Raw genomic sequence first — 110,416 nt, 5'->3', positions numbered from 1 at the left:
CTGGAGAACTCTCCCAGCTGGACGGATGGTTCTGAGCAGCTCAGCGGCAATGGGTCGGCTGCGAGCTGGGAGTACCTGTGGAGAGAGGAAGCTCTTTCCTGGTCTATTCTGCCATTGGGTGGGACCCACAGGCTCTCCCAAATGGAGCCTAGGTTTACAAGATCCCGCTTCTGACAACCAGATAATGTGGGAAATACCAATACGGAGTCAGGTAAAAATACAAGAGAATTTAATAGGGAAAAGCCTTACTTACAGAGTGACCTAGCCAGCTGGCGGGGCAGCAGTAAGTACAGCAAGCCAAAGATGAAAGCAAAAGCAGGGGCTGCCACCTCAGCGTCCCTCACTCTTAAACCTTCCCTACATCATCCTGACCACACCCTTGCAGGTGTGGTCAGGCACTCCTGTAGCCAGCCCCTAAGCAGGCATGGCTACAACATCCCCTACAGGTTACCCTGCTCCAGAGCACCCTAGGTTTGAAAATAAGTATAAGTCACTTATTCTGTTCCTGGAAAAATCACTAGCTGTTCCATGGCCTTGCAGGTGCAAAAACCAAAATAACATTCCAAACCCCTCGTGGGCAAAATTGTAAGTTCAGTTCCCAACCAATCAGTAAATGACTTATGTATGTTATAGCCAATCAAAATGTTGTCATACTCCTGTCTAGTGACCAAAAAGACATAAAAACTGTTTGTTTTAGAGACTCGGGGTCATTTTCTTCCCAGGGTATGACCCCAACGAGTTGGAATAAAATCCTTTTGCTTTTGCATTGAACTTGTGTCCTGTGAGTGACTCTGTGGGGTGTCTCTCCCAGGTTGGACCCCCCTTTTGGGCCCAACACTTGATGGTGCATAAGGAATGGTATTGCCATCATTTTATAGGTTATCATGTATTGCAGATATGTGTTTTGTCATAGTAAGAAGTAAAGGACACTGCCAGACATGCCAATCCTCTGACGGAACATGCACTACTCATGAAGTACCTTTAAAAAACACCAAGCCCAATCTGTAGTTCCCACCACTGGTTTATAGGGATTGAAGGCAAGGAGAAGGGAATAGACAGATGTTACCCCTCACCCCCACCCAAGGAGCTAAGAAGTGCCAAATGCAGGCTGCAGGAAGCACCCTACAAAATGGGAACACGTGGACCAGAAGACATAGCAACCATTTGCAGATCTCAATCATTAGTTGAGCGCAAGGTAAACTGGAGAAGATGGAGTTAACTCCATCCTCAGAAAAAGCCATCTTGAGAAATTACATGGGTGTCACAAGGCTGATTCAGCTCTAGCCAAGGAACCATAAACAGTTCCAAGAAGCACCCAAACTGTGCCCACTCTGGTCAAATGACCCCATCTGGGTAGTCAGGAAATGACTGATCTTGGTAAATAACATCTTCTTGTCACAACTGTCCTTGTGGGAAACTATTAGCAAAAATTTTGAAATTCACCTAGACCCCAGTCAATGAATCCAAAGGTCACCTACTCTTACCCAATTCTGAACAGTCAAGGCTCGTACCATGCTGCTTGTGTTTTATTCCTTTAAAAACCCCTCACAATTGAGGCCAGGCACCCTTTTCCTGCAGCTGCTGTTCCAGTTTGCTGGACAGCATCCCTGCCGAGGCTTGTAACCTAACATTAAACCTTTGCATCAGTAAATCAGCTCCTTGGTAGTCTTTTTTTGGGGTCTCACGCACTTGGCATAACAATTAGGTCTTACTGTATAGCCCAGGCTGGCCTTAAACTTGAGATCTTCCTGCCTCAGCATTTTGGGTGCTGCAAATTGTTGTTGAGACAGGGTCTCACTCTATAGCTTAGGCTGGCCTTGAATCCATAGCTATCTTCCTTTCTCAGATTTCAAATTGCTGGAGTTAATAGGTGTGAGCCACCACAATGAGCTTGTGGATTGAGGATGATACATGGATTCCACTATTTTCTTTGTTTATTTGTTTCTGTTGTTGTTGTTTGGTTGATTGGCAGAGCTGACTTGGGATCAGGCCTTGAATGCACACTAAGCAAGCATGCTACCATTGACACCTCCCCCACCACTCCCCCACTCCTCCCAGTCCCCCACCCCCTACCCCTGTTATTTTGGGACAGGGTCTCATTATGTATCTGTGGCTGGCTTAAAACTCACAGAGGTCCACCTACCTTTGTCTCCTGAGTGCTGGGATTTAAAAGCATGCACCCCAACATTCAACTTCTGGTCCATATTTTGTAGAATTTTTCTAGACACGTTTACAATAACATCCCATTGGAAATGAATAGTTTAGATGTAAGTAATCTTTAGGTCACTAAAAATTAGTGACCTAAACTCCTTAGGTTAAATGCTAATTGTTTTGATTGCTTTTCCTAAAACGTCTTATAGCTCCCTGCTGTAGAAAACTGAGCCACTAACATCTTCACTTCTTTTCTTTTTTTAATGTTATTTACTTCACTTATTAATTGTTGTGTGTGTGTGTGTGTGTAGGTGAGGGTTACCTTCCTTCAGTTTGTTTCTCCCTCCATAGAAGGTTTTGTGAATAGAACTTAGGTGGTCAGACTTGGGTGGCATGACAGGTGACAGGCACTTTTACCAATCATATCACTGGCTTTTTTTTTTTTAAAGATTTTATTTATTTATTATGCATACAACATTCTGCTTCCATGTGTATCTGCACACCAGAAGAGGGCACCAGATCTATTCAAGGTGGTTGTGAGCCACCATGTGGTTGCTGGGAATTGAACTCAGGACCTCTGGAAGAGCAGTCAGTGCTCTTAACCTCTGAGCCATCTCTCCAGACCCTCACTGGCTTTTTTTCCTTTCCTTTTTTTCCTTTTTCCTTTCATTGTTGTGAAACCTCAGACACTATCCTGATGCAACCCAGTAGAGGGGGCCATTTCATTAGCTGGTGTCACCCTAAGCATGTGGAAGCCACCTCCACCGGCTTAAACATTCATTTTCAATGATGTGTGTGTCTGTGTATGGGTATATGCTGGAGGCCAGAGACATCAGATCCCCTGAAACTCGAGTTGCAGGTGGTTGTGAGCCACCCACATGGGTACTAGGAACCCAACTCCAGTCTTCTGAACAGAAGTGGTAAGTACTTTGAAATTCCCGTTACTGGGTTTCTCCATTGATGCAATAAGCCAAATAGAGCTGAATTAAAAGTAAAGGACCAGGTTTAAAATGAGCCAAGCACTCCCAGTGATCTCTGGAGAAGAGGAGAAATCGTGTAACAGGTTTATGGACCAGAGCTTAAATACCCTCCCTGTAGGTGTGGTCTTGAGGAACTCCAGGGGGAGATGCAACTTGGAGGACTTTCTGAGGGGCAGGGTTTGGAAAGGGAGGAGGAGGGAGGCTGAGGCAGAGGTTCCAACAGAACATCCAACAAGCAGTGTCAGCTCTCAGCCACTGAGTCATCTCTCTAGCCTTGACCTCCTTAAGAACGGCTACTCTGATAGGTAATAGTATAGATAAGTGTTACCATTGGAGTCTAACACTACAAGGTTCAGATGTGTTTTCATAAAAGGAGATAAAGGGGCTGAGCTCTGACTCATTGGTCAGGAGTGTGTGCTGTGCTGTCATGAGGCCCAGAGTTCAGATCCCAGCCTGAAAGTGTAGCTCAGGGGATCTGATGCTTTTCTTCCTGGGCCTCTGTGAGCGCCAGCACACACACATATGCGTACATTCACACTGATAAAGACACACATGGTGGACAGAGCTGAGGAGAAATGACAGATCTGTGGTTCCACCACACACGCTCACACACGAACTTGCACACAAACAAATAAACAAGGAATTTGGTGAATTGTATTGAAGTCTAAAACAACCTATAGCCTTAATTTTACTGGTTTTCCTACTAAAAGTTTTGTTTAAAATATACCACATTGGATTAATTGACATTAATTGCCAAGTAATACTAATTCCCCTGAGGAAAACACAGGCCCTGCCCTCCTAAAGGATTTTAAGAAATCCAGGTGCTCATATGGTCCCAGTGTATTTTGATAGATTTATACGGTGGCACCCTTTTTACTTTTAGGAATAATCTTTTATCATCTGTGCCACGTGTGGTGCTAGAGAGATGGTGCTGGAGTCCATCAAGGTGCAGAGTTACCTGTGTCTGTGTTTGCTTATGAATAGGCATCAAAAGTGTTTGTGAGCTAGATTAGCCCAGGCAAGGCTGAAAAACCATTGTATTATATACAATGTATCATAACTCCTCTCAACATAGGTCTAAAATAATGGTTCTCAACCTGTGGGTGGTGACTCTTTCACAGGGGTTGCCTAAAGCCATTAGAAAACACAGATATTTACAATGTGATTCATAACAATAGCAAAATTACAGTTATGAAATAGCAATGAGACAATTTTTTGGTTGAGGGGGGTGATCACAACATGAGAAACTGTATTAAAGGGTTGCAGCGTTAGGAAGGGTGAGAGCCACTGGTCTAAAGGAATGTTACCTGACTGGGCTCTGGGGATGTCAACAAATTAGATCTGGCCCCTTGACACCAAAAACCAAATAACTCAGAGAAAGGACAGTCAGGAAGGTAAGCACAGAGAGCAAGATTTGAATTACCCCCTGGGCATCAGCAAACCTAAGTGAACTGCAGGCCCCTATGGATAGCCTCTAAGTCCTTGTTATAGGGAAACCACTGCAGGAATGTTTGACACTTAACCACAGGGTGGCTTCTAGATCTAGTAATAGCTTCACAGACCTCCAATTAAAACAGCTGTTGTTATTTGGAGAAGTTCTAAGCCGCATCTCTGAAAGATAATACAGGTGAAGCTCTGGGACTCTCTCTCTCTCTTCCTGTGTGTGTGTGCACACATATATTAGTGATCAGTTTATATAGAACTAGATAAAAGAAGACCCCTTCTTTTTTTAAATATATTTTATTTTAGTAATGTTTTCTTTTTTTAGATTTTATTTATTTATTATGTATACAATATTCTGCTTCCATGTATATCTGCACACCAGAAGAGGGCACCAGATCTCATAACAGATGGTTGTGAGCCACCATGTGGTTGCTGGGAATTGAACCCAGGTCCTCTGGAAGAGCGGAGCCATCTCTCCAGCCCAAGAAGACCCCTTCTTAAATAGTAAAAATGTATAATTTTTATAGCAATAATTAATAGAAATTAAAATTCTTCACATCTGCATAAATAATAATAAACTTTGCTGGCAGGAGGTGGTGGCGTGTGCCTTTAATCCCCAAATTTGGCAGGTGGATCTCTGTGAGTTTGAGACCAGCCTGGTCTACAGAGTAAGTTTCAGAACAGCCAGGGATACAGTGAGAAATTTTGTCTCAAAAAACAAAAGCAACAAAAAAGAATCGCCAGGGTGACAAGCCTCTGGCAAATCTGTGAGGGATTTCCTAGACTGGGCTAATCAGGGGGAAGATACACTTTGTGGGTGGCTCCATTCACCTCCTAGGATGAACTTGGAGTAAGCTGAATAAAACTACAGACAAAACTCCACTCTTCTCATGTTGCCTCACCAGTTCTGGCCACTGCTGTGGTGTACGTCTGCAACGACTAGACAGAGTGGCCTGCTATTCGTGACCCTTATGTCAGGAGACTGGTCCTATCAAGTGGGTTTGGCTGTACGTGAGGAAGTCTGGGAGCTGGTCAACAATCCCAGGTGATTTGAGGAGCAGAGATCAAAGGTCCATCACATGACAGGTGCGCCACCTGTGCCCGCAGCACAGCTCTCTGGGGGCTAAGGATTGTGAAGTTGAGGCAAACTGGGCTACACTGTTCTAGGCCATCTGGGATAGACAGCCAGACCCCATCTCAGACAATCAAGATGCATCAGAGCTACAATGTACCCAGCATCACAGAGAAAGACAAAAGGTGCCTGAGTGGTGACTATGATGAGGAGGGTCCTCTTGATTACAGTCCTATTGCCTCCAAGGCTCACAACCCACACCCATTTTCATTTCTATAATTTTGGAAATAAGAAGTTGACTTTTATTTTATTTTATTTTTTGGTTTTTTGAGATAGGGTTTCCCTGTGGCTTTGGAGGCTGTCCTGGAACTCGCTCTGTAGATTAGGTTGGCCTCAAACTCACAGAGATTCTCCTGCCTCTCTGCCTCCCAAGTGCTAGGATCAAAGGCGTGGGCCACCACTGCCTGGCAAGAAGTTGACTTTTAAATTTGAATTTGTCTTTTCTATTTACTGTTCTGAAAGGCATTTCAAAGGTATTACAATAATACATTGGTGTGTAATTTAATTGGTGCAGCATGGCTTTATGGCTCCAGTCAAAATTGGTTTTCACCTATTTGATTGGTTTGAGAACAGTCTATGGGGAAAAGAAGTTAATCACCCACACTGTTCATTTTTCACTGGAAACTGATTTTGTCATTTTTGTTTCTGTTTTTAAATTAATAAAAAGGAGAACAAGCAAGAAAGAAACTGTTTTTGCAGAATGGACATACTCAATATGCTTTATGTTAAGAGTGTGGGTCAAGTTTAACTGTTACTCACCTTTACAGTCCAGGCTGCCATGCACAACTAAGAAGACTGTGCATGCACAACTCTGGGAGAGTCAATCACACAGAGCACACTGTGCCTTAATGGAGCCCAACAGTGCAGCAGCCTGGCCAGTGCTAGATGAATCAGTTTCCAGGATTCCTGCACTTTAACTTAGCCTGTGGTCTCAATGCATGGATCAACATCAGTTATGATGGGCCATAAGGCTCTTTTAACCAGTTTGTGTCCTGTTTAATCTATTAATCCAGGTATCCATCTCCACCCCCACCCCAGGATGGAGAAAGGTCCTTCGAGCAGGTGTGGAAGGAACCTCAATGCTCTATGCTGTATTTAGCAATTTAGGATCTTCTCTTGTAAGGCCTCCCTCTGCTGTGTGAGAAGAGTGGAGTGGAGTGGGACACTGGGAAGGAATCACATTTAAAAATTGATCATCTATTCTTGGGTTTCTCTATAAAAGATTTCATCCAAGGCATATGAAATATCAGAAAGGGTGTTGTAATTTAAGAAAAGAGAAAGATGCTATGAGACAGGGTTGAAGCAGAGGTTTTTTTTTTTTTTTTAATTAGGGAAAGGGATCATAAAAGGGGGAAAAGGGAGAGGGAGACCGGTCTCTGGAAACAGGATCGTGAAGAGAGAGGAAAGTGGGGGAGAGAGGGGAGAGAGAGAAAGACAGGGCGGGGAAGGATGGGAGGTGGGCAGGGCCCTTTTAAAAGGCAACATAATGAATGTGCGCAGGTGGTGCTCTTAATAGCTGCAGCTGAGGGCGTATCCTGTCAGAACCCCAAGGACAGGCCAGCACAGATGCCTGAATACTAACAACAGGTACATGCATAGAGACAGGAAGCAGGGCCAGCCTTCTGGTGATGATGAGAATCTTTTGGAATCACATAATTGTTGTGATGTTTTCTCCATGCCTTGGATATACTAGAAAGTGCTAAATGGTTCCCCCCTCTCTCCATATATATATGATTTATTTTTATTTCTTTAAAAATTTTGTGTATGTGTACCTGTGTGAGTGAGTATGCGCATGTGTGTGTGCAGGTGGCCAGAGGTGTTAGGCCCCTGGAGCTGGAGTTACAGGCAGTTGTAACCTGATCAACATAAGTTCTAGGAGACAGACTTGGATCTTGTGTAAGAGCAGTTCATGCTCTCAAATGCTGAGCCTCTGGGTTGCAGGGGTGTATTAAGGAGTGTCGATTGTGTCCCAGCACATTCACGAGATGAAACATTGAGACAGCCGTTCTTCACTGAGCTCACAACATCTCTGAAACTAGTTTTTGAAGACAGAGTACTTCTGAGCTGTGCACAGTTCCTCTCCCTACTACAGCAGAGCTGGAGGCCGGTTGTAATGTGGGTCCCTGTGACAAGTTATCTGTAACAACCATTTGAAACTGTTGAAATTTAATGCCTACCGTGCAGTGAGAGGTAAAGAACCCTGCTGGGCTCTGGTGGCGCACACCATTAATCCCAGCGCTCGGGAGGCAGAAACAGGCAGATCCCTTAAGTTTTAGGCCTGCTCTACAGTCTACAGCGTAAGTTTCAGGACAGCCAGGGCTATGTTACTATACAGAGTAACAATGTCTTGAAAAACAAAAAAAAAAAAGAAAAGAAAAGAAAAAGAAAGGAGAAAAAAAAAGAGGTAGATAATCCAACTATGTTTGTAGGCGAGTCCTTCCCAGAGTGACCAGTATTAAAACCTCCATTATTGAACCCTGGTGGCTGGCTCAGCAGAGGGAGAGACTGGGGTGACATGCATCTGTCCTGTTCTACTCCAGACTTGCTGGCCTCACTTGATTTGAGCCTTCAACCTTGGCCCTGCAGACTCATGAGCCAAAATCAACTTTTTCTTTCTTTCTTTCTTTTTATTTTTAACTCTCCTATTCTGTAGTATTGTGTTATTAACAACAGAAAATGGGCCGACAGCACCTATAACAGATAATTCAAGTTTGAGAATCTGACTTGAGAAATTCTAGGAGATTCTTAGACCTCCCTCACACACTGGGAACCCAGGACCTGCAGACCTGCAGACCAAAGGCATTGAGATCAGTCGACACATCAGGACAGGACAAACATGCCCATCTCACCATCCCACAGAGACAGATGGAAGAAAGTCTTTCTTTCTCTCTCAAGACAGGGAAGGTCTCACTATATATTTCTGACTGGCCTAAGACTTACTAGGTTCAAGTAGAACAGGCTGGCCTTGAACTTAAATACAAAGATTTGCCTGTTCTGCCTTCTGAGTGCTGATATTAAAGGTGTGAAGGCCCCACCTGTTTTTCTTCATTGGTGTGGCTGCCTATAAGTTGCCCATGCTCCTATAAATAACCCTAATTAAATCCTTGTTTCACCAGACTAGACTTGAATGGAATTATTTCTTTGGTCTGTTGTTGATGCCCTATCTGGGGTGAATAAACATTTATTTGGTTCCCCAGGAAAACTTCACACAAAACTTGGTACTGTGCTGGTTGATTTTTTTTTTTTTTTTTTTTTTTTTTGTCAAGTTGAGACAAGCTATTTGGGATTCTTAATTGAGAAAATTCTTCTATCAGAGATGGCCTGTTGTCAAGTCTATAGGGCACTTTCTTAATTAATGATTGGTGTAAGAGGGTCCAGTCCACTGGAGGCAGTGCTACCTTTGGGCAGGAGGTTCTGGGTGGTATAAGAAAGCAGGCTGAGAAAGATCTTCCATAGCCTCTGCTTTGGTTTCCACTTCCAGGTTCCTGCCCCACCATCCTTTCATGATGGACCACAATTGTAAACTGAAACAAACCCTTTCCTCCCCAAGTTGCTTTTGGTCATGATGTTTACCACAGCAGTAGTAACCTAAATAGGACAGTCCCCAAACATGGGCTCCAACAGAACCAAGGATAAAGTTGGCAAGATTTGTGTTGAGCCAGAATTTCTAAGGGGGAAAAAAAATGACAGAAAACTAAATTCAGTGCTTGTGAGACTCTGGAAGCCTTTAAATACTGAGAAAAGTTTAGTGACATAAAAGATAGAGTGGTTCAGGATAAAAAAAAAATACTAAGCTCGACCCCACCCACCACCACATGGCATGGGGTAGGGTGGAAGACACCTGAGACAACACCCACTCCATCCCCACCCCTGCCCTTTCCTTGTCAGCTGCTGCACTTGGGTGACTTGGCCTTGCCCCTTTCTGGGGCAGTGCTGGAGAGCAGGCCCTGGTGGTGTGGGTGAGGGAGAGCAGGCCTCAGTGGCGTGAGCACCAGTGAGCCAGTCCTGTCCCTTGCTGGGCTGCCATAGGCAGGAGATCTGTCTCCACCTCTCACCTGCATAAAGCTGAAGAGCTGTCTTTAGTGGTGCCTGAGCAAGACAGCAGCAGACTGACCAACCCAGCAACCACCCAGGCCCAGATTTGGGACCGTGAGTTGGCCTACTCCACCATCTACCATCTATGATCTGCTGGAGCACTGCAGGATCTCCATGACACAGAGCAACAACAGGATATCTGAGAGAGTCCCAGTGAAGATCCAGTATTGATAGTGTATCAGAAACCTGAGGCCTCTAACCAGACTCATTGCAATGAACATTTGCAAGTAAAGCTGTTTGGACTAATACACACACACACACACACACACACACACACACACACACACACACACACCTGGCTCTAGGTACCACCTAAACCAATCAGAACAATGAGAGACAGGCCTGGCTCCAAAGAGCCTGCTGGAGGCCGGGAGATGCATTGGCCTGTTGAAGACACGATAGCTACAAATGGTGTAATCGTTCTTCACATGCTGTGTTGGACCCTGCAGGCATTTCTTTTAGTATCTGCTCAGCTGGTCACTTCTAAGACCAAGTGACATTTGTTTGGCACAGTGGGTAGTGGGACTTCATAACCCTGCACATGCTTTGCAAACTTGTTTTATTTCACAGATGATAGGCTGCTAATCTCTGAGGTGGCTATTTATTTATTTTTACAGAATTAGAAAAGCATCCGGAGGGCACGTCCAAAACCAAAAGGAGCAAGGATGGGGAATCAGCTCTTATAGTCGGCCAGGGCACCTGTGAGATTCTTGGGAACTTTATAGTTGGGGAAGGCATGAATAGCACACAACAAGATGAATGAGAAAAACCCTCTAACAGCTGGTGCCTGCAAACATTAAAACTATAGTTGAAAAGTGTGAGTGGAAGTGCCTTGTGCACATTGAAAAAGATGCCTTTAGAAACCTTAAGGCTATTAGATGAAAGTCCCCAAACTGGGATAGTCTGACTCCATAGGAGTTGTTGTCAGGGAGGTCCCAGAACCTTCTAACAATACCGGCTATTATCACTGCTGTTGCTGCTTACTGAGGTAAACCTCACAGCTGGAGTCATTCTGAGCTTAGTGCAGGCAGGAAAACCAAGCTGGGACTGAGCTATAAGCCTCCTCCCTACTAGCTAACTTTCATAGTGCTTGAAGGCACTATGTAGGCTCCTGGGGGATAATTGTCAAAAGTCCTGCTCAGCCATGGATCCTGTGTGCTATATGCTACCAGTTTACTAGGCAAATGGTTCAATAGTGATGTGGTTGTTATGCATGTAGCCGCATAAGGATTGTGAGACTGATTAGCCAGCTGCTTTCTGATTGGACTTAAGGCCCACTCTATACTAGGGAAGTCACATCTGGATGGGGGAACTACTGCTGTTGCTTTGCTTACTGGATATAACCATCAAATAGTCTTCTAAATAGTTTTGCTTATGCCCATAGACTAGTGTTGCCATCATCTCTAGATGGAGAAGCTTCTTTTTATGAAGGGTAGCAGTTAATGCAGAGACTTATAGGTCATCAGAGTACTGAAAGTAGGTGGCTGTTGAGTGCTCAGCCTTAAATGGGACACCTGTATCATTTCTGAGGCTCAAGGAGCATCAGGGAAGAGGGAGTGGTGGGGATGTAAACTGGACAAAGGGGTGGAGTGCTGTGGAGCACGGACTTCTAGGTATAACATGGCCATTGTGTCAGCAGCTATGCTAGTCTAAAGGGGACCTGCTCAGGATTGGACCCATTAATTTCCCATCACAGAGGGGCAGGGGGAAAGCTTATAAGGCCATGCTCCAAACCAAGATTCACAGGCCGTTAATAGTTGTGGGGAAGGGAGGTATTTCTATATTTTATGGTGGTGTAGCTGTCCATAAGTTCTGTATGTAACCCTAACTAAACCTATTGTTGCCCAAGTTAGACTTGAGTGGGATCATTTCTTGGTCTGTTGTTGGTGCCCCATCTGGGTAACTAGATGTTTGTTTCTTCACTGCCCCCCACCTCCAATTTGCAAAACGTGGGCCCAGCCACAAAGGGTCACAGGCTGGTGAGGAACATCTCCAGCCACTGTTTGATGTGAGACTCAGCCTGTACCCAGTGCATTCTGTGTGCCAGGTGCTTTCTTGATGATTTAGCAGTCATGAAGCTCACCTGCTCTCCACAGTGGCCTGTTACTGCTGCAGGTGTGAGCCACATTTCAGTCTGAGGAGGCTGAGGCATTGGGAGGCAACTGTGCCCGGCACCACACAGGAGGCTGAGGCATTGAGGTGGGGCGGGAGGGGGGGAGGGGACTGTGTCTGGCACTGCAGAGGATGCTGAGGTATTGGGATTGAGGCAACTGTGCCTGGCACCACAGAGTCAAGAACTGGCGGTTTATGCTCTTCCTGGCCACGTGGTTTAGGCCATGCATGGTGAATTTCCTCTGAGCAGGTAAGTTCTAAGAGACCTCTGCCCAATCACCCGGACAGAGGTGGCTTGGAGCCACTGGGACAGCTGCTCCTGCTCGGGCTAGCTGGCAAAGCTGAGTCACCAGGTGTAATCTCAAACCTCAGAACACCCCAAAGCTCCAGGAAGCAGTCTAAATCGTTGTCACAGCTCCCATCAGGCTTTTGATCTAGGCAAACTCTTCATCCTTTGTTCTCTGGCTGAAATTAAAGCCAGTTTCCATGCTATATGGAGAGCTGGCGATACCCAGGTCAGAATAGGCATCTGTTACTCTAGAGCTGTAGGGTCTGGAAACCACACCTTCCGGTGTCAGCTTGCAGAGTTACCCTCTCCAGAGCCTCTAGAGTTCCTTGCTGTGCAGAATGTGATATCCCTGAAAACCGGATGGTGAAGGATGCTGGGTGCCTGAAACCCCAGTGTTTATGAAGCTTTAGGTTAGAGTCTCTCTCACCAGTTCAAGGCCAACTTAGGCCACATTGTAATGCCCTATCTCAGAAAACAAAAACATCTTTTTTTTTTTTCAAAAAATGAAGACAAGATTATGTAAGAGAATAAGTTGGGTGTGGCAGTGACCCTAGTACAAGCATGGGCAACTTTACTAACAGGGACTTGCCCAGTAACAGATGGCCTGGGGCTTGTTCTTGCTCTGATGCTTGGCTTAGCATGAATGTTAATTAACTCCTGTCAAACTAGTTGTTCCCACAACACACATTTCTGCCAGAGCCCTAACCATGTGCAGTGTGAAACCAGCACATGGCTTGATGGTCACGAGCTGCAAGCAGGCAGTCACAGAGGACTAGTGATACCAGTTATCAGGGAGGCTTAAGCTTCCCCTTACCCTAGAGGCTCATGTTGGCTGAAAAGGGAGAGGAAAACTGTATTCAGTTGTCCCAGGTCATCCCCTGGAAGAGTGACAGCCCCATCAAAAACAGGACAAGACTGAAGGACAGGCAGGTGCCAGTAAAAATACGGTACTCATTTTTGATGGCTGTGCTATATTTTAAGGCAAGTGTCGCACATACACAAAACATCAAAAGATGAACATGTTAGAAAGACGGCAAGGAGACATTTCAGACGGTTGCAGTGGAATCTTCCTCATTACCCAACTCCATCAACTCCTCTGGGAGCCAAAACTCAGGGAGCCAGGCACGGGCCCCTCTTCTGTCCTCTGAGAGGAAGGTGCATGCCTGTCATAAAGAAGCACCTTCCTCCAGACCACGGCAGCACTCTTTACTGTGGGTCCAGGTTGGGACCCGAGTGTCTAGCCAGTCCACTGTCCAGCTCCAATCCCTACTTAATAAGATTCTTTAGAGACAGGAATATTGGGATGTCAAAGACATAATATGTAGTTTAGTTTCTCCTTACCCAAACTCAAACTTGCTTGGAGTTAAAAACCGCACAACATACACACCCACACACACCATACAGAAAATATATGTAAATACTTGAGGAAAAGATTCACTGAAACTTAAAAAAATGCTTATTCCTAATCAACCAGGGGGACTGATGTCCCATTAAAAACAGTGTTGGCAACAAGATCTGGCCACTCTCTACTTGGTACATGTTTCTCCTGGCCTCACAGCAGAATGGAGTGGCTCCGTTGGTTTAAAGAGCTGGGCCTTCACACTTTGGGATCTGTTCCTCACAGATCTTCCCTAGCCCCTCACTCAGCACAGGCTCATTTTAAAATGGCCTCTGTCCCAAGTATGTGGGGCCCAGTGATACACACACCAGGGAAAGCAAGAGGACAAGCAGGACCAATGATTCAGTGGCTTAATCTCCTATTATAGGTGGGACTGTAACAATGGAGTCGGGTACCCAGACCTGTGATAGAAGGTGGGTAGCACATCAGGGAAGAGGCTGCATGGAATGTTATCCCACCTCTTTACAATGCAAGCTCTGAAGTATGACGAGAACACAGTCCTGTTCAGGACAGCCACTCACACCAGCAGGCAGCCTCCATGGAGAAAGCTGTCTCCTGGGTAAACTGGGCATTACAGATGTTCGAACTTGACTTCCAAGAAGCAAAATGGTAATTTCCACAGATTTACAGTTTGCCTTAGCAGATTGCCATGAAGTAGGTAAGATACTACTAAGGTCACACACTGTGGAAACCGAAGCCAGGGGCCTGGGCACAGAGCTCCCCCTCGGTTAGTGCATGGGTTTATTGGGAAGTATATGCCTTTGCTGCTCTGCAGCACTTTAGGGAGGACTCAGTCAAACTGTAGTAATACACTGACCAGCCAATATAGGCCAGCAATGCAGTGACCACATCGCCCCTCTCAGAGAAAGAGGTCTTAGGGCCCGTTGCCAAACCAGAATGGAAATAGAGAGGACGTGCTGGCAGAGGCCCCAGCCTCAGAAGGAGGCAGAAGAGGGCACTGGGTCTCGAATGGGAACAATCCTGTCTTGTTCTAATTAGGGTGCTCCCTTGTCTTTCCCGACCTCAGAATTGGAAGGGCTTATTCCCACCTGGAGTAAATCTTACTTGACACCGGGCAGCACCTCTGGTCCCTTGGAAGCCACCCAGACAGGTAGAGTACAATTCTTCAACTTGAGTGCCGGCTCATCAGATTCAGCCCAGTCTAAGAATCTGGGAACTTCTTCAATGCCTACTGTTGATGAGACAGTGTGAATGACAATTATAAACCGCTCTGGTTTGCCCAGAAAGCACCAGATGCAAAGTTAGCTGGGGACAACAAAGAAGAATACATCTGCATTCCCCTGACCTTTACCTCCAGGCCTCCAAGAACCTGGAATCCCCCCAGGCCTGGCAGCTCAAGGGGGTTTCCAAATAGTCAAGTTGTATCTACAGCTCCATTGAGAGGTGGATCAAGGCAAATGTCAGAGTGTTCTAGTCCTCAGTCATCATTCCTGGCCCGGGAGCCCAGTGCCTGTGCTGAGGGATCACCTCAAATTGGTGACTGGGCCAAAGCATTGTTTGGGAGACGAAAAGTCTGTGAGGGCCATGCCCATTTCTAAATGATGCGGCAGGCTACCAGGGTGGGTTGCTGGTAACTAGCAGGCTGGGCCAAGACCCAGCCCCATCACAGCACCGACTCCTTGGATTCCAGTTCTGGAGCAGTGACCAGAGAGCCTGATGGATTCTGGTGTGTCACCAGAGGTGATGTCTCCTCCTCAGATTTGCAATTGGGAATGGCTTCCACCTTCACTTCCTGCAGCTCCTGCTCGCCTTTCTTCATTGCCTTCTGATTCAGATGGTTGAGGATTCCGGCTCCCAGGGCATCCCCTTCCACATTCACCACAGTGGTAGTCCGGTCCCTGATGGGAACAGGAAAGAAAAAGGACGCGTGTTATACCCAGAGTCATCAGGTGGGGGACCCTATCACAAACAGACTGGTGGCCACAGGGACGTTGTAGGGAGTGAATGAAGTCCTGAGTGAATGTGTATCGTCTGACATGGGCACAGCCATGTCAAAGACTCCAATGCCTCAGACCATGGGAGTGGAAAAGCCTTCTGCACGTGAGGCCTCAGAAAGGATGGCAAGGCCTTCCCCTGGTCCATGTGAGGTTGTTGACAGTATATACAGAAAATATACACTGTAGCACACCACACACACACACACACACACAAAACATACACTGTAGTGCAACACACCCACACCCACACCCACACTTACGGCCTGGAGTCGGTTCTCTTAGAGACTGTTCCTACTGAGATTAGTTAAACTTGCTTCCTATTCAGCTGTGTACCATGAACTCTGCATTCCTGATTCAGCAGTTTGCAATAACCTTGCCTTCCTGATCAACTGAATCTAACTGGGTGCTGTGGCTTCTCCATCCCTGCCTTGCTGTGCCTGTCTGTCCTTTCTTCATTTCCTCAGTGCCCTCATCAGGGCAATCTCTGGAGCCCTGCTGGATGTGGCTGTGCACCTGGAGGGCACACCACTAACAGATCTGCTCTAAATTGCTTTTCTTGTGAGCAGTATTTACTCTAGGAAAAGTAACAGACTCTCGCTGTGGGAAATATCGAGAGAAGTTGAAGGCAGCAGACAAATCACTTGTGTATAATTCACAGCTCTGGGAGTTGATATGAGCAATGCAATCTAATTCCTTCCAGCCATCTTCCCACACAGTTCTGTTACACGTCATGGGCCCAGCTACAGAGAGCACTGCATGCATTTGGGAGAAGAGAGCATACATGGTTCTGTGTTAATTTTTCTTCCCCTCAGTGTTACAGTACACTACAACTTCAATCCCACTTCAGTCCTTGATGCCAACAGTATCTGCATTTCACAGTTATGGGCAAGCATGTCATAGAAAACAACACCGGATTTCCCACAGCCTACTTAGCACATGTTAGCTTGACATCTACTCCAGTCATTAGAGCTCTGAGAAGGTCCCGTAACAGGCTATTCTGAAGACAGGACAATGGGGATCCTCCCCAAGGCACTGGAGAACTGGTCCCACTGCACATGGTTTGTGCACCCACAGAACTCTGCTGGGCATCCAGCAGGGTGCTATTTCCCTCCCCAGGTGAGCAGCTCTTACATACAATCTCCAGATACAGGAGGCAGCTGGAAGGACAAGACAGGTGATCTCTACCATCGCTCTGTTCTTGCCCAGCTCAGGGATGAAGCTTCCTCTGATGAGGAGTGTGGAACATAGGAGTCTCTATTGGACATTTCACCCTATTTCCATGAAGAGCCCTCAGAACTCAGCACAGTTATTTTAAGTTGGAAAGATTACCATTTCCAAGTACCATTGCAGACTGAGTGCCAGGTACCTGAAGTTATCTTCTCTCAGTCTGGCTGTGACCAGACCAGCAGGACTGTCCTCCTCACTAGCGTTTACTAAATGCTGTCCCACCTGCTCCATGCTGTGTGCACTGTACAGTCCTCACCACAACTGGCATGGCTTCTACTTTAATTAAAAGAGCAGGTAATGCAGAAGGGCCTGGGTTCAAGGCCTCGGTTGACCTCTGCTCTTTCAGTATCACTACCTTAGTCAACTTTTCTATAGAACAGTAGATTTATACCTGCCAAAGTTATCACAAGGCTCAAGCCATCAATATCCAGACACTCTTGTCTGTAAGGAACCCCTGGGTCAGCAGCGTGGTCATCTGCTTACCTAACATCTCCTGAGTACAATCACAAGGTGTTTTGCATGCTCTCCTTGCATAGAAACCATTCCTTGAATATTTGCAGGCCAGGGCCAACCACTGCTCTGATCACTATTACTCCGCTCTGCTATCACCTGCATAGCCCATTGCACCTACTGAATACTGCAAGCAAGTTCTGAATGGTCATGTCTAATGCCATTCATGGATGTTCACGGGCTCTTAACTATTATACTGTTGACTTCTTCTTCTTTTGTTGTTTTTGAGACAAGGCTTCTCTATGTAGCTTTGGAGACTGTCCTGGAACTCGCTCTGTAGTCCAGGCTGGCCTTGAACTCACAGAGATCCGCCTGCCTATGCCTCCCAAGTGCTGGGATTAAAGACATGTGCCACCACCTCCTAGCAACTGTTGACTTCTTATAGTTCTAAATCTGGTTTTGCCAGCTTAACTATAGACTCTGTCCAAAGCAGAGATGGTTTTAAGCTTCTGCGAGCTATAGGCCTAGTGAAGTATCAAGTTCCCAGGGGTCTGGATAGACTTTCTTTATTCCCAGATTCTTGGTATCAGATACTTACACAATCCAGTCCACAGCCAGGATCAGAGAGAGGTAATCTGTGGACAATCCAATGGCCTCTAGGATAATGGCAATGGTGAGGACTCCCCCAGCTGGTACGCCTGCTGCTCCAACACTGGATGCAGTGGCAGTCACTCTAGGGTACAGCAAAGCAAAGTCAGCCATGAGCACATAGCATGGAGGGGGCCCAGAGAATCACACAGCATTGCAGCCAGGACTTATAAATACACACTAGGTTGGTGGTTCTCAACCTTCCTAACACTGTGACCCTTAATACAGTTCCTCATGTTGTGGTGGTCCCCAACCTTAAAATTATTTTCATTACTACTTCATAACTGTAATTTTGTCAGTGTCATGAATCATAATATAAGTATCTGACATGCAGAATATTGGGTAAGTGACTCCTATGAAAGGGTCATTTGCGCCCCACAGGTTGATAACCACTGCTCTAGGCATTTAAGAGATGATACATTTTATAGAGAAACCAAAAAAAAGAGAGAGATGATACATTTTTCAAGTACACTCAGACCTCACATCCTGTGTTCACAAATTAAAACAACCACAGATCAAAAATAGTGAAAACAAACTGCTGCTGCTCAACATCTATAGATCATTTTCTTCTTTTTTCTTAATGATGCACTATTAACAACCACTCACAAAGCACTTACATCATACTGAGTATGTAAGTCATCTAGAAATGATGTGAAGTATAGAGGAAAATATGTACAAATTATAGACAAGACACTACTGATATGGTCTGAACCTGAGATGCCCACTACATGCTCATGTCTTAACACTTGTTTCCCAGCTGGTGGCTGTACTTTGAAGTCTGGGGAGTCTTTGGGAGGTGGGGCTTGGCTGGCCAAAGAAGTTAACTAGGAATTGGCCTTGAAGGTTATACCTGCCCCCTGTCCTGACCTATTTCCTTCCTGTCTGTCACCATGTAAACAGGTCCATCTCTACCACAATGGACTAAAATCTCTCTAAGCCATGAGCCTTTTAAGTTTTAAGTCTTTTAAGTTATTTCTGACAAATATTTTGTCATAGCAATGCAAAAACCAACTACTACAGCTACCTATTATCTGTGGGGAAAGGAGGTCCTGTGACCAACGCTCCTGTGACAGATGGTTTGCATGATCAGTTTGCTTGAGTTGGGAAACGCCTAGAGCCTTAGCAAGGCACACTTCTGGGGGTGTTTGTGGGGGACATTTCTAGAAAGGGTTAACTGGGAAGACTCATCCTAAAGTTGGGGAGCACCATCCATAGGTGAGAGTCCTGGACTGCATAAAAAAAGGAAAAATGAAAATGCCAGCTGAATGGCAGCACACATCTCTCTGTGTGTCCTGATCCACCTAGATGTGAGCAAATAGCCTTGCCACAACAATGGACTGTATTCCCTCAAACCGCAAGCCAAAATACAGCTTTCCTTCCTTAGGTTGCTTTCTGTCAGGTATTCTGTCCCAGCAGCAAGAAAACTAATACAGCCCCAAGATACTGAGGGATGATGGTGGTGAATTTTCACTGTCTTAGAAATGAGATACTAAATGATGGTGAGATTGGTTTTTCAAAGGAAATCACAAAATAGTTTTTTTTTTTTTTTTTTTTTTTTTAAAAAATCAAAGTTTAAGCGAGGCCTGGAGATGTAGGAAAGAACAACGCTCACAGGATGGTGAAAATCTGCCCTGCATTCAGGTCCACATTGTTGAGCTGGGCGATGAACACTGCGGCCACACACTGGAAGATGGCTGCGCCATCCATGTTCACGGTGGCCCCAATGGGGAGGATGAACCTGCTGATCCTCTTGTCTACACCATTGTTCTCTTCAATGCATTTCATCATAGATGGAAGGGTTGCCGAGCTAGAGATGAACAAAACAATCAGGCATGAAAACAGTCCTTCCAAGGCAGGGCCACATCAGCAGCAGCATCCTAGCAAGATTCTGGCCCTCTTCCCTTGCAAGAAGGAGGACAGCAGACTTCTTCCAAAGTTTCCAGTGTAACACAAGGCTTTACCAAGCCCCACAGGATCCAGACATGACTTCCAGGATCCACTTATTCCATTATTCATGTGGATTCAGCCAAGAGCCACATCTTGCCTCAGTACAAAAGGTCCCCAGGATAGCTACCAAGCTCTGTGCCCATATGATTCTGAGTAGCCAAGGTCGTTCCCAAGCCCACTAACCTGGAACAGGTAGCAAAAGCTGTGGCAAATGGTGTGAGGAGACCCAGGAGGAATCTGAACGGGTTTTTTCGTGTAAAAGCAAAATAGACAAGAGGCAGAACGATTCCTCCATGAATGACATGGCCCAGGATAGATGCGAAGATGTATTTCCCAAGGCTGGTCACAAGCATGACGATATCCTTCATTTCCACAATCTTGCTTCCAATCAGGAAGGTGATGCCTATAGGTACGTACCTAGGTTATAAGCATAGACAATCATCAGGGAGGTGTTGAGGAGGGGCTGGGAGATGCTGGGCCTCCCAAAACAGGAACTTTCAACTGGTTTTTCATCTCTGCATAGAGTTACTCTAAAAATAGAAAATGATAGGGCTTTTTTTTTTTTTTAAATAAGTAGGTTGTATGACTGAGTGAAATGAAGATGATCACTCAACAGGTGAGTGCATTCACACATGTAGACTGCTTTCTTTTGGTATATACATACTTTCTTTCAGTTTTCCTCTTCTACTCTTCTCTTCTTCTTCCCCTTTCCTTCCTTTTAGACAAGATCTCACTACATTGTCCAGGTTAGCCTGGAGCTTGATATCTTCCTGCCTCTACTTCCTGAGTGCTGAGTTTATAGGCATGTGCCATTATAGCTGCTCTACACATGTTCCTAACCGATGGATTGCTACCAACTACATGGCAAATTAAAGGCCTTGAGACTACAAACTTGACTTTCAGCTTCGCTCAGACCTGTCCTGGGAACTCAGAAAGACAAGAATTCCACAGAACTGCTGTGATACAGAATGGAACATAGCCCAGGGCTTCTGTGAAGTTTTACATTCTTTTTGGTTTTGAAGACATGATTCCGTGGGAAAAAGTCATTAACAATGATGTTCTGGGAACACTGCCAGACAGCGAGTTTGTTGTTTCTTTTTTTTTTTTCTTTTTTCTTTTGTGAGAAAAGGAATAAATTCTAGAAACTACAAAGAACAAAAGTAAGTTCTGTAAATTTAATATCAAGTCAGTAATAATCCTACAATTGTTTTAATCTATTAATTTTGATTTATACTTAATAATGCCTCCCAGTTCAGGTTTCAAGGGGCACAGAGTGGTGAGCAGTGTGAAATCTCTCACTTTAGCCCCTGAGCACCCAGGGGAGGGGGGCTTCTTGAGTTTTCTTTTTAGAGACATCTAAGCAGTGTTGGGGATTTTAAGTCTCATTTTCGAGAAGAATGCTTCCCCTCATGAGGAACCAGATCCATCCTCAAGCCAGCTGCCTCCTCAGACAAGCATTCCACCTCCCTGTGTACCTAGATGGGCAGGAATGCATTTAAATCTGAATTTACTTATATACACTCCACATCACGTTATCAAGGTATTTTCATATCAGTATTTAGAAAGCTACCTTTTCTTGTGATGAAATACACATACAATTTAGCATTTAAGCCACCCTTATGCGTAGAGTTGATACATTGGAATTCTGGGGCAGCCATCACCACCACCCAGACCAAGAGTGTTTCCATCATTCAAGAGTGAAGCTCTGTTCTCATTGAACTGTGGCTCCCATGCCCTCCACCCCAACCAGCCTATGGCACACAAAAGCAGAACACACATTTTGTTCTGTGACCTGTTTCATTAGACTAATGCCTTTAAGGTTCCTCCATGTTGTAGTGTATATCAGAATATCATTTTCAAAGGAGGCTGGGTTTGAGAATGAAAATAGGTACTTTTGACCTCTAGGGCTGGCCACCCCAGGCCCTGGATTCTATAAGAAAGCAGCCTGAGCAAGCCATGAGGACAAGGAAGTTAGCAGCACCCATCCGTGACCTCTGCATTAGTTCCTGCCCCCAGGTTCCTGCACTGCTTGAGTTCCTGCCTGGCCTTCCTTCCATGATGGGCTGGGATGTGAAACTGTAAGCTAAAACAAACCCTTTCCTCCCCATGTCATTTATTTATGGTAGTGGTGTTTGGGGCAGGTGAAATACTGGAAGAACTTTGAAGACATGAGGTCTGGGACTGGCCTCATTTCAGGGAAGTTGCTTTGAAGTAGATGCTCAGATTATTATCTTTGAGCCAGGAATCAAGCTGATGATTTTTATTGAGCAATCATCCTTCCGTTAATACGACACAGAGAAGCACTTAGAGTTAGAAGCTTTCATAAATGACCAATGCGAGTTTTACCTAAGCAGGGTGAGATGAGTTTGTCCTCTTTGTTGTAAAAGGTCACACTAACAAGCATCCTCGAATCTTAAAGTTATCATTTGAAGATGAAAGAACCTTCTTTCATGTAGCACACTACAAAATGGACATGGCAAACATATGGGTCAACATGGGAATCCATACGTGGATGGAGGTAATAGAAGTCAAGGAGTCAGTGTGGACATCACACAGAAACTATGTGGACACCACTTCTCTAGGAGATCCAGACAAGTGGAGAGATGACTGCCCTAGCATCACTAAAATATTTAAATCATCATCATCATTGTGTGTGTGTGTGTGTGTGTGTGAGAGAGAGAGAGAGAGAGAGAGAGAGAGAGAGAGAGAGAGAGAGAGAGAGAGGGAGAGAGAGAGAGAGAGGAGAGAGAGGGAGAGAGAGGGAGAGGGAGGGAGGGAGGGAGAGAGAGAGGGGGGGAAGAGAGGGAGAGAGAGAGGAGAGAGAGGAGAGAGAGAGAGAGAGAGGGAGAGGGAGGGAGGAGGGAGAGAGAGAGGGAGGGAGGGAGGGAGGGAGAGAGAGAGGGAGGGAGAGAGAGAGAGAGAGTTTTGGTACAGATGAGGTTGGGAGACAACTTTTAGGTATCTGTTTTCTCCTCCCATTGTGGGTTCCAAAGATCAAACTCAGATTTTCTTAGCCACTGAAGCATCTCATCTATCCACCCATCATGTTTTGTACCATGAGTGACCTATATTTCATTGACTGCACACTGTGCATGAGGCCAGGGGTCACACAGGATAACCTAGATTATTGAAATATTTCCTAGATTTGATGGGACAGAGGGAGAGAGATGGCAGAGTGACACTCACCACATAATCCATGACACCAGCACCATTGTTGCCTCATTGAAGGAACTGAAGAACCGGATGAGCTCTTCTCCCTCGGGGCCTAGCTTCTTTAGAGCCACTCCCAACACCAGGGCAAAAAGGACCAGTCCTAAAATGTTCATTCCCTCAATATCAGTGACAATGGGGACCTGTAGATCAGAAGAGAGACTCACGTTCAGCTTTAGAGTGGATCTGCTTGGTGTCTGAAGCACTATGTGTAGAATAATCAAATGCTCATATTTCCTTTAACCTTTAGTGAGTCAAAAACAAAAGAGTGGAAAACAACAGGAGATAGAGTTGGAGGATAAATGAAGTCAACCAGTAAAAATCTTACCTACTAGCCAGGAATGAAAGTGCACAACTGTAATCACAGTACTCAGGAGACTGGAGTTTTGAGGCTAGCCTGGGCTAAAAAGTAAAATCTTGTCTCAAAAACCAAAACAAGCCAGGTGGTGGTGGTGCACCCCTTTAATCCCAGCACTTGGAAGGCAGGGGCAGGGGCAGGGGGGCAGGGGGGCAGGGGCAGGGGCAGGGGCAGGGGCAGGGCAGGGGCAGAGGCAGAGGCAGAGGCAGAGGCAGAGGCAGAGGCAGAGGCAGCAGAGGCAGAGGCAGAGGCAGAGGCAGAGGCAGAGGCAGAGGCAGGCAGATCTCTGTGAGTTGGAAGCCAGCCTGGTCTACAGAGTAAGTGCTAGAACAAGCTCCAAAGCTACACAGAGAAACCCTGCCTCGAAAAAACCAAAAATCAAACCAAACTAAACTAATTAAATGAACAATCAAACAACAACAAAAAAAAACAATAACAAACCCCCAAACGGGGGGGGGGCAGCAAAAAAAAAAGAAAGAAAAAAAAGAAAATCTCGCTGTTAGAAAGTTCCTTCAGAGACCCAAGGACTGTAACTGTCGTCTCCCAATTGTCAGGACATCTGCTGTTTGGCTCTTATACTGACCTCCTAGCTAAAAAGTCTTATGAGATTTTCAGGATTCACATGGGCTTTTCCCAAAGGGTCTTTGCTTAATTGATGACTATACTGAAGATGTGTAGACAGGAGACACAGTATAGACCAGGAATACACAGTAAAGGAAAGGTTGTTTTTTTTTTTTTTTTTTTTTTTTTTTTTTTTTTTTTAACTTTGTGATACAGGGTCTCCCTATGTAGCTAGAGCAGGCCTGGAACTCAAAATTTTATTGCCTTCACCTCTCAAGTGATAAGACTACCAGTCTTGTTATTATTATAATGGATATTGACTTAGAGATCATCCTGGAATATGTTCTTAGAATGCTATTGTAATACCATAAATTTCTGAGTACTGCTGTTCTATCCTGGACTTGGCCTATTAAAGAAACAAGGTTAAAGAGCTATAGGAAAAAAAATCTGAATGGCAGTGCCAGCTCTATGGCTAGCTTCAGTGGTCTGTGGAGAAGTCAACACTACTAGGACCTGTGGGTTGCCTGACAAGCACCTGCTACTGATCAGAGAGTACCAACTCATTCATTTGTCCATGTCCAGAGCCCTAGCCAGGACTGAGGGTCAAAAATCATTGCAACCAGGGAATTCATCTACTGTCAAATGTTGGTTTCAGGATGTCTGTAAGTCCAAGGTGTGGTATTGGAGATCAGGTCATTCCAGATAAGGAACTGACTTTCTGGCTTGGAGCAACCAATGAAATGAGTCTTTTCTGTGGAGGCTTGTGGCAAGTGGGTGTAAAGTGTGCTGGGGTTTAACTCACCTTAGTAAATCTGGCTTTGATAAGTCAGGAAAGCCACTGTCAGTCACAGCCAGGGCTGCTCCCCAAGTAGTGTTATGTATGCCTTTGCATACTCTTTTCCCACCACCTGAAGCATTCTCTCTCCAGACTGCCTTCTGTGTACCCCTTCATCTTATGGAAAGGACTCCCCGCTCAGCAAGGCTAAGCCACCACCACTATCTAGCACATACATATACATTCTCTGCCTGTTTATGTGTTCTATTTCCTTTTTTCTTTTCTTTTCTTTTTTTTTGGGGGGGGTTGAGACAGGGTTTCTCTGTGTAGCTTTGGAGCCTATCTTGGTACTCGCTCTGAAGACCAGGCTGGCCTCGAACTCACAGAGATCCGCCTGCCTCTGCCTCCCGTCTTTTTTTTTTTCTCTAAGTGGATGAATTTGTTCTATGGTCCCCTGCACTAGAATGAGCTCTGCAAGGGCAAGGTTTTGTCTAGGGTGAGCATCGTCCTTAGTGAGGGCTGAGATTGTAGGACCTACAGCAGACAAACTTTATTGTATTTATAGTATAAATGCAAACTATATTGTATTTATAGGGGTTTCACTATGTTGCACTAGCTGGCCTGCACCATGGATGGTTTCAAGCAATCCTCTTGCCTCAGTTCCTCAGGTAGCTGTAACTACAGGCACATGCCACCATACATATTATTATCATTATTACTTAATTTTATTTTTGAGAGAATCTTCATGCATAGCTTAGGCTATCCTGGAGCTGACAGTGATTCTCGTGTCTCAGCCTCTTAAGTGCTGGGATTACAATAGAGTCTTATCAGTACCAGGCCTCCCTGTTTTTTAGATCCAAATTCATTAATTCCAAGTAGATGAAAATATACAAAAACTTGGTTGTATCTTCTATAATTGTCCATTTATATGGTAAAATATATATTGGGTTAATTAAATTTTTTATTATTTAATTTTACATTCCAACCATAGTCTTTTCTCCCACCCACCTCATCTCTCCCCCAGCCCACCCCCCATCAACTCCTCCCAAAGGGCAAGGCCTTCCATGAGAATTCAACAAAGCCTGACACATCAAGTTGAGGACCAAGCCCCTCCCCCTGCATTAAGGCTGAGCATGGCATCCCACTACAGAAATGAGCTCCAACAAGCTAGCTCATGCACCAGGGATAGATCCTTGTCCTACTGCCAGGGGCCCCTCAGATATTATGCTATTTTTATTTCCACCTTACATCATGTTAGTTTTTTATCCAAGTTCTGTGTGTATGCTGTCACCATCCCATTGCATTAGGAGAGAAGGAGTGCTATGAAATAGTTTACAGACCTCTGAAAATTCCTGTGCTCCAGACTCTGGCATTTGGCCTTGATGGTAAGGAGCAAACCTAAACTGGAGGTTTTAAATTCCATTCAGAATCCCAATTTTCAACCCCTGTAAGTAAAAGACATATTGTGGACATCCTTCATTAAGGAAGCTGGTTTGCTTTCCACATACTTTTGTGATCTTCTGGAGGGTCTTACCTTCTCGTAGGTCACGTTTCCCGAGCTGGTGTTATGGGTCACCACTGTGTAATTGGTTGCAGACTAATAAAGAGGAAGAAAACCCATCATCAGTGAGCAAGTCTAAGGACCCAGGCACTAAAGGCATGGTGAGGTCTCATTCTACTGCTGGTATTCGGTAAGTGTGCTGGGCAGGCTACACTTGGCTAGCCTGACACTGAACTCTGAAACCTGCATAAAAGTTACATTAACACCAAGGCAGCAAGCCTTTCAAGAAGCTTTTGGGTTATTTAGGGAACAGAATTTCCATCTGTTCCTTGGGCAATAGGTTAAAGGAGATGTACACAATTTCCTGCTGATAGTTTGGTACTCCCACAGCTCATGCTTCAGATTATTTGAAGAAGTTTGGCACAAATTCCCAAAAGCCAAAGTCCATCATGTTTTTCCCCCTCATTCATTTTTTTTTTTTTTATGCTCCACTGTGTTCCAGAATGGCTCAAGTATGGCTGCTCTTTGGCATCTGTTTCTAATCTGCCTTAAACTGTCATCTCCAGAGGAATGGACACAAGGCAAAGCAATGTCTGCTGGTCAAGTCTCCTGGGCCTTGGTGTTGGTTGACTAGACACACCGCATCTCTGTCCCTGCTACTGAGTGGGCTCTGCTGGAGCCCAGTTCTTCAATGTGTAAAAAAATATGCAAAACAAAAACTGTTGTAATAAAGTTTTTTTTCTCATAAAAAGCAATCAGATCAAATACCTAGACCTATCTACTTGTTTTCTGTGTGAAGAATGGCTACAGGTGCTTCTTTTCCACATTGCTTTAAAAAGGTGAAATCTATAAACAACCTGAAAGTCCATCAATAAGGCCAGTTGGAAGAAAAGTGTGTTACATTCTTACAGCCACCAACTTCTAGGTGAGAGGAAATCTACCCACATGGGAAAATGTTCGGAATATGCTGTCATAGAAAAAGCAGGTCATAATGCATATCTGCATGTGTATACATGGGAGCAATGCATTTGCATAATTATGTTTAAAAACTGCTTTCACAGGGGCTAGAGAAAAGGCTAGAGCTGCTCTTCCAGAGGATCCAGATGGCAGCTCACAACCATCTGTAACTCCTAGGGATCCAATGCCCTCTTCTGGCCTTCAGAGGGCACCAGGCATGCATGTGGTGCACAGATATACATGCAGAAGAACACTCATACACTCAGCATAAAATAAATAAATACTGTCTATATATTCATAGGAAAGAAACACACTGAAGGACATACACCCAAATGTGAATGAGAGGTCATTCTATGTAGTTACTGTGGGAAGATTTCCCCCCCACTTCTTCTTTTGTTTGGAACATTTACATCAGTACAAAAATATTACTTCTAAAAATTCTACAATGTTTAGGACATTCTCCAAACAATGTTTTGAGGGCATTTTTTAAATGCTGTAGAAAGATTTGAGCCCCTTTCTACATTGTAGAGTTTTGTTATTTTTTAATTTTGTTCCAAGTATCCATCTATAAAAACTGACCCTAATGTTTGTTTATAACCAGATCCCTCTGGATTTCCCTGGAAAGTCTATGAAGAGGCTCCTGTGGCCTCCCTGCTCATCCTCATGGCACCCCCTTACCATCTGTCCTACTCTCACTGCTAATGAAGCTCCTTTCCAGGTTTCACAGGGAAGCCACACTGGGACGCTAACATATAGTGTACCTTTTTTTTTTTTTTTTTTTTTAATGCTCTCCTTCCCACTTCTCCTAACAAACCTCACTCCAGAAGGGTTTGGGGATGGACTACACTAGCACCTGTCCCTACTCTACATTACCAAACTCTGGGGCATTCATTTATATAGTTCTCCAATCAAAGTTTCATGTATTTGATAAAGTATCAAACCTTACCGAAGAGAACGCTGCAACCAGAAGATTGGAAGGAAACAGGTTTCTGTTGAAAAAGAAAGCATTTGTCAGGGTTGTAGGTTTTTTTTGTCTTTTTTTTTTTTTTAGTTGTTTTTTTGTTTTGTTTTCTCTAGTACTGAGGTTTACTAATCTCTGCATATAGTAGGCAAGTGTCCTACCATTGAGATAAACCCCAGCTCATTCTTAAAAAATGTATAGTATGTTATGTAGCCAAGACAGCCTTGAACTCACTGTGGAGCAAAGATGGTGTTGAACTTCTGTGTACCACAAGCTCTAGTTTTTGTTGTTTTAAGGTTTACTTTTATGGCACAGTGGTGGTGGCACATGCCTTTAATCCCAGCACTCAGGAGGTAGAGGCAGGTGGATCTCGGTGAGTCAGAGGCCAGCCTGAGTGAGTTCCAGGACAGCCAGGGCTACACAAAGAAACCCTATCTCAAAAACCAAAAAAACTTACTTTTATTATTTAATTGTGTGCGTTCGAGCATTCTGTCAGGCAAGCATGTATATGTGTAGGGACTCGTGGAGGTCAAACAAGGGCACTGGATCCTGTAAAGCTGTAGTTAACAGTTGAGTCATCTGATGTGGGTCTGGGAACTGAACTCTAGTCCTCTACAAAAGCACTCTGCAACACTTCTAACTGCTGAGCCATCTCTCCAGCCACAGGGATTTTTTTTTTAATTTAATATTGAAACAAAGTTTACTGTGTAGTCCAGGCTGACTTTAAACCTTCCATCTCCCTTCCTCAACTTCCCAAGTGCTGGAATCACAGGTGTGTATCACCACACTTGCTCAAACAATGGATTTTGTTGTTACAGTAATTGAGATCCATTTACAGAACTGGGAGATTTTGGAAGAGAGGGTACGAGGGTTCAGAAATTTGCCCTGGCAAGTACAACAAAATCCTCTATAATTAACTTTCTCAAAATCCTTAGTGTCCCCAGTGTTCAGCATGACAATAGTCTTATTTATAACTACCTGAGCCTGGACTAACTCCAACCAAGAGATTGTTTTTTCTTTTCACAATTAGAACACACATTCAAATTTCCAGGAATATAACTACTATGTAAATTATGGGATAATGGTTTGTTTTGTTTTGAAAGTTTCCAAGAATTATTCATCTTGCTAAGAAATTGCAGCACCAATGTCAAATTATAAGATCCAAGTCCTTCCCTTTATGCTGAAATTCAAGCATCAGTCTGCATGTCTAGTTAACAGTGACTCTAAGTCAGATAGAAGAATCCAATCTCTGTTTTAGAGAATTTACATATCTTTTAAAGACTTGTTTACTTATTTGTATCTGTACATGCTTACTCGGCATGTGTGTATGAATGTACACTGTGGTCATGCATGCTGACACCAGAGGCTGAAGTCAGGTGTCCTCCTCAATCATTCACCGTCGTGTTTTTGTAAGATGAGGCTTGCGGCTGAATCTGGTGCAGGTGAATCTCAGCAATCCTATCTCTCCTCCTCCTCAGAGCTTGGGTTAAAGGCATATGTGGGGTGCCTGGTTTGTTCCATGGGTGCTGAGAACTGAACTTCGGTCCTCACGATATGCAGCAATCACTTTAACCACTGACCATCTCTACAGCCCTGTATTTATATAGTAAACACATTTCTAGGTGGCTGGAGAGATGGCTTAGAGGTTAAGAGCACGAATTTCTCTTGCAGAGGACCAGACTTTAATTCATAGTGCCCACATGGCAGTTTACAACTTTCTGTAACTCACACATGTTGTGCACAGATACACCAACACACATAAAATAAATAATAAACAAACGCATTTTATTGTAATTAGTTCCTTTTATCTTTTTTTTTTTTAATCAGTAAAGTCATTTTGATGTCTTGAAATATGTGTACAAGAATGGATTTTATGTTTGGATGAAAGTTATGGTAAAGCATTTGTTATTTTTAAAAAGAGGCAGTAGGAGTTGGGGAAATGGCTCAGTTAGTAAAGTACTTGCAGCTCAAGCATGAGGACCTGAATTTCATCCCAGACACCCATATAGTACCCAGGATTATCTGGGGGTCCTGAGACTGGAATAGCCAGGCATTGTAGCACACACCTTTGATCCCAGCACTTGAGAGACAGAGGCAGGTAGATCTCTGTGAGTTCAAGGTCTACAGAGCAAGTTTCAGGACAGCCAAGGCTACATAGAAGGACCCTGTCTCAAAAATAAACAAACAAATAACAAACAATCAAAAAAATGGAGATTGAGAAGGAAGATGCCTGGCTTTGATTTCTAGTGTTCATGCATGCACATGAACACACACGCACAGAAACAGATTAAAAGAATGAGTTTTCAAAAGAACTAAGTCTAAAATCTATTCAAGCAAATACATTGTATTGATGTCTTTTTTCTTTTTTAAAGACATTTTACTATATAGACTAAGCTGGCCTTCAACTCACAGAGATCCACTTGTTTCTGCCACAAGTGCTGGGAATATCCTTTTTGTAGTCAGACTCTGTCTAGGAAGCTGGTCTTGATTTACAAGATACTACATTCCAGCTATGTACTTCCAGTAGGAAGAAGTCTGGAAGGAAGAGAGGCTCAGGGTCATCATTACACATATCCCGGTGCTGGCTTTTTCTACCAACTCTCACTCCTGTGGTGGTGTGAGTAGAATGGTTCCCAGGGACTCAAGTGTTTGAATGCTTTAGTCCATAGGGAGTGGCACTATTAGAAGGTGTGGTCTGTTTGGAGTGGGCATGACCTTGTTAGAAGAAGTGTGTCACTGTGGATTCGGGCTTTGAAGTCTTTTTAATTAAATTAAATTATTTATTTTACATCCCAACCACAGTTTCCCCTCCCATTCCCTCCTCCACCTCCCTTCTGTGCCCTCCCCACAACCCACTCCCCTTCTGTTTCTGTTCAGGAAGGGGTAGGTCTCCCATGGGTATTAACAAAGCATGGCATATCAAGTTGCAGTGAAACTAAGCACCTCTCCATGTATTAAGGCTGGACAAAGCAATCCAGTAGGAGGAATAGAGTCCCAAAAGCCAGCCAAGGCTTTACGGTCTCATATGCTCAAGCTATGTACGCCCAGTGTGACACACAGTCTCCTTTTGCTTCCTGCAGATCAAGATACAGAACTCTTAGCTCCTTCTCTAGCTCCATGTCTGCTTGTATGCCACCATACTTCCTGCCATGATGATAATGGACTAAAGCTCTGAACTATAAGCCAGTCCCAATTAAATGTTTTCCTCTATAAGAGTTGCAGTGGTCATGGTGTCTTTTCACAGCAACGGAAACCCTAAGACACTTCGGTAGTTGAGGTGAGAAGGTGAGTTAATTATCAGCTCGGTAGAATCTACGAGCTGGGGTGAGATGAGCCTTTGGCCTTTCCTTTCAGGGATTATCTTAATTTGGTTAACTGAGGTGAGAAGTCACAGCCTAAAAGTGGGTAGAACCATTCCCTGGGCTTGGGTCCTGGATTAATAGAAAGAGAAAGTGAGCTTAACACACGTGTTCACCAGTCTGTTTTCTGATGTAGATGTAATGACCTTGGCTGCTTCAAGCTCCTCCTGTCTTGGTGGTCTCTACCTTGAATTATGATCCAAATAAACCTTGTCTCCTGTAAGTTGCTTTTGTTAGGGTATTTTATCACAGTAACAGGAAAAGAAACTAAGATAGGATGTTTAGCTAGCAAGCAAATGAACATGGTTCTGAGATAGGCAGGTGTGCTTACAGCCCAGTGGTGAGCAACCTAAAATAGCCTCCTGATATTCAGTTTTGCATAAATCCCCTATTCTTGTGTGATGGGGTCAATGACTTGCTTGTAATTGGTACAATGCTCCAAAATTAGTGGGTCATTCCTTCCACAATTTGGTTACCCAACACTGGAGCTTCCCATCTTGTTTACACGCTCTCCTGACAGTCTGGGCTCAGATACTTGGATAAAGAAAACAGCTATTCTGGAAAGCCCCACCTGACAAGGAACTGAGGGTGGCCTCCAGCCAATACCAAGTAGGAACCAAGGCTCCAAGTCCAAACCTCAAAGAGCTAAATTCTGCCAACAGCCTCCAAAGTAAATCTCCCCTAGACGAGCCTTCAGGTGAGAGCCCAGCCCGGCTGATGCCTTGAGGGCAGTCCTCTAACAGATGGAAACTGAATGTCAAGATTCTTGCCTCACAGATCTCTGCAATTATATGGGGGCCTAAGCTGCTATACTGCAGTCATTTGTTATGTGGTACTAGATAGCTAACATACAACCCAACAGCAGGAATGAGATGAAAATCAAACCCAAAACTTCTTTAGAACTCTCACTGTGCTTCCAGAGGGCAGCCAGCATTTGCAGCCTCCCCAAACATACTGGTCTATGAAACCTGAATTGCTTTCTGAATCCTTAAGAACAACCAGCAAGTACACACCTACACAAGAGCAGAAAAATGGTGACTCTTGGCTGAATTACTGTTGAAAATTGTGATAAATTCTTATCATGGGCATATTTTCTTTAAACAAGCAGATGTGGACCAGGGGTATAGCTCAGTTGATAGCAGGTATGAGCTGGATTTGGTCCCCAGCACCATTTAAACCAGGCACATTCCTATTAACCAAGCCCTTGGAGGTGGAGGCAGGAGGTTCAGTAGGTCAAAGTCATCCTTGGCTATATCATGAGTTTAAGACTGGCCTGGCTTACATAAAACCCCATTTTTTTTTTTTTTTGGAAGAAACTAGCAACTTAAATTGGGTAGTCTTGGTGTATCTGTGAAGAGCAATACATTAGCCTTCTTTCCATTACAAAACTATCCTATCCCATCTCCATCCTGTGACTAGGACTGGCATCTGCTTCTGTTTGCTAGTCTCCTCAGGAGCAGTAAGAGAGTCTATGCCAGCCTTCCCTGTCTCTTCCTACTATGTGCCAATTCTCAGTTCCCAGGCCCTGCTGGCCAAAGGATTCTTTTTCTGTGAGGACAGGGAAGTTATGGAAACTGCCAACCTAGAAAAGCTAGTCCCGTTATTCTCAACCTTTCACAGGGGTCACCTAAGACCATTGGAAACCATAGGTGTTTATATTATGATTCATAACAGTAGCAAGATTACAATTATGAAGTACCAATAAAATAATTTTATGGTTGGGGGTCATCACAACATGAGGAACTGTATTAAAGGGTCTCAGCATTAGGAAGGTTGAGAACCCCTGAGCTAGAGTCATCTGAAAGGAGGAAACCTCAGTTGAGAAAACATTTTCCTAAGATCCTGCTGTAGGGCATTTTCTTATTTAGCAGTTGATAGGGAAGGACCCAGCCCATTGTGAGTGGTGTCAATCCTTCGCTGTTGGTCTAGGAAACTCCTCCATGGCCTCTTCATTAGCTCCAGCCTCCAGGTTCCTGCCTGTTTAGGTTCCTGCCCTATTTGAGTTCCTGTCCTGACTTCCTTCGATGATGAACAGGGATTTGGAAGTGTAAACCAAATAAACTCTTTCCTCCACAAGATGCTTTGGGCATGGTGTTTCATCACAGCAATAGAAACCCTAACTAGGAAAATCTTTCCCACAGGGAATAATTTGCTCTGCAAATACTTTCTTACCTTCAGGGTTAGCTGCTTCCCTAGGGTGTGAGCAGCCTTTTACTCACAGCTTAGAAATACTCTCTTACAAGGAGTACAAGCCTTGGTTTAAATCCTCTTCCCTGCCTACTCTCTTAATTGTGAGCCCTAACTCTGTACCATCTCATCCAGAATGGATCCTGACAGAGTTCATTTTAAGACGACCAATGAGATTCGACAAAAACAAAGGGGTACAGACAATACCACAGGCAAAAGGACAACTTCTGACTCCTCCTCCCCCCCAAAAAGAAAAAAGGTAAAGTTCAAGAGACCATAGTGTACTTTGGCAGTCCATGATAATGTTTAAATACATTCACCATGGCTCAGCACTTCTATGCCTAGCTATCTGCCAGAGAGATGGAAACATGTATCTGCAGGAGGATGTGTCTGCATGACAGCATCATTCACAAAGGCCCAAGCACCATGTCCCTCACAGATGAATGAGCAGACTGTGGTAAATCAATACAGCAGAGCACCAGTTGGCAGTAAAAGGAACCAACTGATAAACACAATGGCACCAAGCATCACAACAGCACCGTCCTGAGCAAAAGAAGCCAAAGTAAATACATAATGAATAAATGCACTGATAGAACACTCTGGAAAATAAAACTAATGGTTCTTTAAAAAAACAAAAAACAAAAAACAAAACAAAACAAAAAAAAACCAGTCAGCTGTCCAAGGCCAAGGTAAAAGATGGAAAACACTGAGAACACATGAGCTAGTGAGGACAACTTTATTCAGTGTGTTGATTTTGGTGGTGGCTACGAAAGTTAAGTTCACGAAACTGTATGCTTGCCACTGCATATAAACTGTACCTTAAAAATGTTTAAACAGTCAAACAAAGAAATAAAGGCCTGTAATCCTAGTGTTCGGGAGGTAGTGGTAGAGCATCAGAAAGGTCATTCTGGGTTGACCCCAAATGTAGTCAAACAAAGACAAAAAGGCACAGTGACAACTGCAGAGAAGATTTTACAGTGAAAGAATACACACACTCCATAGGATGGCCTAAGTCTTACTGATAGCACAGATCTCAAGCCCTTGGGAGATGTGGTTGCTTCCTCGAGGCTGTGTCTATGAGAGAACAACTTGAAGGGAGGAATTATTTACTGATTCCAAGGTTCCCTAAGGTTCAGTGTTTCACGGCCCAAAAGGCACAGTGGAGCAATTTACACCACAGCAGACAAGAAACAGTGGAAGAGCTTTAGGGCGGGGCAAGATAGACTCCTAAGAACACTGATTGCTGTGATTGACTTCCCCAGCCAGGCTCTTCTAGTCCCATCACCCCCTAAGAGTCCATTTAGGACTCACCTAAAACCTACTTCTTTCATTCTGTGCCCTGGCTGCTACACACCAAGGGCTGGAGGGCCTCCCTCTGGCTGATTCCCAGGAACTGAGCCTAGGCTGCAAGGGAAAGCAGGATTCTTTGACTCTCCTTTGGTTTCCAACAGATACTTATCTTAGCCCGAGCACACGTGTGCTCCAGCGACAGCTGCTTGCCAGGCAAGCAGTTTCGCTCTTTCTAAGCTTTGTCTGTAGGCACTTTCCCAACTCCATGGGCTTTCAACATAGAGGACACTGAGCTGAAAAGGATTCTGAAGGTGGTTTTTCACCTTCCCAAGGCCCAGAGTCATGATCTCCTTCCCTTTGTAAGCTTTACATGGACCAGCTCTGTCCAGTAAGTATTTGTATGTGTGTTGCCTAATTGTGACTGTGGCTACCGGACACTTTCGGAAGCAGACAAGCATAGCTTTGCAACCTGGGATTCCATTTTATTTGGGCTACGTACATTTCCATCTATAATAATGCATTCGATAACCTAGGCTCTTTACCTGCATATCCCACGTACACATACTCTTCTGAACAATGTACCTGGCAATCTGCCAGCAACCTAAGTCCTTCTCCACCTGCATCAAGCTACAATGTGTCACATTCCACTACAAACAATGGACTAAGCTTCTCCTCCCCTCAATGAAATTCAAACACAAACACGTCTATTCAGATATATTCTCAATATATCCTGTAAGAGGGTAAGAGGGCCAATCTCTCCAGGACTAATTTGTATACATGAGCATAAGACAAACTGTTTCCTCGGCATGAATTTTTAGGGGAAAAAACTACTTAACCATCTTATACCTATGCTTAATTGGGAAGGCATATGATTAAAATTAAAATAGAAAAAGAATAAGCACAGGGAACAAAGATTTACATAGCATTATTCCTAACAGCCCCTATCATTAATGTCAATCAAAAGACTGTTAGTTAAAACAGAACCACCCATGCCATGCACCTTAGCAACCAAACTCCTGTTTTATTTATTAATATATTTTACATGCAGAGGTGTTTTGTCTGTATGTATGTGTGCCTGCTGCCTGAGGAGGCTAGAAGAGGATATTGGATCCCATAAACCAGGAGTTATGGATGGTGGAGGCTACTATATGAATGCTGGGAACCAAAATTGTACTCTTCAGGAGTTCAGTATGTGCTCTGACCTGCTGAGCTGTCTTTTCAGGCCCCTCTTCTTTCTCTTGAATCCTATCAAAGGAAGTCTCAAATAGTAACTGGAGCCCTTGAGTAAGCTCATTCATTGGGCCTGCTGTTTTCCTTCTGATTGGTACTATCACTTGGCTTTTGAATAGTTTCCTTGCTTCTTTGTAGATCAGTATAACCCTTTATTTTAATTCCTCAAATAAGAGGAATTAAACACTAAGAGGAATTAAACAATAACCTGGAAACACCTAGACATTGGCAATCAGTTAACAATGCAACTGAGGAAATGAAATTTTACTTACTTTTAAAGCAAATTTATTATTCTATTTTGAGATGGAATCTCATGTATCCTAGGCTAGTCTTGACTATGTAGCTAAGGATGGCCTAGAACTTTTGCTCCTTCCAAGGGCAAGGATCACAGGCAAGTAAATGCTACTATATCCCCTTTATGCAGTGCTGGGGTCAAACCCTGGGCTTTGTACATTCTAGGCAAACCCTCTACCAAATGAGCTTTATCCCTGGCCCTCATTTCATTTAAATAACTACACATGACTGGTGATAAGTATATACATGCAGTTCTGAGACTCAGAACCTGAAATACCAAATAGTCTTTCTGGACTCATCTCTAGACATACTAGGTCTCCCTGAGCACAGTAGTGTTGTGGGGTTTTTGTTTGTTTGTTTGTTTTTTGAGATACAGTTTCCTGTAGCCAATCCTCCTGTCTCTACTAGCTGGAGTTACAGGTGTGCGCCATCATGCCCAGCTGTGTTTCTAACCCCGGGACTCTGCATCTTATCCAGCTTCCCATCTATCTCTTCTTTCTGTTGTTTAATCCCAATCTACCTTGAGTTACAGAACAGTTTACACATAAGACCAAAGTGTCTCACACATGAGCTGGCTACAAAATCAATTTGTTGGCTTTACCAGCACTTTAGAAGCCATCGTGTACCACATTTAAATCAGTATTTGTTGTAACTTGCTGTGATTTGTGTATGTGGGCCGGGGAGTGTATGTATGTAGATGCATACTATTCAATCCAGAGACTCTGTCACTCTGTGAATGGATAATCCTTGACAGTACAGTGCAAAGCTTGGATATCTCACTTAAACAGGAGAACAGGTGTGAGGCACATCTGGACTGGCAAATGGAGAGTTCAGCTGGGGTGCTTCAGATCCAGAGCTCAGAGTGGAGAACTTCAAAACGTTTCTTCTGTACACGTCTGGTACTGCTTGTCCTTCTGATCTATTGTCAAGGGTGGTACGCATTTCCCCATTCTATATAAGAATATAAAATAGTGAACTTTTGCTCTTTTTTTGTTGCTGTTGCTTTAGAAGTATTTCCTTTTATTTAAGTTCAAAACTCCTTTACTAAGTCTGTAGGAACTTCAAAGAGTCCAGGACAGGATAAAGCATGGTATGCATATCTGCTAAGGATTTATTAGCCCTGGTGTTTATTGTCTCAGAGCTAGTTAACAAAGATTTCTCCTTTCAGATCTTGGCACCCCCTATAAAGATGGAAGCTGAGGAAGGGCTGGGATGGGATACTTGAACTGCTGGTGATGTCGATAACAGTATGCATGCGTGTGTTTTCAAGCTTGAGGCCAGCCTGAGCTATGGAGTGAGTTCAAAGACAGCCAGGGCCAGAGTGTGAAAACTTGTCTTTAAAAAAAAAAATGAAAATAAAGGGGAAAAGTTATCTAGAGACTCCCTAGGTCCAGGAAGCATTTCCAGGTGGCTTGGGCCTGTTTCCTGTCAAGCTACTGGAATCAACCCAAATCTGAGCAGATACAGGCATATGTTCCTTTAAGTTAGTGCTTCATCCAAATGCCTGGTTGGAAGGAGTGGGCACAGACCTGGCTGAAAGGTAATTCTCTTCTTAGTTCCTCTTTTGCTCACAGCAAACATTCCTGAGATAGTGGCATTAGATAGCCATGTAATACCATTATTATACATGTTGCCCTGGGGAATGAGCAAGGCAAACAGCCATGAACCATGAGGCTGAAGACCCATTGTTCTCCTAATTCCGCCCCATCCCTGGTGGTGCGGGTTAAACTCAGGGCCTTAAGCATGCCAGGCAAGCACTCTACCACTGAACTATAAACTCCATCCTTGGTTAAGATTTTACAAGTAGCCCAGGCTGGTCTCAAACTGGAGATGCTCTGGCTTCTGCCTCCTGAGTGTCCTAAACCTTCTCATTCCTAATCTTTGTCTCAGTTTCCTAGGTTGGAAGCAGGATTGTACCAACTGCCCTGCCTTTACCTATGAGCTGCAGATCAAGTGAAGCTAGTTGGGAGAAGCCTTAGAAAATACTACTACACCCTAGCAGGCCAGAGAGAGCACTTCCAAACAGATGTGACAGGAGTGTCCCTTGTCACTGAGAAGTTACACCTACATTGGCCCTTAGGCCATGACACTGGGTCACATTCACTTGGAAAGCAGGAGCTGAAGGGCTTGGGGCTAAGACCACAGCTGTAGAACAGTAGTACGTCCTTTCTCTGCATGATGACAACGAAGTGTATTTCACTCTGGAAGCCCCCAATTTCTGGTTAGTTCCTGTGAGTTACCAAGAGATGACCAGATGAACACCCTGGGCAACAGATCACTCCAAAAGAAGAATCTTGGAACTCCCTGAGGGAGCTGACCGGATATAACAAGCCAAAGGTGCTCTGTGCTTCAATAGGTCTCTTCCTCTAAACCCATCTACAGTTATTTCTCAAAACTTAAAACTCTTAGACTACCAAGCTGCCTGGCAGGAACCACAGCTACAATCCCATTGAAGCCCCTGTAGGCTTTCTCCACTTGCTCTGTTTACAAGAATTTTTTTTCGTCCTCATCAGATTTTTTTTTTCTAAAATCCATGTCACAGGTTTTTAAATTTGTTTTAGATGAACAATCTCTTTCTTAAGTGGCAGACAGTTGTCACATTTTCCAAATGAAGACATGGAAACAGGAGAAAGGCAAGTCACTGGCCCAGAGTTTTCTGGTTTTCACCACCTCAGCAATGAGGAGCTTTGCCCAGTGACTCAAGACAAAACATACCACTAAGACATAGAAAGCTGGAAGGGGAGCCAGCTGGACTCCTTACTCAAATGAACCCGGTTGGATTAGCAACGCCTGCCTGCTGCTGTTTCCCCGTGTGTGAACTTTGGAAACTTAGTGTAGAAACTGAGAGGAGAAGCTCTAGAAACTAACTGTATCATCTCAGAGGATGAAATACAACTTCCCAGTGAAAAAACAAGCAAACCCAAGTGAAGACTTGTCTCTCAACACCGCAGAACTCACACTTCCTACAAAGAAACAGTGCTAGGCAGTGGTCCTGACCGAGTCAGAACCTGTCCCAAGTGACTGCCCAAAAACAGTCATGCATCAGGGCGACGTGCCCCATATAACTAACTCCAGGCTTATTATTATTGGACATATCCACAATTCTGCAGAAGACTGCCAACTTTCTTCACAGCCCAAATGAAGCCCCAGACTGAAAGCTGGATGGTTCTACAGGCAAAAGTCATTCATTGTGCTAGATAGACGCTTTGGGATACAGTAGGGGAGAAAAATGAAGATTTTCGAGTCATGATGGGAATAATTAAATAAAAATAGTGAGAGCAGCCCACGTCTAAGTAGAGCACAGTGGGGAGGCAGACTAACACCCCCACCTAACGGAAAACTGGTTCCAGCAGAAAGCTGTGGCTCCAGTCTTTAAAGGTGTGGCCAGCATGCAGCCCGGACTTAATTTTTATATTTTAACGTTAAAGGCCAACAGTAGCTGAATTAACTCTAGGTGAGATGAGTGCACGAGGCGTCTCCCTCCGAGCCTTTGGCTGGGTGGAGAGCATTACCTTAGTAAGTCGAGGAAAGAGTCCACCGTCTCTTTGGAGACCGGAGGAGACCCCGAGTCCTCCAACCCCAGGCTGCCGGACTGGAGGGTCTGCGCGCCCGCCCCTGGCTTGATGATGAACGCCAAAGCGACCGCGAGCGCAGAGGCGCTCAGCGTGGTGAGGCCGAAGTAGGCGACCGCTATGCCGCCCAGACGCCCGAGGGAGCTGGCGTCCAGGGAGGCGGCGCCCGACACCAGGCTGCAAACCACCAGCGGCAGGATGATCATGCGCAGCATGCGGAGTAGCATCTCGCCGGGGAAGGCCAGGTAGAAGACCTGAGTGCGGGTGAGCTGCAGCCCGCGCAGCGCCGCGCCCATACCAGCGCCCACTATCACCCCCGACACAGTGAGCAGTACCAGCGCCTGGCGCCGAAAAAAGTCAACGCAGCGCCGCGATTTCCTAGCCGCCGTCTCGGGCGTGCGGGGCCCGGCCTCAGGCTCTGCCTGGGTGCCGTCGAGGTAGCCGTTGGTCTCGCTGCTCTTCTCCATGTCGCTGCCCGCCGCTCTAAGGGGCAGCACGCAAGGAACTTGGATTCGGAGAAAAGACCGGCTTCCAATGAATGGATCAGGCGGAGACAGTGGCCTGCGCCAGCTGCGGCTCAGGAGCTCTACGGATCCCTAAGGGAACAATTTCCAGAAAGGTGAGGAGAGACGTGGGTTGTCGGTTGGAGTGGAGGCAGAGCAGACCTCGCCGCGCCCAGCCTTCTTTCAGAGACACTGCTGGCTGGAGATGATGCAACGCAGGAGGCGCGCGGGAGGCTGCAGCCTAGTAAGGAGGGAGGGGCCGGAGCCCGCTCCGCCCAAGTCGCCCCGCCTCCAAGATTAAAACCAATCAGAGCTCTGAAACGCGTTGTCCCCGACTTTCCCAGGCCCCGCCCTCCTCCCGCCTTCCCTGAGGCACAGTAAAGGGAGCGAGACTGGCAGGCGGGGCTCTCCCGAGACGGCGGGGCGTGCGGCTGTTGGCCAATCGTGTCGCCGGGTCGCTTCCTGTCCTGGCTAATGGAAGCGGCTCCTAGGGGTGCAGGCGGAGGTGCGGCTGGAAAGACAACCTCCCGGGCTTCTCCGTGCTGCGCACTGTCCAGGTCTCGGGGTGTGCGTGGAATGCCACGGTGTTCTTCACCCCGGTCGGTGGACAAAAGGGGTCCTCGAAAGTTGCTGCCTGCCCTCCGCTTTGTGCCAGGGACGGTCCACCCTCCCTTCTGCGGATAATCCTTTCTTCCAAACGTCCTGAGGGGTTCCGTGAGGTGAAACTTGCTTCGATGCAGAGACAAAGGAGTGGGTAGATGAGAAAAGTCTCGCCGCGTGCACACACAGGACTCTAGCAGAGCTTTACTCTCTTACATGACCAGGGACTCCCGGTGGGCTCCAGAGTCAAGGCTGCGCCCCTGCACACACCAGCGCACTCCCGGCGGTTGTCCCGTAATGTGTCCCGTGTCACACCAGCGCACTCCCGGCGGTTGTCCCGTACTGTGTCCCGTGTCCCCCACCCCCACCCCTACCCCACCCCCACCCCACCCCTGACTCTCGGCAACAGCCTGGTGTGTGCTGAAGACGCAAAACTCTCCCAGAGAAGCAGAGCTCTGACGCCATCACTTTCGGTGGCGTGTCTGCCACAAAACCTCAACAGAAGCACAAGTCACAGGATTTTAACTACATCCTCCCAGGGCTCCAGCCTTGGCACGACAATAGCACAGCCAGGTGTTTGGCTAATCTGAAAGATTGTTCCATGTGATTACATTCAATGGATTTTTTTAAAAAAATTAAATTTATTTACTATCACTTATTTAGTATCTTCTTTGGCCACAGAAGACAGAAGGGAAAACCTTTGCAGTCATTTAATGTGCATCTTACTTATTCTTACATTTTTCTCATTCTGCTTTTGAAAGGAGCTACCCACCCCCACCCAGATGCCTGAGAAAGTCTTAGGTGTAGCTAAATTAAATTAAAGATGAAAACAATGTGCAGAGAAGTAATCTTAAAGCATGCCATCACATATACCTGGGTGCAAATCAAGATGCCCTCATGAGGAACTTTAAGACGTACAATTTTTGAGAAAGTGAAAAGTTCCTTACTTGAAGCCTTTTAGTGGTAGTGTAGAGCTTGTTGAAGTAGGGGCTTATTGGTGGTGAGTAAGTACATTAGATGAGGACCAGTACATATCTTTATCTTTCTTCCCAGAACATGGTTACCTCTCAGTGTGCAAGGATGAGTGATTTTACAAACCCGTGCTCTTTAGTTCCAAGTATCTCTTCCTCCCTTTGCTTAGACTGTAACTTCTATGCAAAAGACTGAAGTCATGCTCCATAACTGGGTTCCCAACTGTCCGATTTACACCTGCACCCAGACACCCTGCAGCATCTCAGCTTGGCATATTCAGAACCAAATGTATGGTTGCCTCCCTCAATCCTGTTACCACCAACACTGTGATCTGCCTCTGTGAGGCTTCAGGTTTGAGTCTTCTCTCATTTGATCAGTTGTAATGTTTATTTGTTCTGACCACTACCAACAACTGTGTTCTTGATTCCTTATTACTATGTAGCACAAGCAGGCCTTAACTCACAGTCTCCCTGCCTCTACTTTCTGATTACAGGTATGTGTCACTGCACCTTGTTTATTTCCATTCTTCTAAATCTAGGCATTAAACAGCTACTATTTTTTTTTGTATTTGTTTTCTGATGTGTATATGTGCACCTTTGTGGAGGCCAGAGGAAGGTTCCAGCTTTCCTGTTCTATTATTCCCTGCCTTATTCCTTTAAAACAGGGCCTCTCACTGAACCTAGAGCTAGGCTGGTGACCAACAAGTCACAGCCATCCTCTTGTCTCTGCACCACAGACCTGAGGGTATAGGAGTGCATGGCCACACCCAACTCTTTGAGCAGGTGCTGGGGTCTGAACTCCAACCCACCGAGCATCTCTCCAATCCCCTTATCGAGGTTTGTGAAATTATTTTTTTGTTTTGTTTTAGGTTGGTCTTGAACTCTCTATGTAGCTAAAGATGAGCTTGAATTCCTAATTCTCCTGACTCCACCACACAAATGCTTAGAATTATAGGTGTGTGCCTGACTTGGCTGAACCCAGGACTTTGTATATGCTTCTTCTGTTCCTCTGAGGCAGGGTCTCTTCCTGAATCCAGGACCAGCAATTGCTGGACTAGGCTAGAAGTCAGCAAGCTCCCAGTTACCCTCCTGCCTCTGTCACCCTTAGAGCTGAAGGTCTAGGAAAACACAGGACTCTGATTTGTTGGACCTGGGCTAGGATGTGAACTCTATTCCTCCTGGTTGTACAGTGAGCACTTTTAACTGCTGAACCATCTCTCCAGCCCCCTCATCCCTTTTTAAAGAGAGTCATGCTATGTAGCCTAGACTAACCTTGAAGCTCAGACTAGAGTTCTTGAACCTGCAGAGTCCTGCATGCTGGAGTTATAGGCGTGAGCAGCCAGACTCAGATATTTCCCCACTTGTCTACTCACCTGAACTCTTCTAAGCTGGCTGCACCTTCAGAGATTCCTTTTTCCACAGCTCACCCATGTTTCACCTTTGCTCCAGGATAGTGTTCCTGGAGACACAGTAGCACTGAAGACATGAATTCTTACTTTATCTTAAAAGAAAGAAAAAAAAAAAGCCATGCATGGTGGCACATTCTTGTAATCCCAGTCTTTAGGAGTCAGAGATGGGATGAATGCTATAAACTGGCCAACCGGGTCTATTTAGGACATTATAGGCCAGCCAGGGCTACATAGTGAGGATTTGTTTAAAAAAACAACAAAACCCACATTGTTTCATTTATATTTATTAGTGAGAACTTGGCCAAATGACTGCACCCAACTGCAAGAGATAGAATCTTAATTTTGCACCATGAAAAATTGGTGCTGATGTTACTGAAGAAGCATGGGAAAGGCACTGGGACTGTAGCTCACTTGGTAGAGTGCTAGCTTAGCATGCACAAGGTCCGGGGTTCAGCCTGAAGACATGGCAGTGATTGACTGTAATCCCAGAAGTTGAGAGATGGGGGAATGGGAGTGTGGAGGCAGGATATTAAGGTCATCTGCAGCTACACAGGCAGTTTGAGGCCAGCCATGTGTATGAGAGACCCTGTCAATCAATCAATCAATCAATCAATCAATCAATCAAACAAACAAACAAACAAAAAGCACCCAAGAATTATGTAAGCTAGATCCTCCTTTTGAAAAGCTTTCACTGATTCCCACAGAATTAATGTATTTCTCATCCTGGCACCCCTCGTCTGTCAACATCAGGCTTCATCTTACTCTCTTGCCTTGTGTCCTCTGTACATGTGTTGTGGGCCCCACTTTCAGAAGTTTGGCAGCTTTTGTATCTCTGAACAACTCTATTGGAAAGTTTCTTTGGACAGTCTTCAATGGCAGTGCTCAGAAAACTGGATATTCATATGAAGAGAATAAAGTTAGACCCCACACACTACAGAAATCTATCAAAATGGACTAAGGTTTTAAATGTAAGATCTGAAATTGTAAAACTGCCAGAAGAGAGTTGGAAAGATCATTGATATATTTCTGGGAATTTTTAAAAAATTATGACCGCCAAATAGCAGGCAACAACAGCAAAACTTGACCACTGAAATGCCTTCAAACTAGAAAACTACACTGCAAAGGAGACTACCAAGAAAGCAAAAGAAACAACCTATAAAATGGGAGGATGTGTTCTGCCTAGCTTTTTGTCAACTTGGCACGGAGGCCCTTTGAAAAGAAGGAGGAACCTCAACTGAGTAAATGCTCCACCTTACTGACCTGTGGGCAAGCTTGGGGTTCATTTCCTTGATTAAGGGTTGATGTGAGATGGCCCAGGCCATGCCATTCTGGGCAGGTGGTCCTGGAGTCTATAAGAAAGCAGGCTGAGCAAGCAATGAGGAGCAAGCCCTTAAGCAGTATTCCTTCATGGCTTCTGTTTCACCTCCTGCCTTGTTGTTCCTGCCTTGATTTCACTCGATGGAGCGTAACCTGAGAGTTCTAACCTGAAGTAAGCCCTCACCTCCCCATGTTACCTTTGGTCAAGGTGTTTTATCACAGCTACAGAAAGCAAATTAAGACAGATATATTTCAAAAATACATGGTGAGGTGTTAATTCCCCAAGATGTAAGAAATGCAAAGAACTTAATAATAAGAAAACCAAATAACCTGACTAGAAAATGGAGGAGTTAAAGAGATGTTTCTCAAAGACACAAACAGCCATCACTAGTCACCAGGGAAAAGGAGTTATAATCATGGTAAGATATGTCACATCTGTAAGAAGAGCTGTTGTTGAACCAGGTGTGGCAGGTCCATGCCTGGAATCCCAGGCCCAGTACTTGGGAGGCTGAGGCTGGAAGCTGCAGAGTTGGAGGCAAGCCTGGGCTACCTAGAGAGACCTTGAATAAGAGAGAAGGAGAGAGAGAAAGAATAAAGAGAAAGATTAAATGGCTATTACAAAAAAGGCTGAAAAGCCAGTGCTGATAAGGATGAGTGGGAAAGGGAACAGTGTGGCAGGTCCCTAAAAAATTAAAAGCCATTTGATCCAGGAGTCCCAAGTATAGTCAAAGGAGGTGAACTCAGCATGTTGAATTCATTTATTAATATTAATATTAGTCAGTACTTAATATTTTACATTTATTTCTTTTATGTATCAGCACTTGGGTGCTACGGCACTTCCTGTGGGCATCAAACAACTCACGGGAGTCTGTTCTCTCCTTCTCATGAGTATTTGGGGATGGAGCTCAGATCATCAGTGGCAGGTAGGTGCCTTTACTCACTGAGCCATCTCACCAGCCCAGCATCTGTGCTCCTACTCACAACACCCAAGAAACAGAATCAAATTAAGTATTCATTTGTGGATGAGTAGATAGAGAAGACCATTTCAAATGTGGAATATGATGGAACCTAAATCTATATGAAGCTGAAGGACATTATGCTAAGTGAATTAAGAAAAACAGACAAATATTGTGTGATCTCACTTGTATATGGAGTTTTTTTTTTTTTTAAATAAAAGTGTGATTCAGAGGCTGAGAATTTGGCCAGAATGGAGAAAGGCAGGATGAAGCAGAAACGGAAAATCTGCCTCTAGTGTTCGAAAACAGCTGAAATATGCTAACCGGTACCTTTTTCTTGGTGAAGACTGGTGAAGCAGAAACGTTGGAGAAGATGAACTAACCAGTGGAAATGTAGTTAGTCTGGTGTCTAGGACTTATGGGCGAATTTTTGAATGTAGAGATTTCATTCAGTGATACAACTACATGCTTGTGGAGTAACTGAGAGCAAATGACTCTGCAAGGACCACAGAGAGGGGTGTGTGTGTAAAAGCTGAGATGGTGGCTCATGCCTGAAATCCCTGCAGGTAGGAGTTAGAGGCTGGAGAATCACTGAATGTTCAACACCAGACTGGACTAGATACTAAATTCAAGGCCAGCTGGATTTACACAGTAAGTCCAAGTCTTGACTGCTCTACAGAATAAGACCTTGTCACCAAGCCAAAATCAACCACAACAGAGCCACTCCTTCCATCTTTACAAGGAGATAAGAGTTACTTGTATGCAGCCAGGCATACTGGCTCAGATCTGTGACCCAGGTCTTGGGAGCTATAACAAAGGACCAAAGGTTTGAGGGCAGCCTGAATATAGAGAATTCCAGGCTTGCCTGGCCTATGCAGGAAGGCCTTGCCTCAATCTCCCACCTTCAGGGGGTGGTGACCGAGTACTGGAGTGGTTGGCTAACATGCATATTCTGAGGCTAGAACACAGCCAAGGAACTGAAATCTCAACAGATAAGCCTTTCCTCCTTACTCACTCCATTACCAATTGAGGAGTGTTTGTGAGGGTGCTGAGTTAACAGACTAGAATTAAAGCAAAGCCCCAAATAAGATTTAGGGCTAGCTTCTCAGAGCCTGTTAATCATGTCCTTCTTTCTAAGTGCAAGGCTACAAGGTGAGAGACTTGGGCAGATAACATAGAAAAGAGGTGAATTTCAATTAGAGTGAATCATAGATCTTGCACAATCTTAGAATTGGTACAATAGTTCACTGAAGGCCTATTGGAAGAGATATGCATGGATTCCTTTTGCCAGTACAAGGAGAACCCAGTGGTCCCCAGCTTGACTGCAGCAGAAAGAATCTGAAAAGGACAGACTACAAATGCTACAGATGAAGAAAGCCAGGCATGGTGCTACATACCTGTATTACCAGTACTTGGGAGGTAGAGGCAGGAGAATCAGGAGCTCAAGGCCAGCCTTAGCTACACTGCAAGACTGAGGCCAACCCAGGATATATGAGATCTTGTTTTAAGAAACAAAACACAAACGTTATCAATATTTGTATAATTATGGGTTAGGACACAACCATCTATCTATAGTTTTTCTCCTAACTTTTTCTTTCCTTCAGGCTGGAGAGATGACTCAGCAGTTGAGTCATTGGTGGCTTACCTTGTCCTGCTAGGCTAAGATTCAATCTGACCAGGGACATGGAAGAGATGACAGAACAAACAAGAAAAGCTGGGATCTAGAACCTAGCAGACATTCCCTCCTCTTAATAAAGAATGTTGGCCTAAAGATAAGTGATGTTATCATTGGGGTTACTGAATCCATTTGAATTTATTTTTAAAATAAGAATGTTCTAAATTTTGTGTGAAATGGGTTTGAAGACCCAAGAAACAATTTTGATGTACCAATGAAATATAGATTCTTTATTGTCTGTAACACATCTAATCTTTGTCGAAGGCAGCCAGGGTCCTGGGTCACTCTGTAAAGATAAAGGAAATGTCTTTAAGTTGTGAGTGACTGTGATGGAAATCCTTCCTGGTTTAAATAGTGTGTGATTCAGAAATTTTTGGTAATTTCAGATTCTATGAAGAAATGATTCAATGATGATCTGATGTGAAAAGTTGCAAGTGGCTATCTAACTCCAGTTTTCAACCTGGTTCCAGCCATGGGACTTTCTCTTACCTATGAGTAGAGCTCACCTGAGGGTGGCAGAAGTCTCCAAATGGGTCTACACATGGCCTATATGCTGAGCCTTTGCCATTGCCGTTATACCAGGCTTGGGCTCACCTATTCACACAGAACACACATGAGTCCCCCAGTCATTATAGCTATCTACCCCCACCCCTGCCTCACCCATGGCTGTGGAACATTTGAAGTGGCGCCTATCTGGCAGAAGTGGGGTACTATAAGCAGACTTTTGAGGGTTCCTCCGACCTTCCCTGACTGCTGTGATGTGAACAGCCTCTGCCACTCTCTTCTGCCTCTAGGAACTTATCTGAGTGTCTTCACCATGCCTCCCCAAAGTGATGGAGTGAAAACCTCTGAAACTATTAGTCAAGATACATCTTCCCCAGGGCTGGAGAGGTGGCTCTGCAGTTAAGAGTGCTTGCTGCTCTTTCAGAGAACCAGAGTTTGGTTCTCAGCACCCACATTGGGCAGCTCACATCTGCCTGCAACTCCAGCTCTATGGGATCTGATGCCCTCTTCTGGCCTCTGGGGGCACTTGTACTCTGTACACATGTGACCATGTGACATATACACTTAGGTACACACACACACACACACACACACACACACACACACACACACACACAATTTTTAAAACTCTTTTTAAAAATGAGTAATTCTCCTTCCTTAATTTGTTTCCATCAGATATTTTGGTTACAGGAGCATAAAGGTAACTACCACAGAACATATATAAAAGTTTACTGGGGGAAATACCTCTGTGACAGAAAATGAAGAGGGTGCTGTAAGGAAGCAGAGCTGTCAAAAGGCAGAACAAACTGGGCGTTGGTGGCTCACACCTTTATTCCCAGCCCTTGGGAGGCAGAGGCAGGTGGATATCTGTGAGTTTGAGACCAGCTTGGTCTACAAGAAGCCTGGTCTACAGAGCGAGTGCCAGGACAGCCTCTAAAGCCACAGAGAAACCCTGTCTTGAAAAACCAAAAAAAAAAAAAAAAAAAGCAGAACAACTCTGCTCCCAACTGAAGGGAATCAGGAAGAAAAACTGAAGAAACACACCCCAGACTGTCATTCAGGGAGGGAGGGACAGATTTTGGGAAGCCTCAGGTCAGTGTCAAAGAAGCTGTAGGAACAGGTGGACCTACCACATTCATGCTGAGCTATTGGTTGAGAAGAACTTGTAGGAAGCATGGCCTTGGCATACACATTGCCATGGATCTCAGTGACATTAATTGATCAATTTGACTAGCTTTTCCGGAGCTGCCATAGTTGGACAGAATTTCTGAGTAAGGTTTCACTGCCATGGTGTCATGTGACACTATTCCTGGGAGGACATAAGCCAATGTCTACTCACCCCAGATAGTGAACTGACAACAGACCAAAGTATGGATACAATCAGTATCCAACTTGAGCAGCCAGTGAGTTTTCCTGGGGTTATTTATAGGAGCAGAAGTGATTCAAAGACAGCTGCATCACCAAAATCTATCCCCACCCCAGCATTAATGAATGAAAACTCACAAACGCTGGAAGCCTGAAGCTCACTGCACAGCCTGCAGCCAGCTCAACAGGTTAGAGAGTGTCCTTTCCTGGTAGCTCAGCGGTTCTAGCCTCTTTGTGTCTCTGAAATTCTTACTGCTTATGTATGGTTGCAGAGGGAGGAGCCTAGTGAATATGGTTAGTATCAGGGACTTTCTGAAGTCATTGAATTATTTTCTTCTTGAGCTTAATGAGCTTCTCTGAAGGATGGAATGCCTCACCTCCCCTTTAACATTCTGTGTCTTAAACTTCCCTGCAATGAGGAGGGTTTTAATCTCAGAGGACACTTCTGTCTAACATATGGACACTTGTCTGCTCACTGTACAACTATTTTTTCATATGGGCAGTTCTTCCTCCTAGGGGGCGTTTTGGAAATGTCTGTGGTCAGAGACGTTTCCAAAACATATGGAGAGGACTTTAGAGATCTTTTAAGAACTTTGGATTTCACTATGACTGACATAGAGAGCTATTTGAGAGTTTTGAGTCTTCTTGACAGACTTTAAAGAACTAGACTGCAAGAAACACAAGAGTAGAAATAGGGAGATCTGTCAGGAAGCTACTGTGATTATCAAAGGGAGAGGAGCTTGGGGTCATAGAGATAGGAGATGGTGACACACTGTCACCTCTGGATACATTTGTAAGATAGAGCCACCAGGACTTGCTAAAAGATTGGTCTAGAATGTGAGAGGAAGTCTAGAGATAGGGATGACTGATAGAGATAGGCCCCTTAGAGGGAGGGAAGTGATAGGTAGTGGATTCAGGGAGGTTAAGTGGCACAGGGATTTTTAGAGGGTGGGAGAAGAGAATAGAAATTGAGATATGAATTTATCAGTTCTGAAATGTCTGACAGGTCATCTGGCTGGAGATGATGGGCTAACATTTGAGGTCTTTCTAGAGGAAAGAAGGTCTTCCCTGGGATCTCACTTAACTATTTCACACAGTAGGGTTCCGCTCCTTATTGGTTCCCTCTGTGATGCAGAACTGTTGCTACAGCAAGAGGAAGAGGTGGAGTCTCACACTAGCAATGAAATAGATTTCTTAGCCAAACTCAGTCATGTGAATTTCAAGAGGCTGAGGAAGAGTTATTCTGTTAGGTGTTTGGGAAAGAAGGACCAGAAACATTGGTAAATAACACTAGCACCTACTGGAAATGAAGCTGTATGATAGAGAATCACTGTCACCGACTGGATATGGAGCTGTATGATAATCACTGGCACCTACTGGAAATGGAGCTACATAATAGAGAATCACTGGCACCTAATGGATATGGAGCTGCATGATAGAGAATCTAGCTTCCTACTAGAAATGGAACTATATGATAGAGAATCACTGGCATACGGGATTTAAAGCTGTGGGACTGACAGAAGTGACCAGGAAGTATAGAGACAATAGGAAGTTCAAGGACATAGCCCTAGGGAACTTCACAATCTATAGTTCATCAATTCAATTGACATGGCAAGCTTAAAATAATCATTCTGTTCCTTTTGGTTACACAAATGATCATAACTCTAGGATGAAGTAATAAGCCAAAAATATTGATAAGCTATGTAAGTGTAACATTTTAATCTTTGTGTTACTCATGGATCTCTCTCTGTCTCTCTCTCTGTCTCTCTGTCTCTGTCTCTGTCTCTCTCTCTCTCTCTCTCTCTGTGTGTGTGTGTGTGTGTGTGTGTGTGTGTGTGTTATGTGGTGTATACACATGTATATGCATAGGTATGTGCTTCTGTGTGTATGTGCAAAAGCCAGAGAAGGAGTACTGGGCAGCCACTATCACTCTCCACCTTATTCCTTTGAGGCAGGATCTGTCTTTGAACCCAGAGCTCTGAACCCAGGTCTGAATAGTTTCTCAGCAACCACTCTTAACCGCTGAGCCATTTTTTCCATCCCCTAGTTGTTGTTTTTTAAAATGAGACTTTAAATATGAAGATTACCTGGTGTACTTATGAAATTTGTAAATCAGCTCTCCTAGATTCGTAAGGTTTTATTCACTAGATTTATAAGTCTGATTTTGATGTTTGAAGTTCTTACAGATAATTCAGTTATGTCATATTTGTGCTTGTGGTTTGAAATCTCTAAAAGAGTTTAATCAAGCTTATAAATGTGTTGGACATTTTAGGGACAAAATCTACCAAATGTCTAAGCTTATTGAGTATATAACAAAATTGTAAGTGGGAATATTTTTATGTTACCACAAGACATTACTAGGTCTATAAATAAATAACTCTCTAGGTTGAACTTAAAGCCTTTTACAAACAGTAATAGTATCATGCCTTCTTTTCCATGGAGTACTCTAACCTCACCCAGTGCCTCTCTCCCCACCATGACTGTGTCAGGAGAGCAACTAGCCAACTTAAGGGGATGCAGGGCCCCTTGGGTACTTGCTACTCTATCTCTACAACTAGCTCTGAAGTGCTGTTTGACATCTCTTTGTTGTTGGTCACAGTTCTGATGGGCCTGTCTTTCCTGATGGGTGGAGGTCTTTTTCTGATGGACTGAGACTGCATGAATTAAGCATTTTGAATATTATTGACTATTTGAAGTCAAGGTCATGTTCCTTGCTGTGTCTTTTAGCTTCAAACCACCATTCATTTGAGGCAATTATTGTCCTTGTCAGAGAGGCCTCCTTTTGACAGCTCTCCCAGTAGCTTTGGGTCTGTTCATGTTCAAGGACTTCTGAGTCCCCCAAGTCAGTCAACAGTCCCTTTGCTGGGACCATCCATCCTCCAGTTCTTAGCAACTGGCAAAGCTGTTGGGAGCATTCTTGACGCTATTATATGTTATGGGCAGTTTGGCAGAGTTGCACAATGGCTTCCTGTCCCACCCTCTATATGGATAGCATGGTGACTTGTTTAGCTAGAGGGTGTGGTAGTTTATTGACCAGTGGTGGTGTGGCATGGCTGGTTTAAGAATGGTGCAGCAGTGTGTGGAGTGAGGAGAGAGATGTGTTTGTGCCCTCTGTGTCACACCTGTGCTCTGTGATCTTCAGCTCATTTAATCATTGGGTGCCTTGCTTTATCTACAAAATATAGCTAACAGCTCCTTGGTATTGATGAGGATCAAATGAGGCAGGCACACAAACTAATTACCACACCCTTTTTTCTTTCTTATGAACAAAGATCTTGCTGTGGTCTGGCTGGGTAACTACATGGTCCAAGGTAACCTTAGACAATGGTCCTTTAACATAGTAAGATGCTTAGTAACTATTAAATAATTATATGCTTTTATTATTATTTTCTGTCACCTATTTTGGTTACTTCAAATTAGCTAGTATGCCAGAATAAATGGGGTGGGGAACCCATATCCTTATTCTATTCAATGAAAAATATTTTGAATTCTGGTTTATAACTCATCTGAATAAGAAAGAATCCAAGCAAGCCTTGCTGTGTAATGGGGAAATTTTCAGATCTAATTCCTTGTTTTCTTTTTCTAATTCCTTGTGTTTTAGCCAAGTATTCCTGAACTCTCACCGCCTTGATGAATTCGGGGGATGAGTCACCAGGCACAGGCAGGCACTTGCAGGAGACAGGAGCTCAAAACTCCAAGCCTCACCATGGAAGGTTATTGTTATTCATCAGGAAGAGGTCTGGGCATTTAGCCCTGTTGGTATCTGACCTTGGTCCTTGGCAAGCATCTTCTGTGAGTTTGGCATGTGGCAGAAGTAGACAGGTTCTCTTCATTCCACTCTATCCTACTTCCTCCTCCCACACCCATAGCCGGCATGAAGGTCACAAGTCACTTTTAAATCACTTGCGTGTTTAGACTTCCCAAGTCATGCTGACTATGATACTATTATGAACTAAAACCAGATCTTTGTTTTTATCCGTGCATGTATGTAAGATAATGATGGATGGTATATTGGCTGGGCCTCAAATCCAGGGCCATGCCCAGCCCCCAGATCCTTACCTGGACATGAAAAGCACAGGGAAATCATTTGGCAGTATGTAAAGAGCAATCCATCTGCATAGGAGGCAAAGTCAGCATCAATAGTGTGGAGTCATGATGATAATGTGTATCCTTAATTTAATATGCTAAGAATGGCCTTTAGTCCTATAGTTCCTTCGGTAAACCTATGACTCCTGTCTCATCATGACTCAAACAGCAGACCTATCCAAAGGAGGGGATACAAAATGCAAAACCAGTGCTCAAAGACATCAAAAACATGGAAAATCTGAGAAATTGTCATAGTCAAGGGGGGCCTAAGGAGATGTAATGAACAAACATAGAGTGGGATCCCAAATTGGACCCTGGAAAGCATTGAGTGTAATCAAAGGATATGCAAATAAAGTACGGGATATAGTTGCTGCTAGCTTGTGAACTGTGAAAAAAGAGACCATACCAATATGAGATGTTGATGACAGAGGAAGTGGGTGTGGGAATATGGGAATTCTTTGTATTGTTTTGGCAAATTTTAAATGAATCCAAAAGCATCCTAAAATTGAAGTTATTGTTTTTAAAACTCTATGCAGGGGAAATTGACAGTGCAGCACCTTGGCCTGTTGGCTGTGGTTGTCACTGGGAACAGGAAGGAGGTAAGGGTTGAGAACTGGCCTACTGAGCCCCTAGTGGGTGTGGGACAGAGTGGAGAGATAGGAGTGGAAAAGATAGGCAGGCTCTGTCTTGCAGGGAAGATCGGACATGCTTCTAGTATACCTGGCTTTCTTTCAATGCACATGACCCACTTTCATTAGCTGATTCTTTATGAATTAAAAACAACATACAAGATCTGGACATTATGATCTATCTGTAATGGACCCCTGTAGTCCCAGCACTTGCAATGTGGAGGCAAGAGAATCAGAAGTTCAAGGCCACCCTGGGTTGTGTGACACCATGTCGTTAAACAAAGCAAACTAAAACTAACCCAAAAAGTAACTTCAAGGTTGTTGTTGTTTTTAACTACTCTTTTAGAGCAAATATTTTAACTTAATTTTAGAGTAAAAACTATGTATATCAGTTTTGAATCTATTGCTTCCTACTTAGGCTGCTAATTTTCACTTCCAAATTCCCAGTGAATAAATAGAAACACAGCACACACCTACTGGATAATTCTTCCCAAAATATGACCCAGATTGGCTTCAAACTCATGATCCTCTTTCCTAAAATATGACCCAGGCTGGCTTCAAACTCATGATCCTCTTTCCCAAGGCTCTGAATGTAGCTCTCTAAGTTAGCTGGGCCATCGCTCCAGGTTTCACAACATTTACTTTAGTTTTGTTTTGTTTTAAGCAACACATGATCTGACAAAGAAGGACTACTTGGAAAGGTTTTAGTGTGTGTGTGCGTGTGCGTGTGTGGCACTGAGATTGAACATGGGTACTCATACATGCTAGACAAATTGCTCTACCACTGAGTTTTCCCCAGCCTGGAAAAGAGTCTTTCTCTTAGTACAGACCCAGACTCCTTCCACAATTGAAGCCTTTACTAATTTTATCAATGCTGCTCCACATCCTGAGTGACATTAGTTCTCTTTGCCTGCATTCAGTTCTGAATGATTTCATTTCTTAACTAATTAACTTATTTTTATGTGTATGTGTGTTTTACCTACATGTATGTGAAATGGACAGAAGAGGGCATAAGATCCCATGGAACTGGAATTACAGATGGTTGTGAGTTCCATGTGGGTGCTGGGAATTGAACCCAAGTCTTCTGCTGCCAGGACTCTTCACTTCTGAGCCATCTCAGCCACCAAATTATTTCATTTTTAAATGTAAAGATAGGGCCTGTTACTTACAAAAATACTAGAAGCTTGTTATAAAGATATAAAAAGCATTGCCAACCTTTTTATTTTAGCTTGCACTAGTCCACTCACACAGAAATGACCTTACATTTCATCAATTCATATGTATATGTTTAATAAATAAAAAACACACATAAAGGTTATCAGCTGTGGACATAACATCCCCTTACTCCCCGTCTCTCTTAAAATCCAGGCCTTTGTGTGTTACGATAAATCTTTCTGCCAAAAGCCGCCCAAGTTCTGACCGCTGCATGGATGGACAAAATAATACAGAGACATATTAAATACAAATGCTGCTTGGCCAATGACTAGGATTCTCATCTGTTAGCTCAGTCTTAATTATCACAAATCTATATATTTTATAAGACTTATCTTATAGAGGATGCCTTCTGCTGGCACCCTCTCTTGCAAGTGGCTCACATGGCAGCGCTGGAGGATGCAAAAGGGAAAAGGGGACACTTCCTGTTTCTCCTTGCTTAAATATGAGTCTCCTTGCTATGTCACTTCCTGCCTGGATCACTACTTTTCTACTACATTTCCCAGAATCCTCTTTGACTCCTAGTCCTGTCTAACTTGCTGTCTCATTGGCCAAACACAACTTTATTCAACAATCAATAAGATAAACATACACAGTACATTCCCCACCATTTGTGTGTGCATTCTACCACTGAGCCACAATCCCAGTTCTACCCAGGATGTTTGAAAGCACACATTGTTAGGAAACTACTCTTTGTGTACCACAACTTGGTTTAAGAAAAGGCAAATGAGGCAATTCTGGCCAATAAGAGACTTAAAAATAAGTCCGCTAGTAACTTCTGGGAGATTCCCCCTCATCACACTAAGGAAGAAGTAGTTGCTGGTTCTCAACTAGATGCTGCTTTGTCTGAACTGAATCATGTTTATATGGAAACCCTAGCCGATTTGTTGAATACAGTTTTCTTGTAAGGGCATGATTGGAGATGGTTTGTTCATGTCAATAAACCGTGGTTTTCTTAGTTCTGTAGCTGAGAACATCTTGACTTGTGCGCATGCATGTGTGTGTTATTGTTGTTGTAGTTGTTGTTTTTGAAAAGTTTAATCTTATTATCTAGGTCAACTGCTTTGTTGAATGGAGCTATCCAGTTCTTAAAACTGAGCGCTCCTGAGTGTTAATAGACTAGGTTATAGCCACTATAACAGGCTAGGCTTACATACCTACACCAATCTGCCAGCTAAATTGGTAAATTGTAACACAAAAAATAAATGACCCAGAGACTGATATTGGGGTTCAAGCTTCAAGCTGAATATCAGAAAAGCAAAGCAGCTGACCACTAGCTTCTTAACTCTATCTCAGGCTGAATGGGTTGATCCTGTCTCCACGAGCTCTCACCAAGTCTCAGACTGTAACCTTTCCTCTACCAGCAGACTTGCTTTTAAGTCTCTTATTGACCAGAATTGTCTTTACTGACTACTGAAGATCCCGCTCTATCTTTAATACTCCTCTAATGCTGGGATTAAAGGCATGTGATCTGTTACTGTTTTGGACTGACTCAATCTCATGTATTCTTGGGTGGCCTTGAACTCAGAGAGATCTGTCTATCTCTTAATCCTGAGTCCTAAGATTAAAGGTGTGTACCACCACCTTCTAGGATTAAAGGTGTGTTACTGGCTTCTATGGCTTGTGGGGCTGACTTTACTTTCTGAATCTTCAGGCAAGCTTAATAAATCATTAATAATATATCACAACAGCAAATAATAGTAAGAACAGAGACTTATCATTGCACTCTCTCATTGGCAAGAGGAACAATAAAGATGTCCAGTGACCCCCACCATGCTCTATGGGGAGGCCCCTGGGATTGACCTAACTGGGGTAGTAATCGAAAGAAATGACAGAGACACAGACACAGAAACGTGGAATCAGGAGGTCTGGGCTCCCAAATGGAGAAGCCACAGTAGCCCCAGAAGCTCACACTTGATTGTATACAGTTGGAAAAGGATATGGGGTCATTGCATATAGATGAACAAGGAGGGGGTTATTAATGTAGATAAGCACGGAGACTAATCTTTCCAGGTCTTCGAGTTGAGACCCTTTGGGTGGGGGGTAGGATTGGATGACTCTTTTACAGGGGTTGCCTAAGACCATCAGAAAACACAGTTATATTGCAATTCATAACAGTAGCAAAATCACAGTTATGAAGTAGCAACGAGCATCATTTAATGGCTGGTGGTCACCACAACATGAGGAACTGTGGCAGTGGAGAACCACTGCTCTAGGGGTGTCTCTGTAGGGGAACAGCCTTCAGGCTGTAAATATGGGTGGGGGAGGACCACACTGTCAACATTCACACTCAGACCAGAGGAAGGCTTTGCCTCAGTCTCACCCAGGAAAAGCTTTGCCACTCTCATGGGTCTGAGGTATTGGGGTCCTTGACATGGCCGACCCATATAAAGCAACACACATTTGTTTGGGACTTCACTCACTCCCTACACACCCCCAGGTCCATATTTGGGGCACTGGCACGGGGTTTAAGTTTAAACAGAGGGTAAGAGCTAGCAAGATGGCTCAAGCCTGAGGACCTGAGTTCAATTCCCAGAACCCACTGTAGAAGGAGAGAACAGACCCCTCAAAGTTGTGCTCTGACATTTACACACTTGTATGGCAGGCAGGCACACACATGTGTACACACACACACACACACACACACACACACACACACACACACACCACACACACTATACACAAATACATGGGACACACAATGATGAATGAAGGGAGGGAGGGAGGGAGGGAAGGAAAGGGTAGCAAGATAGTTGAACTATGAACACAGGCTGTATCCTGTTAAGCAGAGTGAGGGAGGCAGCATAACTGAGTAGTCGAGGTCCCCTTAGGTGTCTCACCTCTGGTTTCTTAGGCAAGGTGGTCTGTTAAGTTGCCAGAACTGTGTGACATATCTGGTTCCTTCCCTGGCTGCCACCAGACTTCAGCCTTTCCCTACCCCAGAATGAGGGAGTTCCCAAAGTCTACTAGTGCAAGTGTCATGTTTAAAATATTTCTCCTGTCAGATCAGTTCTATAACTTTAATCTCCAGAAACCCTACATCACAGGCACATCTGCAATTTCTGCCATATAATACATCTTGCATATCTTTCCACATTGATATGTAAGTGCTTCTATTTTACTAATTTACAATAATAATTCATTTGGATGAGTCATCCCACCAGTATACATTTAAAATTTTAAATTATTATTGTGTGCATGCAAGTGTGTATGGTGTGTGTGAGTGTGAACGTAAGTGCCATGGTGTATGTATGCAGGTCAGAGACAACGTCGTGGAATTTCTTTCCTTCCATTCTTATGTGTGATTCAGGGATTGAACTCAGGTCACCAGTATTGTACAGCCTTTACCCACTGAGCCATCCACTGAGCCTCTCTAACATACATTTAATTAATCTCACCTATTCTTTCTGACAGTTGTATTGTTCCCTGTTGGTTTTAGAAGAAGAGTTTCGTAAGCATCCACTTCTGAAATCTTTTTTTGTCTTTGCTTTGTAAGATTTTATAATATAGTAATTGTCGAGTAAACAAATCCATAAATGAAAGCCACTTGGAGTGGGGCGCCAAGATTGTTTTAGTAAATAAAGGCACTTTCTGTCAAGCGTGATGGCCAAGTTCAGTCCCTGGAACCCATCTGGTGGAAGGAGAGAACCAGCTCCCAGAACTTGTCTTCTGTCCTCCACACAGACAGAGTCAGAGGCATGTGTGCTGACATGCGTGTGTCCACACTCAGTAGTAATACTAGCTATTTAAAAATTTAAAGCCTTTGGAGAAACCACCTCATATTTTGGCTTGTTTCTGTCACATCCCCACCCCATCTGAGACTTTCCCCATCTCTTCTAGAATTTGCTGCTATCCCACAAAAGGGACTTCAGTAACTCCATGTAACTCCAAATGATGTTTCCAGACTTTCAAAGTTGAAATGAATTTTCAGGAATTTACGTTTTACCTAACTTTGAAGCTGATGGTAGAAAGATGAAACAGTTTTCTGGTGAATGATCAAACAAGAAATGTTATTCAATGACAAAGTCTTCAGAATTATCTCTGTGGAAACTAGAGGCTGGAAGCTCATACCTGTAATCCCAGCACCCGGGAGGTTAAAAAAAAAATATTGCTATTTATCTGGGACTAGCCTGGACTACAGACTGACATCTCGTCTCAAAATAAAATAAAATAAATGAAACTGAACTCAGGAGCCAGGAATGAGTCAGCAGGATGTTCAAGTCACCAACAGCCTTCTCCTGACTTCCTAAATGATTTTTAAAAAAAAAGAAGAAGAAAAGAAAAGGGAAAGGCCATGACTGCTCCTGGGCATGGTGGAGGAGTTTATTGCAGATGTGTGGGAGAGCATAGCCAGAGGCAGGGACATCTGGGAGAGTACAGAGTGGACATGACCAGACTGAGTTGGCCATGTGGAGAGAAGGGACAAGGGAGCGGGGGTGATGAGATGCAGTAGCCAAGAGGGCAAAGGTACAAAAGGGTGGGTAACCAAAATGTCTGGATTATATAGGGAAGAGCCTCTGGGGAAAGGGCAGCCCAACCCTTGGACTGGAGAGATCAGGGTAAAGGGTGGGGTCTGTCAGCCACACCCTATAACAGGTAGGGACTGAGGGATGCAGAGAGAACCTGGAGGCCAAGTGCTTTTGGATATGTTAAACAGACACCTCAGCTGGGTTTGAAACTTAAACATCTACACATAGCCACTGGAAGTAAAGAGAACAAACCAAGTAGCAAGCTGTTGACTGGGCACCCAATGGTGTCCATTGAGCACAGGACAGCAGCCAACACTTTATCAGATTATACCTAGGGAAATGGGGCATCTCTCAACGGGTCTTGCTTACAGTGAATTTTGATTTGGGTTTCAATTCAATTACCTGGAGGATTTTTTTGTGGCCTGTTTATTGATTCTTAACAAAACATTAATTAGCAACTGCACCTCTCAAGCTCAGTTTACTTGTCTTGTAAGCCTCTCTCTTTTCAAATCAATTTGGATTTTCAAAGATGGAGAATTTGGTGGATGGCATCTTGCCCTCGGTCACCCTCCCTGTTATTCCAGGGCAGGAGCAGATGCAGGGGCCATGGAGGAGTGCTGTTTATTGGTTTGTTCTCAGTAGCTTGCTCAACCAGCTTTCTTACACACCCCAGGACCACCTGCCAGAGGATGACACCACCCATGAAAATTAGAAAATGCCTACAGGCAGATCTTAATGGAGACATTTTCTCAATTGGGGGTCCCTGTTCCCGAATGGCTCTAGCTTGTTCAAGTTGATGGAAAACTAGCCAGGACAAGGGTGCTGATCTTTTTATCAACTACAGCTGCTTTTTCAGCTCCATTGCTGTCTGCAGCTCTAGCTTCCTCTGTGCCCATAAATGGCACGTTTTCTATCTTTTTGCTCTTCACATTGCTCTGCCTCACTGTGGACCGGGATAAGGATGGCAAACAATAATAATAACAGGGCCCGATGCTATCCTGTCTTGAGAATTCCCCAGCCAAATAAATTAGCCCGTTATTTATTTAATTTAACCCCATGCATGTTCTCGACATAAGCAGAATGAAGCCAGATGACTCATTGCCAGAATATACTGTAGAGGCTCATAGCCAAATTCCTGATAGAGCTTTTGTTCTCTGAAATCTCATGAGCCAGCCTTCACTGTTCATGTTTTTCTAGGCATTCTGGTCTTCCAAACGTCCACTAGAATGGTACATTAAACACTCCATGCAGCATTCTAGGGTTTCTTTAGCCCAAATTTCCAAACTCATCCATATTCCTCTCATTTGCCTAACAATCACATGGTCAGGTTTGTCATAGCAATGTCCCCACTTCTTGTACCAACTTTTGGTATTAGTTACTTGCATCATTGCTATGACAAAATGTCAGACAAAGGTAACTAATACGTTTTCTGATAAATCCCCCCATAGTAAATTTCTTCAGTGATGCAGTAAGCCAGATCAAGTAAAACTGAAAAAGTATAACAACAGATATATTGAGCAAAGCAACTCCCAGATGGATTCACTGGTCTCAGAGAACCTGGCCAGTGAAGTCAAGGAGCATCCTAGCTAAAGCAGGGAGATTTTTTTTTTTAACTAACTATAAAGACTTTTTTTATTTCAATACAGGGTCTCAACACATAGTTTTTCTGCCTCAGCCTCTGGTGTGCTGAGGTTACAGGAACACATCATTATTCAGAGCTAGAAAATATTAATAATAAATACTCACCGACAACTTGTCAACCCCTAAAATCTAAAGGAAATCTATATCTAGAGGACCATTTGTTCAGCAGTAAACTGAATTGTTTTCTCTGATGTGAAATCATTTTGATTAAATTCTTTTCTTTTTAATCCAAACTAGGAATGAGTAACTTTTGCCCTAAAAATTACTTTTTTTATTTTTATAAATTGCATTCTCTGTTTTCTTGTCAGCTTGCTTTAAAGATATCCATGTGTTCAGAATGCTTGCTCGAAGTTTGGCCCATACCAAATGGTTGTTTAACCCAAATATCTGAGCAGCAAACTGGGCGGATCCTTCTGGAGAAAGTATAGTTGAACAGCCAAGACCACTGGGCAGTAGAAGGGATGACCACACATCCTGAGCAACCCAGTGTGGTATGATGGGGGAACAGCTGTTAACTGGATATGCAGTATTACCAGACATCACCAGGCTCAAACCATTGCTTCTGCCAGCCACTGCGACAAATACAGTAGGTATGCCATCCCCTTCATACTCTGCTTTAATCCTCAAAATTTCATCCGGTCCTTTATGGGCAGATGTTACTTGAAGTTCACATGGAATCCCGAAGTTTCCACAAGCCTTTTTAATTTTCTCACAGTGACCAAGTTCAGAAGTGGAACCCATCAGCACTACAACTCTGCACTGACTGTCTGACTTCAGGAGTAACTCCATTCGATCTGCAACCCACTCAAAGTTCTTTACCATCTGCAGTCCTTCCGGAGTTACTTCCTTGAGGTCACGGTAAGACTGTTTGTCTTTCTGCTGGCTCTGATCCCCTGATGGCCAGAGTCTCCAGGAATCATTATCAATAACATCAGCCAGAACAATCTCTTTGGTGGTTACATCAACACCAAATTCAATCTTCATGTCAACCAGTGTACAGTTCTGGGGAAGCCAGGACTTCTCTAGGATTTCAAATATAGCTTGGGTAGCATGACTTATGATGTCAACTTCAGTCTGGCTCATAATAAGTCCAGCAAAGCAGAACTTTGCAGCAATAAGCTGCTCCTCAGACCACTGCGGGTCATTATTGGCATCATCCTTGAAGAACGTCTCTACTTTCGGTGGGTAAAACTTATACCCCTCCTTTACACTAGGGTTCCTTTTGAGAAAAGATCTAGTTGCTATTCTTCGGCGCACCCATTCAATCGGAATCATTTCACATTGGGGTGCAATGAAAACAGTCTCCCCACATTTCTTGGTGAAAGCAGTTTTGATACCCGCATCCTGTAACAACTGAAAACTACAGCTGGTAATCTTATTGGAGATTGCAGTTTTGCCTTCCATATGGTTCTTTCTAGCTGCATTTCCTGCTGTAATCTGGTCCTTGGACTGCAGGAGGACTTTTCCTGGATTATCTAACAATTCATAGACTTCTTTTGTCTTACCCTCATAGAGTTTTCTCCCAATGTTCAGTACCTCAGCTGTCGCCATTATCCCTGGTGGGAAGGAGGTGTAGACCGCGCGGGAAAGAGAAGCAGCACTCTGGAAAACAAGAGCGATCAGGGAGGCTTAGCGGTGCAGGAAAGGGCGGCACAACGCAAGACACACCCCAGACAGAGCAGCTATTCCTAGTCTTGTCCTTACCACCCGACGACAATCGCTAAAATCTGGCCGGGTCTGGGGCTAGGATTGTGTCCTCGGGCTTCCCGCCGCGCAGGCGCACTGACGCGATCCCGCTTCCGGGCCAGCGCAGCAGTTAAGCAGGGAGATTTTATAGATTGAAGGCAAGGGGTGATGATGTGTCTGCCTCAAGCTGGGTTTGTGCCCAAGTATGGTCAAAAGCTGACCGCCTAGGCCAGGACTTGGGTGGCTGGCTGCTGGCCACATCAGGGGAGGAAATTGCAATAGTGCCAAGAATGCAGTGGAACTGGCTTTTTGGAGCCTTTCCTTTGTTCAGAGACTCTGAGGACACGCACGCGCGCAACAGAGGAGGAAGAACAGGACCATGCAGGAGCCAGCCAGAGGCTCCAACTGAACAGTAACTTAAGGAAAAAGTGTTTATTTTAGTTCACAGTTTGAGAGTGCAGGCCATCGTGGGCAGGATGTGATGTCTCTGGCTGCTGCATTCCCTGTCAGGAAGTATCAAGAGATGAAGACTGGTCCATGGCTCACATTCTGGTTTATTCAGACCAGGACCTCAACCCCTGGGACGGTGCCACTCACCTTCAGACTGGATCTTCACTGTCAGTTAAACCTCTCTGAAACAGCTTCAGAGTTAAGCTGAGAGGAGCCTGACTGATTCTAAATCTAGCCAAGTCGTTAATACCATCTAGCTATCCCACCAGGTCTTCGTTAATGGTAATAGGCTGTTATCTTTCTCTTCTAGAAGGGATTAGCAGAGGTTCTATTCCTGCTTTCTCCAGCCCCAGCACAGGATGTGGTGGGAGGCCCTAAGGCAGTGAAAGGTTGACTAGGAGTTGAGGACTTATAAGTGGTCTAACTGCCCTCCATTCATGCACTTGTAACTCCAGGAAGCTCACTGGTCCACGGAACTGTCTGCCCCCACCTTCCTATCTAGACTGCTTATGCAGTGGAGATCCCATGGTGCGAGGAGGACAGAGGACACTGATGCCTACAATAATAGGCTGCAAAGGAGTCCGAGGCCCCCGTGCTCAGGAAGGGACTTCTCAAACTGTCTCACAGCTAGCTGCAGATTTTCTGCTTCATCTCACAGCTTTCTATAAATTGTAAGACCACCATAGTCACAGGGGTGAGGAAAAATAGGTTTTTCTTTTCACACCATATCCTGTTGCAAAACAGGATATGGTCCTGAGTGCCTGGTAACAAATGTGATTCTTTACGTCACTCAGCGAAGCCATGCAACTCTCTCTTGAGTGTTCTTGGAAGATTGGGAGTGATACAGAATGGGCTGGGAACAGTTCCTGGCATTTAGTGAGCACAGTGTAAATATTTGTTATTCTAAGTTTTGATACAAGTCCAAGATAAGTCATCTGGTTTCCTAACATTCCAGCATCGAATTAGGTAAAAATATCAAGTTACAAATTGTTCAAATAGCAGACCAACTTCTTTGTTTCTTTAAAGTCTGTTCTGGAAGATGGTGGGTGAACACACTTCATGGAAATCAAACCATTTCACAGACATATAAAAGAACAAGGGCATGCAGAGCCATTTCCAGAGCCATTTGGATCACTACACTTTAGGCAGTCCAGCCTGGCCCAGGACTCGAAGTTCTCAGCTTGCTAAGTGCTATAGGCCTGTAGCCTACTTTCTAAAATTTAGAAATTGGGGATGGGGCGGGGCCTTGATGTCTAGCTCAGGCCTTTAACTCTTGACTCTCCTGCCTCAGTTTCCTGAGTGCGGAAATTACAGATTTATCTGATTGTGTTTTAAAAATAAAAGATGGCTGGGTGGTGGTGGAGCACGCCTTTAATCCCAGCACTGGGAGGCAGAGGCAGGAGGATCTCTGTGAGTTCAAGGCCAGCCTGGTCTACAAAGCTACACAGAGAAACTCTGTCTTGAAAAACCAAAAATAAATAAATAAAATAAAAGATGATTATGCTAAAGAAGTCTAACTATTGTGGGCAAAATAACAGCCCTCCCCAAATATGTTTGAGTTCTAATCCTTTCTATGACAAAGTAGATAAGAGATTGGAGATGACCTCAGATCGCTACCACTAGTTAGCATGCTATAACATGCAGTCAGTTTGTAACCACCAGAGTGTACTCTTCAGCCTGCCACCACATCCCTGTGACCCCAAAGCTCAGGTCACTCTTTGGTAACTTTAAAGACCACACTGGTTGCTTCTGACTTCACAGCTGGAAAAGGTCTACACACCAAGAAGTGACAGCACCATTAGAAGCTAGCACAATTGGAAGGCCCTGAAGGGAGGAAAATATCTCTCCTAGCATCTCGGATAGGAATGCAGTTTTGCCCACACTTGGATTTCAAGCACTGGACATTTGGCATCCAGAACTGTTGTTGTAAGCCACTAAGTCAGTGGTGATTTGCAATAACAGCAATAGAATAGGAAAAGAATGTGATTTCAACCCAGGCAAAAATGACATTTAGGAGTCCCAGATGCCCTGTCACATCAAACTTTGCCAAACAGAAAGACAAATATCACAGTTCAAATGATTTGGCAGAGCTGCTATCGGGTAAAGCTGAACCCTGAAGACTGCGGTTCTGAGACTACGTCTGAAATGAAGAGTAATGAGAAGGCTGTCGTGGCGGGGGTAGCTGGGATCTGTCTCTTGCTTCAACTATGTTGAGAAAGAACAGACTCAGGGATTTCCCTCTCTTCTAACCCCAATGGTCCTCCATTCTCTTTTCTAGTGTCAAGTTCCAAGAGCATCTTCTCCATTGCTTGCTTGCAGAGCCAGCCAAAAAGGTTTCTAGGTAATGAACTTCTTACTGCCCACCCACTGTGTACTGCCAATTCATTAGAATTATTCTCTCTAGCTGGAAGCTGCAGTAGTCCAGTCTGCATCTGTGGGCTATTGTACCTCCCTTTCTGGGGCTTTTATACATAAAGATATGGCCCTGGAGATCATTGGTCATTTCTTCCTCTTGTTGACCAGAGGGTGCCAAAGGTCTTAGAGATGCTACAGTAGTCCAGGACACTCTCTCCAGAGGAAGGAGATAAAGCCACTGTGACCCCACAGAAGAGCCGGCAGGAGGCCTTCATGGCCTGGGTGTGAGCCTCACTGACCTCCTCTGGTGACTTCCTGTAGTGTCACTACACAAGGAAGTGAAATTCATCAAGAAAATTCATGACCTACTGATGAACCTATTAAGTCTGGTGTACTTCCAAAATGAACAAGAATATTCTCTAAAAGCTCACCCTGGGCCTGAGAGGGAGTAAAGCACAGCTTACATGTGTGAGACCCTGGGCCTGAGGTGAAGTAAAGCACAGCCAACATGTGTGTGGCCCTGGGCTTGGTCACTAGCACTGTTTAAATTGAACAGTGTGGTGGCTTAAAGGGAAAATGTTCCCTATAGGCTCATGTATTTGAACTCGTGGTCCCCAGGTGCTGGCACTGTTTGGGAAGGTTGTGGAATCTTTAGGAGACAGAGCCTTGCTGGAGGAGGTGCATCACTGGGGATGGCTTTGAAGATTTATAGCCTTGCCCGATTTCTGTTTTCTCTTTCTGCTTCCTGTATGCTGGTAAAATGTGACCAGCTAACTTCCCATTGCTGTCTCCACCATGATGGGCTCTATCCCTCTGGAACAACAAGACAAAATAGACCTTTTCCACCTCCTTAAGTTGCTTTTGAACACAGTGTTTTATTTTTTAATTTAAAAGTTTTTGGTTTTGATTTATTTTCATTTTCTATGTATGGGTGTTTTACCTGCATGTATATATATGATATGCGTGCAATGCCTGTGGGTATGAGATGAGGGCATCAGATCCCCTGGAACTGGAGTTACAGATGGTGGTGGGTCATCAAGTGGTTGCTGAGAGTTGAACCTATGTCCTCTGGAAGAGTGGCCAGTGCCTTTCACCACTAAGCCATCTCCCCAGTCCCCAGAGAGTTTCATCACAGAAACAGAAAAGTGACTAGTATTAGTAAAATGCAGTATTTCAGATGGTAAGAAAATAGTCAAAACACTTGCAAATAATTCAAATTTCTGTTAAGTTTCAGGTTTTTTTAATTAAAAATATATCATTATTATTTGTTTATTTTGAGACAGGATTGTATTTATGCCAGGCTGGCCTTGAATTCACTATGCAGCTGGGGGCTGGTCTTAAACTCCTGATTCTCTTGCCTCTTCTTCCCAAGTACTGGGATTACAGATGTGCCATACCTGGCTAGCTTTGGGGCTTTAAGAGGAACACGTCTTGTTTTACATTGTCTATCACATCTGCTTTCCAAGTGAGAAGGAAATGAGGCACAGCAGTGTTGGAATGTGTGGTTCTGGATATCAGTGGTTACTAGGGGTGGTTTTAATGTCAACATGCCACATGTTGGAATCACCTTCATAGGGAGCCTCCCTGAAGAACTGTCCCTATGATTGGGACAGTTTGGGGGGGACTTCACACATCAAAGGGTATGGCGGAATGAAGATCATCTCCTCTTTGCTGCTGAGCTGATTTGCCCTGTTCCTCCTCCTGCTGCTGTTTCCAATTCCTTCAATGATTGCAGAACCAGCCTTTCCAAGTTTTCATCATGGACCAAGGACCAGTGGTTCTTCAAGAACCTTCCATGCCTCAGGTGCCAGATTGGGGCTACTGAAATAGCCTGCCTTGTAGACAGAGCAACCACAGACTGATGCCTGCTTATGAGAGACAGCTATTGTGGGACAACTTTAAGGATCAAGTAATTACCAGGTTCTCAGCTCTTGGATGAGATTCTGCTGTAGTTGCTGTTTTAAAGTTGTGTGTGTGTGTGTGTGTGTGTGTGTGTGTGTGTGTGTGTGTGTGTGTGCATACACATGCATCTAATATATATATATATATACATATATATATATATATATATATATATATATATATATTCATTCCTTGGTTCTGTCCCTCTAGAAAACCCTCATTAAAACTGACTCAGCCTGGCTTAGAGCCTCAGCTTTGGCCCCATCCTTGTTTTAGTCTCAGTGCTCTGGGAAGTCTTCCAGATACTGGCTGCTGATCCAGGTAGACAGAGGCCAGAGTAGTGGTAGGGGACTTTTTGCAGAAAAAATAAATCTAATTTTGTTGCCGTGATACAAAATTTACCATTAATATTAGTAATGGTTGGCATGATGGTCCATGCCTATAATGCCAGCACTCAGGAGGCTAAGACATGAATGTTTCAAGTTCAAAACCAGCCTGGGCCATGTAGTGAAATCCTGTCACAAAATAACAATAGTATAGTAGTAACGCACTCTTTTGGTAATTGGATGTGATTCCTAATGTTAGGCTAAGAAGGCCTTGCCTTTTTATTTAGCAGTTCCATCATGCCATTAGGCTTTTTTGCCAGTATTTCATTGGTGTGATTTTGGTTCTCAGTCCCTCTAAGGAGTCTCTACCAAATTGTCTCTCAAACTTTTCTACAGTTGTCCATAACTATCCATGGAATCAAGGGGATTTGGACAAAGGCCTGCTGCTAGACCTAGTTTTCTCTGTTATTTACTTATTGACGACAGTTGTCATTTCTTGTTGACACCTAAAAAGAGTCCCCTGGAACAGCAGACCTGTAATCATTTTCTAGGACTCACCTGTCAAAATCAATCATAACTAGCTTTTGCTGGGGACCTTACAGTGTGTAAGGCAATTTCCATATAACTTAACTTCCTCAGCAATGTTATATGATATGTACCTTTTAAGATACTGTTGTTGGGGCCTGGAAAGATGGCTCAGTGGTTTAGGGCACTGGGTGTTCTTCCAGAGGACCCAGGTCTGATTCCCAGCACCCACATTGCTTCTCACAACTCTCTGTAACTCCAGTTCCAGGGGACTTGATATCCTCTTCTGGCTTCTGCAGGCACTGCCACATGTAGTGTAGAGAGATACATTCAGACAGAATAGTCATACCCATAGAGGAAAAATAATTGAAAATAAATCTAAAACTATATTGAAAAGCAGATAGTTTTTCAGGGTCTGGATTTACGGATCTGTAAATAAAGTACTTGCCTTGCAAGCATGAGAACTGGAGTTCAGATTTCCAGGACCCACAAAAAAGTCAGGTGGATAGGATTCCAGAGCTTGGGAGGCCGAGACAGAAGCCCCCCCCCCCCACAACCCCAGGACAAGCTATCTGGATGAATGAGCGGATTCCGTGAACGCCAGGTTCAGTGAGGGACTCTGCCTTAGTGTACACACTAGAAAGCCATCATGGGAAACACCAGTATCCAACTCTGGCCTTCACACATGTGCCCATACACATGAACAAGGACACACACACACACACACACACACACACACACACACACACACACACACACAATGCATACATACATAAAATTTAAGAAACAAAGCAGTTTGGTGAATGAGAGCTTTGAAGGTTTGTTAAGTTGGTCAGTTCAGACAGTGGAGCCATGTGACTGCAGGTGCAAACATTTTCCTGCCAACATCAGAACTGACCTGGAGCTAGCCCACAGACTCCAGGAATCCACAGCCTAGGCTATAGCCAGCCTTCCCACCATCCAATGCAGACTGCCTCAGCTAGCTTGCACCCCATCCCTCTGCCCACTGGTCCTCTGCATTCAATTGCCTGGATGGCCAGTGGTCACACCTCCTGCTGCCCTATGGGGTCTGCTGATCAACACGGACATGTTGTGAACATGACTGTTGGCAGTTGTTAGTCACTGAGATGTAAAATCTCAGTTCAGGAGTTGGTGACTCAGCAAGTTTCATCCAGTCCAGAGAATGAAATGACCTTTGGCGACAGCCCAGGTTGTATGAGAAGCAGGAATCTGGATATTTCTGGGCCTGAGTAACATTGCAGAGCCTCCCCCGCCCCCCCCCCACACAAGGAGACTCTGCCTCTTTATTTAGCAGTTCTGGTCTCCCCCCGCCCCCGCCTCCTACCTTGGGGGCATGATGCTCTCTTCCAAGACTGGCCTGGCACATGAGTGGGCATGACTTGGCAATCTGTAACCCTCTTGGTGCTGTACAGCATCTCTTCATGAGTCATCTCGTTTGTGCCTACCAGGGCTTTGAGGGCTTGGGTCTAGCTACAGATCTAGGAAGGAGAGGTGGTAGGGTAGGGCCTTCAGGGCCCTTATGTGATCCCCAAACAGTTGGAGGACTAACCTGAGATGGGGGGGCAGCTTCTGCTAGTGAGGATAGCCAGAATTGAGGCTTACGGTCCTCAGCTCTGCTAGAATCTTGCCCATCTCTCCTCACCCCAGTTCTCAGGGCCCCACTCCTTCTGGACCAACACTCAAACTTGAACAAAAGGGGAGCTCCACTGTGGCTAATCGGATTCACACTGTAGTTCAGACCTGGAATCAGCCTTTGGATGTTTTTTCCCTGTGGCTGCAGGGGACCAGAGCTGATGTGAGGACTGTCCTTGTAACTTCCAGGTCCCTAATAAGGATCTTGAGCTGAACACTCCAGGATCATTTCTTCCCCTCTGTTCTCCAGGCCTGGAGAGGCAGAGTCTCCTTGTCATCATGAAGATCACTACAGCACTGAACACTCAGCATTGGCTCCTGGCCTCCTCACAGCGCTTCATTACAGTTATCTGAAGGCCATGGTTTCCAGAACTATCTTACCATCAAGTGTCAGGCAAGCAGGCCATGAAGTGTCAGAACCTGCTTTGCCTCTGGGAATGGATTTATTCATGCCCATAAGCCCAATCAGGACAGGAAGCCAACCCTAGAAAAGCCAGATGCACTCACAGCAGACTCTCTTCCTTTGGAGCCACTCAAAGTTCCAGAACTGTGTCGGTGCTATACTTGGTCTTAGTGGGAGGATTCTCCCACGTCAGTCTCAGTTCAGAGACCGCAGATTCCACACCAGTATAGACTGTCATCTTTGAGATGCTGGCTCCCCAAAAAAGATTTTCTTGGTTATCTGCCTTTTTCAGAACATCACTGGGCTCTAACAAATGAATCCAAACACATTCTACAAAATTTGGGGTTCTTGGACTATATTGCTTCAAAGCAAGTTTTGTTTTGTTTTGTTTGTTTTGTCAAAAGTATTCAGAGGTGGTGGTTCTAGAACTGTCATCTTGTCCCTGATAGTTTCTGAGGTCCCAAAGGAAAGGGCATGTCTGAGTCTGAGTTACTAAAGAAAGGACCTAGCCTTATCCAGACTTTAATTCCTTGAGATATTGACTTAAATTCCTTTGATCTTTGGGGGCTGGCTAGATGGCTCATCAGTCAAGAGCTCTTGTGCATTGGTGGTGGTGGTGCACGCCTTTTATTTAGCACTTGGGAGGCAGAGGCAGGTGGATATGAGTTAGAGGCCTGCCTGGTCTATAAATTGAGTTCCAGGACAGCCAGGAATACACAGAGAAACCCTGTCTCAAAAGAAAAACAAAAGAGCTCATATTTCTCTAGCAGGGGCACTGAGTTTGGCTCTCAGCATTCATGTCAGGCAGCTCACAAGTTCCTGGAACTCCAGCTCTGGGTGGACCCAAGTCCTCTGGCTTCCATGGGCACCCACTCTCATAGTCCTATACCCACACCCACACATACATAACTAAAAATAATAAAAATAAATCTCAACTTTTTAAATTTCAAGTTTATCACAATGCATTAAAGGAAGTAATTTTCAGGAGCTTACCACCAGGGATTTTGATAATGGCAAGGGATGTCCACACTATATCTGAGCCCTCTGTTAGAATTCTATTGTTGGAGTATCTTGTTGTCTAGTTGTTTGAAGAAACAAGTGGAGGACTGTGTTAGGCAATGTACTTTTAATGCAGCTGAATGTGATTTTAGATGGGAAATAGAATAAGTTTTGTCTGACCTTGACCTTGAAATGTGGCCAATTGTGTTTCCTAAAGTCAGCCCCAGAGTGAAGTAAATCAGACACAAAAGGACAGCTGCTGTGTGGTTTCATTTTATGAACTACATATACTAGCCAGACTCAGACAGAAAGGAGAATGGGGTTGCCAGGACTGGGGAAAGAAAGAATGGGGAGTTTCTGCTTAATGGGCTGAGTCCTACTGAGAAGGTGAAGTTCTGGATGCTATTGATACAACACGTGCATGCTCAGTGCCACAGAAGTATACGCTTAAAGAGGGTGGAGCCTGCCTATAATTCCTGCCACCTATGAGGCTGAAATAAACAAGACCTATCTCAGAAGCAAATAAAATGGTTACAATGGTAAGTGTGTGTGTGTGTGTGTGCATGTGTGCACCCATGTTTGAGGTTTATATTTTGTGTCTTTTCTTAGTCATTCTCTACCTTTTTAATGTCTGTTCATTTTTATTTATGTGTGTGGGTGTTTTGGCTGCATGAATGTCTATGTACAATCTCTGTGTACCGTGTATGTTCCACAAAGGTCGAAAGAAGGTGCCAAATCCCCTTAGAACTGAAGTTACGTATAGTTGTTAACTGTCATGTGGGTGCTGGGAATTGAACCATGGTCCTCTGGGAAGGGCAGTTAATGCTCTTAATCATCTCTCCAGCCCAGACCCCTTGTCCTTGAGTTTGTATTGCAGGCACTTTATCAAAAGAGCCATCTCCCCACACTGTGTTTGTTTGGAGACAAGGTCTCTTTGTGTATCCCTGGCTAGCCTGGCATTTGCTATGCAGGGCAGCTGGCCTTCAACTCACAGAAACCCTCTTGCATTTCAAGTGCTAGGATTATAGGTGTGTGCCACTATTCCTAGCTCATGTTACAAATATTATACTGCAATAAGAAGGAGAGAAGGGAGTGGCCCCAAATCACTGTTTTCAGTCCCGTATGCTTCTCCCAAGCCTTGCTCCTCTCCCATTAAGAGCCGGAGTTTCTATTCTGGCCAGAGAAGATAGAGGAGTGATGCTCTGAATTCTGAGACTCAGGCAGAAGGAAGATTCAGATGTGGGCTGGCTGGCTCTGCCCTCACTGCAATATGCACCTAGGGACCTCTGAGCTCTGTCAATGACACACATCAGGAGGCCAGGTAGAAAGCACACACAGGTAAAGCCTGGCTTTAGTCTTCCTGGCTCAGATGCCAGATGTGAGGGAGTTGACCTTGCCAGTGCCAGAGTCAGGTACAGAGATGCCAAGGGAGAGCTGTAGACTGAGCCCAGGCAAGCCCCAGAACTGACAGCAAAAATAATAATAGACTTGTGTTTTCTGACACCTTTTGGTTAGATGCTGGTTGACCCAAGGCCCTGCTAGAAAAACCAATTTATTCTACACAGTAGCAACATCTCAGGCCCCAGAACTCAGGCTGCTCCAACCAGAGAGTGGTTGGAGGCTAGCATGCTTTCTCCCTCTCAGGCTGAGGAAAGGAAGGTGGGAGGAAGGCAGAGAAGGAGCTAAGTGATTTGGTGTTGTCACATGATTCATTAATTCTTGGGATGACTTATGTCACTTCTTGGGGTAAAGTGTACACAGGATAGCAATAGTCCCAGAAGAACATTCTGGCTTCAGAGGATATGGTTACAGCCATACCCTCTAGGCTGTTTGCCATCTCTTCCTTTCTGAGGGAGTCCTAGCATTTGTGGCTGAGGGCATAGTTGGTAGAGAAATCCAACTCAATGGTAGAACAAAGAGATGGGTGCTGTTACAGGGGACAATTGTTCCTCCAGTTTCATGTGGACTTCACCTGGGCTCCACCCCTCTTTCCCCCAGCCTCCCTCTCAGAGTGATATCTCATGACAGTCTGAGACAGAACTGGTATTGCTGGCTTCAGTCCCAGCTCTCCTTTGGGAATGGCTTGTGTTCTGGTTGGAGCTCTGACATGGCCACTGTGTAGAGTAAATCATTTGCCCAGCAGGGCTTGGACCAGGGTACATCCATGTCATAAGTTAAGCTTTAGAGGCCCGCTTGGCTGTAGGCCTTGGACGTGTTGTTTCATGACTTTGTAGATAAGGAACATAATTTTGGTTTCTAATTTCTACACTGCTTGTCCATCTAACCGCAGGGAAGGGAAAGAGCATGTAATGTCTCCATAGTCCTTGTCTATGCTTCAAATATCTTTCTACCCTTTAGACCCAGAGCAATTGCTTTCCTTGATACCCTTCTCTGGAAGCAGGCATGGCCTGCCCTCACTCCAGACACTCAAGAACCCCCTCTGCACACTTTCAGACACTTATTGAGTGTAGTTTCAAAGTTCTCTGGGGACTTACCACCCCTCCCTGTTACCAGCCATAGATTGTCTTCATCTGTGATGACTGGGCTTCTAAAAACCCCAACTCGGGCTGGAGATGATGGTTCAGTGGTTAAGAGCACTGGCTACTCTTCCAGAGGATCCAGATTTGATTCTGAGCATCCACATTGCATTTCACAATTGGCTTTAACCCCAGTTCTAGGGGCTTACTTCTGCAAGCATGTAGTGCACAGACATAGATGCAGACAAAACACCCAAACACATAAAATAATATAACATATTAAGAAAAAGAAACAAAACCTAAGCTAAACCTGAGTTCAAGTTCAAAGCCAACCTCAGCTATATAGCAAAACACTGTCACAATAAACTAAGGGCTAGAAATGTAGCTCATGGGTGCTTGGCTAGCATGTATACAGCCCCAAGTTCCATCTCTACCACTGCAAATATAATAATGAATTAACTAAGTTTTATGTCAACTTGACAGAGGCTAGGGTCACGTGAGTATCGGGAACCTCAGTTGAGAAAATACCTCCATCAGATTGGCCTGTAGGCAAGTATGTGGGGGCATTTTCTCGATGAATGACCAATGGAAAGGCCCAGATCACTATGGGTGATGGCGTCCTTGGGCAGATGGTCCTATATAAGATCATCTTGTGTAAGAAAGCAGGCTGAGCAATCCAGGAGGAGCAAGCTGGTAAGCAGCATCTCTCCTTGGTCTACACTTCAACTCCTGTCTCCAGGATTCTGCCTTGAGTTCCTGACTTGTGATGATGCATTATGACCTACAAACCAAATAAACCCTTTCCTCTCCAAGTTTCTTTTGCTCATGGTGTTTTACCATAACAAAAGAAACCCTAAATAAGAAAACAACAATTTAAATAAAAAGCACCAATCCAAATTTTTTTGCATGTTCTAGACTGACATGCTTAAGTGAGTGCTGCTGCTTTCCAAATTCAGCATCTCATGAATCAGCTGGCAAAACTCCCTGCTAGTGCACAGCACAGTTGCTTGTCAGCCACGTCTCTGCAATTTGTCACTTTCATCATGGGCATATTTTATTATATTTGTAGAAAACCTTTAAACTTCAATTTATTATTATCTTGTAATATATATGATGTGGAAGTGTGTGTGTGTGCGCACCACTGTATATCTAAGTCAGAGGACTGCCATGAGCTCTGGTGAGAACAACAAGAGTGAAGCCGTTAAAAACTGGATGCAGTTGAGGCAGACCTGGAATCCTCAGGTGTGCAGGATGCAGGGGTGGAGGGAGTGAGATTTCAATGTCTCCAATGGCGGCTGATTTTTGTGTTTGGGTAGAAAAGCAAAGTGCACTGGGCAAGCACAATTGCAATGGTGAATGCCTCTGGGTTCTTAAAAGAGACAGGACCAATGGCTGCATATAATGAGAGAGCAACAGAGGTTTAGCTTAAGGAATTGCTTCTCTGGAATATGGAAACTAGAGGGTCCAAGCTCTGCAGTGCAGGTTTGAAGGCCACCAGGTAGGAGACCCAGGTTTAACATTGTCTGCCTGTGACTTGTTCTGGTCAGTGAACTGAAGGAAGTGGTTTACAGCTTTGAAAGTGAGCATCTCATCACCTCCTCCTTCCACAGCCTCGTGATGGCAATGTTCAGAGGGAAGCTGATTGAGTGAGATGATGTGTCTCAGATCTGAGCTGACCTCAGGCCGTCTAGGATGCAGGGGCCACGGGACCCTTAAAGAAACTCCTCTTTCCTTGGAGAGATAAATGCCTAGTTCTTTTTCTTGCCAAATGTAAAGCATGGGGGAGGGTCTGGAGAAATGGAGCAGGAGCTAAGAGCATTGGCTGCTCTTGCATAGGGCCTGGATTCGGTTCCCAGCACCTGTACGATGGCTCACAACCTTTTGCAACTCCAGTCCCAGGGATCTGATGCCCTCTTCTGGCTTCTGTGGGCACTGCATGCAAGTGGTGCACAGCCATAAGAGCAGCCAAAACATTGTTACATATAAAATAAAATTTAAAAAGCATTAAAAATGTAAAGTGGAGACCTAGGGTTATAGGTCCAGGAATAAAGCTGTTAGTGGAGTTTGACAAAAGGATATTAAATCAGAGCAACTGTTTGTGAGACAGGAACCATATATATATATATCATATATATATATATATATATATATATATATATATATATATATTGCTGAATATTGGTTTAACTGTAACCTTCAAGTGACCATGTTATGTTCCTAAACTCTAACATTATAAGAAGATGCAAGTCAGCAAGACTAAGTTCAAATTAGTACTATAAATAAAATACATGAGTTTAAATTCGTCTCAATGCTGGTAGACATCACCACTCATTCGTTAGTGGCAACACTTTCATAATGAGGACCAGATGGAGGGGAGTTTTGGCTCAGAGCAGAGTGAATGTTTAATGCTGCAACACTGTACACTTAAAATGGTGAAAATGTTAAGTTCTGTGTTGTGTGCATTTTACCACATGAAAAGGAATACGGTGAGTCACCCACATTGTTGGTTCTGAGTGTGTTATTTCTAGTGGGGTAATTAACACTTGTTGGTTGCAAATTACCAATGAGAGTTCCTTTTAACAAAAGTGAACAAATTTAAAGATTCTGGGGTGTATCCCAGAACCCTGGGGCAGGAATGATAAGAGGTCTCAGAAAGGACTGTCATCAGGGACTTGAAGGCCATATTTGTGTTTCCTGGGCTCTTCCTGTCTCTGAAATTCTATTTCATTCTTATTCCTTCTGCAGCCAGGTCTTTATGTCTCTGGCCCACAAGGCGGCTGACACTTGCTGTGTCTATCCTCTTCTCCATGGTTCCCATGTTGACCTGTTATACCCGGATGTTAATAATAGCTCAGTTTATAATAGCTCAGTCACTCCCGGTTCGGTATTCCCTAGAAAAGAAAGCTGACTGCACATCCTAGGTTATGTGATCCCTTTATCCAATGAGCCTTTGCCGGCAAGAGTCCCACACATGGTTGCTTCTTAGATGGGAGTGGCTGAGTATATACGTCTACTACTGCCTTCAGTTTGGGGAATGCCCACTACACTAAAACAGAGTACTGTCTTTCAAGATCATAGCACACAGTTATATTTAGTTCCAATGACATAAATTGTGCAATATGAGATTGAGTTGGGGTCTCCTTCATTAGGGCCAAATTGTCTATCTTGAAAGAGCCTGTGGTCCCATTGAACCATGGCTAGTCTTTGAATTTCCAGCCCTGTTTAGTCAGACTGCAGGACTGACTGAAGGGAGCTTAGTGGGTGCTGTGTTTGACTACCAAGTATCTATAAGGCCACTCAGACCTAGCTGTTTTGTCTGTGTTCTCAGAATCCACAGACCGCACAAGGCCCTGGCAGACTCTCCTATGCTAACAGGAGTCCTTACCATTTTGTCTTTGTCCTGCATGTCTCCCTTCTTAGTTTCTGGCCAACAAGAGTCTTTGTATATGCTTCAGGGGGGTTGTTCTCTCACCACCCAACAGACCCTTTGCTGTGTGGCTTCCTTCAGGGCCTCTGGCTTGCTGGAAGGTTGCATGGTCACAGTTATCTGTAGTCAAATCCAACAAGTATTAACTTGCCTCACAACATTTAGGCATAAGAAACATCCTACTTCTTTAAAAAGCAAAAACAAATACTGTGGAATGATCCTTCTGTACACTGTGAAGGTGTGTTGCTCTTATTGTTAATAAAAAGCTGATTAGCCTATGACTAGGCAGGATTTTGGGGGCAGAGAGAATGCTGGGGAGAAGGGAGGAGTTGGAGGAGATACCAAGAGATGCAGAGTGAGCAGGATGGGAAGTATATACATGAGGTAAAGAGTCTCAGGGCAGCACATAGATGAATAGAAATGGGTTAATGTAAGTTACAAGAGCTAGCTAAAAAACAAGCTTAAGCTATCAGTTGACATTTATAAATAGTATTAAGTCCCAGTGTGGTTATTTGGGAGTGGCTGCCAGGACACAGAGAAACTCTACCTACCTACAAACAAACAAACAACAAAAAAACCTCCAATATATCCAATTATGAGCACCCTCCTGCCAACTAATAGGAAGCCCAAGGCAGCCATGCCTATAGTAGGCCCTTCCTCCATGGTCCTGGTGGGGATCCTGGAGTTTACACAATGCCAAACATTGATCCAGTTGTGCTGTTGCTCCCTTCCTACTGCCAGGCTCACAGGAAACCTCCTCTATACCTCAGGTCTCCCAGGAAGGGAGTATGCATAGTCTCTGTCCTGCAGCAACCTTCCTTGACAGGGATCTCTGTCATGTGTGCTGTGATCTTCCCTGGCTTCACTCCTCTGCCAATGAGCTTGGACTTTAGAACACAGACATCTAAGGGCTGGAGAAATGACTCAGGTGGTAAAACACTTGCTGCCTACGCATGAGGGCCTGAGTGAGATCCCTAGCACCATAGGCAAGTTGGATGTGGTAGTGCATGCCTACGACCCCAGCACTGGGGAGGCAGAGATGGGAGGATCCCGGTGCTTCTGTCCTGTCAGTCTTGCCCAGTTGAATAGGTGAGTCCCAGGTTCTGGTAGAAGGGCTGGTGAAGTGGCTAACAGGTTAAGGTTCTTGCCACCGAGTCTAACAAGCAGAGTTTGACTCCCAGGACACACATAGTGGAAAGAGAACTGATTCCCACAGTTGTTCTCTGACCCCCATGTTAACATTGTGGTGTGTACACACCCTTTCCCCACAAAATAAATGGAAATGAAATAAAATAAAATATAGTGGATTATGATTGTGGAAGATACTTGACATGGCCTCACACACTGGTGTACACACACACCTACACACACACACACACACACACACACACACACACACACACACACACACACGTTTGCTAAATGTCCCATGAGGCAAGAAATGCTCTTTGTAAGGGGGAAGAGGTGGGTGCCATGAATTCCTCTTGATGATCCTTGAAAACCAGATACTTTCATTTCATTTCTTCATTCACAGAAGTAACCACAACCACCCATTTGCACAGCACTTGAAAGTTTTCCAGTGTAGTGTGAAAGGGAAGGTGCTGACCCAGATCTCAGACCCCACCACAGTACCTATTGCCCAGAGGTCACATCTCAACAGCAGGGCCAGAGTCTTTCCCTTTTAAGATCAGTTTTTATTGCACTTATTAACTTATGGGGTGGGTGGACACATCACACATGAGATTGCAGAACAACTTGTGGGCATCAGTTTTCTCAGAGAGATTTTATATGAGCTGGACAATTCTGGACTACATAACCGAAGTCCCAGCACTGAGAAGACAGCCAGGAGATCACACATTCAAGGCTAGCCTGGGCTACATAGTGAGATCCTGTCTCAACTGACTAGCTAGCTAACTAAATAACAGCAGTTAATCTAAATAACCCACTAAACAACTAAATAACCCACTTAATTGGTTTTTAAGCATATAATGATGATTATTTAATATTTGCTTCAAACAATAGCAAGGGACCATGCAGTTGGAACAGTCTTCCCAATACAAAAGCCTGAGGTCGTCAGAGTCTCCCTGTTCTGCATTGGAAGTCCACAGAGGCCAGTGCCCAAATCTTCCTTATTCCTGACTTCCTGCTCAGAAATTCAGTCCTTCACCATGACTCAGCAAATTAACTTCCTTGTGTTCCACAGCTCAGGCGATGACAAGGCCATAATCCTTGCCTGACTCCTGGCAGGCCCACTGCAATGCTTTGTGTTGACTTTAGGGCAAGTGTCTTGGCCCCGGAGAAGATATGATGTGTGTGTTTAAGTGTGACTGGGAGACCCGAAAGGTTGTTGTTTGCTCCTGAAAAGAGCCCAGAGTCTGGGCAGCTCCACAATCAAGTGGTACCATCTAGCCAAAAGGGAGGTGGCGGGGGTGGGGGGGGGGTGGGGGGGTGGGGAGGGTGGCCTCAGAGAGAACGACTGTTCCTCTCCAGTGAGATATCTGATGCTTTGAACTCCCACTCTCTGAACATTTGTTCTGAACTTGGCAAACATTTCTATGCTGTCACAATCTACATTCCAGCAACACCTCTAGGACCTCAACATCAGGCTGGGCGAGGCACTTCAGCTCTCCTGGCAGAATGGCTCTCATCTCTCTGCTGTTCCTAGACTGTGAACATGTTTGGTAAAAAGTTGTTTGTGTTTTAAAATACACATTTAAAAGGAGAAAAGTTAACAAGTGCCAACACATACCACAAGAGGCAAAAATGCAAGAGATGAAACAGTCATGCACACAGCTCATGAATGCAATTATTTATGTGCGTTATATATGTTAACTTTGAATCTTTAACAATTGCATTGTTTTTATGTAGTATTCTTGTGATGGGTGGAAGAGTCAAAGTTAACCTGTAAGCCCCACTTGCCCAAGGACAAGGTAATTTTCTGAAATGCTGGGAGCTATAGTTCTTGGGAAATAACAAGCCACGTGTTTTCACTCCCCCAAACAACATCATTTACACTGAATGTGCTTGATTGGCTGGCAGGGAATATGTCAGGATGTGTACTTGCCCCTGATTGGACCTGATGGGAAATGCAATAAATGGTGGGGTTTGCCTGTCTAAGCCCCTGCAAAACATGACTTGTGGCCATTCCATAGGAACCCAGGGGTGGATCAGGCCAGAGTCCATCTTCCTTGCCAGTATTTAATTAAAGCTTGCTTCAAATTTGGCTCAAAATTGGGGAACTGGTTTTCCTCTCGTGATCAAAGGGTTAACAATGGGAAAGGAAAATGTCATTTATGTCTAATGAAGGTAATATTAATGTTTCTTACACCGAAAGCACCCACTATGTATTCACTCCATGTTAAACAATTAGATGCTTGACGCTGGAGAGATGGTTCGGTGGTTAAGAGCACATGCTGCTCTTATAGAAGACCTGGGTTCAATTCCTAGCAATCAGGTGGCGACTCACGGCCATTTAATTCAGTTCCAGGGGCTTTGATGCCTCTTCTGACCTCCTGAACATAAGACACACTCTCTCTCTCTCTCTCTCTCTCTCTCTCTCTCTCTCTCTCTCTCTCTCTCGTCTCTCTCTCTCCTCTCTCTCTCTCACGCAGGCAAACATTCATACACATAAAATGAATACATATAAAAAATTTAAATAGATACTTAGTAAATGCTTTATATCAGTGTTTCTTCAACCTTAGCAAGCTTCAGAATCTACTGGAAGTTATGCTAAAACCTAGGTTGCTCGACCCTGTCCCAGAACGGCTTCAGTAGGTCTAGGGTAGGTCTGCGAATCTGTGCTTCTAACAAGTTCAAGTGGAGCTGCTGGTCCTGGATGACATTTTGGTGGCTGTTTCCAGAGCTTCCCGGTGGATCATTATACAAGTATTTGAGTGTTTCTGTGATTGAGAGAGTATCAGTTGGAATTTGGATAGATTGGAAATGCATTATCATCTCTCTGCTTTTAAAATGTTTTACTTATCCTTTGACAACTTCATACCCATATACAATGTATTCAACCCAGATCTCCGCCCCCACTCGCCCCACCCCATACTGCCCCTTCCCACTTCACATTCTCTTCCTTCCTTTATTATTAATTTTATGTGTGGGCGTGTTTTGCCTGTATCCTTGTATATATGTGTACCGTGTGCATGCCAGGTGCCTGTTGAGGCCAGAAGAGCATGTTGGATCTCCTGGATCTGGAGTTACAAAGAGTTGTGAGCCCCTGTAGGGGTGCTGGGTATTGAGCCCTGATCCTCTGCAAGGGCAGTCAGTGCTCTTAACCACTGAGCCATTTCTCCAGCCCCTCCTATTTTTTTAAATTGAATTTTCTGTTTTAATTAATGAAATTAAAGCTGCCCTAATATTGCTAATTAGTTCAAATAATTTATTATGCTTATACTGTCAGTTTGGTGCTACCTGGGGGAAACTGTTGGGAGAAACCTGTTGCTTAAATCATCATGGGACCTACTTTCTGGCCCAGAAGGTCCCTTTGTGGGATCTGAACATTTTCTGATGGATGGACAGCACTGGGGAGAATGAAGCCTAACTTCCCAGTTAAATGGGCAGGCATTGGGCAACAACACTAAAAAGTGCTAATCAAAGTGTCTAGGAAAAAAATGGCCTGCCTCCATCTTAGGCTTAAAAGCCATTTTACAGTAAAGACAAACTAGGTTCATTCTGGTTGATGATTAAACCTCTGTCTCTCAGGGATCCGTCTATGCCTTACATGTAATCTTAACTACAAATGGTTCTGTACTGCCTGCTCCAGGAATGGCAATCATGTCTTTGTTTTAAAAAGTTAAAAACCATCTTACAACTCTGCCTTTGTTTTTAAAAGGGTTGCTATGGCTACCTGTTGTTGTGACCACGTTGCAATCGTGTCTTTGTTTCCAGAGGTCATTATAAGTAACTTGTTATGCTTATGTTTTCCTCTTGTAACCCTGACCATTTTGTCCATCAAATCTCCCATCTGGAGACTCCCTTCACCCCTGAGCTATGAAATCTTTGTTTTCCTTGTATCCAATGCTGACCTCTCAAACCCCACCTTAGGGGGATGCAGCCTGTGTACATGAAAAAAAAATGTTGCTTTAAATAATTTGGTCATGATGATTTGGGTCTGTGGTCTTTCTCCTACCTTCTTTGGGATTAACACAGGAGCCTGGAGATGGGGTTGGAGGAGTCCAGTTCTTAAGTGCCCTGAAAAGCTAAGGATGCTGTTACTGGGGAGGAAAGGCAGATGGTCCCTCTCCTGCTACCAGAGGAGTCATAGCTGACATCCCTATGACAAAAGACAGGTCATCAAGAGAAAGGCCCAGTAAATTAATTCAATCATGGTTTTGCATGACCTGGGGGCCTTCAGAAGGAAGACACAAGGACCCAGGGTGGAGTATCAATTTTTCTCCTTAGCTTGGAGGAGGTGTGCAGAAGTATGATTGGACATAGAAGGTATGTGACAGAGATAAATGGAGGGGTACATCCAGTAAAGTCCATCTGTATTTGTTGTGGCTTACTCTGTATATACCTTTCTAGTCTTACAACCTATTGTCAGAGAAGGTAGGTTAGAGAATTGCTTTTTGGCTAGCTCTGAGGCTGGAAGGTGCGGGGCGGGGGGGGGGGGAGGGATATAACAGAATCATAGAATTTAAGAGCTGGAGGATTGCTTAGAGATCATTTCAAATCTGGATGTATAAGTCCCAGCAAGTTTTATATCTCTCTTCAAGCCAGTGCCAAGGGTTGAAAGTTGGAACCAGACCCAAGACTTATGTATAGTTGCAGAGGCATGAAACTAATTTGGGAGAAAAATAAGTAAGCTCTCATTATTGGATTCCCCCCCCCCCTCTTTTGGCAAAGAAGAGCAAACCGTTTCCATCTAGCTTGGAATACAACACGTCTAGGCCTATTCCATTTTTAAAAGGTGAACCCTATGCCAGGACTTAAAAGCTCTCTTGACATTCTACGTTCTCCTTCCCAGTTTACAGTGGTCAGGAAACAAGGATCATCCTGAACTCTTCTCAGTCACAGATGTGGCCACGGTTGGCCATGTCATCTTGGCCTCCAAAGGCGTCACACACACTTGGACCTGGAAGCAGATTATCTATCGTCTAGAAAAATTCTATGGAGAGTGGTTGGCCAGGGAAGGCTTCAAAGGTCTTATGTCTTTTGCTATAGAGGTTAGAGGTTAGTTGGCTTGCTGTGGCCACCCACCTGGCCAATGGCATTACACACACACACACACACACACACACACACTACCACCACCACCACCACCATCACCACCCCATCCAGCCCAAGGACATTTATTGTTCATCAACTTACCCTGGACACCACATCACAGGGCCAGGTATGATTGGGGTGTGGATGAGGTGTGAGTGGGTGTGAGTGGGGGAAGCCCATCAGTCTGTGAGTTAGCACAGGATCTTACTACCATCCCATCCCTCTCACCTTCTGTAGCGAGAGAGAGAGGCCAAGACTGGGCACTCTGGCCTGTCCTGAGCTTTCCCTGGCTTTTCTGTCAGCACTGAGCCCATGTGTGTATTCATGTGAGCAGAAGAAAGGGTGGAGAAAGCTGTCTATCCAGATGTTGACAGTGGCTATTATGGGATGGAGGTGGGCAAAAAGATGACTAATTTTGCCTTGAACCATGTCTCTTTTGCTTGGCATGTTTCAATCAGCATAGTTATACACAGTTTTACAAGTCCAGTAAAATTAAGAAGCAAGAAGAAACATATGATGTGAGGCACATGGAATCCAAAGCATTTCTAACATCCTGTAGCCTCCTGCAGAGCAGCACACTATACTGCTGTGGATCCAGACCCACAGTACCCAGTAGCTGTTAACTTTCTCAGAAGGCTGCACACAGCTAGGAAGAACAGAGTGGGACGGGGGTGTGTGTGGAGTGAGGTCAGGCGTGGCAGTTCTGACTGAACCCGTGACATTTTGTTCTTGTGAAAAAGAAGGCGGAGGAGGAGGGAGAGGAGGAGAACTGAAAACCTAAAAGTCATTACAGTGAAAGGTTCGGTGGAGATGGTGATGGTTGCTCGAGCGACTGTAGTCCTCCGCACCTCTTCCGTGAACTGGAAATCTTCCCAGAAGCCACAATAAAGCCAGTTGACTTCAATAAAGAGGAAAGAATTTCTCTTACCTAATTTGTAACATATCTTCTAGTATCCCTTTATATATACAGGCATAAGAAAGAAGGGTGGAAGGAGAAAAGAGAGGAGGAGGAAGAACCAAGATAAGCTTTGGCAGCTAGCTTGCTTATTTTCTGGTCTTCCTTATTTTCCCACAGGGTCTTATTCAGAAATAAGCACAAGAAACAGATAGCATTAATGTTTTCTGAGTAGGTGGATGGATGGGTGGATGGACAGGCAGACAGGTGAACAGACAACTGAATGAACTGACAATTGGCTCTCAGTGCAAACTCGTGGAAACCAGAGACTGGCCTCTACAGCGTTGGGACTGATCGCAGCCCCCTTCTGGATATATTACAATGAACCCCCGAATTTAGGCTCCGTGCACATCAGTCTGTGTGAGTCCAAGTACCTCCAGGTGGGGATGAATGGTTAGGACAGGTAGAGTGGCTCCTGCTGCTGTCTCCTGTGGCCCTGGTGAAGGTTCCCACTGTCCTGCTGGCTCCTATTTCAGACCATAAACTGTAGCTGATAGGCTCCACATCCGATGCTAGGCGTCCATTGGCTGTGCTGGGCGGGCAGGGCTTGTGGCTTTATAGGAGAGCGACATAACTGCCTTTGTTTTCGGAAGGGACACTGGCTTGTACAGGTGGGTGCAGAGACTGAGGAGGTTGCTGCTGCCATTGGACATGATAATAATGGAAAAGCTTGTACTGGGACCTTGGGCAAGGACAGGGGAGCCTACTGTCAGGTGCAAGAGAAAAGTGGGAAGTGGCCTGGAAGCAGCAGTTGAACAAGGAAGAGAAAACCCCCAAGGAGATTCTTGCTTAGACTTTGCCACCAACTCGTGTTGGGACCCTGGGTACAAGTGACGTCATCGGTCTGGGATGTGGCTTCCACTTCTGTAAAAGGATGGGCTAGATGTGGCCTCTGCTGCTGTGGACTGTTTGTTGGTCCAGGGAGGAGGGAACCTAGGACGTAGCATAGTGCCACACTGGCAGTAGCTTCAGAGGAATTGCCCGAAGTAGCAGTAAACACATGGAAACCAACTGGCACCTTAGTCAGTCGTGATGTGGCCAGGAATTTGAAGTCACCGTGGCAGGACTCCTGCTGGGTGTGAACCTCACCTCTTTATGTAAAGTTTGTTACAGCAGGTGAGTGCTGCCAGGCTTCTGACCACAGACCACATGGCTTTTATGGCCTCTTTTCTTTTCTTTTCTTTTTTCTTTTTTTTTTTTTTTTTTTTTTTTTTTTTTTTGTCAAGTTTAAGCTTGGACTGGCAGCAGGAGAGAACTTCAGCCACCAACCCCCCCTAGAGAAGTTTAACTACAGGTACACTTCCTACTCCCACACTATAGAGTTGTTCCGAAAAAAATCTTTTATTGACATTTACTGTCAAGTAGGCATGATGAGAGCAGGAACTTGGTCTCGTTGTTTATTTATTTGACTTTCTAAGACAGTGTTTTGTTATGTAGCCCACCTTGAAATCACAATCCCCCTGCCTCCACCTCCCAGGTGGACTAGTTCCATGGTTGTTGAGAGAGTCATGAAGGCAGGTAGGCAGTGGGAAGAGTTGAGTCTGCAGAGGTTTGGGAGCTAGGTCATTAAGTGTCCTTGCAGGCCTGTTTCAGAGTCAGTGGAACACTGAGGACATTTTTGTGCAAGACAAGAACAACTGGCCGCAGGGCCTGACACTCCCTTGGGCCCTGCTTTAGACATTTAGACAGGTGAGCAGGTTACTAGGCTCCAGAGGACCAGGGCATGTTGTGTAAGCAGACACAGGAGGCAGTAACAACAACACTGTTGGGGGCTGTGCCTTTGTGAACTCCTTTGGCCAGTTGTCCCAGCAGATCTGGTGCAATCCACAAGCATCTGTGTGGACCCCCCCTGAAGACTTAGTGCCTCACTCGGGTCAGGGTGGAGAGGGAGAGAAAGGCTGAGTCCCACACTGTATACAGTTTTTTCAAAACTTAATTTCACCCAATGGGCAAACATGGACCCCTGTCACTGAGGTGGATGGTAAATGGGCTGACTGCAGCCTTGGGGTTATATGTGAAGGCAGAAGATGAGAAATCCATGTTGTCCACAATCACAGGTCAGAGATGACAGCCGACCAGGCTGTGGGCACTGGAGTGAGGCACCAGAGCCAGCGGGATTTAGTCATTTAGTGCTGAGGAAATTTCAGTGGACTCAGCAAGTCAAGGCTGAGGCCTGAAGTCTGGCTAAGGGTCCTCAGTCTGGTGCTACTGTAACAGAATCCTGTAGTGGAGTAATTTATAGAGAACATGGGTTTATTCTAGAGGCTGGTTTAGCTCCAGACAGAGGGGCTGAACGTAATGAAGGTCCTCATGCTGCCTCATGAGATGGCATGTGAGCAAGAAAGTGAGAGGAGAACAAGTGAGCAAGAAAGAAAAGGGGCCCAGGCCGTTCTTCTATCAGCAGCCTATTCCTGTGGTAACTAAGCTGCTCCCATGGCAATTAAGCTGCTCTCCCTTCTGTGATATGAACATCAAGTCACAAGAGTTGAGCCTTTCCCCTTCCACCCCACTCCACACATTACTATTCCTTCCTGAAAGCCCCACCTCATCATAACAACCAGGTTTCCAACACACACTGTACGGTTCAGTGTCAGGCTCATTGGGTAACACTTGCAGCCGCTGCTGGCCGGAGGCACCTTTTTGAGGCTTGGGAAGAGGGCCCCTGGGCAGCTGCAGCCACTGTTAGGTGATGCTATGGGTTGACCTGGAGGCTTTCATGCGTGTTGCAAACTGCACAGGTGAGTGCTGTGGCCTGGATACCACTAACTGATACAGAGGCTAGGGGGGCAGGGTTTTTGACAGTACATGGGGTCCCTACACTGACTTTGGAGCTTCTTGTCATGGGGAGCTGACCACTTTAGAATCTAGAGAATGCTGTGAGGCTGAGGCAGAAGGGGCAGGATGCCGGACGCCAGGATGCCCATCACTGGCACACCATGCTAACTCACAACTCTTTGTTGGCCCAGCTTTCACAAATACTGACAAATAGAAATCTAGCTTTCAACCTTGGCTCTCCCCACATGAGCCCTGTGCTGCCCAACACAAACCTGAAGATTTCAGAGCCACTGTCTCTAGACAGACACTGGATTCAGTTGCAAATAACAGGAGTCCGGGAATGTTGGCTTAATCAAATTAGGGATTTCCATTTCCCAGCTTCATTGGCCCCTCGAGTTCTATGGGGCAGCTCTATGTTTCTGCTCCCCAAGCACATGACACTTGTTCTCTTGTTCCCAAGATGACTGCATGCCCTCTGGTGTTTTGTCCTCGGTCTAAGAAAGATGGAAGGGCAGGGCATGGCAAATAAAAACCAGGGCCAAGAGAGCTTCCTCAGCCTTATTCTGTGATTTCAATTCACCCTGGCCGCAAGAGCCAGTGCCTCTGGGAATACAAGAAAACCAGACTTCTGTTAGTCAGCTTGACACAAGTTCCTGCACAGAAGCAGCTCTGTCAGCAGAGCTGTCTGCAAGGCTGATTGGCTGATTAGGGGTTCAGTGACTGTGAAGCAGCTGGGAAGTTGCAAGCCCCGAGCCAAATTATCTCAGGGCATCTTTAGCCCTCTTCATTGTCCTCCCTCTGCACCTAATTAATATCTTTGCGATCATTTGGTAAATTGCTTAAATGTACAGAGCACTAGTTTTTTCCAAACAATGAAAAAGCTAAAATTTCTCTCAGCTAGTAAGCATCTGAGCTCTGTGTTGCTTCAATCCACTTACCTAATGTTTCCACAAATACATTTAAAAATGTCTCCGTTTATGGCCCTTCTTAATTCTGTTACTATAAAAACTTTATGAAACTGCTTCCACATTGAAGCTATTTGGGGCAATCTAAATCCATGTTTCCAAACCATGGTTGCTCATATTTGGTTTCAGAATAAACTATCTCTTATCCACTTTGAGGTGAGAATTGTGTGTTTTGTAATGACATGGGGCAGTGTGGAAGCTGGTGGTTTTGAAATTTCAAGTGTTCCAGAAAGCCTTGGAAAGACTTGGACCTTGCAGGTTTGTCAGTGAGTGCCTGTAATCCCCAGTCAGGAAGCTGAGACAGAAGGGTTGAGAACTCAAAGGAGCCTGCACTTTGCAGTGAGACCTTACCTAAAGTAAGTTTTATGTATATAAGTGTTTTGCCTGTAAGTTAGTCTATGCATTCCCCATGTTATTACAGTGCACTCAAAGGCCAGAAGAGGGCGTTGTGCTCCCTGGAACTGGAGTTACAGAGGTTGTGAGTCACCACAAGGTTGCTGGGAATTGAACTGAGGTCCTCTGGGAGAGCAGCCAATTCTCTTACCCCTGGGCCATCTCTCCAGCTCCCCCTACCCCTCGTCCCGATTTTTTTTTTTTTTTAATTTAAAAAGCAACCTTAAATTTTGCCCCTTACTACCAGTTTCCCCTGGTGCTGGGAGCTTGTCTGGTAAGCAGACAGTATTGCATGGGAGGTGAGGAGGAGGATGTGAGAAAGGGCAGGAGGAGATAGCTAAATGTGGGATGGAAACATTGATTTCACAGTGGTGATGTCTTTGTCATTTGTCAAAATGCACACTGCCTATGTGTAATTTATCATGTGTGCATTGTACCTCAACATAACTAAAATTACTCTAACAGAGTAAAGTGAGTTATGAAAATGGGAACACAGCTTTCCTGGATGTAAGTGCTTAGCACCATCATAGTACTTTCAGACTCCAAAGCAGCAGAATAACTAAGGCCCCCAGACTCTGGTGCCAGCAGGGTGTAGGGAAGTGCACAGCCACTGCTGGAAAGTGTTTGTTTTTGCTGTGGCTCATTGCTTTATAGTGGCATCTACAACAATAAACCATAGACACATAGGCAAGGTCTGGTTACGTAGCCCAGGCTAGCCTCAGACTTGCAATCTTCCCAGCTCTACCTCCTGGAAATAGTTCCCAGGACTATTACTATTACAAAAAATATGTGCTTCTTCTACAATGTTGAGTAGACCACTAGCAATTCCAAACAATAATTATACATCAGTTCAACAAAAATATTCGGATTAGGAGAAATATATCAACGGAAGAAAAACTAAGCAAATGTCCACAATAGCATTGGCACCAACTTATTAAAAGAAAGGTTCCTGTGAAGCCAGTTTCTGGGAACACCCCGCCCATCGGGGCCATGGCTCAGGGGTTTGAGTCTAAGGCCAATTCCCTTGTCTAACCTGGCATTTCACAAACAGGGTGGCCTCTACAAGCTTCTTGCCGTGTGAGAGAAATAACAAGTAGATGGAGGCCGAGAAGCTGTTTTTCACCCACAGGAAAAACTGTGCCAAATCTGAAGGAGAGAAGGCTGGGGGGTGGGGGTGGGGACTCAGGAGGAGTGGGACTCGATCACTGCAAAGTAAAACACCCCAGAGAAGCAGAATCTGCCACGGTGCTTGGGGACTGAAGGGAAGGCAAGGGACAGACTCTGGGTGAATTGCCTGGCTTTCTGGTGCCTCATTTTTCCTGCCTTTCAAATGACGGCTCGAAAGCCTTCTACCTGGGGTTGCTGAGATGCTACGATTTGCTAAGTCCCCTTGAAATGTTTTGAAAAAGCATTTTGTCAACTTAAGATATGTTGTGAAGAACTCAAATCCAAGTGGATCAAGGACCTCAACATTAATCCAGCTACACTGAACCTGACAGAAGAGAAAGTGGGAAGTAGCCTTGAATGCACTGGCACAGGAAACCAATTCCTAAATAGAACACCAGTAGCACAGACACGGAGAGCAACAATGAATAAATGGGACCTCCTGAAACTGAGAAGCTTCTGTAAAGCAAAGGACACAGTCAACAAGACAAAAATGGCAGCCCACAGAATGGGAAAAGATCTTCACCAACCCAACATCAGAGGGCTGATCTCCAAAATATACAAATAACTCAAGAAACTAGACATCAAAAAACAAAATAACCCAATTGAAAAATGGCCAAAAAGCATTTAAGGAAATGCTCAACATCCTTAGCCGTCAGAAAAATTCAAATCAAAATGACTCTGAAATACCATTTTACATCTGCCAGAATGACTAAGAACAAGAATACTTAGGTCAGCTTATGTTGGAGAGAACGTGGAGTAAGAGGAATGCTCCTCCACTGCTGATGGGAGTGCAAACTTGTACAGCCACTTTGGAAATCAGTATGGCAGTTTCTAAGAAAATTGGGAATTAATCAATCTACCCCAAGATGCATCAATACCACTCTTGGGCATATACCCAAAGGGTGCTCAATCACAAGGACACTTGTTCAACTATGTTCATAGCAGCATTACTTGTAATAGCCAGAATCTGGAAACAACCTGGATGCTCCTCAACCAAAAAATGAATAAGAAAAGTGTGGTACATTTGCACAATGGAGTACTACTCAGCTGTAAAAAAAAAAAAAAATGATGACATCGTTAAATTTGCAGGCAAATGTATGGATCCAAAGAAAAACATCTTGAATGAGGTAACCCAGATTCAGAAAGATAAACATTATATGTATTCACTCATAAGTGGATATTAGATGAAAAACAAAGGATAACCAGACCACAATCCACAGCTCCAGAGAAACTAGGTAACAAGGAGGACCCTAAGAGGGACACCATGGATTGCACCTATTGTGCCAGATTTTGTTGACTCCTCATGGGAGCCCTTACTTCTGAGGAGTGGACTGGGGAGGTCTGGGTGGGGGAAGGGAGAACTATGGTTGGAGTGTAAAATAAATTTTAAAAGAATAAATAAATTACAAAAAATATGTTGTAGAAATTAGCACTGTCTGGTGGCCTATGAGAAATCAGAGAGACTTGGGGAAATCGAGTTTACAAAAAAACATTATCTCACCAACTAAGAAGAGCATGATAAACTTTCATTTCTGTCTCTTGTGCTCTGAAAACAAATTGACATTTGTCTTGTTTCCCAATTATACAAACTCATGCCTCCCTGGAGACCTCTATTCCTATTCGCTCCCCCTTGCTCCACCCCCAACTGTGTGTTTAAGAAGGTCACAATCTAGCTAGAGAGACAGGCCAGGATGAACTGTGTTGGTTTTAAAGTCAGAACAGAGACAGTCAGTCCTACCTGGTACTTCTCCAGAGCTGACATCACAGAATCCCCTCTGGTCCCAGTTAATCCTCACTCAGGCATCCTGCCCCTTCTGAAGATGGATCTGTGCCAGCCTGCTGAATGGCACTTGTGGGTAAGTGAGTGCCTCTGCAGCCCTTATGGCTGTGCCTGTTATCCTGACCTGCCCAGAAGATCCAGTACATAGGGCAGGATCATCCCTCACTCTTTCCACAAAACAGTCACTTCTGCCATTCCTGCTGTGGAGTGGAGCCTCATCCTCATTCCAGCCCAGTGTCCAGGCTGGGCTGTTGTCCTATGGAATCAGATGTATTTGGGACCTGTGTATAAAATAAGGGTTCTCCACTGACATTTTGGTTGTCGTCTGTCTTGATTAGGACATGGGCCACCCTCTGAATTGTGGGACATTTGCAACATCCTTGGCCTCTACCCACAAGGTGTCAGTTGCACCCCTCCTCCAAGTTGTGACATCCCCTAATGTCCTCAGACATTGCCAACACTGTCCCTAGTTGGGGGTAACTGAGGTAATTTGCCACTCTGGAGATTCTGCTGTCCTGGGCGCCTCCCACCAGCGGCCACTGAATCACTTTCCACCTGGGCTCAGAAACTGGCTGTCTGTCTGCTCTGTGGGACATTTGTTGACATTTTGGCCTCTGAACCCCTTTCTGGGCTCAGAGTAACTTACCCAACATGAGTGGGAGGCAAAGGCAGGTGCAAGGCTGGACACTGTCTCTCAGCTTCACTGTAAGCAGTAGGTGGCCAAAGAATGCACCTGCCTCAGACTTCAAATTCCCTTAGAATCAGCTCTGTCACTCTTGAGAGGGGGGTGGGGAGGGAGGGGGTGATGGCAGACATACTGCCTCCAGTGGTGCTGTGTGGCCTCTGCTCCTAGGACAGCTGCTTCCTCATTTTGTACCCCAGTTCTGGCTCTCAGTGGCCACTGAGCATGCTCTCAGTAGCTGATTGCAGGTTGCTAAGGGTTCCCCATCCACACCCCTTTTTAGACAAGAGTCACATGTTACCCAAACTAGTCTCCAACTCATCATGTAGCCAAAGTGCCAAGGGTGATCTTGAACTCCTGATGCTATGTGCTGGGATTACAAGTGTGGGCCACCATCTTTTTCCATCCCACTCTGGGTGGGGGGCATTGATCCCCAGGACAAGCCCTCTCTCCTCATCACTGTCTTCATGCTAGCCAGGTCTCAGAGAATGGAAATGCTATCTGATCTGCAATCTCTTAAAGCCTCCATCCCCCAAGAGCACAGGCAGCTCACAAGTCAAAAGCCTGATTTACAAGGGAGCCTCAGCTCACCATCACCACAGGGGTATATACAGGCAGCAAAATAAATTTGTGGAAGATGTTTATTGGATTAGTGAGGGGTTAGAGAATGTATGAATCCAAAGGAGCTGGGGATGGAAATGGGGCCCAGGAAAAACCAGGGGCATAATAAAGAAAGCATAGTGTGTGTGTGTGTGTGTGTGTGTGTGTGTGTGTGTGTGTGTGTGTGTGTGTGTGTGTGTGTGTGTGTGTGTGTGTGTGTGTGTATGTGTGTGTGTGTATGTGTGTGTGTGTGTGTGTGTGTGTGTGTGTGTGTGTGTGTGTGTGTATTGGGGGAGTCATTAGCTCTTGTAATACAGAAAGAGATGTACATGAAATAATGTCTTAAGATGAAACATTACAAATGGATAATAGTTGCAATGCATACAATGGGAAGAAGTTCGCTTCACTTAGTGCATAAGGCATCATTCAGCTTTATAAAAGAAACTTTAAAATTTTAATGGAAAATATACAGAGCATATCAGACAATCCACTACAAAAATACAAAATACTAATAAACCCAAGAAAATGCTGAAATGCATGAGAAAAAAGAAATTAATATTCAAACACCCATAAAACCCAAATTTTCCCTTATGAAATTGAAGGAGGGACAAATAGAACATTTCACATGGCCTGCACTACAGTGAATTGTCTCAGCGGGGTGGAAGGGAATGAAGATTGAGGCGCTGAGATAGTGGCCAGGGTGCTCATCGAGGGACCACCAGGGAAATGCCTCTGTTTGTCATCCAGAAACTCACTCCAGAAATGGCCAGCAACACAGGTAAAGCCACATACCCCTGCTTTGCACATGGGCCAGACTGTTCAAGGCTTGGTGCCTCTCTGGACCTGGGTTTCCTGATCTCCCCACACAGGCTGTAAGAGAGTTTCATTGTTATCCGATTAACCATTTACTAATGTTTGCAATTTGCATACCACAGAGCCTAGCATGTAACAAATGCCTGGTAAGTATTATCGATGAATGCAGAATTGATTATCATAGCAGCACACACAAGAAGTTACCTAAGTGACTAAATGTCTAGAAATAAAGAAGTCAATAAGTCATGGCACGATTATAGAAGAGGACTTGTGACCAAGTGAAGAGGGAAGAAAGCAAGATTCCCACCATAATGAAAAGAGCATTATGCCTTGTATTTCTCTAAATGCATGCCCTGCCTGGACCTACCCAGGGCCGCAGAGCAAGACAGTGTCAAAAGGAAAGAGAAAATAGAAGGTTGTACTTAGAGGTAGAATACTTGAGTTCAAGCCAGCACCTGAAAACAAAACAAAAGACAAAGGTAAAGTACCACCTGGGTGAGTGTCTTGACTTTATATTTATTTACTTAGTTTGGTGGATGTTTTGTTTTTTGAGACAGGATATATATCTTTAGCTCCAACTGGCCTGGAACTCACTATGTTGCCTAGGATGCCCTCCTCCATCTTTGCCAATTGTCTTGCCTTTGTCTTCCAATTCCTGGGATCACTGATGTGAGTCACCACACCTGGCTTTGTTTATTTGCTTTATTGTTTTTGAGACAGGTTCTCATATAGCAAAGTGCCAGGGTCCAGCCTGTATCAGTCCCACGATAAAGAGGCCATCTATTCTGGACTGATGTCTTTGGGGCTGTGATTGGAACCATCTGAACAGCCCCGGGTCCAACCCTTAGTGGGGGAGTGTGGATCAGGAAAGTAGCTACCTAGCAGCATTAAGAAAAAGACAGAGACATCTTGTCATCTCAGGAGGTCTCTCAGTCAGTACTGGAGACCATAGTTTATTCAAACATCCTCTTAAATAGCTTTCCAAAAGTGGGGTTGCTGGAAGAAGACATCTATTATCATGTATAGAGTTGATACCAAATATGTCCTTTATTCCTAGAGATAGTCCTCGAAGCATGTACTCAAACCCTCAAACATCCCACAAGGGCACCAGCCTCCCAGCACTAGGCATGTTTCACTAGCCTTCAGGACAGGCATGGGCCCACCCAGGGCCTAGGTCTATTGTTATACAAACTAGGAGACCTTCTCCACCTTGGCCTGGCCATCCGGAGGTAACCAGCCAATATCTAAAAGACAATTTGAGTTTCTGGAATTAAGTTTGAGGTCTGTATCTGAAATATCATATTCATATTCAAGCCCCGACAGCACAGGGTGATCTTAAGCTTGCCATGTAGCAGAGTCTAGCCTTGAATTCTCCCACACCACCACACCACACACATTTGAACAGATATTTAGAGCAGCATTAGGTTCAGAGCAGAATGGAGTGGAAAGTACAGTGTTCCCTGGGACCCCTGTTCCACATGGGCACCCAGAATATCCAGGCAGCACATTGGCTGTGACCAATGAGCTCCCACTTAAACTGACCCAGATGATGTGAGATAATGCTCTTGTTCACTGTAAAGATTTGTCATTCATATTTGTTTAATAAAATGCTGGTTAGCCAGTAGCCAGGCAGGAAATATAGGCGGGGCTACTAGACTAGGAGAATTCTGGGAAGAGGAAGGACAGAGACACAGTCGCCAGCCAGACACAGAGAAAGAAAGATGAGAATTCCTTACTGAGAAAAGGTACCAAGTCACATGGCTAAACATAGATAAGAATTATGGGTTAATTTAAGTTGTAAGAGCTTGTTAGTAATAAGCCTGAGCAATAGGCCAAACAGTTTATAATTAATTTAAGCAACTGTGTGTTTATTTGGGACTGAACAGCTGCAGGACTGGGTGGGACAGAAACTTACGTCTATGCCCAGAACCAGTTTCTAGTGCATTCACACCTACTATTATTTGGTGCGCATTTGTAAATGGTAAGATGACAGCCATCCACCACTGTAGGTCCTGAAGAACATTTTCAATGCCTCTGATCCTCTGTGCTCTCCCTACTCATCTCTCCTCCTTCCTCTCTCTGCCAATCACTCATCTTCTTACCATTCTGAGTGTTGCCTGTTTCTGGGAGGTCAGTTGGAATCAGGTGGCCTTTCCACTTAGTAACAGACGTTCACATTTTCTCTGTGCTTTTCTCGCTTGTTTACTTTTAGTGCTGAAATGTTCCACTGTCTTGTTGGATCGCTGAAGAGACATTGAGGTTGCTTCCACATTTTTGTAGTTATGAATAAAGCATTGGTAAACACCAGCGCATGGTTATGTGTGTGGTTTTCAGTTCTTTGGTAAATACCATGGAGCAAGATGGTTTGTATAATATCAGTACATTTGGCTTTCTAAGAGACTGCCAAGCTGTCTTCCAACATGGCTGCTTCATTCCCAATTCCCAGGATTCATGAGCATCCCTCTTGCCGTGGGTCCTTGCCAGCACTGTGTGTTGTCAGGATTTGGGTTTGCCGGTTTTAACCGGCACAGAGTAATCTCTGACTGTTTCAAGGCACAGTTTTCTTAGGGTATTGAATCCTTTAAAATGTTTCACCTCATTTTCCCCACTATTATTTGATATTATTGTGCTTAAGTTATAGGAGGAAAAAAAGCAATCAAACCTCCTGTCCCATTTCAGGAAGTTTCTAATCAACACTGATTACCAGTTGTAGTGTCGAGTAACTAGGAATGGTGACATCCCTGGGCCAAGACTGAGAAGGATAAATGGACTCGAGGCTGTAATCATCTCCAACAAGAATATGGCACACTGGCCAGTGGCAGCAAGGTTAACACTGAGCCTTTAGCACTAGGTACGGGTTCATGAACTTCTCTGAGGATAACAAATCAAGAAAAATCACTGCTGGTTTTTAATTTTTTGCAATTTTTTTATTGATTGGGGTGGGTGCTGCATGTGCTGTGGCACAGGTGTACAGTTCAGAAAACAACTTGAAGGCATCAGTTGTCTCCTTCCACCATGTGGGTTCTGGGTACTGAGCTCAGGTTGTTATGCATGGTGGCAAGTACCTTGACCTACGGAGCCATCTTGCCAGCCTGTATCTGCTTTTGAAAAGGTGATTTAGGGTGAGGGAGATGCCTCAGTGAGTAAAGCCCTTGCCACACAAGCTTGAGGACCTAGGTTCAGATCCCTGACATCTACATAAATGCCAGGCAGGTGTGGTGACCCGCTTGTCATCTTAGCACCCAGAAGGTGGAGACAGGAATCCCAGAGACAACCCTAGCTGAATCAGGGTGTGCTGAATGACAGCTAGACTCTGCCTCAGTATATAAAGGGGACAGTGATGGGGGAAGACATCCAATGCCAGCCTCTGGCTGCCACAAAGCCTTCATACTCGTGTGTATCTGTACATAATACTTGCCAATACACATGCAAATATGCCTACATACATGTGTTTGTATGGTATACACACATGTCTGTCTATATGTGAGCATGTATACAGGTTTAGCCTGTAGACTGGGGCTGGATGATCACTTCGAGTGTGAGGCTAGCCAGTGTTACAAAGTAAGACCCTGTCCCAAAAAGTCATTTTTCAAAAAAGGTTTAAAATTAGGTCCAACCAAATAAATTAAACAAACACAAAAATCCACTTGCTCTTTTCTTCATTACAAATTTTTAATTGAATTTTTGTTTCCTTTATTATTATTATTATCAGTGTGTGTGTGTGTGTGTATGCATATTAGTACCACAGCACCAAACTGGAAGTCAGGGGACAGCTTTCAGAAGTCCCTCATTCCAGGATGGGTTCCCTCTACTGAAACTTCTCACTGGCTATCTCCATTCCAAATTCACACAGAACACATTCAATAGCCCTCCACCCCTTTTACAACATGGGCTCATGTAGCTCAGGCTGCCCTGAAACTGGTTGTATGTCCAAAACTGGCTTTGAACTTCTGATTCTCCTGCTTCCTCTTTCCAAGAACTAAGATTACTGGCTCCCCTGCCATGCCCATAGTGACAGCCCAATTTCTCCCCGCTCAGCTAGCCACAAGACATAAATGCGGAAAGTGAACAACTTCTGTACAAAGGGAAGAGAAGAGGGGGAGGGGTTCCACTTTAGGTCTCACTTCATGCTTATAATCTGAGTCTGTTATGAGGTCCCAGCCCTCGTGGTGTCCCCTACCCTCCCTGAGCTTCCCACCATCCAGCCAATATTGCAGCAGCTCGGAGCGTCAACGGATGTGCTGGCCCAGAAGAATTGACCTGGTTTAAATATTGGCAGGAATGAGCTGCGATCGCTGAGGTTGCCTTGCTTTGAGTTACCCATGACCTGGCCAGCAAGCCTGGCGGTGGTAAAGGTCTTGGGAGCACTTTGTGTGGCTTCAGCGCACGTAGCAGGCAGGACCAATATTTGCTCTCTGACGCTGAAAGTGAGGTGCTGAGCGAGACACGAGCCTTTGACACTGCTCTGCCAGTGCTCTGGGCCCTGGTAAACACCCACTGGCTGAGGCTTGGGTGCTCTGGGTTCCTTTCTGGAAACATAAAACCCTCCAAAAACCGTTGAGGGACTGTTCTGGCTTTGTAACTGGGCACTGCATCCAGATCACAGAGGCAGCCGCCACTTGAAAGGCTTCGAGAACAAAATCAATACAGGCCCTGCTCGCCAAGATCCCACAGCAGGCTTCAGCTGTTTGTTGATGCTGACATGGGAAAAAAAGGAAGCCGGACTCCAGCTGCCTCTGGGGGAAGGGCCAGTTGTTGGTAGCACCTGTTTGGTAGCCCCTCCATGGAGCCCCAAGAATGGACTGAGGTCAACGGCCTGGAGATGTCTTATCTCTCAGACTGAGGTTAACAGCCTGGAGAGGAAGTAACAGGAAAGCACACCAAGGCTAGCTTCATACTCTGCTAGTCAACTGCCACACATGGGCATACACAGTTACTGATTTCTACAACAAGCATATGCAACCCAAAAGAGGAAGGTCATGTGACCTGCTGAAGGTCACCCACCTACCTGGTAAAGTCAAAAGCCGGGTTCCAACCCACACTGCCCCCTTACAGAGCCCACTCTTGCCTCATTCTCATACACCACCGACTCTCTGGAGCATGAAGTGTCACAGCAACTTAAGTATGCCCCAGGGTCCCAAAGTACAGGATTAAACATTCTGCCAGCAAGGCATGTAACATTGACTTGTAATGCCAGCTACTTGAGAAGCTGAGGCAGGAGGACTGAAGGTTTAAAGCCTGCCTGGGCAAGTCAGTGAGACCCCATCTCCAAATGGAAATGAGAAAAGGGACATGGGGACAGTTTAGTTGGCTTGCCTTGCATGTGTGAGGCCCTTGGTTCAATTCCTAAGGCTACAATAATAAAATATTGCTTTATTGATCACATTTCCTTTCTCACCTTGGAAAACTGGAAAACTGACATTGGCTCTGTGTCCTGGCTACAACCTAATGAAGACTTTTCAGACTTCCAATGATCCTCTGAGGTCCTCAAGTCTGGGGAGTGTTTGCTCCTCACTCCCTCTAACAGACATGATCCCTAGGGATATCCTAATAAGACAGGAAGACAGCTATCTGGTGAAGTGTTCACCTTCAGAGGTGCCATCTGAATGACCGAGATCCAGTCTAAATGCTTGTAAGACCCAGGTGTCAGGGACAGCACAATCATTGTGTCACCTTGAAAATAGAGGGCTGGTTTTAAGTTACTTGCAACACACATTGCCAATTAAATCTTAGTTCTCCAGGCTCTGGAAGATTGTAGAAAAGGGGCAGCTTCAGATCCATAGATATGATATAACCTTATTTCTGGAAAAATAAAATACCTGTATACATCATGAGTCGTGTTAGAAAATAGTCTGAAAGAACAATCCAAAACTGCTGGCTGGGAGCTCTGAGGAGCAGCTCAAAACTCTAAGCTGTACCTATGTAAAAGCCTTCACATCCCTCCTCTCTGTCCTACACTGTCTGATGATTCTGTAACAGTGCGAACTGATTCTGCATGTCTTTATTTACACAGAGTGACATTCGGTCTCTTTGGTATCTGGTTCTACAAATTTTGACAATGTGTATGTAGACTATGTACCCACCACAGAATCAGGAGGAAGAAGTGTCCAATAACCAGCTATCTTACTTATTTTTCTATAACTATGAAGAGACATCATGACCAACACAACTTAAAAGAAAGTGGGACTCGTGGTTTCAGAAGGTTAGAGTCCATGACATCATGGCCGGGAACATGACATCAGGCAGGCATGGTGCTGGAGCAGTAGCTGAGAGCTCACATCGTAATCTATAGCCAGGAGGCAGAATGAGCTAACAGAAAATAGCAAGAGTCTTTTGAAACCTTTAAGCCCATCCCCAGGGACACACTTCCTTCAACAAGGCCACACCTCTGAGTCCTTCCCAAACAGTTCTACCAACAGGGGACCAAGTGTTCAAATATATGAGCCTATGGGGTTCATTCTCATTCAAACCATCATAATTGGAAATAATAATTTCATCATCTCTTCTGTACTCCAACCTGATATTCTCCATCACTTCTGTTAGAAAAGAATAATCTTGGCATGTCACAAAGAAACACATGAAAAAAGCAAAAGTAGACTCTGATGACACCCTATGGAAGGCCCTATCATCCAGGGGGAGCAGAAGGGATATGTAATAGGTAGGGTTTTAGTTGGGTGGGGGCAGTAGGGGAGGACAGGTGGGAGAAGGGAACTGGGATTGTCATGTAAATCAATCCTGTTTCTAATTCAAAAAAGAAAAAAGAAAGAAAGAAAGAAAGAAAGAAAGAAAGAAAGAAAGAAAGAAAGAAAGAAAGCAAAAGTAACCTGGCAAGGCAATTTTTCCTTCCAAAAAAGGATATGCCATGACTTAAACCGGGATAGCAAGCACAAGGACAAGATGACTCTGTCTTTTGTTCTTAAGGCAACAGGAAACTTGGCTGTTCCTCTTTGGCTGAGAGTCAACCTCATCACATACTCCTGGTTGGCTAATTGGAGGGAAAGAGGAGGGTGTGTGTAATAGGCATATCTCAAGAAAGTCTAGGGATTGAGCAAATGGACATATCACATGCTTCCTTTGATAGAAAAAAAGTTCTCACAGCTACGGAGTAGTCTTTTCTGGAATGCCACTCAAATGGAATCTTGTAACATGTAACCTCTTGTGTTTGCATCCATGTTGTGGTGTGTCAATTGTTCATTCCTTTTCATTGTCAAATGCTATTCCATGGTATAAAGGTATCACAGTTACTTAGCCTCCCACCATTTTAAAGGCAGTTAGGTTGTTTACAGTTGAGGGAAAAGGACTGCTTATTCTACATTGGGTGTGTGTCTAACTTTATAAGAAATGTTGAGCTTTTCTTCAGTGTCTTACCATGTTTTCATGTTTCCTTATATTAAGAAATACAGGCTCTGGCTATCCCTCATCCTCTGTAGGACTTGAATTTGATATTGCAAGGGCTTCTTTTTTTAAGATTTTATTTATTATGCATACAATGTTCTGTCTGCACCAGATCTCATTATAGATGGTTGTAAGCCACCATGTAGTTGCTGGGAATTGAACTCAAGACCTCTGGAAGAGCAGTCAGTTCAGTGCTCTTAACCTCTGAGCCATCTCTCCAGCCCTGCAAAGGCTTCTTACAGCTATCATTATTGTATCTGTTTTGTAGACATGCAGTGAGATCCACTGTGGGTTCAGCTTGCCTTCCTTAGGGGTTAACCGTAAGTATTACTAAATGCTGGCTTGCTATTTTGTTAGATGTCTTTTGTCCAGTTTGCTTTTACTTTGGAGTTGTTTTGCCATTGTTGAAAGTTGCATTACTGCCTTTAAGAGAGTGGCTGTGTGTGGCTACCATGTTGCTGCAGGCACTGAAGTGTTTGTCAAAGTGACATGCCTAAAGCCTTCCACAGTCTCCATGTCTTTGCATCCCTTGTGACTCAGACATCTCCGCACACCCCTTTCTAATCCTTCCTTGTCTTTCCTCAATTCAAAGAATTCTTCACCTTCAGGACTCACTTCCATTTTCTAGAACTTCTAGAAAGGGGGTCATCTTTTATTCTGGTGTCTTCTGTGTGGAATAGTTTACTTGCATCATTGTTTTGATACTTTGATTTCATGAATATACCTGGGTGTGTGTATTCATTAACTTCTTAGCCAGGTAGAGATTGTCCTAGTTTTTAGTCATTCTAAAGAAGGCTATTATAACCACCCATTAACATGCACTTGTGGTGGATATATTTTCATTTATCTTGGGTAGAGACAGTAAATACTGAATGGGTGGTGTAAACATCTGGTCTGTGCTTCCCATTTTAAGACACTGCAAAACTCAACTTCAGAGTGGCTGTCCCATTTCACATTAATATCTTCATAAAAGGAATGATTTTTAAAAATGTGTTCTCCTGGTATCTGTTAATCCCTGGGTATGAACATTACAGAGTTGGGGTGGAAATTAAGAGAGGCCAGATTTGCTTCATAACGAAAAGAAATGTCTAGAGGTATAGATGAAGGGACCAGCTCCCCATTTCGGCAGCCATAACAGCCGAACACGTGCTTGCGTGACCTTGCCTTAGTCACTAGGAGGTCAGATGCCTGCCTCATGGCAAGGAACCAATCAGAAGTTAGCTGGTGGCGCTATGCTTTATGGCTCTGGGTGTGCTTTACGGACAAGTGCACAGCAGTGATGTACAGAGCATAGCAACAACCTTGGGGGGCCTATGGGCCATAACAACCAGTTAACCAATCAACACAGGGCAAACCCTCCAAGCCTGGAGCCACACCAATCCTGAGCCTGTGCGTACCCCTTGACACTCCCCTTACGCTGCCCTATAAGATCTCTATGCAGACGCTTCGAGTTGTCTTTCCTAGCCATCCACCATGGTGGATGGATGGAAGGCCCTAGCTAACATGGAGTTAGCTCGTTAAACAACTATAATAAAGCCTCATGCTGTTTGCATCAAGCTTTTGAATCTGCCTGGTGATTGGGGTAACCATGGTCCTGGGCTGAGATCCTGGAGGCCTGAGCTTCCGGGGGTCTTACATAGAGGCTTGGTGATAAAGTGCTTACCTAGCAATGGTAAGGGCCTGGATTCAGTCCCAGCATCAGAAAGAGGGGGGCAGGGGGCAGGAAACAGAACAAAACCAAGTTGGTGGTTTAGGATAGGGCTCACCGATGGAGCCAGGAATCTACATCTTGTGGTAGAAATTCAAAACTCAATGACTGTGTGGCCATTAATAACTGGGGAAGGAGAAACACATTTCTTTTTCTTACATGATGCAATGACCATGAGTGGCACAAGCTGTGCTGTAGCAAGGCCCCTCCTTAGCCCCACCACAGGATTTCCCACAGAGTCTATGTTTCCCATGCAAGCACGTGCAAGCACAGACTCTGTGAGCTAGTGTTTCCCAAACTTCGGAGAAGCACCCATTGTTTAACCTGTTATTTTATCTAAACCTACTCACCTTGCCTTCCAGCTGGAAAGCTCCTTGGTGAGTCTGTCCCCTTGTACCATTGAGCCATAATCAGCCCTCTCTTTACTGTTTGTTTGTTTGTTTTTTAAGAGACAGAGTCTTATGTGTCCTGGGATGGCCACGAACTTACTGTGTAACTGAGGATGATCTTGAACTTCCGGGTCCTCTTGCCTGTACCTCCCAAGTGCTGGGGTTACAGGCATGTGCCCCCATACCCAGCTAATCCTTTGCTGAGGATCAAATCATTGCTTTGCACAAGGTAGGCAAGCACTCTACCAACTATGCATGCAGCACCCACAATCCTGGCTTTTAACTATTTACATTTTTTGTGATGTGCCTTGCTAAGTTGCCCAGGCTGGCTTTGAACTCTCTATAGTTCAGTTAAGCTTGAATTTGCAAACACTCCCTCCCACCCCCCTCCCCCCTCTCAGCCTTTGGAGTATTTGGGATTATAGGTCTGAGCTGCCAGGCCTGGCCTGAAATTATTTGAGATAAACCGCAAATCTTGGAGCTCATGACTGTCTGGATAGGCTCCTGTCAGAGTGGGCCAACAGAGAACCTGCACCTAAAGCAGGAAGAGGAGGGACCTGGCTCATGCCTCTGACTTCACTCTGTCCATCTAAGTCTTCTGGGCTCTATGTGGGAGGATTCAACACTTCCACCAGAACTATGCAAACCTCTGCTGCATCCACTTATATTTGGGAAAAGTGACACTGTTTTTTGGACTGGTGGCATCGGGTAGAGAGTGTGTCTCCGAAGATCTGGTGACCACAATGAGGCAAGTGGAGCTTTGAGAGTTGCTTTGAGAGTTTGTGTCACCTTTGCTGTACACAGCAGGGAAGGCCAGCCACCTGTCTGGCCCATGGTAACTTCTAACAAGTATCCTGGTGTGCCCCAAAGGCGGCTCAGGAGTTTGACAGAGAACTCAGACAAAGTGGAGAGAGCAGTCACAGTGAGAGATGCTTCTAACTTCTTGTCCCAGGGAACTTTACAGGAGTGAACCGGCCCCATCAGCATCCCTGGAAACGTGTTTGAAATACAAATTCTCCGGCCACCAGCCAGGCCGCTGAACTGAATGGCCAAACCAGTGTTTAGCAAGTTCCGGGCTACTGTGATGTAGACTGAAGTTTGAGACAATTTAGAAACCGACTTCGAGGCTGGGGATATAGCTAAGTACCTCACAAACCTAACCCTTTTCGAGTTCCCCTCCACCACACACACACACACTCTGCAAAGGGCCGCAGCTTGAGAACGTAGGATGTGGAACCTCAGCACCGAGAATACATTTAGACACTACAACCCACCCCACCTCCCAGCCTCCAACAGGAGCCTCTTGCTTCCAGGACGACTTTGACGCCATTCAACTCTGCGCAGCCCTTACTTTGGCATTACAGATGGGTACAAAGCTGGGGCCTGTTTCCTCATTATCTGCTGGATGAATGCTTGGATGGTGTCCCACTGCCCAGTCGCTCTTGGAAACCCGACATGCAAGCCTTGGCAGTCTGGAGGGGGACTGGTTTCCTGCCACATGGCCCGCTGAAAGCCGGCGGGAGTGGAAAGGAGGTTGGTGTCACAGCGCCACCCTGTGGCGACACGAAGAAAGAGTCTTTCTTGCTGGATGCATTGAAGTTCAGATTTGGGGGCCGGAAGGACCTCTTAAGCAGCCTGGGACCCCCAAATAGTAAGCATGCCACTTATTTGAAGAGCATTTGCAGTGCATTAGGCACCATGATCATTGTATTATCTTGTAATGACCTCATATTCCCCCCATTCTTATTGGAGAATATTTTATCAAAGAGGAAAAATTAAGGAAGTCCCACTGTTCTTCCCAGGAGCTTCAATAATGATATGACAAGATAGCCAAGCCCATGTCTGTTAGCTTACTGTAATGAAGGGTTTACTTGATAGATCGTTTAAAACATTTTTCTTCTGGTAGTAAAGCAATATTCAGTTATCACTCAGTTTCACTGGGGGATGGATTGCAGGATTCCTGTGAATCCCAAACCTGGAATGTGCCAGTCCTTTATATAACACTACACTGCGGCATTTAAAATCTATATACATGCCCCCGTATATCTAAAGTACCTCTACATTACTAATTGCATTAAGTCCCTAATAGTGTGTAAGTGCTCTGTAATTAGCTGCACACATTGTTATGCTGTTACTGAACCATAACAAGAGAGAATCTGTACATATTCAATATAGACATCATTTTGTTTTGTAAATAACCTGATCTTCAGATAGTTGACCCTCTAATCCATGACCTACGGATCCAGAAGGTCAATTGTGTGTACATCACAAAGAATCTGAAATTGAAAAAAGTTTTCTAATATTTGTTATTGTACAGCAAATTATCCCCTCCCATAGTTACCAAGAGTGCTTCAGTGGTAGAGTTCCGACTATACCAAAGATCTAAGTGCCAGGGTCATTTGGGGCCATTTTGAAGCTGGATATCAAAGGACAAAAAATAAAAGCTTCAGACAGGTTTACATGTGGGTATGGCAGAGCCTTCTTCCTGACCCTTCACTCATGTTATTCTGTTTGTCCTCTGTATGTCTGCATGCATGCCTGATGCCCACACAGGCCAGAAAAGGGTATCACATCCCCTGAGACTGGAGTTGCAGACAGGAGGTGATGGGACTCAAACCCAGGTCCTCTGGGAGAACAGCCAGTGCTCTAACCACAACCCACCTCTCTAGCTCCTTGCCTTGTTTCTTGTATCCTGAAGCAAAATCTAGTTCTGGCCCTGGCCCTACACCTGGTCTTAGTACCTAGTGATTTCCTTTGTTTCCTTTTGGGGATGGGGGTACGGGGTAAAGGGACCAGTTTCAACACAAGACACCCCAAGACCAAGTTCTTAGCACAAAAGAGATTTATTTGCCCTGGAGGGACAGAGGGCAGGGAATAAGAGACCAAGACAGGAGATAGATGACGAGGGAGAAGGGAAGGGAACAAGGGCCAGGAGGAGGAGGAGGGGTATTTGTCCTAGGTGGGAGAGGTGTGGGGGGACACAAAGGACTGTCTTTGGATAGAGAGGAGACAGATGTGGTCCACAGGCAAATGGCAGTTTATAAAGGTACAAGGGGAAACCCCGACTTAGGATGACGTGTTTAATTTTGATTGGGCATGTTAATTAGGTGAGCTGAAGGGGACTTTTGATTGCTGGACTTCAATGATTTGATAGCTGGACATTGGTGGTCAGCCTCAGGAGTCAGGAGGAGGAAGTGAACAAATAAGGGAATAGACCTTGGGGGCTAGCTTTTTTGTTTGTTTGTTTGTTTGTTTGTTTTTTCGAGACAGGGTTTCTCTATGGCTTTGGAGGCTGTCCTGGAACTAGCTCTTGTAGGCCAGGCAGGCTGGTCTAGAACTCACAGAGATCCGCCTGCCTCTGCATCTCGAGTGCTGGGATTAAAGGCGTGTGCCACCACTGCCCGGCCTGGGGGCTAGCTTTAGGAATGTAATCAAACAGTTTTTAGCAAGGCAAAGGGATTGGAGGAGAAGTGTAAGGCCTGCTGGAGCCATGCTTGCCATGTTCTGGTCAGCTAGAGTCATCTACTTTTTAAGTCATCTACTTTCCATGATACTGATATCTCTGTCTACAAGCGTGCTGCTTATTTCTCGTCAACTGGACACAAAGTAGAGTCTTCTGGGAAGAGAGAGCCTCACCTGAGGGGTCTCCTCCCCTGGACTGGCCTGTGGGCATGTCTGTGGGCATTGTCTTGATTGATGACTGATGTGGGAGGTGCAATCCCTGGACAGGTCGGCCTGGTTGTATAACAAAGCGGCTGCCCAAGCCCTGGGAAGTGAGGCAGTGTGCAGTGTTCCTTCACGGTCTCTGCTTCAGTTCCTGCAATGAGTTCCTGCCCTGGCTTCCCAGGCTTCTCACCATGACTGTCAACTGAAGCCAGCTAGCCTCTTGGCAAAACAAAGGTGTGGACCTCAAATCAAACTGGGCCCCTGTCACTGTTCACTGCTCCAAGTCCCTGCTCTGCCCTCCTGGGGAGCCCAAGGACCTGAACAGCCCTCCCTCCTCACCCAGATTCCTCCAGGACTAAGTCCCACCAATAGCATAGTTCTGGGACCTCTCACCTGGAGGCCCAAGAGCAGGGACACCCAAGTCCCGGTGCTTCTCAGCAGACACAGGTGTTATCCACAGCTGTGCAGGTCCTGTCCCTAGTGACAAGGTAGTCCAGGCTGTGTCCTCAGTCCTGAAATGGAGCTATTTGTAAATTCCCATGCATAAGTTCTGTGAGAATTAAAGGAAAAAGAAGCATACTTGGCTGGAGTTGTAGCTAAGTAGCTAGAGTACTTGCCTGACATACACAGTCCCTCAGTTGCTGGAGTACTTGTCTAGCATGCACAGTCCCGGGGTATTGCTAAAATTCTTTCCCAGAGGGAGACAGCCTACCCCTTGTGAGGTCCCAGTGACAGAGTCCACCAAGTTTACTCTCAGAACAAATGGCTTTAATGAACTTCCTTACAGAGCATAGGTGAGGGGTCACCTACAGGGGTGTGGGTGCTCCTCTTCCCAGAAAGTGGCACCTGGGATGCCTTATCCAGAGGGGACGAGGGTTCCCTTGTGGGTGGATAGATGGAGCGCCCTCCCCTACTATTTCCAGGCTATCCCCAGACCTTGTACAATTAAGTCAGTTACATACAGCAGGTGGTAAGGATGGCCTAGATACTCAGGTGATGAAGAATGTCCTTCTATGTGTTGTGAATATATGTTTCTCTTATTGGTTGATGAATAAAACTATTTGGCCAATGGACAGGCAGAATTTAACTAGGTGGGAATTCTGAACAAAGAGGCAGGAAAAGAAAGATAAAGGACAGATGCTATGTAGCATCTGGGGAGTCAAGAGACCCAGGCATCACCGGCAAGTGAAGGCCGCCTGGAAATACACAGATTAATAGAAATGGGTTAATAATTAAGAGAGAGCTATCCAGAAAGAAGCCTAAGCCATTGGCTGAACAATTGTAACTGATACTAAGCCTCAGAGTGGTTAGTTTATTAGCGGCTGTGGGAATCGGCAGGTGGAGAGAAAACCGGTCCAGTGGGACCGAGATATAGACAGGGAAAATCTCCCTCTACACTCAGGGGAGGATCTTGTGACTCTCCCCACTCCTTCGTGAGGGCAGTGTTGACAAGCCCAGCTGGGATAGTCATTTTGCAAGAGGACACAACTGAACTCCCCAAGCTGGCAATTGTTTGGTTTAAAGGACAGTCACTCAAACACTGTGTTTGGTCCCCAGCTCCACATAAACTTGGGCATGGTGGTACACACCTGTAATACTAGCACTTGGGAGGCTGGAGCAAGAGGATCAGAAGTCCATCCTCGGCTACACAGAAAGACTGAGGCCAGCCTGGACTACAAAATGTTCTGCCTCAAGAAAAAAAGTGAGCAAACTATGGGGCTAGAGGCGTGGAGATGGCTCATCAGTTAAGAGTACTTAACTGCTCTTGCAGAGGACCTGGGTTCAGTTGCCAGCATTATCATGGCAGCTCACAACCACCTGTAACCATCTCCAGGGGTCTGATGCCCTCCTCTCTCTCTCTCTCTCTCTCTCTCTCTCTCTCTCTCTCTCTCTCTCTCACACACACACACACACACACACACACACACACACACACACACCCACACACCTAAAAAAACTGTTATAACACTTCAGGTTGGTCTCTATTTACTCACCCCCTATGGAACATGATGCATTTTGAGCACTAAAGGCAAGAGAATGGGAGAGATACAGGGCAAGTCTAGGTGACAGCTGTAATTTGCACATTTTCCTTCTTCCTGCCACTGTTGTTGTCATGCATGGTTCCAGGTGGCAGCTGCTCTGTCCTCTTGGGTCCCTGAGCAAGGACAACATAGAGACAGTCCACAATCACACTGAGATGCAAGATGGGCCTGTCCAGATACAAAGTAAATCCTTGTCATCCTAAGCCCTGAAACTTTAGTATTATTTGTTATCTCTGCACACACAAAAGGGGGGCCATAGTCATAATTAGGGACACTTCAAAGCTGAGCATAGTGACACATGCTTGTGATCCTAGAACTTGACCGGATGCAGGGGTTGGGTGTGGGGGAGGGGAGTAGAGGCAGAAGTTCAAAATATCTTCTGCTACATAGTGAGTTCCAGGCCAGCCTGGGCTACACAAGACTGTCTTGAAAACAGACACAAACAAAAAAATGTTCTAGAAGCTTCCTACTCGAACAAAAGGGAGAGAGTGTAGACTTTCAGGCACTCCCCAGGCTCCTCCCCTCCCACAGCCACTCCTGCATACAGCACAAAGTACTTCCCTTCCCACCCTACCGGGAGTCCCATCCTTTGGGCCCCCATCTTGTCTGCCGCATGGAATAGCCAAGTGGAGGTTGTCTTCCATATTTTGTCATGGTAACCTAGGCAGCTAGCTTGGGTTTTCAAGTGCAGAGGGCAGAGCCAGCTCCAAGGAAGTAACTACAAAATGCCCAGGCAACCTAAAGAAGAGAAAATCTTAGAAGTGGATGTCAACTCTTCCTCTATTTACCCTTCAGGTAGAGGCAGAACCATGGCTCCTGCTCAGAGCCCACCATACTTCAGAATGCAAAAACAGGCTTTACCTCTGTTTTATTTATTGTTTTTTTTTCTTTATGCTAGAGGGCAAAAGTGAGCTTTTAAAGTTTTGTTGTTTTCATCTGTCGAGACAGGGTCTTACTTGTATCCCAAGCTGGACTTGACTCGTCTCCTCCAGCCTCCTCCTCAGTGCTGGGTTACCTGCAAGCCTGCATCACAACTGACTGATGCCTTGTACGTAATATTAACATAACCATACTTACACTTCAGGGAAGAAAAGATTTCTAGTCTCATGAGGTTCATACAACAAAAAGTCAGATTACTAAGAGCAAAACTATGTATTTAATATGTTCGTATGGCACAGAGGCCTCCAGAAATGAACCCAAAGGGCTGGGGATGTAGCTCAATGGTAGAGCACTTGGCAAACAAG

At 44.8% G+C, this 110,416-nt stretch overlaps 2 protein-coding genes across 2 annotated transcripts; both read right to left on the bottom strand.

The window, feature by feature from the left end:
• Positions 1 to 15,225: 15,225 nt before the first annotated feature.
• Slc1a4 (solute carrier family 1 member 4) lies at positions 15,226 to 40,553 on the bottom strand. Its single transcript, NM_001246782.1, is given in 8 exon segments — positions 15,226 to 15,460; positions 17,835 to 17,969; positions 19,497 to 19,691; positions 20,015 to 20,248; positions 23,018 to 23,184; positions 26,270 to 26,332; positions 28,140 to 28,182; positions 40,027 to 40,553. Coding segments are annotated over 8 exon segments (1,599 nt in total).
• A 21,132-nt stretch (positions 40,554 to 61,685) lies between these two features.
• On the bottom strand, positions 61,686 to 63,095 carry LOC100753190 (multifunctional protein ADE2-like). Its single transcript, XM_035453229.1, is given in 2 exon segments — positions 61,686 to 61,720; positions 61,723 to 63,095. Coding segments are annotated over 2 exon segments (1,272 nt in total). The 5' UTR covers positions 62,975 to 63,095; the 3' UTR covers positions 61,686 to 61,700.
• Positions 63,096 to 110,416: the final 47,321 nt, after the last annotated feature.

The sequence above is a fragment of the Cricetulus griseus genome, assembly GCF_003668045.3.
Source record: "Cricetulus griseus strain 17A/GY chromosome 1 unlocalized genomic scaffold, alternate assembly CriGri-PICRH-1.0 chr1_1, whole genome shotgun sequence".
NCBI lineage: Eukaryota > Metazoa > Chordata > Mammalia > Rodentia > Cricetidae > Cricetulus > Cricetulus griseus.
The sequence above is the reverse complement of the archived record's forward strand: the minus strand, read 5'-3'. Positions and strand labels throughout refer to the sequence as shown.